Source organism: Amblyomma mixtum, chromosome 3 (assembly GCF_055824585.1).
Source record: "Amblyomma mixtum isolate Tamu chromosome 3, ASM5582458v1, whole genome shotgun sequence".
Lineage (NCBI taxonomy): Eukaryota > Metazoa > Arthropoda > Arachnida > Ixodida > Ixodidae > Amblyomma > Amblyomma mixtum.
Genome location: NC_143014.1, coordinates 32,722,745 through 32,862,685, shown reverse-complemented (window position 1 = coordinate 32,862,685; position 139,941 = coordinate 32,722,745). Strand labels below are relative to the sequence as shown.

Below are 139,941 nucleotides of genomic sequence, written 5' to 3'. Positions count from 1 at the left end.
GTAGCCACTGGGTCGTAGCCACGCGGTGGAACTGGTCCGCACAGAAGGGCCGCCAAAATCTGTAGAGCAAGACAAAAATGGTTGCTGAGCATGTTGCCGATACTGCTGCTGGCCTGCCCACTAAAATGGCCTGCCCAGATAAATGAGTTTACAGTAAAAACTAATTTTAATACGAACTTTTTGGCTATGCCAACATTTCCTGAACAATTAATTCCATAGGCACACCCTCCATAGCCATTATCCAACTCAATTTCGTTTTTTTTTTTTTACTAAGCGTTTAGTTTCGTGGGCTTTTTTTTTTACTTCCTATGCTGCCCAGCCAGCAGAGGAAACTTGTCACCGGTCAACTTCTTTCAGCCGACAGGGAGAGTTACTGATTCACGTTAACCCAAAGAGCTCTAGGACCTTGGATAGAACCGTCTTTGAATGTTATCACAGCATCTACTGTTGGCTTCCTTAGTGCCTCTGCTACTAGAGACCATTTTTTTTATTTTGCTCCCGCATGGTGCTAATGAGGCACTAAAATGCTATCAGGGAGCCTAAGAGCTCCAAGATTTTGCTAATTATCTTTGTACTCTAACTGAACTTAAAAAACACACAGTTCCGGTCATGGAATTCTATTTAAAATGGCTGGCAAGACATTACCTCCACAAGAAAGATGGCCTGGCCGTTTGCTTCCTCCTCTTCAAAGCTATTATGAATGCGAAAGCATTGAACGGCTGTGTACGCGTCACCAAAAAGTGTCACCAAAAAGTGTCCGCAAAACGTGTCCGCAATTTTGTCCGCGCGTAACCTGCGCGGCCATTAACCGGCCGAAACCCCGCTGCATTTACAAACACGCTAACGGGCGCCGGAGGCGACCCGGGGCATCGTCTGCGCCGTCGTCAGTTACGGTTGTGCGGTTTAGCATGCCGTTCGAGCTTGGACCATCCACATAGTCCGCAAGTCAGTGGAGCCCTGGCCCCGACCAACCGGATCCTGCGAATTACTGTATTTTAAATCAAAGTATTCTCTCTCGAGAAAGAGAGAGAGAGAGAAAAATTATTTTCATGTGGAGCTGCCCAGTTTAAACGACTGTATCAGTGAGAAAATGTAGAGCACGCGGCAGCATGCGGGCTTCCACGAGAAGCTGGCCCGACTGCACCTTTAGGGGGTATGTCCGGCTTCACAACACATTTACTGCGGTGCTCCCTCCGAAATGACGTTGCATACTTTGCCAGTCTTCTTCAAAGGTCTCGCCAATTGTTAACGAACGGCTGCCCCCATGAGTAGACTGTGAAATGAAAAACGGAGTTTTGTTTACGTGTTTCTACGGGTCGCGCTCCCACCCGTTACCAGGCCCTAGCCGAGGGTGCCACACGCGCTCTCGTTCTGGGACATCACACTAAAGGACATCATAGGTGCACTTTGAAATCAGACAGACAGTAAACTTCATTAGCTGAGTAGGAAGGGCGGAGCCCCTCTAACGTAGCAGGTCAACCGGGTCGGATGGTCAAAAGCTTATGCACCTCGGCGACCCAATCAGCCCGTTGGACCAGCCGAGCCTGAAGGCCCGGCTCCGAGCTGCGCGGTCTCACACTGCCCCTCGGTAGTGGGATAGGGTAGGCCCACATGATGTGGGACAGGGTAGTGTGCCCCCCCCAGAATCTGCAGTTGGGGGAAAAAAAACTGCTTTGACGCGAAACTGGCCACAGGTGACGTTGAACGCACCGCCGACGTTGGAGGCGCCTGGAGGGCGCAGGGCAACTCGGTGGTACCTTGCTGCACTCCCAAAGTTGCGATAAGTGCAGAGGCGACGTTCTGACGCTGTAGAATCTAGTGCCAGTAAAAATGGGCATGTGGGATAGTGTAGGCTAAAAAAAAAAAGGCGTGCTTCTATTGTACAGACATATGTACCAAAGGCTATTTGAAATTAACCCTTTTCGTACGCTATTTCCCCGAGTTAAAGGGTCCCTGAGAAGGGTGTTCGGGGGTGCCTATAATACGCTTGCATTCTGTAGAGTACAGGCCACCTAGTGTTCATGCCGCGTACTTGACCTCAAAAGCGAACCAATCATTTACAATATAGTTTTAAGAATTCGCGCTACCGCGCATCGCGGCAACCTGCAGTGCCGAGCTTTCGCCCAAAGGGCTGCCATTGGTTCGCCGTGACGCCTCTTACGTCACGGAGCTCCCATGGCTGCGGCCGCAAGCTCCGCCCCCTCCTCCCGCGCGCGTCGGCAGCCGGAGGAGGGACCGAGTGGGTGGGGCCGGCGGAGGCGCCGACATGTCAGCATGCAAAAAGTCGCGAGAGGAGAAAGGCGCGAAGACGCGTGAATTCAAAATTTTACAGGAAATAACTCGGCTTCCACAAAACGCATTAACCCGTCGCAGTGGCTGTGGTTACGGCGCTCGGCTGCTGACCCGAAAGACGCGGGTTCGATCCCGGCTGCGGCGGCCGAATGGCCGGCGTTATTGCGACCGGGTGAGAATAACGGAAATCCAAGCCAAAGCGTTATTGCGACCCGGTGGAAATAACGAAAAGCCGGCCCAAAGCGTTATTTTCACCCATGGATTGCCTTGGCTTCGTTTATTGTTGGCGGACGGGATTTGAGCCGCCGTTTTTGCATCGTTTGCTTGTTTGATCCGCCTCTGTCAACGCGTGGACGTGTGATTTCGGGGTTGCGCTTGGATTTTAGGCGGTGTGGTAAAGTCATGCAGGCGTTTTGCATCATTCTCACCGTGTATATGTGACCTTGGCTTTTGCGTGGCGCGTTCTGATCGCTTGATTCGTTGTGAAAGGGCTCTTGGGTGCTCGCGCTTGTGCACACTGGCCTTGGAAGACGCTCCAGCTTTCTCCGGAAAATCTTGGTATAATTAATCGACATAAATACGCTTTCATTTCGCGTAATTTATGGGTTGTGCGAGTAGGCATATGTGCGCTCATTCGTTTTGAGCATTCAACCTGATTTGCGCAGAATGTATGCAAGTTAATAATGTGAATTCATTACAACGTGGGGCCAGGGTCATAAATACGATCCAGGCACGGTGGTTTTGCAGTCCCCGAGGCATTCGTCAGTTGAAGCGAGCAGTGGTTTCGTATGTACAAGGTCGTCCACCCTTAACACGCGGCAAGTGCGTGGCCTCACTCTGGAGGGCCACTGCGTCCGGCACGGCCGCTCATCGCAGCCAAGTAGCGCAGGAGAAGTTGGACCTGGACGTGGTGCTTCACGTCATCTACCACTTCGCTTCGATGCGCGGCCGTGTCGTGCGCAGTGGCCCACCAGAGTGGGGCCACGCACTCGCGTGTTCGTACAAGTTGACGACCCTGTACATTCCAGACGAAGGGCAGGTGTTAGGCAATAGGTGAATATTGCCCACGTTCTAACTAGTAAATTGCATGGGGATTTTTTGAAATGTTGAAGATGCTCTGCCTCGTTCGAAGTTCCCTGGAATCGTTTACCTTGCGACGATTAATTCGGTCTTCATCGGGGAGACAGCTAGAAACATACCCAGGCATCTGAAAGCGTCGCAGTGATGTCGGCAGGAATCGAACAGTTGCTGTGGCAGAACATGCACAACCAGGGCATGAAATTGCTTGGGAGAATGTGGAAATATTTGCCACTGAAAGAAATTTGTAAGTGTGGCTGCACCTGGAGTCCTTTATAAAAATATGGATGATGCTTAAGACAGTCATCAGAACAAAGGGAAACCTTCACCAGGCATATGCAAAGTCATTGCCCTGATTAGTTAAGGAGCTGCCTTTTCATGACCTGTCCTTCATTTTGAACGAGCAACCTGTTTGGGTTCTGCAATGTCAATCAACATGTTCGACATGGTCAGTGACCAAAGTTTCATTCTACTATTAAGACAAAATGGAAACTTCACGACGTGTGCCCTATGCACCGAAGCTAACAGCAGTTGTGCCCTAAGCCCACAATATATTCCACAATTAACGTCAAAAAGGTGGCCAGCAGGTTCGGAATCCTCAATTGTTTTGTACCACTTCTCTCAAGCTGTCTTGCCTGAATCCACACACATTTTGTGTTAGAAATATATGGGTGGCAGAAAAGACATTGCAAACTATTGGTATTCTGCATTGGTGTTCTGTGGGAATACTTAAATCTGTCAGTAGGTAATGCTAGATGGCGTGGCAATGGAGTATACCCCACCCCCCCCTTTAAGACACATTCATTTACCTATGAGATTGAACGTCTTTTAAGAGATTAGGATACCGGTTATAATAGCATAGACATGATGGCACGTGAACAACTTTCATAACTGGCTTGTCTTTTGAATTTCTTATTTAATTGCAGTATTGCTTGGCATTGAAGCCATACTAATAATGATTCATTCCTTCCTGTGTACAGTGCTTCAGCCAGGAAATAAATTGATTGGTTGCAGCTCATTTCCGATGTTTTCCTTCCTTGTTTGTGTGCTTAAACTACTCAAACTGATATGCTTTCTTCAATTCTAAGTCAACTTTCTCAATAATAACTCACCTTGTAAGCAATGCATATAAGCAGAAGTAATTCACAAGGCACATTTCACTTGGCCGTAAGTGTCACAAGGACTCAAAATAGGCAACTTTGTATTGGTTAGCAGCAAGGAAAACCCTTTTTTCATTGTAATAAATCTTGCTACTGTGTAGATATTTCTGTATGTTAGTTGCTGTTGAAATGAGGTCCTTGACGTGAGCATGGTCGGCCGCAATTTCATGGCACTTTGTGCACTGCTAACTTCGTGCTTCTGCTAACAAAGGTTTGTTGAAGTGCTGTTCAAAGAGCTGGGATCATATATTGTTGGCACCAGCTTAGCGAGAACCACTGGAACCTTGCAGAAGCATGATGAGTCCTTCAACTGGGGTTATTTGATCTTGCAGTTTAATGATCATTTTAATGTTGCATAGTTGTAATTCAGCTCTTGCTGTCTTATTAATATGAGTGGTAGACAACTTTGACCATGCCCCGAAATCTCAACTTTACAATCCAGAGGTATGGACACGTTATACAAAAAGTGTTTCAAATTGTGCTTCTAGGTATTGCATGTTTCGAGAAAAATTTTTACCACTTTTAGCATTGGCAGAGCAGCAAAGGTGGGTATTAAATTTGAATCAAAATAGTTATTTTACCACACATTCTAAAATTGTCTGCAATTCTTGTTAAAATTTGGGAGTGATATTCGGATGGCAAGATGTTTTTAACATTTCAAATGCCCTTTTCTTGGCGCCAAATTTGTCACAACAATATTGATATTTCTCTTGCTTTACTATAATTTTTCCTTCTTTTTACTATTCAGTTGCAACACTACAGACAGTCTTGTTTTCTGTTTTACAACTCCTATTTCTTTCCTCTGGATTTTTAGCTTTTCACGAGCACTACAATGAGCCCTATATTTCATCACATAATGACCACATGTTTAAAGTCTGTGTTCTCGCATGTCATATATTCATTTTTTCCACACACCAGTAACGACTGGAACTACTTTGTTGCCTTTGTCACTGTGATCGTCAATAACATCGCCTTCAAGAAAGCTGCAACTGATTTGTTCTGTTAATAATTTGTTCTGTTCACCCATTTCTCTAAATAATGCCCTTGTGCCTTGAGAGTGGATAAGTAAGGTGATGGAACGAAATATTTTAACGCATAATTTCTTTAATTGAAATTGGATTTTCTTTTCATGCAAAGAGGGAGCAGCCACAAAAAGCTACTGCTGTCAGTGGCTTGACAAGGTGACCCAACAGGTGATGGCAAATGCAGTGTATATACCGAAACACTGAATGAAAAGCATGGGCAAGCCGCCATGGTGGCTTAGGGGTTGTGGTGCTCAGCTGCTGACCTGAAAGATGCGGGCCTGATCCCGGTCTTGTTGGCCTCATTTCAATGAAGGCGCAATGCTAGAGGCCTTTTGTACTGTGCGATGTCGGTGCACGTTAAAGAACCCCAGGTGGTCGAAATTGTTCCGGAGACCTCCACTACGGTGTCCCTCATAGCCTTAGTCGCTCTGGGACGTACGATAAACCGCATAAAGCCAAACCATAGACAAGCATGGGCTCATTCTACTTGGTCATAAACTGCACACACATACTCATTACAGCATATTGAACAGCAGAACAAAAGCAAGCGGTCAACTGTCCTATATACGGTACAAAAAAGAAGTACGTGAATGAGCAGCATTATTTAAAGACGTGGGGTGAAGCAACAAATCATCCATTTAATTTACACAAAGGGAAGAAAGTTGATACATGGCACCCACCAAGCAAAAGAATAGACAGGCACTCCAACATAATCACCAGTAAACAAAATATATTAAGAAGAAAACGAGGTCCCAGGAAAGTTTGTTTGACACTTCAGATGTAACTGCAGCACAAACACCCACATTCAAATTAAGGAACACACGCATGCATGGATGCTGCAGCAGCTGCATGTGAGTCTGAAAGAGAAACAAATTTATTATGATGCAACATGAAGCGCTGTGGATATCTTGTGCCAGTGTCACCAGAGCCATCTGGTCCATATCAGCTTGTCCGATGCTATGGGTAATGCTGTAATTGAAAGGCAATGGGGTTCAGCTTAAGTTAAGGACAGCGCAGCGAGCTATGGGAAGAAAAATGACAGGTGTAACATGAAGGGATCGGAAGAGGGCGGAGTGGGTGAGGTTACAAACGCGGGTTAATGACATCCTAGTCTAAATCAAGAGGAAGAAATGGGCTTGGGCAGGGCATGTAATGTGAAGGCAAGATAACCGCTGCTCTTTAAGGGTAACAGAGTGCATTCCAAGAGAAGGCAAACAGATAGCAGGGGACAGCACAAAGTTAGTTTGGCGGATGAGATTAAGAAGTTTGTGGGGATACGGTAGCTGCAATTGCCAATGGACAGGGATAATTGGAGAGACATGGGAGAGGCATGTGTCCTGCAGTGGGCGAAGTCAGGCTAATGATGATGATGGGGCAGGAAAAGAGGGCACGTTCCAGATCAGCATAGGGATCATAGCAAATGGGGCGTGCAGGGGAAGCTCTGAGGCGGCAGACAAAAAAAATGGCCAGGGGTGAGGTGTGTATCTTAAGAGGATGCACTAAAGAGAATGAAGTTGGGGGTTGGTGAGAGGTTCGTCAGGAACAGGAAGGCTGCAAAAGAGATCCTCTCATGTTGTCACAAGAAGATTATTTTGTGCCCTGATGCGAATGTGAGTGCTTGTGCTGCAGTTTCATCTGAAGTATTTTATAAGCATTTCTTAGACATAGAGTTGTTTTAATGCTTACAAAGCATTATCATCATTGTTACTGTTACTATTAATTAAACAAAAAACCCTGCAAAGGTGTCGCAGATTAACCCCCTTCATGGAAGAAATAAGGTGTCTCAATGCACTGATGGTTTGCTGAATAATCCATCATAAAAAGCTGATAATTTCAATCAATATTTCAGGCTTGCAAAAAGAATGGCAGTAACACAACACAACACCACTTGCGCACTAAAAAAAACTTTCACCTGCTTTAACATACATTGTGAGGCTCTCAAAGGGGGATCTGGCCAGGTTGGTGCACTTTTAGGCGAAATATGCCCACTTCATTGCTACCATGGTATCATCATGCTCTTGCAAACGTTCCGTTCTTTTTGACTGAACAGTCTCAGGAAAATTCTGTCATGATTTGATAAGCTTTGATATAGGCCACTATTAAAGGGAAGGCAAAAAATGCATTGAGAGCTACTGACCAATTTACCTGTTATTGACTCCATCCCAAATACTAGAAAAATTCCTATTTGAATGCATGACAAGATTTTTTAACATTCTCTATTTTTTTTGATCATCAGGAAGGCAATATTACAATAAGGGGCATTGCATTAATTCTTCACAAATTTGCAGCTGAGCTGTATTCGTCATTTGACAAATTGTTTAACTGCGCTTTTTTTCTCAGTGTTCAGAAAATCTTCGATGTGACGAAACATAGGATTTTACCAAGCAAACTGTACCTACTTGGCTTTTGAGCTCCCTTTTTCGCTATCCTTGAGAATTTTTTGTATAGTCGTTCATTATTAAATTAAATAACCAAATTGAACCTGGTGGTAAACTGCCAATATATAGAGGCTGGTAAACTGCTGGATTCTATTTTATCTTCCATACTCTTTAAAAAAATTTAATCACTAATGGCTTCAGCTCGATAACTTCAGGTGCTTGGTCTTCCAGTGCATGGACAGCACAGTTTTGCTCACAGATCAAGTACACTTTGAGTCAGCAATGCACTAGTTGCAGGAAAACAAATTATATGCTTAAATCATTTTCTGACAATGGAATTTAAGTTAACGCACAAAAAAAATTATCTCTTTCGGGAATATTTCAAAGGTCAACAGATAGAGTGGTATTTTACTTAACCGTGGTTCTCTCTCCTGCAGCTGAAATTCAATGGAATATGTGTACTGAATCAAATATTCTAGCATATTCTCTTATACTATAGTGGTAGCTTAGCTTATTATGGTATGTTTGTGTCACATTACGGAAGATTCTGTGGTTGCTCTTTAATGTGAAATCCTTGAATCTAGTATCCATGAGAAAAAAAACGATATTAGAACTCAGATATGATACATGTTTTCCATGTGGGCTATATAGCTTGAAGAATGTTTCAAATGTGTTTTGAATAGCTGTCTTATGTCACCAAGTGTTCGCATATTCCTGTTTCTAGGTCTTTCCAGTCTTTTTTACAAACAGACATTACTCATCACCATTTTTAGATATGAAACTTTTCAACAAAATTCACTTCCCATCGAAAGTTGCGGAACCACAAAATTTAGCTAGGTACAGGAAGGCAGCACACTGGCATATATGTACTTACCTGACAGCTTTGGTGGATCACACAAAGAGCTCTTTACTGTACCATCTGTGCACAACCTAAGGGGCAGCTGAAGCTGCTGTATTATTCTTCAGTGTTTTGCTACATTACCATGCGCAGTTTTCTGGCAGTGAAAAATATGTGTGTGTGTGTGCGTGCAAGTTAAATAAAAGTGCCTTTCCAAGATGGCATCTTGGGAAAGAACATAAATAAGGTGAGGCTGACAATGTATAATCACGGCACAATAGAATCTATGTCATGAAAAGAAATTCTACTTTATAGCACACTTCTTGCAAAATCACACTCATTATTGATACACTAGGATCAGCATGACTAACATTTCAAAAAGAAAAAAATTAATCTGTATTTGTTGTACCTGTAATAATTGTCTCTTGTAGCTTTTGCTTGTTTTGATTCTTTTGCTTCCAGTAGGAGTAATTGCACAGTTTGCCCTTATGTATCTACAATTATCAGGCTGTTTGTAATCTTTAATTTAATATTGTGTGAATGGAAGAAAAACAGCAAAGAGGTCTGTTACACTGTCAGGCATTCATTCATGCCTTTTCAAAAATGTGTGGGCAGAATGAGTGCAGTACATTTTATTTGTTCTGCTCAGTAAATAACCTGATTTGAAACTTTGCAAGGATTGTTCTGAACATATTGATTTATGAATGATTGAGTGATTTATACTGCAATCTGGGCCTTTAAATTCTTTTACAGGGGCTGTTGGCTCTTATTGTACTGTCTGCATTATTTTTTCAATGAGCACAGGTTCATCTGACGGTATGTTCTTCTATGCTTCACCTTTAATGGGGTAAAATGTGTGCTTTGCACAATTTTCTTGCCTCAGCTGCTTTGATAACAACTAAAGTCAAGAGCTTTCAACCTGACATCTTAGCAATAAGCAAATTATTTCTACTGCTATTTAATAAGAAAAGTTCAGCTTTGTGATGACCAAGTAACCATATGACCCATGTCCCACATTGAAGTTCTAATGCCTACTGTATCTCTCTGCTTGATGAAAATGCCATCATACCTTTCAATGAAAATTAAGTGCGTCTTGTACTAATATTGCACTTACTTGAAGGAGCTTTAAACCTTTTTTTCTACAGTCATGAAGGCAGTAGATTAGCTATAGTTCAGGTGAATATAATTTGCTTTCACTGGGCAATTGCCATCTGGATTTACATACGTGCAAGGGAAACATCCTAAACTGAGAATTTGACATAGTTGCAGCTGATATGAACTAATATCACTCAGTCTCAAGCAGAAATCTGTTGGCCAGTTTCAAATTAAGAATCATAGCTGCTTGCTAATGTATGATGCCACACCTTCTCTTGCAAAGCAGCTTCACTGTTCGAGCTGGAACCAAGTGAAACTGTGTAATCAAAACTGAAGTGTGCCTGAAATATCATTGCAAATTGTTCTAGTTAATGACATAATAAAAGCCAAATGTTTGTCCTAGTCAATAGCAGGTCAACTTCACAAGAATGGCAGATTTTGACTGGTCACCAGCTATGGAAACCACAGGGTTGTGTGTGATCTCAGCAGGGGTCAGTTGGGATTTGTGAGACTAAACTGTCTACATTTTCAGTTGATACCAGTCAAAAACCTGCAGGTATTGCAGCTGTGTTAAGGCTTCTGCTGTAATCTTTCTGTGCAAGGTGTGTCCCAGCTGGGATTAGTTCTTTTATAAGGAATTAACAGCTCTTAAAGGGATCTGCTTTTACACTGGCTGAGCTTGAAAAACAGTTGTAGGGAATGAAGTGTGTATATACTTTAGTGACCGCAGTGGGAACTGCTCGAGGAAAGAGCTGGGTATGCACTCGTAGGCGTGGCTGCGAGTGCTCCTAGCTCGTGCAGTTTCGCCTGTTTGGGCACCCCAAACTCAGTGCGCTGCAGCCGAGAGAATCACAATTTGAGGAATCTAAAAACTGATGCGGATATTATGGTCAGCTATAATAAGAGGCATTACTGTAACTGGTAAAAAGTTAAATATTATATATTAATTTACAAGTCTGCGGGTTAAATAAATATCGTAGCTGTATTTAATCTATTTAAAAAATTGCCACATTCAGTGAAACACTCTGTAGGCCATCACTTTTGGACTAATTATAGCTTGTAGAGTACTTTCTCGAAGATAAATTAGGATTGGCATATATACTTTGCAACTGAAATCTCTCACATTCACCAGCTGAATTAATTTTTTTATTATTTTTTTTGTTTCTGCAATACACACTTTACTTATTTTCTTCTTCAGTGACTACTAAAAATTTCACATTTCAGTAAAAACCAGTTCAGCTGCAAATGTCGGTGCACATACTACGGCGCATTTCGCTAGTGATTATGTTGCAAGCGATCAACCTGTGCCAGCTCGCCCCGCTACCCATGCTTCTGGCCGAAAACCTCAACTGCAGCCATGGAATCAGCATTCTTGAATATGCATGACATCTGTGGTCATGCTGTCCAGGTGGTGATGTATGTGATTTGTATGCATCTGGGAGAGACAATATGAAGTTAAATTTTTTTGGGCTACACACATGTGTGTACGACCTAAAGTGAGAGTTGAGAGTGCTCTCAAGTGTCCACATATAGTTGTTAAATGCACCAGAGCATCAAATGCAACAAAACACATTGCTGCAGAGTTTTTCATAGGACTGCAAAAAAAAAAGTAACAGCCAGGAAACGTAGCAGATGAAAGTTTTGAGTGAAAAAAAATTGTGCACTGTTGCCTGCAGTTTTTTTATTATTATTATGAATTGTGCGCCATATCCTTTTCTGGAATTAGCAAGGCTGTGTGGTTCTCAGGATCGTTCTGCATGAGCAAAGAAGACCAAACAACACAAGTGATGAGTGTGCCATTTTTTCCATGATGCTATGCCAACTATATATATAGCTCAAATTTCGATTCCGCTTCTGAGCAGCTGTCTGTGGAAGGGTTTTAGCAGCTAAGAGGGAGCATGCCTGGAGCGTGCGAAGGTGCGGTACGCGCGCTCCTCTTCGCTGTTATCGCGGTGGCCACATTAATCCCATAGGATCATCGCCTATTGAAATCTCGAAATTGTGTATCTTAAGGTGCAGGTGACAAGAATAAAGCGGATGGTAGAAACAAAACCGTCGGAGCCAACGCGCGCAACTGCATCTTCACATTTTCACGGGGCTTCAGTACCCTTCTAGCAGTAGTCTCAGAGCAGCTTGTCAGTGAAATTTCTTTTCCTCATTAACTTTGTGCAACATTTTCTGCTGCAGGGGCATAAACAGAAAGGCAATATGCGGCTCTGCAGAGGAAACAATGTGGAGGCTGGGTACGGTCTCAACCGACTGTTTTGTAACATGATTTTTCTATAGGGCTAACCAAGTTGTTAGTAATCTATTCATATGCTTCATTAATCACCGACAAGGCACGTTGGTAGGAATACTTTATTTGGCACAGCAGTTCTGGCAGCAATGGGTATATTGTCATTCTGCTTGTAGGCCAAGGTGCAGACTTGTGAGCATGTTCTTGAGCCAGTAGCCTGGAACGATGAATAGGTGCCTTGGACCAGAGAATGCTGCGTCATGCAAGGTCGGTTGCTGCAGTCCCTCCCCTAGTGTCAGCCATATGCAGGGTTGGATGCCATGAAAAGAGAAAACAAAAGTGGGCAAGCTCAGAAAAGTAAAATGCAACTAATAAACCACCAGGAGAAACCCACAAACAAATGCACACACAAGAAAATGGAATGCATGCAAGAGAGAAAAAGATAAGAACATCTCCCAATTGTGTTCAGGAAAGTAAAAACAGTGCTAAATTCTACACAAACCACACAGAGAGACTGACAAGACGGGCGCTGCAGTCTGTGTGGTTTGTGTAGAATTTAGCGCTGTTTTTACTTTCGTGAACACAATGTCACACCAACTAGCCCAGGAAAAGGTACTGTTAAACATCGCCCAACAGACTATCGCAGCAGCCTACGCACTCCTGTAGTGGCCTTGTGCATGGACATTTGAAAGACCTAAAAAAAAAAAAAAGGATAAAAGCAACATTGTTGAATATGTGCTGGAAGAACCACACTCAAAAAGAAGTGTGCACAGAGCTCAAGAGAGAATGAAAATAGTCAAGACAAACAACCGAAGGTTTTCACTGGGTCAGACCAGTACTAATTAAGAGAATGAAATTATCAGGTTTCAAGTCTTGGCAGTTAAGCTTGGCCAACCCACAACACGCCGCATTTCCTTTTGCAGCTTCCGACACTGGCACACAGGAGGTCAAAAGCTCCATATACTAAACCCAAAATCTTAAAATGGGGGACAACAAATTTTTGGTTGGTGTCTGTTTTTTGGTTGGCCCCAGGGCACATATACATGACACATGCTGCACGATTCATATATGCACTATAAATAATTTATTACCGTGCTACTTATACTGAGCGGTTTCGCTTTCTGAGCGCCGGGGTGTGTTATGACGTCACTCCTAAGGAAGAGCATCAACCCTGGTCACGCGGGCTCCAAAAGTAGACAAAGGGACTGCTGCGTCGTCTGCTCTCGTACACATGCTGTGCATAGCAGGGCTTTTCGAATTGCCGGCCGGTCCTATGACATGCTTAGCAAAGCCAAGCGGGTGAGGGGCAATGTCGAGTTCTGAAACCAAGCAGCTCACTTGGGACGATCTCAGTCCGAATACGTGATTTCAGCATTGTATTTAGCTTTGGAACACTCTGGTTTGGTTTGGTTTATGCGGTTTAACGTCCCAAAGCGACTAAGGCTATGAGAGACGCCGTAGTGGAGGGCTCCGGAAATTTCGACCACCTGGGGTTCTTTAACGTGCACTGACATCGCACAGTACACGGGCCTCGAATTTCTCCTCTAAAGAAATTCAGCTGCCGCGGCCGGGATCGAACCCGCGTCTTTTGGGTCAGCAGCCGAGCACCATAGCCACTGAGCCACCGCGGCGGCCGCTTTGGAACACTCTGCCCATTCCAAAAGGATAAAAGGGTGCAACAATTTCTGGGAGTCTTTTTGGTGATCTTGCGAGTATATTGCGCATTCACAAGCAGATAAAATTTGTTTTGTACAATGCATTTCTAAAATAAATATTTGCTTTCCTTGCGCTTTGCTATGTATGAAATTAGACCTAGTTCTCAGCAATGCTCCTGTTCCCGTTGCAGCTTGGATAAGCCCTCGTGATCTAGATGCCCACTGAAAGCAGCATCTGCTTGCATTGGATGAAATGCACCCAAAGCAGTGCATTGCTGCTATCCACATTGCACATAAAATAAGAATCTAATCCCACTCAAACAAATATCTTTCCGCATGGTTTACATAGTCTAGTTTCCTTGCGGTGTGCACAGAATAACAAAAATCTGCGGACAAAAAGACTAAAATGTAGCCGTTAAATGCATTCCTGAGTTAAATATGCTATCTAGGCGAGCTGAAGCATTCAACAAAGAAAATGAAAACTGGGTGTCCAGCAAGCTACTCATTTTGAATTCCCGACGGCCGAAGCGAGAAACATTGTGGCGATAATAATGGACAGTATACATGATCAATTCACAGAAAAAAATTAATGAAGCTGCAAAAGCTGCATTGAAAAGAGATTTGCTTCCCGTGTTTGAGAAAGCTCCTTTTACGAAGTCCATCTCTTTATTATAGGTGGCTACCCTTTTCTTCATTCTTCCCAGCATTTGATGTTCTCTACCAAGTGCGTGACAACATCAATTTTTTCATTTTGAAGCAGATAACAGCAATAAAATTCACAGCAAATGCAACTGAATATTCTAGAGTAGTTCAGATATCAATACAGATAGTTACAATTACAATAAAAACATGTTTCCTCAAAATGCAGCAATGAAACGGAATATTCTACACCAATATTTTACTTCTCATAATTTATCACATCCTAATGCTTACTAAGCATCTCAGTGAATGAGAGGAAAACATGTAGAAGGGTAAAATTTGCCCAAAGCATAACTGTGTGCAGGGAAAAACCTGACAGCTTGAATTTGTAAGGTGGCAAGTGGAGATGCTCTTGTCACAGTTCACACTGAAAAGGCGCATGACGTGATGTGGCACACTGCTGAGAAACAAAAGATTCCACGAAAAATCAATGAACAGCAGCTCAAGCCACAACGCGATTGAGAGCTTTGACAAGACTACGTCTTCCATGCTGCCTCGTGACACCTAGAGACAGATCCAACCGTGAAATGCTGTCCCAGATGCACCATTCTTGACGGGACATGGCCCGCTTAACTTTTGTGTATGGGTTTCACCACACTGGAATCCCTAGCCATAACGGGCCCACAGATGCTGGCACATTTCAATTCGGAATCTCTGCAGCAATTTTGGCAGCTGTTTTCCTTCTCACCAGACGAAAAGTGCCTCAGTGATCTGGGCTCTTAGATTTGGAAATTTCTTAAAATTATGCTCACAAGTTTCTGCTCTCTTTTAATGGTTCATAAGAGTGGTGGCCATATGTGCTTTTACAGAAGAAACAAAGAGCACCACTTTGAGAAAATGCTGGAAAATTATCTAAACGAAACACTCCGCATGCTTTCAGGGGATTCATAAACTTCTCATTGTACTGCCAGAGATTATTTCAGGCTTTCAAAGATTGGTTTTTAAATCAGTGAAAAGTACTGCCGTTTCCTGCCTTTCCAATGAAGGCACCCTGTGCTCACACTGGCATCCCTTTCGACAGCAGCAATGCCATGGGACAAGCACCAAGAGATTTCCATAAAAAATATCAGCTTCCTATGACCTTATCACAGCTCGAACTGCAGAGAAACTAGCCTCTATTTGCTTGTTTCTGCAATGGCCCACAAGATTGATGAGGCCTGAGAGCAAGATTTTCAGATTGATTTTGATGCCACGCTAGGGTGGCGTGGCTCCTTGCATGAGTACACTGAAAGTGCATGAACTCTGCACATTGCTACGACTACGGCTTATTCCACAAAAAATACTTTTGAGTGCAGCTATGTCTATCCATATGCACCAGCCCAAATTAACTGTCGAGTCCGGGAACCTGTACAGAATGAAACAGTATATACAATGCTCACATCATGGATGACAAGAAAAAGGCACCCAAAACAGACAGGCTGCCATGCCTCATACATGTTAGAAGCAAAAATATGCCACGCCAATGTGAACAGACCGTGTGCTGGGCACTCACAGTACCGTTGAAACTTGCGGCAGACCACTGCGTTAATTTCAGTCAGTCCTTTTTTCCAACTTGGCCACTTTCTTGATCGTATTCCTCCCAATTCACTCATTTTTACAGGTAAAGAAAATTCCCCTGATGGTTCAAGGTTGCTACACACCCTGTAAAGCCATCACAGCCCTTCAGAGAAATATAGTAGAACCTTGCTATTCTGTTCTTGGTTCGTGTAATCTGCCGCATAACAAACCCAAAAATTATGCAAGTTACACTATATTTCTTCACAATATAAATCCTGGATAACTTTCTGAAACGATTCCCCGGTGTACATGTCCATAATTTCGTCAAATTCTGACGGCATGGTGCATTCATTGACTAAGAGGAAATACCAGCCAAGCTAGTCATCATTTTTCGATACTTTGCCCAAATGCACCTGAGCACTGCGGAGAAGGCTATGAAAGAAAGCAAGGAGACAAAGCATCCTAAGAGCAGCGGCGGCTCCTCCACACTACACAAATGCAATGGGACAAAGTATCTGAAAATGCAAAGGAATAGTTGATGGACTGGATGTGCCATGAAGCTCCAGCCCCATGAAAAACGAAAATATAGAAAGAACTTGCAAGCGCTAGAAAAAGAGCTTTCCAAAATTTGTGCCAGCACACACACACACACAAAACTTTTAATGAAGTGAAAGTGCCAATAAATGCCAGGGATTAGGAAATGGCGCAAAACCTGGACATGGAGACAATCACGTGCAGACCAGCAATCAAATTTTTTGAAGCTCCTAATTCAAGCTTCTTGCATAAAACAGCACTTGCAACATCCAAGAAAAAAATAATAAAAGGAGACAAAAAAAGGGGGGAGGGGGAGAAGGTGGCAAAAAAATTTGCAGACACCATCACGTCAGGATTTAGCATTAATTGAAAAGCAGAGTGCAATCACCTTGAAATCAGTGGGTGGCCAAGCGGCTGCCTAGGGAATTTCTCAGTGCCCTTAAGTCCTTATGCAAACGATACACACCACCCAGCTTGCCATATGTGACAATGCCCATGGGAAAAATGAATATTACACACCACACAGCATGTGCAGAGGAGGGAATGGCCACGAGCATTTTGGAGCAGTCTTTGTCGCAAGCCAAAATTCCATAGGAGCAGTTTTCCAGTTTTGTAGCCAGTGACCAATACTGAGAGAAGGTAAAGATACGTATATGCCAAAGTTTAAAAAACTACTGGCTGCACAGTTTTTTTAAAATGCATATTATTTAAAAGGAAAGTTCATGAGTGCTTTAATGCATACGCCACACTGACATAATAAGACATGTTGCTGACATGCCTAGCCTACTTGCAGCTGCTTGACGCATCTGGAAAGAGAACTCTTCCCTCCCATTGTAAGGAAAGGGGGGTGCCAGCCTGTCCCCACCACACCCGAGGCTCGTCACTAACCTGTTTGCAGGTGCAGGTGTACGAGCAGCCACGACCCTAGCCATGCAGACGTGCCACTGCTATAGCTACTGCTTATCGCTGTCACATGACTTGGCCTTTCTGCAGCAGATTTCAGTTTTCCTCCATGCGCCGCACCTATCATTGCTGCGTTGCCGGCTGATCTGCGCCACTGTGCAGCTGTGGTCCGGCCCCTTCTCATTGCGTTCTCATATTACCAACGCTGTCATGGATAGCGTGCTTCCCAAATTAAATAAGCTGCAGTGTGTCACATCAGGGCGAAGCTCTCAGTATTGACAGCCACGCTGCCTGTGAAGGGCTCTTTGCAGATGTTCTGCAGCAGGATGGCAGTGTCATCATCATCATCATCAGCCTGACTACGCCCACTGCAGGGCAAAGGCCTCTCCCATGTCTCTCCAATTAACCCTGTCCTTTGCCAGCTGTGGCCGTATCCCGGCAAACTGCTTAATCTTATCCGCCCATGTACCTTTCTGCCGCCCCCTGCTATGCTTGCCTTCTTTAAGGACCCTTAAGGACCAGCGGTTATTTTGCCTTAGGATTACATACCCTGCTCAAGCCACATTCGAGGCTGAACGGTAGCTATGCAGTTAAAAGGTTTCGTGTGCACATTTTAAAAAATTGATCAGGAATCATTTTTTATCAGGTAAGTGGATATATTCAGGCCGCTTTCAGTTTGGGCATATTGCCGCTTTGCACATAGTTTTTCTGCAGTGCTACGAGGTACACCTTAATGAGGTTTCACTGTACTTATGACTAGTAAGGTTGCTGAATTAGATGCGTTTCAATGTGAAATCTGAACTGACTGATACACCTCCTGCAGTGAGGCCCATGACCCAAGTGTAAAAGTGAAGTTCTGATCTACTGCTATGCGATGCATTCAGAACAGGTGCTGCCCTCGATGGCCTCACAGATAACTTTGACAACAATGGCAACACAGAGATCAAAGTTTGCTCTCCACCATTGGTGCCATGTTTGCTGCTGGTCTAATGTCATTTTCCACAGTGGCCCACTCACAACTCACCCCAATCCTGACCGCGGTGCCAAACCAGCAAACAACCTATAAGTGGTACTGTGCGGATGGATCTTATGGCCATGCCACTGCTCTAATTACATCACACCAATTTCTCTCACTCCCATGGCGACATTCAGAGCAAAGGTGGGGGAAGGAGGAAGTTGGAGCACCACAAAAGCCAAACGTACAACAGGGACACAATGCAGTGGCCTCGCTCAAAGCTCTTGCCCAGAGCTCAAACAGCACAGGCATGTCTGGCTGAGCTTACAACTTTTGTCACACCCAAGTTGACAGCTCACCAGCCACATATACCGCAACAATCACACACGCCAACAGTGCAAGATCTGGCGATATGATGTTAAGCCATCTGTGCTTTAACCAACCCGAAATTCTTACCACTCAGTCCAGTAGATGAACTCGGTTCTCTCCGGCGATACACCCAGCCATTACTGTTTACAGCTATGGTAAATTATCATTTCAACCTCTCAGATTCCCTCATCAAGAGGCATGAGGGCAATTGATTACTGTTTGGTTCTTCGGACCAAGAGGCATTAAGGAATAACTACAATTTCTGGGTAAACACTCCCTGAAGGGGCCACAGAAAATCCTCCACCGAAGCTGCGAATTATACTGTCTGAACAGAAACTACTTTTTGTTGTTTATTTATCAGTTTATCTGTACCTCAACGGCCCAAAGGCAGCATTACATAAGGGGTGGGCTGACATGTAATCTTCTGCCACAGAATTTTTCACAAAAAGCAAACTGAAGAGCTAAACTGCCCATCCCCATCCTTGAGGCTTTTTTTCCTCTCATAATTCCTGCTGCACTGGAAGCCCTATGTTGGTGCTTGAACCTGAATGCCACACACCCATAGGTGTGCAGCATAGCACCACGTAAGATCATGACAATGCCGCATTTGAGGTCAAGAGGTGCAAGTACACAAAACAGTAGGAACGAAACGAAAACACTAATGCTGTGTGAGTCATCCCTGTGCTCTATCTTTTGGCTGCCTCAAAAAGTGAAACTACAACAAATATCGACTTTTAACTTGTGGGGGGAAAAAAAGAGACAAACATAGAAGGAACAACACAAACAACGCCTCGTCCTTGTCTTTCCATGTGTTCTTCAAATATGGGAACTACTCCCTCGTTCAGCTACCTGTCCTACCTACATTCGCCTATGGCTTCTCGCCTCTGCTTGTCTCTAGGGGCACAAACGTTCCCGGTTTCACAGCAGGAGGCCCACTTTCAAAATTATAATTTGCTAGATCCGTAACAGCAGAGTTGCTTTGTTCACTATACGGGCAGGCTTTGTTCACCTGGTGTCTGCAGGTGAAAGCCACATTAAGAGTTAATGTTCCCACATTTTCTTCTTGTTTTTTCTTTCTACTTGACAGCCAGGGCGAAAAACTGCCACTCACCCGTGCAAAGCAAATGGCCACATAATCATCATTACCACAATGACCTGTCACACACTGCAACAGTGCCTTGTGAGCTTTATGCAACTCACAAGCTTCCAAAATATCAAAGGACATCAATCACTTTGTCCACAATGTTCCCCTTCTTAAGGACTCTTTGCAGTATCACCTGTAATAAGCTCTTAATAAAAGAAAGCTTGCTTTTCCAGTAGCCTCATGCGCTCCATGCTAGTTAGCTACGTGGGTCCAATCACCTTCCCCGTGTAATACTGAAGCTCAGTGCAGGTGGCACAGCACTAGTTTTAAAATTCACAGGAGGTGGAGAGCTCACCTAGTGGCGCCTTAAAGCCTTTGCTGCTTCCGCATTCTATCGTCCCATTTTGTTCAGCCTCTGCGCCAGCAAGAGAACGCCAGACTCGATGCAGGAATCGGGAAGGTCCGTGCATACAAGTAAACTGCATTTCGGTTTTTGAAGTGCCGTTTTCTGAAATGGAAATAAATTTAAAAGAACATGTTTACGCGCTGCAGACACCAAAGCGTAATCGCCTATCTCGCCGCAATTAGTGCCCCTGTTTCGGAAAGCGGCTCGTATGGATAAACAGCAACACAACTGTAAAATGAACCATTAAATCAGTAATCTATACACTTTTCTATTAGCGGGGGCACAAAAAATCGGACCGCGCACAAAACTCACCGCATAAACGGTTAGTTCAACTGGACTGTTAAAAGTTTCCCGCCTTTTTTTCGGGCGCAGGCTAACCATGCCTGTTTTACATGACCAAAAGTTACGTTTGGCCGGGCTGACAAAAGGTACAACATACTCAGAGCATATTCTCTTCTGTCGAACTGCACTGAGCTTTTGAGCAGAACTCAGGATAAAACAGACGAGTCTCACCTTTAGGGCCTTTGTGTCCACTGCCGGGCAAGCGGGCTCAGTGCTAGTCCTGGGTGATCTGCAAACACAAAATATTCGGGCGCAAGGAAGTTCAAAATGAAATGCCGAATGCCATATAACGGGCAATCACTCAATACATACAGTACATACATACCAAAAGACAGGAAGAACAGAGAAATTGCTCACGGGCAACACGAGCGCGCGTAGGTCCCACCGTCCGTCCATTCTCCTACTGCAAGCAATGCTCGGCTCGGCTGTAGCTCGGCTCAAACATGACAAAAACAACAAAAAAATGGCCGGACGTGGCGTCATTTTTTAAACCGGATGCGACGTCACGGGTGAAAATAACGCTTGCGTTATTGCGACCGGGTCGCAGGAGACACTTCCCGGCCGAATTTCGATGAAGGCGAAATTCTAGAGGCCCGTGTGCTGTGCGATCTCAGTGCACGTTAAAGAACCCCCGGTGGTCGAAATTTCTGGAGCCCTTCACTACGGCGTCCCTCATAGCCTAAGCTGCTTCGGGACGTTAAGCCCCAATAAACCAAACCAAACCAAACAAAACGCGTTAAGAAAATTCTTGCTGGAGGATATTTGTGAAGCGGCGTCCTTTAACATCTTAGGCATACCGCAAATTTATTGGGAGCCCTTTCAGAGCCCCTTTCAGGCCCATTCACACTTGCGAGTCGCAGAGGTTGTGCGACCGTTTTGGCCGAAAAGCGATAGTCGCAGGCCATTTGCTCGCTGCTCGATTTTCCAGCCTTGCGACTACGAGTCGCGAACTGCTGAACCAATTGATCAGCGACTGAGCCGAGCTTTCGGCAACGACGAGCCTCGGGGGCGCGCCGGACGACGAACTGCACTGCGAAACGCAAAAGGCGCCTGTGTGCTGTGCGATCTCAGTGCACACTAAAGATCCCCAGGTGGTCGAAGTTATTCCGGAGCCCTCCACTACGGCACCTCTTTCTTCTTTCACTACATCATCTATCTCTCCTTTTACGGCGCAGTTCGGGTGTCCACCGAGATATGTGATACAGTTACTGCGCCATTTTCGTTCCTCAAAAACCATTTTTTTTACTGCTCCCTGGCTGCCCTAGTCGTCGCCAAGCATAGCCGGCTTCACACCGATGCCGCAGCCCAGGGCGCTACGGGAGTGGCCAGCGCTCTAATAAAGGTGCTGCTCTCATAAAATGAAGATATATACTCGATTTCCGCGAAGCCTTCAGCAGCGGAGCTAGCAGACGCCAGGCGAGCCGCACTGGGCAGCAGCAGCAAAGCGGCTATGGGCAGAAATTTCTTGTATACAAGGGCGTCCGCAGAATTTTTTGCAGGGGGGGGGGGGGCCCATTGGTTCTGGCGCCGGAGGGGGGGGGGGGGGGGTATGTTCGTAGCAAAAAGGCACTATTTGCGGAGAAAATTTATTTATTTATATATAAATAAAATAAATAAGTAAAATACACACATGAAAGAAAAAATACAAACAGCAAATTAAAGCGAGGCTAGGAGAGATACATTGGAGTTTATCAACGAAGAAACAATTAAAATTAATAAAAATGCAAAAATATACTATCACTTCGTGGAGAAGAGTGCTCAGTCTTGCTGCATACGGGTTCTCATCACATCCATAAAGTTCTGTGAGGCCGTCATTGCCTCCTGGTGCCATTGGGATTTTACATGATCCCTGCACGCCTCGTGCATTTTTCTGTAGTTACTGAAAGCGCGCACGATAAAACTACCTTGAGTACCCCGGTGAAAACGCGGAGGAAAAATGACGCAAAAACGACAAAAGGCGCCTTTCGCTGTCGCTGAGTACGCACGCCAGGGGGCGTAATCTCCCAGCCATTGTTGTCGAAAAGGCCTCTTTCCAGGTGTTACATCCGTCTTAAAATCATATGTAACATTTGGCGACCATGGCTTAGTAAGAAGACGTAACTTCAAAAAGTCCGGTATGCCAGTGAGTTTAGCTTTGCCTAGAAACTCTCCTAAGTCATATTCTTGAGGCAAGTTATTTGTTTTCTTGATGTTGTCTCCGGACTTCAATCCCAAGCAAGGAGAAAGGGAATCGTCTCGGCTTACTGCGTGACCGGAGCTTGCTGGTGGAGTTACTTCCATGGAGACGACGACGTCGGCTACTGTCCGGTGATGAAAGGTTGCATCGCTCTGGTCAAATCCGGACTTAAATCCCAAGAAAGGAGAAATGGAATCATCTCGGCCTGCTGCATCACCTGAACTCACTGTTGACAGAGTCCCTTCCATGGAGTCGACGACATCAGCTACTGTCCGGTGATAAAAGCTTGCATCACTCTGTTCAAATGCTACACCGTTGTCACATGTCACACCAGAATCTGGAGGGGCGCATTTGGATAATGCTTCGTCAGACAACCGCTGACGCTTGAAGAAGCGTCGAATGTCCATCATTCGGGACCGCGCGAGACAAAGCTGGCTATGGAGTTCCTCGGGGTTGGTAGTATTAAAAATGTATACACATTGATTGGAAAAACGGTTGAATGCGTACGTTGAAAACAAAAAATGGCTATATATACAACGAAAACTTATTTACAAGATAAAAGCACGCTCGCAGCTTCATACACCTCGCTCCATCTTGCTCGCGCAACCGCACAGTCGAGTATTTGCACACACACTACTCGCCGCTCGTCGTTTTCTCGTCCGCTGTCTTGGTTGTTCTCAGCTTCGTTGACAACCGGCCACTAAAAACACCGAAGCACAAACACAGAGGCGCGCACACGCAAGGGACGCCGCGCGACTTCCGAGGGGAAGGGACACTCGCCACTCCGGTCGGAAAATTTGTTTTGTGTGTTTTTATGGGGTTCAGAGCCCCAAAACGACTCAGGCTATGAGGGACGGATTAGTACAGAGTTCCGGATAATGTCGACCACCTGGGTCTCTTTACCATGCACTGACATCGCACAGTACATGGGCGCTGTTGGGATTTGAGGCCCAGCCAGAGGTGACAGGCGAGCCAGGCAGGCGCCATCGGGCTGCCTTGACCAAAGGCGCTGGTTTCCGGAGAAGACGCAAGGAACGCTGGTGTGGGGGCGCCTCTGGAGACTGCGTCGCCGTGAACAAAAGCAGCTAATCCCCTTTGCCGAAGATTCTGAAAGCGGCGCTTGTACCGAACTGCGCTCTCCCGTGGATCGGAGGAGACAGCGAGCGGCGGCGGCGCCAACTCATCGCCCGCTTGCCCTTGAGCAGCCCGACAAAGCGGGGATGGACACGGCTGATTTGTCCCTCCCTCCTGAAGAATTCATCGGTGGCCGGGGTGTGCACTGTCTGCCTCCGTGTCGCTATCTCTCTAGAGATCAAAGAAACAGGCACACATCTCAAGACAGCTCGAAACACATGCTCGCCGGTGCCGCTGTATGTCTGCAACGACGCGTCCCCGGACGCGGCACTTCGCAGATGTGACCCAAAGCGTGGAAGCGGAGCCGCTTTTACTCTTTTGGCTGAGCGCACCGCCGCCCCTGACGTGCGGCCATCACTCACGGTTCGAGTGAGTGATTTTCCAGGGGGGTGCAGCCGCCCCCCCTTGCCCCCCCCTCCGGACGCCCATGCTTGTATAGCAATTATCACTTCCACCAGCAACTTGGTATTGCCTGACGATCCTCCAAAATAATTCATTTTTGACATTACTCTATCCCAGGGCTTGATATGAACGTGAACAAACAATACTAGCACATTTTTCCGATGCTAGCGGCCGGCCTCGAGAGGCGCGTCCCTGTCACCACGACGCTTGTACGGCTGCGGTGCACATCAAAACTGCCACGATATCCTCCTCTTCGCTAAGGTCGTCGTGGTATGCAAATATCAAGGGACCAGAGCACTTTAGGAATACCGAGCGCGAGCGCAGGAAATGTGGCCAAAGCAGTTCGATCGAAACTCTCGAAACCGCGCGAAGGGCTTCATACGCTAGAGTTCCCATTTCAAACGAGAATCTAACGAGAAGGCGATCCTGATGTCGCCCTTGAACGGTGTTGTCGAGCTGCTGCCTGGTTGCACGCCCTTCGCAACTCGGAGGTGTGGGTGGACCTTTTGAAGTTTCCAAAAAGGTCGCGCCCTTCGAAGCAAGGCGCCTTGCTTCGCTACAGAGCCTCGAAAACCCATCGTTGTCACTGCCGTTTTCAGTACGTTCACTGGTCATAAATGATGACCAGGCTTTCGCATCATCCGTGGTTAATCCGTGGCTTCTGCGATCAAGCACGCCGTTACTTGGTCGCGGAGGCGACGTCTAACCTCGCCTATGAAAAAACTTAACCAGATGGCGCCACTAGGCTGAGCTTATCGACTCTTTCGTTTGCAAATGGGGTAACATCCTGCAAAACGCTTGCTTTTATCGTACGCGAAAATTTCGTTTGTTGGAACCTCTTCGCTCTGGTCGCTCGAGCCGCCGCGGCAGGATTCACTAGCGTTTGCGTTTGGATGTATGGTACATGGACAGCGTTTAGTAGCACTATTTTATAACTATACCTGTGTACGCCGCGAGCAGCCGACGAGGCGCGGAGGAAGTCGTTCAACGCACTCTCCCGATTGGCTGAGGCGGTCTCTACCGACTGTTGCGTCAACCAGCGAAAACCGAAAAAAATATCTCAGCCTAACCACTTGCTTGTTCGGACTCCAATTCCGCACAAAAGTGGCATTTCGCGGTCAGTTTTGTTTTACACTTCGGTTGGGTGGGGTACTTGCCTGATTCGGTCAGAAAAATCTCCATCGTCTGCAGCAGACAGGAACGGCAAGCCTTCGTAGCAGTCGTACCCGTAGCGCCATCTGCCTGCCGGAGGAACGAGCGCACTACCATTGAGGCTGCAGCGAAACGCAAGGGGGGAAGAAAACGGCTGCGCGGTTGGCTTGACAGTGCTTTCTCGACTATAAAATTGGTTTTCGAGGAAAGGAAATGGCGCAGTATCTGTCGCACATCTCGGTGGACACCTGAACCGCGCCCTAGGGGAAGTGAAAGAAGAGGTGCCGTAGTGGAGGGCTCCGGAACAATTTCGACCACCAGGGGATCTTAAACGTGCACTGACATCGCACAGCACAAGGGCGCCTTTTGCACTCTTCTTCGCTTTTTGCGCTTCTCCCAGGAGTTTCTCAGCAACCTCCATGCTCAGTAGAGCGCTCGTTCATCTAAAGAGCACAGGATGGCATAGCCGGCATCATTACTGTAGAGTCATCAGCTGACAGCCGAGCGGTGCGGACGCCATGTTCCAGTGCTCTTCGGATTACACGTGGTGACCGGGACCGGACGGCCTGACGCCTGCGAGAGCGACGTGACTGCGTCAAATAGATGAGTTCTTTCTTTTAATATTTTGAAATTAAGGTGTGTTCAAGATTTAGGCTAGTTTGGTGAAGTTACTGTTGAGTCATTAGCTGACAGCCGAGCGGTGCGGACGCAATGTTTCAGTGCTATTCGGATTACACGTGGTGACCGGGACCGCACGGACCGATTGCGAGAGCGACGTGACCGCGTCAAATAGACGGCGAAAGCCTTTAATGCCTCATACTGTCGTTAGCAGACGTGTCGGCATATTTGTCCGCGTTTCGGCGTCACTAAAAAACAAACTGCGTCGAGGCTGGGAATCGAACGAGGGCCTTTGGCATTTGAAGCGGAGACGCTGCCACACCGCCACGAATGCTCAAGGTTTGAGCATGAATAAAGGCGTATCTAGTGAATGCATGGGTTTCATACATTAAATAAAAGGAATAAAAAATATAAAGGAAAAATAAAATAAAAAAAAAATATGAAAAATAAAAACAAACAATGCGCCAGGAAACGCTTTCGCCTTGCAGCACTTTAGAGAGCCAACAAAGTGCCCCTGAATTTTTTTTTGAAAGTAAGGTGTGTTTAGATTTTGGCTGTAGGCTAAAGAGCAGAATTTTGGTCAGTGAGATAACGGCTGGGTCTATTCTGGTCGGCAGCTATAGATTTTCAGTGCTCATATGAGAGTCAACTATTTTAGAAAGATATTTCTTCCTTTTCTAGCTGATCGGCATTTGTGGTAAGCACTATTTTATTTGAGCACGTGTTTGCGTTTTTTTTTCTTTTCAAGCCTGTAGATATTCTAGCACTTTGTGGTAGGAATATTGAGTGCTGCTACATGGTTAAGCACCTGAAGATTAAATGCAAGTAGTGCGAGGCGGCGAATTTGAAGGAAACGCGGTTCGAATCGGTAGAGGAGGCTGAAGGCGCGGATTTTATGCGCAAATGTAACGTATTAAGTGCACGCCTGGGACCAAGCGAACACCAAACTAGCGTGCGAACACCAAACTAGCGTTACGTATAGATGATGTAGAACAGGTAGAGAGACAGAAGCCAACAGCCACAGAAACCAAGGGGCACAGGGGATTTTTTTAATTTATTTATTTTGTGGTGTTGATCAATTTAGAATATTACTGAATATGTCATCGCTTAAAGGGTCAGTCTACTGAATTTTATCGACCATATTTTCTTTGCGGCAACCGATAGCTCTTTACTCAAATTACCGTTTAGCCAGCTGTGGTGCCAACGAGTGCGGTAGAACATTTTAAAATAGAATTTATTAATGTGGGAACACATCTGTATGAGATGGTAGTCTTGTCTGGCAACCATCTGGATTTCCGCCGCGCGGCGACAAACATGGCGGCGCCCGTCGAAGCCGGACCTCTCGCTTCGGACTGAATTCTCGTTGTTGCTGCCTTTTTCAGTGCGTTCACTGGCCACAAATGGGGCGCCTGTCTTTCGCTTCGTCTCATCTCGCCTATAAGAAAACATATAAGAGGTAAATTTGTTTTATTTTAATAATTAGAGTGACGATCCTGCCGCTCCTAGGCTTAAGTGGAGAGTCGGTTTGTTTACAGCAATGGTTCCCGTCCTGACGACCAGATGGCGCCACTATAGGCTGAGTTTATTTTTGCGTCTCTGCTAGCATACACTGAACTAAAAGTGGGAATGTGCCTGCGTTTTGCGCACGTGTAACTATAAATATTCATGGGATTTACAGAAAAAGCGAGCGGTACGCCTTCTACAGTTTACTAGAACAAAACATGCGTTTCTCTGATATTGGGGCATACAAATGGTACGTAGTATATTCACTTATGCTTCTACAAAAAAAGACTACCACTTTCTTGAACAAAATGAACGTTTGGGGTCGCCACCATGCATTTTTACGCGACTTTTAACGCCGAAATAAAATATAAATTCCAGCCAAAACCGGGCGCAGATCCCTCGTTATTGATGTTATAGGGTGCCAACTACCAGAATATGCCATTATTTATACACTCATCTCGGTGAGTAGACTGGCCCTTTAAAGCTAATTGATTAGAAAAGCAGAAGAAAAAACCACATGCCGCTGGTGGGATCCGAACCCACGACCTCCGAATTACGCGTCCGGTGCTCTACCTCTGAGCTACGGCGACGGCTGTCAAACCTTCTGCTTTCGGGGGTATTTATGTTTACAAGTAACCTAACCTTGAGAGTTCATCAGCGCCACCCACGTTCATAAGCGGCGGACGTAGAACGTCATCGAACGGAGAGGGTGGAAGCTGTGTGAGAACCCTCTTATGCTTCCTATGGCATCAAGGCTGCCAGAATCGAGGCCCTCGCTAAGCAATTAAGCAAACAAGGAAGGGGATTGAGGGGCTCGTTGTAAATATGACAGAAGCCAACAGCCACAGAAACCAAGGGGTACAGGGGATTTTTTTTAATTTATTTATTTTGTGGTGTTCATCAATTTAGAATATTACTGAATATGTCATCGCTTAAAGCTAATTGATTAGAAAAGCAGAAGAAAAAACAACCACATGCCGCCGGTGGGATCCGAACCCACGACCTCCGAATTACGCGTCCGGTGCTCTACCTCTGAGCTACGGCGACGGCTGTCAAACCTTCTGCTTTCGGGGGTATTTATGTTTACAAGTAACCTAACCTTGAGAGTGTTCATCAGCGCCACCCACGTTCATAAGCGGCGGACGTAGAACGTCCCGAGTTACCGCAGGTGTGACGTTGTGACGCAGGTGTGACGTTGGTACAGCATCAGACACAAATCCGGCTTCCTAGTGAAATACGCATTAAGCTTTTTCTTTAAAATGTGCAGATATTTCGCAGAATAGACCATAGCTAAAAATGAAGTTCACAAACCCCATAACTTTTGTTCAGGCAGTATCTTGGCAAGTGTAAGTCCAGTCCAAAATTAGTCTCTTTTCTTCGTGTTTTGGCATGGTAAACAATGACTGTTTGCTGCCTTTTGCTGGTTTGACAGCTGGGACCGAAATGGTGGTGATGTCATTGACAGTTCGGCATTCCAGCTTACTCCTTATGCACGAAATACATGTTGATACGGGCACGAAAGAAACGAAAAAAGTTTTTGCTGAAAGGGAGTGCGCACCGCATAGCGAACGCCATGAACACGCAAGCCAACATATAGATTACATTAGGACTAGAGAGAGAGAGAAAGAAGATTGGTTTGGCTTATTGCGGTTTAACGTCCCAAAGCAACTCAGGCTATGAGAGACGCCGTAGTGAAGGGCTCCGTAAATTTCGACCACCTGGGGTTCTTTAACGTAGAGAAAGAAGAAAAATGTGTGCACAAGCTAACAGCGGTCATCCAGCGGCAACCAACCAATACCCACAGCCCATGCAACTGCAGCGCTGCCAACAACAAACAGTCGGTACTTGCTGCCTCAGCGTAGTGCATGGCATGCGCCGACTCCTGAACACAATATCCCTTTCTCCCAGCGGTAGCGGAACGCAGACCACGCTGTACTTAACTCTTTCCTTACCACGGGGAAATTGGCTGTTTTTTGTATGGTTTAGTTACGAATTTTGTGCAACAGCTACTAAATGTACAGTGCCATGCGGTACATAAAAGTGAAGGTAAATGAACGTGCTTTCAAGCAGTATTTATTTTTAAGAAATACAAAAAAATTGATTTACATAAAAAAATACTCATGAACAAAAAAAAATGCAAAAAGTTTCTGAGTAAGGAGTAATATCTCTGGCACGCCTAGTGCCGTGGTAAGGAAAGAGTTAAACTCTCCAATCTCCAACTATGCTGCCACTTAGAGCAGTTCCCCACGGCTGCATACTGGGAGTTCATTGGAGGCATAAACGCTCATACACCCTCAGTGAACTTCTGATGGGGCTAGTACTTTTAGGTGTAGCATAAAACAGCTAGACTGGGCCCAAACTTGGTGCACCTGGTTGTCAAAGGGCCTCAGAAAGGGGCTCTCAATAAAGTTTCAGTATGTCTGGAATGTTAAAGGACGCCACTCCACAAATATCCTCCAGCAATAATTTTTTTTACTGAGTTTTGTGGAACCCGAGTTATATGCAGTCAAAATTTGAACGTCCGCATCTTCGTGCCTTTCTCTCTCATCAATTTTCGCATGCCAGAACGTCGGCGCTCCTCCACTGGCTGCTCGTGCGCGCAGAGTGGCCGCAGCTTTGGTAGCTGCGCGTCGTCTGAAAGAATTTGGTGCAGTAACTAATGATGCCCCACCGGCTGTTGACATCACACGACATGTTGTCGTATGCCCAGTTTCGTACGAAAGCCCAGCACTGTGCGCCACCACGTGGTGCGAAAGTGGGAAGTTTTTAAAAATGTACCGTAAATTTCCTGCTCACTTTTGAGATCTCTTATACAGGCATACAGAGTACATACATACAGGCTTTTGAGGCCTGTACTCTACATAATGAAAGCATTTAAAGCCAAGTTTGAACACCCTTTTCAGTGGCCCTTTAAGGCGCGAAGGCTGTCAGACTGGCAAAAAACCCTGCACTCGCCAAAACTTGTTCAGTTGTTGGTGGAGCTCTTCACCTCATGAGTGGTTTCAAAAGCTGAAACGTAACGAGTATTACAAAGCAGAAGGCAATTCTTGTGCGTCTGGTATGCACTCAGACTGAATGACTAAATACCCCCGTTAGTGATGGTCTGCCTGAAACTACATGCAACACCACTGCTCCAATCACACAGTAAGACTGTGCGACTTGGTAGACGTTTAATGGAAAACGCCTGCAGGTACATAGAGGGTACAACATGGCACAGAAGCCCATCCAGTAACGAGTGTTGTTCAACACAGCAGTGTATGAAGAATGGTGCCATGAATTGGTTTCTGAACACCTCTAGCTGGAGGCAAAACAACATGCAGAAAAAAAAAAGAAGAGAAAACAGCTCCAGAGGGGGGATTGTACACTGCAGAATAGGACTGTGGGTCCCTCAGTAGGCATCCTCTTTGAGGCGGCCCCCATCACCCTCAGAAACAAACCGTTTGCGTCCCCTGCAAAAGGAAATTTAGAAGGAATGAGATATTGCAACAGATAAATCTGTCCACATTTCCTTTTCTCCAGTTTGCCTGTCACAAAAAATCTTGGTGATTTAATGTTCACCAAGCAAGTATACATGAACGACATGAATGACAACACAAGTAACACTAAACACTATATATGCATAGGCTACCAGCAGAAAAATCCAATCACAGACAATATCTGTCATGCTATTCATTATGTAGGAAAAAGCCCAGCATTTATGCAGTCAGCTCTAAGGAAGCAGCCGAAGGTGCAAGTATAAATAATTTTCAACACAGGCCAAACACAGAATCTTTTCTGCAGCGTGCCAACAACAGGATTTGCAATGCAGGGAACCTACCTGGTAGGCATTGCTTTGGCAATATCCGGGGACAAGAAGCCCACACCTGAGCACTTGCCAATGAACTTCTCTAACACTGTGTAAGCAGGAGGCACATCAATACAAATGTCTGGCATGTCCTGGAAAACCCTGTCAAAGCCCTGAAACAGCAACAGTTCAATACTCATATACACGAATACAAACACATGTGCAAGGGCTCTACAAGGAGCAGAGATACAGTAATCCCTCGTTATAACGAAGTCAGCGGGACGGCGAAAAAATTCGTTATAAGCGATAATTCGATATAAGCGACCGTTGGAAAAAAAGAGGCAAAAACAGTCGAGATTTAATTGCGCCACAACTGCGAGGAAGCTGGCGGATGACGCCACGCAGCGTCCGCCATGCGGCGGTTGCTAGGCAACGGCTCAAGGTCGGTCTCTGTGCCTCCTCGGAGCACTGCCACTGCGCAATCGCAAGTTCGTGGCCAATGTAGCTTTCGCTACAAAATTTGCTCATAGCACATTTGTTACTTCTACCGGCAACTCAGTATTGGTCAGCGATCCTCAAAGATGATAGTTTTCAAATTTCTTATACCAGAGTTTATTACCTATATCAAGAACAAGCTTTAGCTCATTTTTGTGATCCAGACGGGATCCAGGCTGATTGACAGGCCGGCAGGCTCGGCTTACTTCAGGTTCGCACAAGAAAATACAAAGCAGCCATGCTACTATAAAGTCTGCCTCCTAGATTCGAGCAACGACAGCATGCCTGTGCAAGAGTGGAGCTTTCGGCAACGACGCCACCTGCAGGAACGCCGGGTGACAAACTGCGCGCTGCTCCCCGACTGCCCTGGTCGCGCTAAGCCTAGCCGGTTTCGCATCGATGCCGCAGCTGTTAGCGCTTCGGGACTGGACAGCACTGAAAGGCGCTACACTCGGTACCCCTTCACTGTCTAGTCTAATAATAAAAGATACGTTAGATTTCCGCGACGCCTTCAGCAACGGAGCGAGCAGACGGCAGGCGAACCGCACCAGGCAGGAGCAGCACCAAAGCGGCTTGAACAAACAATACTATCGCGTTTTCAGACGCAGGCGGCGTCACGGCCGCGGCTGGCAGGCCACGGCCGGTCTCGACGCACGCGAGCGAGCGCGTCGAGACCGTCCGTGGGCAGGCCGGCCCGGCTCAAAGGAGCGCGCCCTACGTCATCATGACGCTGCCGCTCTCCGCGCTCACATTGGCTCCCGCTTCCCGTCGTTGCGTTTGGCGCGAGCGGCCCGCCGTTGACATCTAGCAGGTTGGACGCAAGCGGCGAGCTGCGATCGGATGCTGCGGCGCCGTTCACAACTTCGCGCCACGGTGAATCGTGCTCGCTTTTCGCACACGTGTCCCTGCTGTAAGAACAAAATTCAGTCACCCTACCACGCATATAGACCGTTTGTCTAGTCGAAGGGCACGAATCGAGCATCACCGGCCACTTTCCGCATCCAAGACACCGCGGTTTTCTGGCATCGCAAAGCGCGAGCAAAACTTTATTTTCGTGTGGATTCTGTCACGGAGAACACCAGGAATGCGCTTCCGACCGAGATTAACGGTTCGGGCACGCTGCACTATGGAATTTGGCCCCACTGAGCAGGGGACACTCGGCACTCTTTTGGTGCCCGTTACTAGGCAGGTCATCGATCGTGGGTTTGGCACTTTTGTGGGCTGTTCTATGCTTGCATGAGTTTAATTCGTCGGCGGTATTAACTGGCGCTGCATGCGCAAAGGGTCGCCGCCACGGCGGCGATGCCTCCGCTCGCCACTTCGCTCTAAGCGGGTCAAGGTCTTCGAGCGCTTTGAGTAATGCGGTTTAAAATGCATGCGTTTGGGTCGGGACCGGAAGAAATTTCGAATAAAGCGATATTTCGAGTAAAGCGATTTCGTTATAACGAGGGATTACTGTATGAGCATTTCAGGCTAAGCTATTATACTGTGGTGCTAAGACACACTTGTATGCACTGACAGGGCAGTCACCTAGCCAAGGCACTAACAGCAGCATCCTTGTACTTCGCACAAAGGAATAACATTTGATTTGATATGCCCTGCACTGACAAGTGGGTGGCATGGAAACTTACTTGAAAGCAATGAACCTCCCTTGCTTGCAGGAGTTCTCATTAAAGAATATTTGCTTGTATTATGCTTCACATTAGCCATACCGTGAGTAAACGATGCAAGAATAAATCATTATCAGTCTGCAGTGCAAGTAACTGCTCATGGCAAGTGATTTCTGAGAAGATACTCACCATGAGCTTAGAAACCACATGCATTACACAATTATCCATTACACCCCAAAATCTGCAGAGACTGCAGTTATTGTGAGGTGAGTGCGAAGCAAACGTTTAACTCCTTCGTTGCCACGGGAAAAATGACTGTTTTTGATAGGCCTCAGACAATTTTTTCCTGCAAAATATGTGGTGATCTAGTCGCACAAAAATAGACCAATTCCACCAGCAATTGTGTTACACCATTGTTGACGTCATACACTCTAGGAGTTGTGGTACTCTGGCCGGCGGCCGCATCAGCGCGGTGCATGGCGTACGTGCGAGAAGCAGTCCTGTTTGAGTTGCCGCACGATGTTTCTCTGCATGAATGCTGGATTTGCGAGAGAAATGGGTTCATCTGAGGGGTGCCATGTGCTCTCCGACAACTGTGAGAAACAGTGGGTGCTGGATTGTTCGTCTTCTCGAAAAGCAAAGGTCTCTAAGATAGAGTGTAGAAGCTGGTCACGAGAGACAGCTGAAGAAGTCCTGTTCAGCACGTTTAGCTGTCTTGTCCCTGTTGATCGCTGCACATTGGCAAAAGGCAAATTTTCAAGGTCTGAAGCTCTGTAATGCCTTTTACGCGCCGATCAGCTTTGAGGCAGTCCCTTAAATTGCCAACATGGAGGCGGTCAGATTCATCTTCATGAATCCGAGAAGTTTTAGGTTGGCTTCTTCGCAAAGCACTGCAGCACGTGACAGTAGCAGGTTAAACACCAGCTAGTGTGGCTTCCTCGCATTACAGCGGTGTTGTGTAAAAAAATTGGATGCCAGGATGGAAGTTGCTCTGCACGGATCGTGTGCACGCACACAGTTATGCAGCAGATCATGGCGATGCCAAGTCATGACGTCACTCAGGCTACTTCAATATGGTTGTCGCTGCCAGGGACAGGGAGAGGCTTCAAGCTGATAACTTCTAATTGCAATTTCTAGCTCAAATGCACACATAGTGCCCTACTTCTTTGTTAAGAACGCATAATAACATCATGGCTAGTAGCTGCGACGTAAAACTAAGATTTGTTGGTAGACCATGTCAAACTTAAGGTATGCCATGTTCTTAAATTCTTTAACAATAGATTATAAAGGGGGACACAGTACTTAAGGGGGGACACTGGTCTTGAAAAGAAAATTTTATTAATTTAGTCATAGTTATGAAATTTTCAGGGCACATGTATTTTGTGGGGTTGAAACTGGGGGGATAAATGCGTATTCCCCGTTTAACCGTGGCTGAGCCAGTTCAAAACCGCGCGGACCCCACCCCGTGGTCGCGTACGCTACTGAGCGCACGCCGACCACGGCGGGCCTTGCTCTGCGGGAACAAAGGAACGACACACTGGCTGACACAAACAAGGCATTTATTGCTATAGCAACAATAACGCCAGCTAGCAACAAAATACACTAAGGAATCTAGGATGTCCGACTCACCAGCACGGCTACGAGCGAACGTTCGCCCACGGTAGGGCAAAGGGAAGATCCGAGGCCCGACGGGACGAGCTGAGGGGAACAAGTTTCCACACGAGGACGCCCGCGGCACAGAGCGGAGCTTTGCGCGTGAACGTCCAACACGCTTCCCGATGCCGAGTAGAAGAGACCTAGCCTTCCCCCGCGCGCGAGCGGCCAAACACGCCATCCGTGGCGCTGCTGTCGCTGCGACGCGAGCGCCCTCCCCTGTTAGCTAGAGTAACCAAACTAAAGGGAGTGCTTTTCGGGGGCAGCTAACAACAGTGGGGTGCAGTGCGGGAAAGTGAACGCAGGGGACGAAGGCGTCCCCACAATTTTTGTGTGCTGATTCTAGATATCTCATTTAATTTCATGTAAAACAATTCCTTGAGCACTTACGCACTTTTTATGCAAGTATTTTGCGGAGAGTTTTGAAGAAAATTTGCTGCAGGAAACTCGCTGAAATGTATGCCATTGGGTTCTCTTGACACCAAGGAATGCAATAAGGGTAAAATTATCATCGTGGCTCTCACAGAACTTGAGTAATAGGGTACTGAAGCTGCCACTTCACTCACAGGAATACACATTTTCTTTCTCATTTCTCAAGTGACAACTTCAAAACTCTATAACCGAAGTTCTTTGATAGGCAGGAAGACAATTTCACCCTTATTGCATTCCTTGGTGTCAAGATAACCCAATGGCATACATGTCAGCGAGTTTCCCGCAGCAAATTTTCTTCAAAACTCTCCACAAAATACTAGCATAAAAAGTGCATAAGTGCTCAAGGAATTGTTTTACATGAAATTAAATGACATATTTAGAATCAGCACACAAAAATACATAAGCCCTGAAGATTTCGTAACAGTGACTTCATTAATAAAAATTTTTTTTTTCAAGACCAGTGTCCCCCCTTAATATGCAGAAATTTACTAAAAATCGAATTTTTTTGTTTATGCATTCACCATTCTCTTAAAAATATAAAATTCCTACTCCATCCATAAATAAAAAAAAATACAAAAAAGTTTTATATGCCCACGTAAAGAACACTTGAGAATGGTGAGACAAGGCCAAAGTATGCGCCGCTCGCTATGCTCCTCCTTGTCCGATCGCAGTCATTTAAGTGTCGTTCAAAAGCTCACATCCTCCGCTACGTTTCCTATTCCAAAAAGACACAAATCGAGCAGTGCACGACCGTCACCGCCACGTGGTTGCTCACATCATTCCGGCACCGACAGCTTCCGCACGTCGGGGACGCAATATGAAAAGTCAGTTTCCTGGGGCAACAGCGGGAACATGCTGGAAGAAGCAGGTGCCTCCACAAGTGGCGTGACCGCACGAGCTCTCCTTAGACTCCCCACTCCACGTGTAGCGGCGTTTTGTGAGGTGGCGGTGGCTGCTGCCACAGTCCCGCTATCAACCAGCGCGATTGCAAAATGTTCTCTGCGTTTATTATTTCAAGTAGTGGGGATTTACTGTAAACATTTCCAAAGTGATTTCACCTAATTTATTTCTTAGTTTGGTCTCTGTTGTACATTGTCTTCTAGAGAACGAAAAATCATGAACTTCTTTCAATAATCTTATACCCAGTGTTACGTCTCGCCTTCGTCGTGGGGAAGACAACGACATGGCAGCAGCGAAACGCCGACAAACCCCGAGACGCGCGTTGGGTGAGCGCCTGGATTGCCACGGAAGCCGCGTCCGTCTGCCCGGTTGAGCGAGCGTTTCCCGTACACCGAGTGTGAACGCGCGTTCGAAATGCGCGCGAACGCCGCTCATAGACATTCCGGCATCTGCGCTACGTGGATGGCATCGTTCCCCTCTCCCAGCGCGTGACGACGGCGTGATCTCTCGGGAGTGAGTGAGTGCGTCTGTGTCTGTGATTGGTGCCAGTGAAACCCGGCCCCCATCTAGGGACCCTAGGGAAGAGAACTCTTAAAAAGCCGGCAGCGGCACGGCCGAAGAGCTTTTTGTCATCATGGTCTCCTGTTGAGCTGTCGTGATGCAGCGTTCCTGCAGCTCACTTCTAAATATTCCTGTATAAAGTCCTCTAATTGTCTTTTCCAGCAGCCTCGTCTCAGACGTCCCTCATTCACTCTCCGGCACATGACCATGCTACCTCGTCCGTAACAAACTGGTGGCAGCGGTGGGATGCGAAACATCGGACGCCAGCGGAGAGTTGCGGACAACGGGACGCTGAGCAGCAGAACGGCGAGTCGGGGGCAGTGCAACGAGCCCTGTGTGTTGACTGGTTGCCTGCAGCGGACCGACTGCGCTGGATTCTTGGCTGCGAGGTTTGGTGAGTGCGGGACTTTCTTCTGCTGAGTTTTGCCAGGCTTTTGTTAGTGTCAGAAACAGAGCTGGTAATTGGGTTGTCGTTGCTGCTGGGTTAGTTGCAGCAAGACAATAGCGGGCAGTAGAGAAGCAGCACTCGGAGCAGCCATGGATTTGAAGACGCTGCGCAAACCAAAGTTACTGGAGCTTGCGAAAGAGTTGGGTCTGGAGGTATCAGACAAACTCAGAAAACCAGAACTGCTGAAGGCTATTCTTGCGTTAGTGGCTGAAGATGACGAGCTTGCGGAATGCCTTGAGACCATTGAGGAGAGGGAATTGACAAAAAGAGAACAAGAGAAAGAGGAACGCGAACGTAAAGAAAAACAAGAGAAAGAGGAACGCGAACGTAAAGAAAAACAAGAGAAAGAGGAACGCGAACGTAAAGAAAAACAAGAGAAAAAGGAACAGGAACGCGAAAAAGAGCAGCGGCGACAGGAACGCGAAAGACAGCTGCGGGAACAGGAACGCGAAAGAGAGCAGCGGCAAGAGGAATACGAAAGAGAGATGCGGGAACTCACGCGTGAACTTAACACGCTCAGAAGTATTAGTGTGCGATCTCGTTTAAGTGTTCTTAGAAAAGGCGAAAATTTCAGAGCTTTTCTGGAAAATTTTGAGAGAATTTGCATGGAGGAGCAGCTAGACGAGGATTATTGGCCAACTGTGTTGATGGGATTTCTCCCATGTGAACCTTGTAATGTCTGGGCGAGGTTGTCTGACGAGGATGCCCACAACTATGCGATAACCAAAAGTGCGCTCCTCCGATACTTTCGTATTCCCGCGGAGGCAGATTTGGAAGGCCAAATTGACGGTGGTAAGCTACACCGCGATAGTGTCAGGGACCGAGTTAGAAGCTCCGCTCAGTCGCCGGATGACACGCGTGCTGTGCAGAAGTGGCAGCATAAGACAGGTTTGGTCGAGGAAAGAAAGGCCACTTCGGCAGCGAAGACCGAGGAGTTCGGTCAAGCAGCTAGCGAAGAGTGCAGATCCGCCAGCCATGAGGGCTCGGGCGATAATGTAGGCACTAAGGCTAGCAACGAGGAAGAGTGCAGATCCGCCAGCCATGAGGGCTCGGGCGATAATGTAGGCACTAAGGTTAGCAAAGAGGAAGAGTGCAGATCCGCCAGCCGTGAGGGCTTGGGCGATAATGTAGGCACTGCTAAAAATAAGGAAAGGGGCAATGCGTTGGTTTTGAGCCCAGAGAAGCATGCACTTTCCAGGAAGGAGGCTGATTGCTGCGATCGGGAAGGTAGTACCCAGGACAATAACGCTACGTTAGCCGAACAGCGTCTCATAGTTCAAGTTCCGGGCAAGAGCGTTAGGGTAGTAGGATCGAACAGCAAGCCTCAGGAGGGCAAGTTGTTGCTCTCAGCAGAGAGTAATGGGAACCAAAAGCAAACTGTGAGTTGCAGGAATCCCATCGAAAACAAAGCCGAGCGACCTGCTTTGTTCGAGAGCACTGTCAGTGCTAATAAAGAAGCGGCCATCTCTAACTCTGAGGCCGAGGCTATTTTGAAAAGTGAGGCTGGCGTTTTCTCTCAGGAAGAGAATAGTGAGCTCACCGGCCGGCGCAATGAGGGAATCAAGGGAGACATTTCTTCGATGCGGCCGGCGAACAATAGCAGCCCAAATTTGGAGACGTCGTTTTGCTTTAAAGAGATTGACCGCGAGTCAACCGAGTACTCTAGACGCGACAGGCGCCGAAAAAGGGCCAGACTGAGTGGGCGCGTTCAGAAAAAACGAAAGCCACCTGACCCATCGCGGCGACCCCGCGGTAGTTCTTGCAGGACGGTGGAACCTCACAGCGGGTCGCAGAGGACGCCCAGCTACCGCATGAAAGAACGCCGCAGAACGCGTTCCAGTCAAAGGACACTGTTGAATCGAGAAAGGAGTTCTCGTAGGCGTTTCTTTCATGCGCGTCCGTCAACCCCTCGCATTCAAATGTTCAGACGCTACTCAGGTGTTGGAGACACGCGGCCGGGGTGCGGAACAAATCAGTGTGGCGTGGCGTCTGAGGCTCGCAGGTGTCGAAGCGCAGTTAAGCCCTTCGAATTTTGTGAATTGTCGGCTGCTAAAGCCACTGTTGGTGTGCGTCCGCGCAGGGCGCGGTTGAAGAATAGGCGACCCCTTTGAGCCGCGGCGCGGCTCGTTAGCAGCGGATTCCGAGGATGTCTCTGCTGTTTGCTTTTTCTTTTTTTAAACCATTCCTGCAGACAAAAAGTTTTGCAGAAAAAAAAAAGTTTGGAGCAGGAATAGGTTTCCGACGCGTTGTTTGTATTGAAAGCGTTTCTTTTGACAAAGATGTTTCGAAAAATGCACTAGTGGTGCCCATGTGTAGCAGCGTCCGTTAAAACGCAAAGTGCTAGCCAGACGGGCCATTTAGGCCACTAGCATAAGCGCCTAGAGTCGCTTGGATTTTTTTTGGAATTTGGGAAATTAAGGTGACTTTGGCTCCGATGTTGAGCGAATCTTTGCGGGGATATGCAAGGTGACGGCAGTATGCTGCTATGCAGAATGAAATAATGTTGTGGTCATTACTAATCGGAATACATCACAAAAAGGGGAGTCTCAAAGGTAATGCCGATAGCTTAAATTGAGGTCCCTAGCGCAAGAGTCAGCATCATAGTTGCGGTTTGCTGGTCTTTTTCTTCCTGATGTAGGATTTTGAACCGATTGGTTTTGTTTGTTTTAAAATTGAGATGCGCTTTGTGGTGTAATGTGCCGATTTGTGGGCATTTTCTCAGTGCTGCGGAACTACTCCCAGGGATTGATTGGGTTTGTAAGAGGGAAAGAGCCTGGCATTGCTAAGTGGGGATTGTGTCGTGCTTGCGGACTGAGCGGTTGGGTTTTCGGCGTGGTTCTAACGCTAGCGGAGCACGAGTCACTTTGCAGTGCCCTTTGGGAACCTGCACATGCGAAGGAAGACTTCGGGGTGCGCTGAGCTCCAGAACCGCCGAGAGACAACTGACTCCGGTTGAGACCAGCCTCAAGCGACATCCCTCCGGACAGCGGATGCTGTCCCCTGTCCATCGGGATCTCCTTCCCCCGGCGGGGCAGTCTGTTACGTCTCGCCTTCGTCGTGGGGAAGACAACGACATGGCAGCAGCGAAACGCCGACAAACCCCGAGACGCGCGTTGGGTGAGCGCCTGGATTGCCACGGAAGCCGCGTCCGTCTGCCCGGTTGAGCGAGCGTTTCCCGTACACCGAGTGTGAACGCGCGTTCGAAATGCGCGCGAACGCCGCTCATAGACATTCCGGCATCTGCGCTACGTGGATGGCATCGTTCCCCTCTCCCAGCGCGTGACGACGGCGTGATCTCTCGGGAGTGAGTGAGTGCGTCTGTGTCTGTGATTGGTGCCAGTGAAACCCGGCCCCCATCTAGGGACCCTAGGGAAGAGAACTCTTAAAAAGCCGGCGGCGGCACGGCCGAAGAGCTTTTTGTCATCATGGTCTCCTGTTGAGCTGTCGTGATGCAGCGTTCCTGCAGCTCACTTCTAAATATTCCTGTATAAAGTCCTCTAATTGTCTTTTCCAGCAGCCTCGTCTCAGACGTCCCTCATTCACTCTCCGGCACATGACCATGCTACCTCGTCCGTAACAAACTGGTGGCAGCGGTGGGATGCGAAACATCGGACGCCAGCGGAGAGTTGCGGACAACGGGACGCTGAGCAGCAGAACGGCGAGTCGGGGGCAGTGCAACGAGCCCTGTGTGTTGACTGGTTGCCTGCAGCGGACCGACTGCGCTGGATTCTTGGCTGCGAGGTTTGGTGAGTGCGGGACTTTCTTCTGCTGAGTTTTGCCAGGCTTTTGTTAGTGTCAGAAACAGAGCTGGTAATTGGGTTGTCGTTGCTGCTGGGTTAGTTGCAGCAAGACAATAGCGGGCAGTAGAGAAGCAGCACTCGGAGCAGCCATGGATTTGAAGACGCTGCGCAAACCAAAGTTACTGGAGCTTGCGAAAGAGTTGGGTCTGGAGGTATCAGACAAACTCAGAAAACCAGAACTGCTGAAGGCTATTCTTGCGTTAGTGGCTGAAGATGACGAGCTTGCGGAATGCCTTGAGACCATTGAGGAGAGGGAATTGACAAAAAGAGAACAAGAGAAAGAGGAACGCGAACGTAAAGAAAAACAAGAGAAAGAGGAACGCGAACGTAAAGAAAAACAAGAGAAAGAGGAACGCGAACGTAAAGAAAAACAAGAGAAAAAGGAACAGGAACGCGAAAAAGAGCAGCGGCGACAGGAACGCGAAAGACAGCTGCGGGAACAGGAACGCGAAAGAGAGCAGCGGCAAGAGGAATACGAAAGAGAGATGCGGGAACTCACGCGTGAACTTAACACGCTCAGAAGTATTAGTGTGCGATCTCGTTTAAGTGTTCTTAGAAAAGGCGAAAATTTCAGAGCTTTTCTGGAAAATTTTGAGAGAATTTGCATGGAGGAGCAGCTAGACGAGGATTATTGGCCAACTGTGTTGATGGGATTTCTCCCATGTGAACCTTGTAATGTCTGGGCGAGGTTGTCTGACGAGGATGCCCACAACTATGCGATAACCAAAAGTGCGCTCCTCCGATACTTTCGTATTCCCGCGGAGGCAGATTTGGAAGGCCAAATTGACGGTGGTAAGCTACACCGCGATAGTGTCAGGGACCGAGTTAGAAGCTCCGCTCAGTCGCCGGATGACACGCGTGCTGTGCAGAAGTGGCAGCATAAGACAGGTTTGGTCGAGGAAAGAAAGGCCACTTCGGCAGCGAAGACCGAGGAGTTCGGTCAAGCAGCTAGCGAAGAGTGCAGATCCGCCAGCCATGAGGGCTCGGGCGATAATGTAGGCACTAAGGCTAGCAACGAGGAAGAGTGCAGATCCGCCAGCCATGAGGGCTCGGGCGATAATGTAGGCACTAAGGTTAGCAAAGAGGAAGAGTGCAGATCCGCCAGCCGTGAGGGCTTGGGCGATAATGTAGGCACTGCTAAAAATAAGGAAAGGGGCAATGCGTTGGTTTTGAGCCCAGAGAAGCATGCACTTTCCAGGAAGGAGGCTGATTGCTGCGATCGGGAAGGTAGTACCCAGGACAATAACGCTACGTTAGCCGAACAGCGTCTCATAGTTCAAGTTCCGGGCAAGAGCGTTAGGGTAGTAGGATCGAACAGCAAGCCTCAGGAGGGCAAGTTGTTGCTCTCAGCAGAGAGTAATGGGAACCAAAAGCAAACTGTGAGTTGCAGGAATCCCATCGAAAACAAAGCCGAGCGACCTGCTTTGTTCGAGAGCACTGTCAGTGCTAATAAAGAAGCGGCCATCTCTAACTCTGAGGCCGAGGCTATTTTGAAAAGTGAGGCTGGCGTTTTCTCTCAGGAAGAGAATAGTGAGCTCACCGGCCGGCGCAATGAGGGAATCAAGGGAGACATTTCTTCGATGCGGCCGGCGAACAATAGCAGCCCAAATTTGGAGACGTCGTTTTGCTTTAAAGAGATTGACCGCGAGTCAACCGAGTACTCTAGACGCGACAGGCGCCGAAAAAGGGCCAGACTGAGTGGGCGCGTTCAGAAAAAACGAAAGCCACCTGACCCATCGCGGCGACCCCGCGGTAGTTCTTGCAGGACGGTGGAACCTCACAGCGGGTCGCAGAGGACGCCCAGCTACCGCATGAAAGAACGCCGCAGAACGCGTTCCAGTCAAAGGACACTGTTGAATCGAGAAAGGAGTTCTCGTAGGCGTTTCTTTCATGCGCGTCCGTCAACCCCTCGCATTCAAATGTTCAGACGCTACTCAGGTGTTGGAGACACGCGGCCGGGGTGCGGAACAAATCAGTGTGGCGTGGCGTCTGAGGCTCGCAGGTGTCGAAGCGCAGTTAAGCCCTTCGAATTTTGTGAATTGTCGGCTGCTAAAGCCACTGTTGGTGTGCGTCCGCGCAGGGCGCGGTTGAAGAATAGGCGACCCCTTTGAGCCGCGGCGCGGCTCGTTAGCAGCGGATTCCGAGGATGTCTCTGCTGTTTGCTTTTTCTTTTTTTAAACCATTCCTGCAGACAAAAAGTTTTGCAGAAAAAAAAAAGTTTGGAGCAGGAATAGGTTTCCGACGCGTTGTTTGTATTGAAAGCGTTTCTTTTGACAAAGATGTTTCGAAAAATGCACTAGTGGTGCCCATGTGTAGCAGCGTCCGTTAAAACGCAAAGTGCTAGCCAGACGGGCCATTTAGGCCACTAGCATAAGCGCCTAGAGTCGCTTGGATTTTTTTTGGAATTTGGGAAATTAAGGTGACTTTGGCTCCGATGTTGAGCGAATCTTTGCGGGGATATGCAAGGTGACGGCAGTATGCTGCTATGCAGAATGAAATAATGTTGTGGTCATTACTAATCGGAATACATCACAAAAAGGGGAGTCTCAAAGGTAATGCCGATAGCTTAAATTGAGGTCCCTAGCGCAAGAGTCAGCATCATAGTTGCGGTTTGCTGGTCTTTTTCTTCCTGATGTAGGATTTTGAACCGATTGGTTTTGTTTGTTTTAAAATTGAGATGCGCTTTGTGGTGTAATGTGCCGATTTGTGGGCATTTTCTCAGTGCTGCGGAACTACTCCCAGGGATTGATTGGGTTTGTAAGAGGGAAAGAGCCTGGCATTGCTAAGTGGGGATTGTGTCGTGCTTGCGGACTGAGCGGTTGGGTTTTCGGCGTGGTTCTAACGCTAGCGGAGCACGAGTCACTTTGCAGTGCCCTTTGGGAACCTGCACATGCGAAGGAAGACTTCGGGGTGCGCTGAGCTCCAGAACCGCCGAGAGACAACTGACTCCGGTTGAGACCAGCCTCAAGCGACATCCCTCCGGACAGCGGATGCTGTCCCCTGTCCATCGGGATCTCCTTCCCCCGGCGGGGCAGTCTGTTACGTCTCGCCTTCGTCGTGGGGAAGACAACGACATGGCAGCAGCGAAACGCCGACAAACCCCGAGACGCGCGTTGGGTGAGCGCCTGGATTGCCACGGAAGCCGCGTCCGTCTGCCCGGTTGAGCGAGCGTTTCCCGTACACCGAGTGTGAACGCGCGTTCGAAATGCGCGCGAACGCCGCTCATAGACATTCCGGCATCTGCGCTACGTGGATGGCATCGTTCCCCTCTCCCAGCGCGTGACGACGGCGTGATCTCTCGGGAGTGAGTGAGTGCGTCTGTGTCTGTGATTGGTGCCAGTGAAACCCGGCCCCCATCTAGGGACCCTAGGGAAGAGAACTCTTAAAAAGCCGGCGGCGGCACGGCCGAAGAGCTTTTTGTCATCATGGTCTCCTGTTGAGCTGTCGTGATGCAGCGTTCCTGCAGCTCACTTCTAAATATTCCTGTATAAAGTCCTCTAATTGTCTTTTCCAGCAGCCTCGTCTCAGACGTCCCTCATTCACTCTCCGGCACATGACCATGCTACCTCGTCCGTAACAAACTGGTGGCAGCGGTGGGATGCTGCTACCTCAGCGCGTGACGACGGCGTGATCTCTCGGGAGTGAGTGAGTGCGTCTGTGTCTGTGATTGGTGCCAGTGAAACCCGGCCCCCATCTAGGGACCCTAGGGAAGAGAACTCTTAAAAAGCCGGCGGCGGCACGGCCGAAGAGCTTTTTGTCATCATGGTCTCCTGTTGAGCTGTCGTGATGCAGCGTTCCTGCAGCTCACTTCTAAATATTCCTGTATAAAGTCCTCTAATTGTCTTTTCCAGCAGCCTCGTCTCAGACGTCCCTCATTCACTCTCCGGCACATGACCATGCTACCTCGTCCGTAACAAATTGGTGGCAGCGGTGGGATGCTGCTACCTCGTCCCTAACACCAGGTGACACTGTACTAATAAAGTGTTGCCATCGACTTGGCTAGATCTGAAGTCCACAAATTTTGCTGAATTGCTAATGACCTGCACTATCTTGGTCTCAGGTAGTTTGTGATATCTTCAATTTTAGTTGACATATATTCAAAATGCAAAGACAGTTTCGAAAATGGGAAGGGCATGTCATCATTACTGGGAAATATCACAATAAAGTTACCGACCGTTCATCTTTAAACATATGTTCAAGCTTCAAATGCAAGTTTCTGAGCTTTTTTTTTTTTCTAAAATTCCTTTGCTTACGGAAGTTTTGATAATGCTTACATGAACGGATTTTAGTGAACTTGGTATCATTATTTCCAGCAAAACCTCAGCTACATCCTAAAGCTTTTCTTTTTTTCATTAAAACTGACAGACTAGGAATTAGGTCAAATGTAGACTAATTATTGCTGCCTTGTTTTTTTTTTTTTCAGCTTTGTTATTCATTCATGATCTACATAATGATTTCCTTAGCTTTAGGGTGTGCAATGGACCTTTGGAAATGACTGCATACTAATTAAATTACCTTTTTTTTAATTAAGAAATCCCCATAATGGCCTGTAAGAAAGGACTTCAGAATTGAAACCAAGCTCAACTGAGATGGTGGTTTCTCAGAGTAAATAGATAATGAAACAGGCAACGAAAAGATCAAGCATGAAATACCACAAATGTATGCACATCCTCTGGCTGTCTAATGAACATTCTGACATAGTCACAGTCTAATTTTCTGGACTTAGAAAGGGGATAAGAAACACATAATTCCAGAAAATCAACCAGCCTTAAAAACAAAAACAAAACCCGCTGTTAACTATAGGTGTTGTGGATGGTTCCATGAAACTGTGTGAACAAGTAAGAGTTCTTAGCACCGGAACAACTGGTCAGCAACTGTGACCCAATCTTTATTATCTCATCATTGTTATGGCTGCATCCAGATTGGGGCCAGGTAGTAGTGTGGTGAGCTATGATTAAGGACAACTCTTACAAAAACATATCAAATTACTAATGAATGCAATGCTCTTGGATGAATGAAAAAAAAAAAAAAAGCCAGCCAGCAAGATGTCTGATTCAGCGACATGAAACTGCAAAGCTGTGCTGTCAAAAAAACAAGCTTGTCTAGAAGCCTTCTTTTATAGCGTGCAAACTGCCATTTCCACTTACCCGCTTCATCTGTTCTGGAGTAACAATCACGCTCTCGTCAAGTGTTCTAAGCAGCTTACACATAAGCTCCATGGCCATATCACCCATGTCTTCTATCACCATGACCACAGCCTGGAAGAACAGGAATGCTCTTAATCCCTTACTACCAAAACCTTACTTTAATAAAGCTACAGACAGCGGAAAGAGAAATTTTTTTCGCTAATAAGTTCTAAAACAAGTTGAAACAATGAGCACAGCAATTTCTAAAGAATAATTTTGAGCAACCTTCAACAGCATTTTGCACTTTCCAGCAAAAAGAAAGTGCATAAACACTAAAAAATACCACAACATGCAGAATGTGAAATCAGACACGCATATTATGAACCTTTCAATTTAGAGTTAGGAAAAAAAAGCTTTAACAATGTCTATTAATTTACAAATTGCGCAAGAAGTTCATCTGATGATGTATAAAATTCATCTTCAGTATTATATCTGCCAAATATCTGTAGCCATTCAGCGAATCATAGAATAACACTATAATTAAGGGGGGACACTGGTCTTGAAAAGAAAATTTTATTAATTTAGTCATAGTTATGAAATTTTCAGGGCACATGTATTTTTGTGCACTGATTCTAGATATGTCATTTAATTTCATGTAAAACAATTCCTTGAGCACTTATGCACTTTTTATGCAAGTATTTTGTGGAGAGTTTAAGAAAATTTGCTGCAGGAAACTCGCTGAAATGTATGCCATTGGGTTCTCTTGACACCAAGGAATACAATAAGGGTAAAATTATCATCCTGGCTCTCATAGAACTTTAGTAATAGGGTACTGAAGTTGCCACTTCAGATGCAGGAATACAGACTTTCCATCTCATTTCTGAAGCGACAACTTCAAAACTCTATAACTTAAGTTCTATGATGGGCAGGATGATAATTTGACCCTTATTGTACTCCTTGGTGTCAAGAGAACCCAATGACATACATTTCAGCGAGTTTCCCAAAGCAAATCTTCTTCAAAACTCTCTGCAAAATACTAGCATAAAAAGTGCATAAGTGCTCAAGGAATTGTTTTACATGAAATTAAATGACATTATTTAGAATCAGCACACAAAAATACATATTCCCTGAAGATTTCGTAACTGTGACTTCATTAATAAAAATTTTTTTTTCAAGACCAGTGTCCCCCCTTAAGCCCACTTATAACCAACACTTGCTTAGTTCAAATGAATGCAAAGCAATCATCACAACGTACGAGGTGTGTTAGAAAAGTAATGAGACTAATTTTTTTGTAACCATGAATTTTATTCTTTTTACACACCAAGGTTATCCCCTTCAAAATAGCACCCTTCTGCATTTACACAGCGACGGAGACATTGTTTAAAATCTTCGTAGCAGTTCTGGAAGGCTTCTGCTGGAATACATTTCAGCTCGTCTGTTACACTCTTCTGGATATTATCCAGCGTACCAAAGTGACCTCCTTTCAAATGGGTTTTGAGCCGTGGAAATAAAAAAAAGTCACAGGGACTGAGATCCGGTGAATAGGTGGGCTGAGGAACCACAGGGATACTGTTTGTTGCCAAAAAATAATGGGCATTGCCGTGTGACAGGGTGCATTGTCGTGGTGAAGCATCCATGTCCGTGCAACGCCTGGTCGCACACGTGCAACCCGTTTCTTGAGTCTTTCAAGCACTTCACGATAAAAAGTTTGATTGAGAGTTTGTCCTGGAGGAACAAATTCCTTGTGGACGATCCCCCGAATGTCATAAAAAAACAAATGAGCATCGATTTAATTTTCGATTTGCTCATTCTCACTTTCCTTTGACCGGGAGAGTCTGTGGTGTGCCACTCCAGACTTTGGCATTTTGTCTCGGGATCATATTAAAAAATCCACTATTCTTCACCTGTTATAACGCGATGAAGAATTCTGGCTCCCTCTCTAGGCACTCCAAAAGATCGAGACGCACATCTTTTCTGTTGTTCTTCTGCTCAGTGGCGAGGTTCTTGGGAACCATCTTCGTGCACACTTTCCGCATACCCAAATCCTGTGTTAAGATTTGATAGACGGTAAAAATGTTCAAATTAAACTCCTGACTCTTCATTCTCACCGTGAGCCGACGATCTGTCTTTACAAGAGACTTCACCTTTTCACATTGTCATCCGTTCCTGAGGTTGATGGTCGTGCCGCACGAGCTTCGTCATCCACTTCTTCTCGGCCCGCTAAATAGCACTTTTGACATCTGAACACTTGTGTCCTGGATAGTGAATGTTCTCCATAAGCCTTTTTAACTTTTCATAGGTCGCAGTAGCGGTTTCGCTAAGTTTCACACAAAATTTAATGGCGCAGCGTTGCTCATACTTTTGCCGGTCCATATTCATAGCGCACATGACAGACGCAACTTCTCTTCAGACGCTCTCAACAATCATGTAGCAACTGCAGCAAGTTGAAAATGGTACTGAGTCAAGGGCATGATTCAGCCTAACTGCCGTATGAAGAGGGCGACAGCAGCGCTGTCGGTTCCCGCACAGTGTTGCCAGTCTCATTACTTTTCTAACACACCTCGTATATATGGGCTATAGCGCCGAATCTCAGTTAGAATGAACATTGGCAGGCGCAAAACTTTGTTACAGCAGACATGTGGGCACCAGGAACTCACATGCCCGGCACACTGCTTTCACTTATAGTGCGAAGACCGTGAAAAGCGCATTTCCAAAAGAAAAGGCGAAGAAAGTCCGACGCTGGTGCACAACATCAATTCGGTTTTCACGCACTTGGAGGTTACTATAAGGCTTTCCCCTTCAAGTGGCGACCCTGTGGTCCAGAAGAGGGGAACACTCATGGGTTCTCAACTGTACCAGTCTTTGTATGGTGGGCTGTAAAAAGAGTTTACTGTGCTGAACAGAACTTTTGGAATCTATGAGACATGATCTCAACCCGAGTTGGAGTGTGCTTGTCAGAGGCACCAGCTATTTTACACACCACAGCCACCAATCACCGATTAGAAGCCAAGTAAAAAGTTACCAGGTGAAAAAACTCAAGCGTCTACTTCATCAAATCTGCACACATATAGAGCTTCCAGCGAAGAGCAGCTAGGCATCCGTGCTTCCCAAAAATGATCACTTCCTTGCACTGCCTCTGTGCACCAGTGCTTTAATTGACCCAAAAATTGACTCTCACTAAGAGCTTGGACGGTGTGGAATGTTTTATTGTGAGTTCGATCCCGCTGCAACCAGGATTGAACCCGCGTCTTTCGGGTCAGCAGCCGAGCACCAAAACCACTGAGCCATCACTGCAGATTTTTTAAAAATTAGGCTCTGAGCAGTGCGTGAAATCCCTCTGCACATAAGTTATGTGGCCTCGGGGACACAAAGTGAGATAGTAATTATTACTGCCAGGCATCTTGTAACTAGCCCAGCTTGCCGCTCACTGTTAGGCACCTAATTAACTAAAACTGATTTATGAACTTTTTGGCGACTCCAATAAGTGGGCATGTTGGTACTGGAAACTAAGAGGCAGTCATATTCCTGCACAATTACATTTTGTAGAATTTTCCTCGCACAAATGTGTTCTGAGGTATTCGCATTCAAGTTTTCAGCTCGATCCGCGTAATTGTGCATGCAAGGTGGTGAGGATCGGCGAAAAATTCTAGTGGCATGATGCGACGTTTTGTCTGCCAACAGCATAGAGCGACCAGTGGAGGTGATAAGTGTTTCACTTTCACTATCAGCTATCGAAAAGGTAGAAAAGCCTGACACATCAGCTGCGTCACACTAGAGTGGAGTTTCGCAGCATGAATTACCACTGCCCTGCATGTGTAATCATGCGAAATCAGTGAGATCTTTGGGGCAAATATCTCAGAACATGCGTGCTCTGGAAGAATTCTGCCAAATGAAGTAGTCAAGAAATTTGACCACCTCTATGTTTCTTATATAAAGACCTATGCTATTCGCACAGGCTAAAAAGTACATTAATATATTCTAGTTAATTAGGTGCCTGACGGTGACAATTATCATCTCGCTGCGTCTCCTCGACCACACAACTTATGTGCAGAGGTGGTATTCATTCACCACTCAGTGACTAATTTTAAAAAATCTGTAAAGCTTAAATCTGTTAAGCTTAATTTTGAACACCCTATAAGCTTGCTACTACAGACTTAAGCCTCAAGCACATAGTTCACACATAACATAAACAGAAACGATGCCTTACCATTAATATAACTAATTTTTTGCTAGAACAATTTCTGCACATCGAAAAATCAAAATGTGCGCATTGCTCTAAACAACCCGCCTGTTGCTGCACATTGCTGCGCATAAGTAAACATTAAAACTGCCACCTGAAATTGGGGGGTCAACCCATACACTTAAGTCTACCCATTTGCAGGGTCTAACGTAGTTTTATCACGGGTAGTACACAACTCGTGTCGGCGCCATTTCCTGGCAGGATGCATTGAGCTCGACGAGTAACAAAAAAAAAATCTTTAATTTGTGTGCAAATCGGTTTTGCTGCCAGAATTCTAACTGTGTGCCATTCGCCAATCCAGCTCGCTTATGCTGCCAGTCACTTTCCATGACGAGCAGTAGACAGTACGCAAGAGCAAGCTTCTGATAACCACCCACCCAAGTGCGCATCACACTACACAACTGTTGGCCACTAGTCAGCCAGCTGCATGCAAGCATGAAATGCAGGCTGATGCATCATTTCATATCCTTTGATTTCCATTTGCCTTCGACTGCAGGCCTTGCAACAGCACCATTATGCAATTTTCTGCTTTGAGCTGTGTGTGCCACAATGCCATCCCGCATGGGTGGTGTATGCATCAACTGGGGCAATGCGCAGTAACTAAGAGCACCCAAGCAAAGTAAACAAACAGGCAGAGATAGAAAGTCAAGCATTGGTGCATAATTTATGTTTACCACATAATGCTCTTACTGCCCAGTGCCCAGCAGCTAGCCTCCAATCCATGCTCAGTAGCAGTTGACGGGGAATTTAACTCACCTCATAGACCAGCTCGTGGTGGAAGTGCGGCACTTCTAAGTCCCGCAAGCAGCGGATGGCCTCATTGACATCCCCAGAGCACAAATACTCCTTGAGCAACATTTGAATCTGAAAAATGGTTGCCAGCCTAATAATGCCAACTGAAGAACATGCAGACAACATGAAAAGGTGCCACACTATACAACGGAATACACACAAGGGGCCCTTCACATCACCAGTGTACTGCAAATAGTGTGGTGAGAGTTGTGCAAAAATTTAAGGAAAAGATTAGGGTCACTAACCACAGACCAATTGCTGCTATGAAAAATCACGCCACTAGCAACAACGAAACTGTTCCTAGGGGTCCAATTTTCACCCTGCAATACGCATTTTCCCGCTGTGATCAGCTATTCATGTTTCCTTTGCCTCACTTTTTTTTTTAAATGTTCGGAACACTAGCATGTCATTAAAATGGGAACTGACCAGAAAGTATCTATGGTTGCCCAGCTTCACAATACGTACGTTTTTTTCTCAATAGGCCACACAAACTGCATGCAGATTCCAAGCCTGCAACACCAACACTAAGAAAAAGACCCTAGCCTACAGAAAATGATGGAGCATTGAGAAGCTGCCACAGTTTCCTAATGTGTGCAGTTACAAAAGTGGCTTCCGACAGGCTGTGAGCACTGATGCCAGAAGAACTTTGCAGAAAAAAAAACGGCAAGTAAACAATGGAAGATCATTCTTCTAAAATATAATTAACCAGCCTGAAATGGTTTAGGCAGAGAAGACATCTCCCAGCAATGGGATTCTATTTGGTAGCAAGCGCTTGCTACTCTCCAACGCAAAGCATCCCATTGTTTTCTTATATGCTGGTCACATGGACAAGGCTAAACTCTTTACAACCAAGGTAGTAGTCTTTACCTCAAGGGAGATGCAGCAGTGTAACATGGTAGTCCTTAGGCGGAGGAAGCTTAAAAAAGTTCCTAGCGAAGAGAGACCGATCATCTCCCTCAAAGGGTGAAGGGAGTACTCTTGTTTCTAATGTGCTTTAGTTCCATGTAAATAATGCTTTTCTTAAAAAATTTTATCTTTACTAGTAATTACGAGCTTTTATCTTATACAATGTAAGTATTCCAGCTCGATTAGTTTAATTTAACTCCACTTACTGCACTACACTCTCAAACTAGGCGCCTGACGGCTTTAATTACACCATCACTGTTTCCTTTGATCTGTCACATGCATACTTGCTCATGTAGCCACGTAGCATTTCTCCATAACAAGTAGTGCAATGATGACTGATGATGACGCCTCCACTAGCGAAGCATCAGAGCGCAGAATTCGCAGAATCACAATCCATTGTACAGGCATTGCACAACATTGCCGGCAGAGAAACAAAAACGCTGTGCTCAGAACATGCTCCTTTTGTAGAATTTCTTTTTTTTTACGAGATAATTGCATTTTGTGAGAAAAAAGAAATATCAAAAACATTTCAGTAGTTTCGAACGTTATTCTTTTATGTGTTTGTACTGAACAAACAGAGCCGAACGGACCCCTGGTGGATCCTCAGAGAAGCTCATTACAGGCAGTGACATGGCGACACCACATTTCAGCATTTCAGGCGATTCTCCTTCCAAGGTTTGGCAGAGTTGGCCATGTAACAGGGGTGTTACACTCGTTACTCCTGCCTTAAGCTTTAGAAAAGTGCTATCAACAGTGCACTTGACAATGTGCAACACAACAAAAGCAAACATGAATTTTGTTGGGGCATGTCATTATAAATACAGCTACCACTGGCCAACAACTTTAGAGCCAGTAATGCATCTGAGCAAAGCTTAAAAATGCAAGAGTACAGTTGAACACCGATTATGAACAGCCCCATTTATGCGAAGACCTCCATTTTACGAGAGATAGGCGTGGGCCTGGTGAATCTGCCACAGGGATAATGCATTAAAAGCCTCGATTATATTATGGAAAAATATGTACGCTGCGCTTTGTACGATGGCCGGCGGAAACCGGCCGGTATGAGAGATGCTGGTGGAGCACGCGACTTCAACCAAGTTGTTCCAGATCGGAATCAAGATGTAGACGTGCATGCAACGATGCAATCAAGCGTATGACAGCCTGCAATGACAGTTCTGCCGACAGCTCAAATTCTGACTACACGCGTGCGACCCGTGGCCATCGGTGCAAGGTGGCTTGCCTGGCCAGTTTTTTCACAAGCTTCGCTGATGAAGGTGTTAGCGAAATCAACTGTATCTCCATGCCAGCTTGAACTTATTGTAGAGACGGTAACAAGATTAGACACTTCTATGATCACCGATGGCTAGTTCGAAAGCGTTTTCTGCTGCGGCTTCAGTGCGGAACACGTTAGGCCTAGCAACAATGAGCGAGCGGTGCGCTGTCGCCCCGCAGGCCGCACATTGCTGCAGAAGGTGTGCCGGCAGAGCATTCGCGCCGCAGGCGAACATCGTGTTTTCCTTTTTCCTTTACCTGCCTACTGCCGCGGAGTGACAGCGGTTCTAGAGAAAGTCTGAACAGAAAGACAAGCTGCCCTTGTCATGCCGCAACGCAAAATGTCTTCGAAGAGTCTCAGCAGACGTATTTCTGGCACGTCGTTTAAATTATCATTTTCCGGGTGCTTGTGACGTCTACTTAAAGGGACCCTGAAAAGCTCTTTGCCAAGGTTAGCAAAAGCCCACGAGAGATCGGTATTCCATCACTTGTCGCCGCACCGCAAAAATTGTTAAGCGAACTCCATCAACACCGAAGATATCGCGGATTAAAAATGGTGTTCCTCCTCTCCCCCACATACCACCCTCAACTCATACACGCGGGGCTCGCTCCGAAAAAAAAAAAGAAAAGACGGGCCGATGCTCCGCCCATGCATACGTCAAGCAAAGGCGCTCTGCTTGTTTACTTCCGGTGGTCGTAGACACATGTGCGAAAGTGAGTGCGATTCACTGCGGTGCGCTGTTGCGAACGGCGTCGCAACGTCCGATCGCAGCTCGTCGCCTGCGTGCAACTTGCTAGATGTCAACGACGAGCCGCGCGCGGCAGACGCAACGACGGGAAGCGGGAGCCAAAGCGAGCACGGAGAGCGGCAGCGTCGTGATGACGTATACAGCGCGCTCCTCAGGGCGCTCGGGGCCGAGCCACGCCGGGCCGGCCAGCCTTGATGCCGGCCGCCGGCGAGTGAAAAACGCGCTAGTATTGTTTGTTCACGTTTATAGCAAGCCCTGGGATAGATGCATGTCAAAAATGCATCACTTCTGACGGTCGTTGGCCAATACCGAGCTGATCGTAAAAGTGATGAATGCGATACTAGCAAATTTCATCCCATAGCCGCTTTGGCGCTGCTGCGGCGCTTCGCCTGCCGCCTGCTAGCTCCGTTGCTGAAGGCGTCGTGGAAATCGAATATATATTCTATTATGGGATGAGTTCGCAGTAAAGCGATGTGAAGAGTAGGCCTTTTGATATAGCGCAAGCGACTTCCGAAGCGCCGTCAGCGATACGAAACCATTAGGCCTAGCGACGACTAGGGCAGCCTGGGACCAGCGCGCAGTTCGTCGCCCGGCGTTGCCGCAGTTGGCGTCGTTGCCGAAAGATCCACTTTTGAACAGACATGTTGTCGTTGCTCGAATCTAGGAAGCATCATCTCTGGTAGAATGGCTGTTTAGTATTTCCTTGTGCGAACGTCAAGTACGCCGAGCATGCCGGCCGGCCGACCGGCCTGGATCAGGTCTGCCGGCGTCATAAAAAATGAGCTAAAGAGTGTTCTTGAGTTAAATAATAAACCCTAGGCCAAGAAATGTGAAAAATGTGTCATTTTTGAGGATCGCTGACCAATACTGAGCTGCTGGTAAAGGTAACAACTGTGATACGAGCAAATTTCTGGCCACAACTGCCTTGCAGCTGCCGCTGGCCTGACGTTGGGGTCCGGCTCGCCTGGCGCCCGCTCGCTTCGCGGCTGAAGGCGTCGCGGAAAGTGACTATACTATTACTTTATTGTGAGATGATGCTGTTGACTGTAAAGCGATGTGTAGAGTAAGCCTTTTATTATAGCTCAGGCGACTTCCGAAGCGCCGGCCGCTGCGGCTTCGACGCGAACCGATCTATAGGCCTAGCGACGACCACGACAGCCAGGCAGCAGCAGAGCTCGTCGCTCGGAGAGCCCGCGAGCGGTGCCGTTGCCGAAAGCTCCCAACATAAGCAGGCATGCTTTGTCGCTGCTCGAGTATAGCTGGCAGTCTTTCTGATGACGATCGGTGCGGCGCGCCGTCCAAGTTTTCGCACATCAGTCTCCTGATTGCTGCTCGAACAGCATGGATCCGGAGCTGGAAGCGCGGCTGCGTGCAGCCACCGCTGAGATGGGCTTCGAGCCTTTCAGTACACGCCATACCGAGACCCACAGGGCGACGACAGCAGCGATATATATAATTCTAGTACACTATAGCAGCGACTCGTCGGCGCAGCTAGGAAACTCGCAAAGGCAGGCGCCAAGATTTGACGAGAACACATGCTTTTGTGAGCAGACGGTTTTCTTCTTTACCGGAAATACCACATTAATTTCAAGAAATGCGCTGGATTCTTACCTCTGTATACGTATGTTTTAAAAAATAATAAGCAATCAATAAAATAGTATTTCAAGGAGCATCAGTGCTCAGTTTCAAATGAAATATTGCAAAAATTGCGCGTGACGTCAAGTGGCAGAGCCAATGAGAAGGGTCGCCCAGTCCATGGCCAAGGCTGCCCAGTTTACGTCAAGTGGTAGGGGCAGGTAAAAACGCGCGGTGAGGTGTCGCCCTAATCGGCTGTGAGCGGCAAGTTTGAAAAATTGTTTGTAAATTATTGGTTCCACGCGCAGCTTTCTGAATCAGACTAGAATACTCGCAGAGACTACCTCTACAGAGTTGCTGCAATAAAATATGATTGAAGAAACCATTTCAGGGTCCCTTTAACGCACAGGGCCAGGAGCACATGCACACGCATGCCTCATCTAAAGGAACCTCTTTGATGCCAAAAAGCCTGGCTGCGTGCGGTCTCGGAACTAATTCTTGCAGAATGAAAGCTGGCGATATTTTAACACACAAGGAAAAGAACTAATTTTTGAAAGCCAGAGCAGCGGACGCCTTTACTGCACAAATGCATCACTTGTAAGAGATTTTCGATAATATGACGGTTTTACACGGTCCCCTGAAAGCCATATTATTGAGCTTCTACTGTAATCACGTGGCAGCACCATGCACTTTTGCACTCTACGCTTCTACTCTCTGATCAGTTATCTTTCAGCCATCAGATGATCACACTACAAATTTGCCGAGACGATAAAAATTTTAAAAAATGTATACAGTCGAACCCGGATATATCGAATTCGAAGGGGATCGGAAAATAGTTCGATATAGCGAAAATTCGATATACAGATATAGGCTAAAACTGCACTCCCGATCATAACAAATTGTGGCTTATCGTTTGGAACAGCCGCGGATAGCATAGTATGGGCGCGCAATGTGAAAGCGCTTTATTTCGCGGGAAAAAAAATCACTAATTTTGGGCTGCTTTTTCCCCTGGGAAACGATCAAAACACTGGCCTCGATCTTCTCGAGACTGTCCAGGTGCGAGAGCACAGTGCCTTCCATTTCGCCGCAACAGCGCCGAATCAGGCTAACGCTGACGCCAGTTCAGTGGCTGCGCACGGACGCGTTTCTTCGACAACACAGTTGCCCTCGTCGTCGCTGGAGTCGGCGTCTTGAACTTCGCTGTCAGCGTTAAAGTCCTCAACAGTCACTTCGGACGGAACGGCGCCCAGAAAATTGGACAAGTCGCGAAACGCGTCGTCCAAGCACTCATCGTCATCTAAATCTTCCGGACATTCATCTCCGGCCACTTCAAGGCCTGCCTTGCCAAAACAGTTGGCTACTGGGGCCTGCTTCACGTCGCGCGTTGAAACACAGGCACACAAAAAAAAAAAAAACACGCGAGGCGCAGATGGAGCGATGAGAGCGAAGCCTATGCGAGCGGCAGTCAACCCGGCTGCGAAGGAACGACAGAGGGAAAAGAAAGAGCAGGGAGAAATCGGCGCTCTGGGCTTCGTGTTTTTTTTTTTTTTTTCTGAGCTCTCTCTTTTCCCCCAGACCGTTTTCTCTCTCTCTCTTTCCCCAAGAAGCGTGGTCGCCGCGCGTCTCCATGCGGCGCTCTCTCTTCGCTGATCTCCAATGACCTTGACGGAGCACACGCCGGCGGTACAGGAGGAGAGGAGGAGCGGGAAAGCTCGCGCCGGTGGGGCGCAAAAACGGGGAACAAAAAAAAAAAAAAACGGCCCTGCGCCTGCTGACTGCGGAAATGTTCTCCGCTGAGGCGGCTGAGGACCGGACAGGAATGTCTTTGGGGAAAGCGCGCCTTCCAGGGGCGCGGCGCGGCGCGGCGTTCGATATATCCAATGTCCGGCGAAAATGGAATTCGATATACAACGCAACTGTCCTATACTTTTACATAGTATTTTCAAGGGGGTAATCTGTGTGTTCGATATAGCCAATAATTCGAAATATGCGGGTTCGATATATCCGGGTTCGACTGTATACAGAAACCTTCCCTTATGCTTTCCTTGGTTTTGGCCACTGCTGGCTTGCTTAAAATAAAATGGCTGGTGGTTTAGCATGGCTAAGCACGAAATACTGTGCGACAGCACAGTTTTTTGCTGTTGGATACCACCACCACACACCTGAAAGTGTGACTGAGGTGTCCAGGGAGCCAGTTAGGTGCGCCTTCAACTTTTTCATCGTCAATGCCAATTGAATGGTGGCCTATGCTCCACTGCCACGTTTCTGCAGCACAGTTGTTAACACCAACGTGCATTGCTCTAGTGCCGTGTTTCTGCCACAATGTTGTCACGCCAACTCATGCAGCGCACACTGCTCTGTCACCACCGCCACATAGCTCAAAGCGTAAACATTAGTTTGATGGTAGTATTAGTAGAAGAAGATATGCAATGCAGAGCGCAAGTGTGTGTTGCAGTTTAACACGAGGCATGTTCAGCTGCGGTGATAACCTAGTGCTCTCGTGCAGTGGCCAGCGAAGCAGATCTGTTCGCGCCACCGTGGGTTCGAATCCCAGTTGCAGATATTTTATTTATTTCACTGGGCACAAACCCATAAACACCATGGGCATACGAACACTGCAAGATCTTGCTCAGGGGTTTACCCATCGAAATAGAGCTTTCACACAAATATCTTTATGCCATAAGTGTAGTTCACTAACATCGCTGTTTGCATAATGACAGCTGGAGAAAAATTGATCAGAAAATAACAAAATCTACAGAGAAACTCATAACGTAGTCTGTTACCCAACCAGACAAGCACTGTGTCACAGAACAGTAACCAAGAACTAGATAAAAAGGCTGAAATGACAGGGCCATCATTATTTCATTGACTAAACTGACAGTTCTTGGTTGCTCAAGGGATATATTTTAAATTATAAAAAATGCAAGCGTGAATATGAACCTTGTTTGGCCGTCTAATGTGCAAAAAGATGCTGACATTATGTCCACTGCTATGTGAGGCAGTAAAGAAGCTCAATGCTAGCAAAGAAAAGCAGCAACTTGGCCATCTTGTTATCTTTGCATTCTTTGACATGTAAACAAGAATATAAAAGGATAATATTTAACAAAAGATACACCGTATATACCAGCGTAATGAACCCATTTTTTTTTTTCCCCAGAAAAATTGACATCCATTTCAGGGAGTGCTCATTACACGGAGAAAAAGTTTTTTTTATAGGAGTCAAAATCTCATATCACCCCTCAGCGCATCCGTCCCCCTGTCATCAACAAAAGCGCATGGTCAACAAGTTATGTCCCCACATCACCTGCATTTGCATCGCAAGTGTTTAGCATCGTTTGCATAAAAAGGTGCTTGCTGTATCACGGCTTAATGAGATCATTTTGTGATAGCCAACAGTGGCTGCCAATTGCGGCGAGATAAAAACAAACATGATGAACACTGGCCTTGCAAGGCAGGCACGTTTTTAGGCAAGGTTAAATAAATTCTAAACGACTAAAGTAGGGGGGGGGGGGGCTCATTACGCAAGTAAATACGGTACCTTTCCCTCCAAAATTTATTTGAAGAAGCTAGCAATGTCTACGCACCTTTTTTACAAGGTATTTGACAGGACGCATGCCTCCTCCCATGCCCCACACATTGTCCAAACGAACCAGTCCATGTTTCATGCTCAACAGAGTGCTGGCATGTTGCAGTGTCTGCCTGTTAAGTTAAAAAAAAAAAAAAGAAGCAGTAGTGCGACAAACGTTTTTTCTTTTTTCTTGAGGTAGCAGCACTTCAGCAAGCTAGTTCACCAAACTGCAGCCCTATAGTTTCATACTTGGACAATGGGCAATCCGTTTCCTCCAGGTTGAGTTGCACATATTTTGGTGGCACACAGTCATCTGCCACAGCCCGTGCCAGGAAGTTTCCAAGAACCTGCGTGACATAAAAGTTCAGGCAGTTTTTACAAAGACAACTTTGCTTATCCATAAGTGAAGAGAAAACACCTCAGCCGCCAGGCAAATACAGTATGCTGCAAGAAAATGCCCATGTCAACACTGAACCAAACCAGAATAAGTGACAACAATGGTGCAGCAGCCAAAGTACAAGCCTGAATAATTTTTGAACACAACCTTAGACCACTGAATTCATGGGCAAAAGTTAAAGGGAGATGCAGGTCTTGAACATTTTTACTATTAAAAATATCGTAATCAAATTAGGTCTGTATATAATAAGGGAGTAATTACTCATTGGCATCCACCCGAGCGCAGCGATACGGCTACAAAGGAAAGCTATACAGCTTTCTCAGAAACTTCGTCTGTATATGCGTTTCTTCCTGTTTTCAAAAATATAATTAGATTCAGTATATCTCAATTACATCACATATTATAGGAAAATAACTGAAGCTTAATTAGTTAAATACTTATGGGTCGTTAAGACACTTTACTTATTTTTGGTTTCGCTGTAGCCAAAGACCTGGCATCAGGAGCTATGCTAATTATATTGTTGTTAAGTACATCATCAATAAAAAAGTTAAATTTTGTCCAAGCACCATAACATAATTATGAAGTATAGTTAGGTGACATTATGGTTCACAGAATATGAAATGTTTGATAACATAATTATGAAGTATAGTTAGGTGACATTATGGTTCACAGAATATGAAATGTTTGACTCGGCAAAACAAAAGCAGCATAGATCCATACTTTAGTTCGTCCTGAATTCAACAGTATACAATCAGTGAAATTGAACCATAAAAGCACAATAAAAACTTCTGTAAGGCTACTCATGTTAGCAACAAACATGAAACTGAGAAAATCACATTTGAAGTGTGCGCGCCAGCCATTCGGAGGTCATTGCAGAGGCCTCAAAAAACACCGGAATGCATATGTTCCAAAAATATTTCACAGTATTGAGTAATACCAGGCAGTGGGGTAGGGGCCCAGCTTTCAAACAAAACCAAGATGGCGGCCATCGGGGACGCAGACGTGGGAAGTGACGGCACGAAGTCCTGCCACATTTCACTCCTATATCGCCATTTCCAGGCTTCACAGGAGCGAAATATATCAATATTTTAGTAGTTGGAGATCGAATTTAGACCTTGAACCTTAAAGGAAGGAACATTGGAGTGTACTGACCCCAAATATGCCATTTTTGGAAAATCGAAATTTCTGGATTTTTTTTTTTATCATTTCGAGACCCGCGTCTCCCCTTAATGTAGTACAAACAGCACAATTGTGCACAAGGCAAATCTTCTCAAGGGATTTCCAAGTGCTACCAATATCACTGCCACACAGCCCAGTACACACCGTCGTGGCATCTGGCGTGTCAAGCACCAGGTCAGGCAAGCTTTTGAGCAGCAGCTGAAAGCCTTTCTCAAAGTCAGGCTCCGAGAGGATGCGACCGTACATGTCCGACAGCAGCACAGATGTCATCTCCCGATGTGAAGGCTTACGCTCCATAGCCAGTGATATGGCCAGGCACACAAGGTTGGGCCGAATCTGACGCAAGTTGTACTCTTCCAAAGACAGCTGCAATGTAATGGAAGCAAGCATTAGACACAGGTGGCCACAAAGGATAACACTGGGGGAAAAAAACACACTACTGCAATCGTGGTGCAGTTGAGCCCACTAGCAACAGGGCCCCAACTTAGTTTTAGTTAAAATGCTAGGAGTGTTCGAATATTCGAATACTAATCACATATGTTGATATTAAAAAATTCCCGAATATCTGGCAGCTGAGACTTTTATAAATCTGACCGTGGCAAAAACAGTATTTATTTATCTAACAAATACTGCAGGCTCTAAGTGCGCCCTAGCAGGAGGTGCGTCCACGAAACCATATTACTCCATCATGTATCATTCGTCCTTCTCGATGCCTCGGTAGAAGCTAAGAGGCGCTCAGTACTTGGACCCTCTGGCTATAATTTTCACTGTGTGAACTACTATTTAGGCGTGGATGACGTAAGGGCGATTCACCCTACCAGCCACCTATCAGACTGCCTAAGTCATTCTTACTTCTTGAAGTCTCGAGGTGGAGGACGAAAATGTAGCAAGAGGTAAACAGAAGTCGAGGAGATTGCCATTCACAACACTTAAGACCTGTTAACATTGGTTGTAAGGCAAGCTACTTTTTTTGGCGCGGACTTAGCCTGCGCGAACAAACACGCTAGCTTTGGCAGTGTTGCCTGCTATGCGTGAAACGGAGTATAGTTAGGCTTGGACTTAGCGCGAAAGTTCCACAAGTGGGCTTTCCTACGTAATGCATGTGTTGAGAACAAGATGTCCAACCACCTGCTTCGAACAATCACAACAAGAAAGTGCAGTTTTTTTTTTATCCGTCCATATTGCGTTGCACACCTAACGCCCACACCCGTAACACCTGTCCTATCGCTTTGACAACTCTTCTATCATGAGCTCCGCTGCCTTGTTCTCGTAAACTATGATATTCAAGAAAGCCCACTCGTGAAATATTGGAGGGGGCTCCATAAGAGGGTGAAGTGTAACTGGCAGGGCAAGCATGTGATCTCATACATGTTTGTGACATAGCCTTAGACTTTGCCACTTTTCTCATAAGTTTGATTTGAATATATAAGCAAGGTCATTAGCTAGTTCCACCTTTTCAGCATGGTGATCTGCTGATGCAGTCAGGTCACTAACAGTTGCTTCGAGGATCTTCGTTTTTTTGTTGAGACTTTCAAGCTGGTCTTTAGCGCAACGCCTTTTTGACTGCTTAACACGTTCTTGTTCCAGCTTCTTCTGTGCTTCCAGGTAAGCACTATAATGGTACCTTGAAGCGAATATGGCCTTCCTCAAGTCTTTAGTGATAACAATGTTAAAAACCGCCTGCTTCTTCCACTGCATCACACACAATTTGTTGCGTGACGTAAGACAGGCCTTTAAAGTTCTCTACATACAGATCTGTCAGTTCACGCTGAAGCCTCTCTCAACAGTTGCCTGACCATGGGTCAACACAGGCAACAATTTTGCAATCTTCCACAGTTCTGCATAAGCACTGAACTGCAAAAGCTGACTAAAAAATGAGTCTAAAGTGGTGGCGTTCTCGAAAAGTCACAGTTGTTGCTCTTGCAACAGCTCGGTGCACTCTGCAAATACTGTGTCTCGCTACTGGTCTGTCGATCTTTCTTGAGGCCTGCAGCAGATCTGCCGCAGGTCAAGCGAAGAAGGACCTCTAACCGCTTGGAACCTCAAGGGGTTCTCCTCATGGACCTTCTTTGTCACTGCGACTAGGAACTGCTTGCATTCCAACCTGGACTGAAATACATCTTTTGCACTCACTTTGCTCTTCTTCACGATCTGTTCGACTGTGTAACCAAGGTCCGCTTTTACGAACGACGCATGATTTTTCGGGTCCTCTATATCAATTTGCAGCAAGCCAGTAATCCCTGTAGCTGAGGAGAACGTTGAGCACTTGATAAACTATCTGAAAGCTTGTCTCTCTGAACTCTTTGTGTCTAGCCAAACGCCCATGCACGTTGAATGCAAAACAAGCCGAACGGTCTGTGATGAACGGGCGATTACGCCACCTAAATGTGGCCAGCCATAACGAGCATCCACCAAACTTGTGAAATTTTCAAGAATTTTTTTTTTTTAAACGTTAAGCAGAAATACACATGCCGAGAAAACAAACTATATATTTTTCTCGAGTTTTGCAAGCTTTTTTTACTGTAAATCGTGATTTCCATGTTGGGAACAAAGAGTTTTCAAGGACTTTCAAGGGTTACAAAAAATCAAGTACTTTCAAGGGCCTTGAAAATCGGGCTTTCAAAGACCTGTGCGCACCTTGCACGCATCATTACAGAGCAAATACACTCTCCAAAAAATTTGGTGTCCCCACTCCTTTCAAGTACCCCCCCCCCTTTTTAAGACATTTGCGAGACCAAAAAATGTCACTTCTTTTCACAAATGTTGAAAGCCTGCAATTATCCAACAACAAGCCAATCTGAGAGAGCTAACACAGTGAACAGATTACTTTTGACCACTATATCCAAGCCAAAGGTCAAACAACAACAAATACACTGAAGAAACATTTGGTTTTGGCTGTAGGGGGCCTTACTTTAAATGTAGGCAAAATGAGAAACATCTGTGTATTAATATTCGAGTGCTCAGTCATACATGCACAATTAGTTGACAACTTGGGGAAGCATCATACAGAACGTAGAGCAACCAAACACAAGACCAAGCCAAGCAAGCGATGGACATAGACCAAGCTCAATACCTATCTCATGTTTGGATTTGCTGCCTTCAGAACAATTGTTAACACCAGGGGGTTAATATTAATTCTGAGCCTCCACCACAGCATGCTTCATGGCCCGAGTGCAGCTTCAGCATAAATCTATCAATAAACAACTACAACTACATTTGCAAATAAGGAAATAAACGCACCACAAAAGCGTACACAAGTCGTCATTATTAGTGACTGTTTATTAATAAAAATAAAAAATTGAAGGAAAAGATGTTGCTAGCCGCGGCATCTGCCATCGAAACCTGAAGCATGTGAGCTGCGACTACCGGGAATAAAAGGACAGGGAGAGAGAAAGAAAGGTGGGAGCGATAGTAAGAAAGGATAAGGGATACACTATGCACAAATGCAGGATGTGGAAATAACACCTGCCTTTTAGCATTTTTGCACCTTTCAAGGAACATGAACAAGATGCAAGTGCAAAATGACACACATCACCAACATGTCATTTTTACACTCACGTCCTGTGCATGTTTCTTGAAAGGTGCAAAAATGCAGAGCCTACAAAAAAAAAATAAAATCTGGCCCAGAATAAACAAATTAATGCACAATTCTACAGATTTCTGCCCCAGACAAAACACTTCATTGGTTGACAAAAACCGCATTTAAAAATACTTACAACAACCTCATTGGTGTCTCCATGTTCAAAGTACTCCAGCAACAAAGGGTAGACAGTTTTTTCAAACTCATCCTCCGTAAGTTCTGGTGTTATGGACTCAAACTCGCAGTTCTCCTGCAAAAGGCAAACTCGCGTTCATTGTGCAGCTCAATCATTATTCAATCGTCATTAAAAACTGGTGCTCTCGCCAGTGGGCAATCTGGTGATTTCGAAGGCACAGGAAAGCACTAATAGGCCAGTAATAGTGAATTTCTGTTCCTTCGAGTGAACGGTAACGCAGCTCAACTCAAAACATGACGCGCACGCCGGACCCCGTCGTGGTGCGAGGCGAGTGACTGAGCCTGCCGCTGTTACCTGGTTATCCGAGTCGTAGTTTGGGTCCCGGACGTCGGCTGCTGAAATGTCATCGTCCTCGAGCGAAATTTCGCTCCCAGGCTTGCCCCAAGTTCCCTTTCCGCCTGCACCACCTGCGAAATCGAAAGCACACAGCGAGCACGAGATGTGCCCACAGTGCCGTTTCATTTTAGCCCCGTGATCACAAAAAACATGTTCGCTATAATGTCCCAGACGCATAGAGAAATTTTTCAGGGTGCTGCGCGATCTCAAATGTAACAAAATTTAACCACCCAGCAACACAGCCTCACAGCAACCTCGGGCACACTGCCCGAGCAACCGCCAAAGAGTTCGCTAGTCGGAACAGGAAACCTTCCGCTTTATTTACGTGCAGTTGTGTCCGCTCCTCACATGTTGCGGATGGCAAAGCTTCGGCAGCCTCACCACTGTACGAACGCAAGAAACAGACCTCGCACGCTTTACAGTAGTAAACAAACAAACAAAAAACTTGCTGGATAGCCGCCATGTTTATATTTACATGCCTTAGAAGCGACGACGCTACCGAAAGGTCGCAGTTTCAACAAGTTTCCACAACACCCTATGCACATACTGGTAATGAGCAATGCGTCAGGCCATGTCCGCAGGGAACCTCACCTTTCTTGGGCTGTCCACGTCCGTGACCATTCCTAGGCCTCCGGCTGTTTTTGCGGTACTGGGGGTGCGTTCTGGTGGCTGCTGGCAGTACTGGACTCACATCCCCGGTGGCAATCAGCTTAGACGGCCTTTTAGCCTTCTTCTTGACCCTTCCATCATCGAAAGGGATTTTGATGTCACTGTCCATCTCGGTTGACGCTACTGACTCCCCATCTTCCACAATCAGCTGCGGAGCCTCATGCTCACGGGGGCCGAGTTCGTTGTTGAAAATTGCGCCTCCGTTCGACATGGCACTCCTTTACCGCAAACTGAAACTAAAGCTGTTGACTAAAGGTCCACTATAGTGCCCTAGTTATCTGCTCAAATGTTCACTAACTGACGCCAACTTAACTTCGAACAAGCGCCCAAAGGTTCTCTCGACGTTCGACCACGAGCAGCAGCCAAACTTACGCCTTGCCAAAACCTGATGCGAAATGGAAAAGCCGAGAGTAACGGGAGAAGAATCGATACAACGGGGGATGACGGAGATTGGAAACTAGTCGAGTTCTGCTGTCGGCATTTCGATCGAGCGCTGCGCACAATTTCTCACAAGCGACGAGCAGCAACAAGACGCCCTCCGCGACGTGAAATTCACGCGCAGGTCATCAGCCATTGCACTGGCTCGCGCGCCACATGCATCACGTTTTCTGCTTCTTCTTCGACCCTCACGTGGCGGCCGGTACTCGCTTGTTTACAAACATATTGTAGTGTTTCACAATATTTTGAAACGTGCAGTATGCCGATTAATGAGTTACTAAGCATGCATTGCGTGTTAATTTTTTCCTGCTGCCTTGAACGAGCGCGTAGCTTTATCCACATGAGTATTTGAGGTGGAAACGAAACCGTGCAGCTGCGTACTCAGCGTGACCTTCCGAGTGCAAACATGCAGGGCGTGTTTCGGTTACTCGAAACCAGAGTTGCACAGGCCATTAGTGGCGCGCGACTCAAGAATAAAAAATGCACGAACGCAGAGAAGGGATTGCACCATTTATTGCGATCGGACCGAAGATGGCAGGTGACGACCAAGAAGTCGATGCTTAGAAACTACCGACAAATGTGCACATATGCAACAACGCTAAAAACATAACTTGACTTTGTGACGATCGTACAGCATCACGGCGCGGCCCTCGAGACCACTGGACGGAACACTGCACTGTGTAACACTGTGCGACGCGGCGGCCGGCAGTCGCGACGCCCAACGCGCGTCACCGCATTAAATAACGAGGGGAATATCACCTGCAATGGGGTGTAGCACAACTGGATCAACCGTACAAACATTGCACAACACAAGGTCACATGCACACAAAACAATTTTGGCACAACAAATGGGTCATAAATAGTAAATAAGTGAACTGGAAATCGGTGATAATACACGCATAATCTCAAAGGGCCCTGAGGGAGAGGCTTGAACAGCAGCCTTCCTACAATAAACGAGACTTCGGGAGATTGTAGATTGACTTTGTATACTCCTGTGCAGAAAGGGGGAAAAAAAAAAGTGTGTGTGTGGGGGGGGGGGGGGGACCTGATGTAGTCTCCACAATGGTGAAAAATGCTGCAGAAAAATGGCATGCTTTGACAGACCCTGCCAGACACAGCTTTCCATGTCGTACCCATTAGGTGTGCAGGTAATGTATGCCCCACAGAACCTGTGCCTGTTCTCAACAATAGAAAAAAAAAGGGAAAAAGGCAATGCTAACTGCACTGCATGTGGAACACACGCTTGAACAAAAGCAGATGTGCAGATGCAAGGTGGCATTATAGATATATATTCACGTGTATATAAATCTGTGTGTGTATGTGTTTGCGTTTTCGTAATTAAAGGTGCACGTCAAGAATTAAAAAGAACAATCTGTCCCACATCAAAACGTGGCACTAAAACCTGCATAAAATGTGTAGCATTACAACCACTTTCAATGCTACGAGGCGAGAGTTACGAATTAGCAGACTGGCACAAGTAAAATCAGATCTGAACTTAAGATGGCTCCAACATAAGGTCATTCCGGCAGCACCTTGCACAGAGTCTTTGCAAACAATTTTGGCATTGCAGCCATTTCACAGATGTGCTAACAAAGGGTGAGGGTGTCATGCTATCGAGTGGCAAATTCACACGGTGGTTTCTCGGAAGATGCGCACAGGTGAGCCTGGAACCTTGACCTGAATGTAGCGGGTGGCTGCTTCCTCCAGGGCAGGCTTCTGGCATGGCTCTGTTACAGAAAAATATGCATAGCGCGTGGTAAACACACAGGCTCCACCAAAGCACTACCAAACATAAGCATCATGGGGCCATGACCTCAATATCCATATATCTACGCTTAAAAATGCACGTGAAAAGATCTGTTCCAAAACTTGCAGACTCCCAGGTCATCTCTTCAGGATAAATGAAAGCAAAAGAGCAAGGAATAGCACCCTCAAGGTATTAAAAAAAAAAAAGAGAGAGAGAGCAAAGAACAGCAAGGTGCCCTCCCAAGAGCTGTGAGACCCTGCAGGCCTCAGATGTGGCACCTATAAATAGCAGAAGTGCTTTGCTTGTGCTACATACCCATGCTCGAATGACCAGAAGGAATTGTTGCAATGCTTATTATTAACTGTTGCACACAGAGGAGGCAACATGCATCACCAAAACGACTACATTCCTCAGCTTTGGGCCACTTTAGTCAAGGGGTGTAATTCAGCTTCTGTACTTTCTGTATCAATGAATACTGATAAATTTCTTTACACAAATTGCACAAGAAATAAAGAGGAAATTATTGCGTTGAGCAGGAATCAGGCAGCCAAAACATCAGGACGCATGTACACTGACACGACAGTGTGCTGAACTGTTCAGTCCAGAACTCCGGAGGACTATTATCCGACTTCATGCATTATCCATGTCCCAGTTACAGTGTGTACCAGCACAATAGCTAATACACCTAACCCGGCCGTTGAGTGGCCAGCCCCTAGATGGGCCTTCTTCACTTCCCTGAAAGAACTTGTGCAGTATTCAAGCACTCTTAAGGTAAGCTTCTATCCAAAGCCTTCTATAGCATCCAGATCTAAATAAAGTCTACTGCATTGCATTAAATCATACTCTTGTTATCAGGGCTCAAGTAATGGCATAAGTGGTATTACAGCAGATTGACTAATTACATGCTAAAAAAAAAGAATAAATTTTCCGCTTTTCATCTTCAGGAGTAGGTACAAAGAACCCAAACTGCTAAGCACCGTAACGAGGTCAATGTTAGAAGTGTGCATGTACAAATCAAAAGGTTCAATCATGTACTGTGTTATATCTTATCTCCCCAGTTTGTGTCTTCATGTGGCTGAATCATGTACACTCCTCCTTAGAACCAAGCAAGTAGGCAGCATAATTAAATAGCATACAACAGCATTCAACCATATCCACCAGCCAGGAAAAGTAGAGAATGCAGGGGCTCTTCCATTCACGTTATGTTCACCCATCCAATGCAAAGGTCAGCTGTTGGAATGTTGTTTGCTCATGCCAGAAATTATCCCTAGACTGCACAGGGTAACACTTCATTATGTGCTCCCATAGTGTAGCTAGCAAACCTGAGCACTGCAAAATGTGGTGCACTGAATAATTAAGAGGGAATCCACACTCTCGACACCCTTCCTAGTTCTCTGAACTCGTTTCTCTGTTGTGAGAAGAGCATAAAGCCAGACCTTTTTCTGAAAAATCTGGATCCTTAGGCTTAATAATTTCAATATGAGGAATGCGCGAAAGCTTTCAATGTTAGTGACATTCCTTTCAGTCTGCCAGCTCAGTGCCACGTAGCCCACAAATGATGCTCAAAAACCAATCACGCCTCCTTGTTTGCCCAGCACATGCTGAGAACCACGGGAGACAGCTAGCACTCACAAGCAAGTGTAAGAGTACAAAGAAATCCACTTGTAACGACAGTGAGAAACGAGAAAATCGGAAAACCCGATCGTTACATATCTGGAGCGGCTAAAAAAAAAAAAAAGGAAAACACTCCCATGTTACCCACTGTACCCCCATGCATGCAACCACCGCAGCTAACGCGTATGTCAAGGGCGCACGGCGTCTTGGCGCTCTGCCAAGATCCTCCCCCATCCGGAGCTCCTGTCAAAAGCACGACCTACTGAGGTCGCGGTCGAAAGATTACCACACATGATGTTATCGGCGCATAGCATCTTGGCGCGCTGCCAATGTCTGCGCTGCGTGCTTGGTCTACGAACGCACAAACGGGCGGAAACGACGTCAACTATGTTGGCTCGAGAGCCAGCTTTGCGCGGCGGCAGCGGCGGCCAAGCAAGCTCTTCCCTCCTCCCTCCAGCGACAGGGAGGTTATATAAATTTTCCGGAGTAAAGGAAACATGCAGGAAGGAAAGAACTGAGAGGTGGTTACGTCACATTTATCCCCCTCCCTACTTAGACGTCGCCTCAGCGCACTTGCGCATGCAGCACACTTTCTGGCGTGCAGCTCGGATAGCGAGGGCCTCTCCCGAGTTTTCCTTCCTCCATGAGGAAGCATCCCAAAAGTGAAGCCAACATAAATATAATTAAGTATATACAACATACGGGCAGCTGCAGTAGTCACGGCAGTAGCGTGGTCGTGCAAGCGTCGTGTTCACCCAATTTTAAGGCAAAAGCCTTTAATGGCTCATGCTCGCGGTGTCCGTCCGTGCGCTGGAATCGTGCCAACTGTGGCCTCTCCTCCGCGCAGTGGCGCAATCTCCTCCCCTCCTTAGCAACCGGCGCGCCGGTGGGGGGTGGGGGCAGCTGTGCATAGCAACCGTGACGTCACACAGTAGCGGTAGAACGAGCGCGCGCGCGTCGGCGGTGGCAGCTGCACCACCGCTCCTTCGCCAGACGTCTCGTTGCAGTCGAGTGCGTGAGACGCATGGCTCCGAAGCGGCCCTGTGATTCTGCGCCAAGCGGTTCGGGGAAGCGGCAGTGGGTTGACCACAAGGATTTCGCCAAGCACACTGTAGAACTTCCAAAGTGTATTCGGTAATTTTTTTTTCTTTACTGCATAATGATGAGGCATGGATTTACGTTTTCTGAGCATATTATACGTGTTCTGACAAACCATGGTCGGTTCATGTGTCGCATTCAGCTGTGCTAACCGTGTGAAGGAGACACTGGGATTATCCGTACTTTTCAGCAACGGTGGCGCCCCCTCGCGTTTTTTTCCCCCGAAGCGGGTGATCAGCGTTCGCTGTGCAAGCAGCTACCCTTCGCGCAATGGATGTGCCAACGCGAAAAGTTGATAACAATCGTTAGCACAGCGTACCCAGTGCACAAATCATGCAGTGTGAAGTGTCCTGAGCCTGCACAGTTCTCCTAAGTAAAAACATTTTAACCACTTTGGAGCTTGGAGCTGTGGATCGGGAATAAAGTGACTGATTTGAATGCAGTGGTCGCATATAGTGACCACGTCTAGAAAGAAGATTTCTTCCGGCGTTGTCACAGTGAGTTAGCCGCCATAGCATGTCTGGTTAAAGTGTTCCTCGGTCTGGAGTTTTATGAGATCAATCAAGGATCTGTACCGTGTGTGACTACGGCTGAAGGTAGGCATCGTGTTATCGCTACAGATTACCATGCACTCTCACAACATGGCGTCAAGAATGAAAAAAAAAAAAGCACAAGCTGGCTAGGGAGGTTGCAGATATGTGCTTTAAAGGTGTGGTTTGAATGTGAAGAGTTGAGATGTTTTGACCGTGGTGCTCATGAAACATTTAAATGTAGCGAACCCCTGTGCAGAGTAATGTTTTACGAAACATTCTGTATTTTATGTTCACTAATGTGTTCACGAAAGCAGTACAATAGAGCAGAACGTGGCTAATTACTGTAATTTACGATATACAGTCTGCACCTGTTAGCAGGACTGAATTTCTTCTGAAAAAAATTTTGTTCACTAGATTGTCCGTGCCCAATAAATACACAGCCAACAGAAGCTACGTGTGAGAGATCGGCGTATAAAAATGTATCTGCATGCAAAGAGGAAGAGTAACCTCATAATAGAATAAGCATAGGGAATTTCATGCCATGTCCGGCGATATTGAAAGATACTGTACTGTCTACAGCTTGCGGAGTGTGTACCTGAAATTACGGTACATGGAAGCCAACTAGTTAGCCATTCATGTTAAAAAGTTGCAGTGCGAAGTAATGCAACAGAGGACCAAGAAGACGCACATGGAAGTGTTTACTTTGTCCCCCGCTTTCCTTGGCATTGTATGGTTTATGGCTGGTTTATGGCTTATGTTTTCTGGGGTTTAACGTCCCAAAGCGACATTTTTTTTAGCGAGCGACTTAATCGCTTCGACAAACACAACAGGGCCAAGGGCTGCATGCTCCTTCATATGGGCGCTTCCGTGGCGCCTCCATTACCTCTCCGTTCTCTATGACGAAGAGTGCAAATTACACTTCACAAGTAAGAGAGTTTATCTTTCTTCGCTTTAGCTGATGCATGTGGGTACTTTAGCGGGTTAGACTTTCTCTAGTATTTGTTGGCGCTCAATTTCGCTAGCTGATGCAAAACAAGCACTTGCAACTTCGCCGGTAATATAATAGTTTTGTTAATGCTGGTCGCGCTTTGCCAGTCCCGCATTCATTTCGTGCTCACTAATCTGTGAATTGTTCGTAGTTTTGTGTCGGTCCTGTTGTATCACCTGTGCTTCTGTGCTAATTGTTTAGCATAAATTGACTATGCGCCCGGCGCTTTGAGCATGCAAAGAGCCTAAAGGCGTTTGGCGATGTAGTTTAGCGGCTGTGCTGCTCAATTCACTCGAGGAAAAATCGAAAACCGTCTGCGGGTCAGATGAACAATAATGCACAAAGCTGTCAACCCCAAATTTATTACTCGTGTATATTGTGTCCCTGAACACATGCGAAACAGCCTGTACAATGTTTTGCTAATTACAGGTTTCCCAGTCAGCTACCTGTGCTTCTTCAAGCAAAAGGGCGTGGTGGACTTGTGGCTCCTGCTAAGGATGTGCTTTTCATTTGTGAGGCTGCTGAGAGGGGCTTCCGTGTATTGGAACCTGAACGTAAACATGCCACGGTGCTGCATGCAAAGCACAAATGGCAACTGTCATGGAGCCCTTGACCACGGTCTTCGAGAGCCCGTTTTTCACAGCTTGACGCTCACCTTTTGGATCAACACAAACTCTCTAAGGCGATTCCAGAGTTCTACCTGAGAATTCGAGTACACCATGACACCAAAAAGAAATAAAACCAGGCAAATTGCAAAGAGAGAGTGTGACCATTGTTGTCTAGACTCATAATATTTAAAAGCTAGTAACTGAAATGAAGCATCACCAATCAACGTCGTCAAAGCCTGCTTGAATTCTCTGGTCTGACGCTGGCATCTTGCAAGGGTATTAAAGGTGTTTTAGTGCGCTAGTACTTATAGTGGCCATTCCCCGCACTTAGGCATTGTGTGTTTGTCTCTCTGTCTGTCTGAAGCCGGTTTTGTTGCAGGCTGCTCACCTGCCCACTGGAAGGCTGCTCACCTGCCCACTGGATGGTGGACAACCTGCCCACCGTGTGAGGCGGCAGCCCGTTTAATTGTGAGAGGCTGCTCAGGAGGAGCAACCTCGGTCGCAACCCAACCCAGGCCCCATCGATGGTAATACCTGCCACAGCACCTGCCTTGTGCCACTGCACCACTGCTCACCAGCCAGCCCACCAGGTGGCTACTGCCAAGGTGTAACCGGGGGGGTGCAGGTTAGCAGTGGCAAAAGGCAGGTGCTATGGTAGGTGCTATGGTAGGTGTTGCAATGTCCTCTTTTCACTTTTGCATGAAAGAACACATATGTGAACAACCACGTTAATCTAGTAGAGCAGTGCAACACTGAAACACGTCAAGCTAGTGCACATATCCACATTTGGCTTAATTGCCCAAATCAACTGACATTTTTTTTTGGCTGGTCCCATTTACTGTGTTGCTTTCTGTGATTATTTGTGAATATTTTGTATTTCATTGATTTGTCTTGCAAGGTTTTATGTTTTATGGCAGTTTAATGTCCCAAAGCGACTCAGGCTATGAGTCACATTTTCAGCTATTCATCGACACAATTGCTGCAGAGCCATGTAAAGAGCGCATGTACAGTGTCAATCACACTTAGCGGGAACACGGCTCCGGGTGGCTGCGCGCATGCGGAGCGCCATTACGGCCAAGCCTGTAGCAAACTTGTGCAAAGGGGCAGATGACACGAAGCACCACGTCAAGGTCCCTCTTCTCGTGTGCCACTCTGCATTGATTCATTACCACATTAGAAGCAGTGGCATTCCGCGCGTGCGTGGCCACGCAGAGCCATGTTCCCGCTAAGTGTGATTGACCCTGTACCTAGATAACAGGAGAGCATAAACGGCTGTTCCTGCATTACTCTTTCTATCTCCTATGGGATAATTGTTGCATAGCACATAGTATGATGCCTAAATAGCATATATGTCTGCGTAAGTCATTAATATACAGATTTCACCACATCGGTCAGTTTGTAGCACTTATGACGAGTTTTCACGTCATTCCCTTCACAATGTTATTTTTTATCAAACTTTCAGGCAAATTTTCGTGGTGAACACCTTCCCTTCCAAGTGACCAGAATTCTATTGTATCTGTTATTTCGCCAATAATTGCACCGGTATATATAGTTTATTTTACAGAGGGGCAATGGGAGAATTGATAAATCTAAAAAATTTGATCGTTATAAGGTTTGGTTTTGGTTTTATAGGGGTTTAACGTCCCAAAGCGACTCAGGCTATGAGGGACACCGTAGTGAAGGGCTCCGGAAATTTCAACTGCCTGGGGTACTTTAACATGCACTGACATTGCACATCGAAATTCGACAGCCGTGGCCGGGATCGAACCCGCATCTTTCGAATCAGAAGCAGAGCACCATAACCACTGGGCCACCGCAGTGGCCTGATTGTTATAAGGCAGGGGTTCTCAAACTGGGTTCCGCGGAACACAGGGGTTCCGCGGGCTGTCTTCTTGTGTTCCGTGAGAACCCTCACCGGCCCTGACCCGGCAGCTGATATGAGACTGGCTCTGAGTGCTACTGAGCCACGCTTTGACTTGCTCTTAAAAGGGAAGCAGTACCACCCATCACATTAGTATTTGTATTAATCTGTGCAATAAACATTTAACCTCTGCAACTTTCCCTTTGCAAAAATGCACTCGACAACATTGCTGGTAAGTGAAAGTGGGGGGGGGGTTCCTTGGAACTTATTGAAGGCTTTTGGGGTTCCTCCAAGCAAAAAAGTTTGAGAACCCCTGTTATAAGGGATATATCGTTATAACTGGTACCATTATAAGTAGATTACACTGTAATGCTCTAGCTGGCAAGTGCCAAAAGATTACAAAAACTGAGCAAGCTACACGAAAATGTGAGCAAGATTTTCGCAATTACACAAGTATTGCAGCACTACTCTCATATGGACCGATGACACCTACAAACAATGGCAAAAAAAAAAAAGAGGCATGGCTGCAGTTTACACTCAAGTTCTTGCCAACAATGTAGGATCACTGCTATAAATAGGCATAGTATCACAAGAACAATTTGAAATAAATCTGTTACCAACTGTTATAATAGAGATTAAAAAGTACAAGTCTACAGATGCAAACATAAGAGCAGAATCTCCAACTTGTACTCCTTTTAAAATTGCGTGGTTACACAACAACAGCAGCAGGCTTACAGAGTCTTCACACAAAACCACATTTTGCTTCTCTGCTTAGTGATGAAGGTCAGGTGTCCCAACTTTTATTTCTTCACTGTAAACCTCACAATTGCAATTCACAAGCGCCCATCTTGTTCTCATAAGAGATTTGTGGCTGTTATCATTCAAACTCAACAGCTGAGCATAGACTGCTATAAAGATTAATTACACGCAGGCAATAAGGCTCCTGACTATAAAGCATAAAGATCATGCATGACGCAACCAAATGGGGCAGCAGTGCTTGTAAAAGGCCTACAGCTTAATATACCATGGCTTTAATAATAAATATAAGCACACAGCACAACTGTTTTAAAATGCAACATAAAAATCCACCTCAACATCCCAAATTTCTTCTGCATAAGTTCGTGTCTGCCAGTACTGCAAATAAGAAAATGAAACTGCAATAAAATGTGCTTGAACCTGGATAGCAGACAAAGGCTAAATGAGCACAGTCCAAACAGAAACTTGACAAGCAACATGGCTGCCTTCACATGATATTAAAAGCACTGTAATATCTGGTACAAGCTCTATGCAACAGTCGCAGCAGGGGCAGCAGCCCTATGGGCTTGGCATTTGCGACCAAATGCACAGCTGCTTAGCCAGACACTGCAGTAAACAGAGGGAGTAGAAATCAGGAACTCACCAACAGAAAAGGGCACGTCAAACCTGTTCTGACTGGGTTGTTGACTAGAGGCCTCATGCACCTAGACACGATGAAAAACTCCGACTACCACGCTTAAAGCAAACATAATGCTGAAAAAGGGAGAGAAACAAAAATGTAGTCAGGCTCTCTGCAGCTATGAGGCTGGCAGTGAACTCAAGACAGGCTCAACGAAACCACCAAACAAAGGTAAATTGGGAAGGTCTCACAGAAAGGAGAGCTCCTCCCTTTCAACATGCAGCAGCTGGCAGCCAGTGAGAGAAAAAAAAAGGGGGCGGGGACATCCACTTACATCATGCACAACAGAACGGGGGAGCCATGCACAAGTGGGAAGCAGTCACAGGAGGCGGCACCCAGCTGGGCAGCCCCTAAGCAACCTTGACGACCGGTGCGGGCTGGCACCCTTGCGCGCCTCGCCTTTAGCAACACAGCCAGGGGGACACGTACCTGCGGCAGGGACCATGCGGAACCACAGCACCACAGGCTGCAACACAAGAGAAGACAATCGCCACTGCAGTCGGCCAAGCTGCTCCTCCAGCGGCAGCCAGCGCTTACCTTGTGGTCACCCATGCATACGTTGGGCCCCATTATGTGGTACACCACCGATGCCTTGCCGCCTTCTTCGGGGCCCTGCGCCACAAGAGCAAGGCAAACACACCTCTTTCCCACAGAAACTGAGAGAGGAATTCGGTAGCTCTTCTAAATTCAGCCACAACATTGACTGCGCAAGACCTTTGCTACTATGCTTCAAAGCAGTGTACATAAGAACAGAGCACCACTTTCCAAAAAATGGGCATTCTTTTAAGGGTGCATTATAAAAAGAATAGTCTTGGACAACTATGACCTCCATAGACATGGTTTTAGCATAAACTAAGGCAATGCAAGCAGATGCAAACAAGAAATGACAGGCATTCGTGAATGGGTACACATTAACATAAGAGAAATGTTACAGCCGCATCATAACTGATTAATGTGCTACATATCTATGGTGCTTTGCAGGGGTGCAGTTTTCACGGCAGACTACAGTGTCGGTTTCATGTAAAATCAGTACACTTCGTATAACTAAAGCAGCAAGGAGTGCAAGCCAATGAAGAAGCAAGGAGTATAGTTGTTCCTTACAGTGTACACTAGAGCCTTGGCCGATTTGCTGAGCAAAATGCGGTCGCACCAGGCAGGGCAACGCGTGCGCATGTAGCTGCGGGGCCCCGAGGACTCCTCTTTGAATGGATAGCTGCACATCACACACAAACAGGTGGTGTGTCCATGATCCAATGCCACATGCATGACTCACCTTGGTGGGAAGGCAATGTCAAATTCAAAAAGGCGATCCTTGAACAGACTCGGTTCCTTGTCATGCTCTTGGAGCTGTGAAAACAAGGCAGAAAAAGAAAAAAGAAACTCTGGGCAGGTGCATGCTACTGCATAGGTTTTTCCATCTAAAAAACATTCAAGAATGAATGCATGCATTTACGAGTAGACTCTTGTTAATTCAAACTTCAAGGGATCAGAGATTTTTCTTTGAATTACCAGAACTACCAGAAGTGCGCCTTAATATGATCTAAGACTGAATACAATTTGTTGTACTGACATCTACATATCTACTACATACAAATAGCATTTTGGATCTATTTCTCTATGCAAATGTAGCTGAATGCTTTAGCATAACATGAAATATGGGTGAAAGGCAGTGATAGGTTGCTTTACTCAAGTGTGGTCTAAAAAGTTATCAATAATGCGATGGTTTCCCAACAGAGTGGGACGAAAAAAAGGTCTGAATCATGCAAAGGTCGAAAAGTCGAATGGCTACAAAATAACTTGCTGAAACTGTTTCGCACAGCAGTAAACAAAGAATGGCTTTATGTCACGTGAGGCATAGAAAAACTGCGATATAATTGCTACTTTCTCGTTTTAATTCACTACAGTGCTGAAGCCAGCCTTCCTCAAGAGCCGGAATGACAACGAATGTCGAAGCCCCGATTACACTGCAGTTTTTCATGCCTCACGTGACCTATAACCTCGTTTGAATGTCACAGTTATCGTTCGACTGCTGAAACAAACCAAAACAGCATGGAAAAGAAATTTAATTATAAATTATTTAGCGGTCATTGGAGAATAACACGTGGTAATCTGTGTATGATAATGCGTTACGCCTCATTACAAAGAAGAAAACACGCACCCAATATAGCCAGCCAAACAAAATTGTTTAATTTGTTTGAATAAACCGAAAGTATGAATTATCCGAGTTTGGACTATTGCGAGTCTACTGCACTGTGGATAAATTTCTAGGTAAGGATTACACTACAATCACACCCCAATATAGCAAACAGGAGTAGTACGAATTATTAGCTACATCGAACTGTCCCTAAATATTGTTAATAAACACATGAAATTTTCACTTTATATATAACACACGATTTGCTCTAGAGTGGATATATCGAACTCTTTGGAGCCAAGCGGTGCCTACTTGGTTAACAGCCAGCAGGCTTCCACACTACACAAGTGACTGGCAGTGGTGCGGTAAGTGTTTGTGCCAAAGCTCACGCTTTATCTCACACTAGTGTTCTTATCTCGCTCTCGCCTACCACAACACGAAAGACAAGAGGGAGGAAGAAGAGGGTTTGAAGCCAGGAGGTCAGCATGCGTTCACGCCTTTTGCACCAGAAAGCAGCCGCGTGGACAGATGCAGTCTTGCAATAACCATCTTGCGCTCATGTTGGCTGTGACAGAGGCAGTGAAAATGGTGACAGCTTTCACTCTGACGTCTCCATGTAGAGCGGCTGTAATGATGGGAAGCCACTCTAGCTAGAACTTTGCTCCCGCCGTAGCGTGCTCGCGGTGCTCTGCGAAGAAGACAACCCACTAACTCGCGCTTGGTTTTTTGCTGCCTCCGACATCGCCGAGAGTGTCTTTGAAATGGAACTGAAACTTCAAAAGAGGTCTCCCTCGTTTCTTTAGTAAGCATCGACCGAGTTGCCGCCCTTTCACTAACTAAACTGTGCTGCTCTTGAGTGCGTTTGACAAAATTTTATATTATGAATTTCTGCTACTATATCAAACTATTTTACAATTTCTTACGTGTCCACTATAATTAGGTTTGACTGCAGCTCTTTTTGCCGTTATCACTTAATATCAGTTATGAAGAATTTCGCTCCTGCTAATAACCAAAACAAGGGCAACTTTAAAGATTGATAACCTGGGGATTTATAAAAATAATGAGACAATTCCAGCACATCATTATGCTCAGCACTACAACAACAGTACATTGCATCGATACGTGTTCATATGAATGCTTAACAGGTTCCACAAAAATATTTTATCTGTCACAAGAGTACTCATATGTTTATTTGTTTGCTTTCCTGGTCCACAAGTGGCTTAGGCTATCATGTGCCAAACACGGGGAGAAATGTCTGTTCTGACAACAGACTGAAAGTGTTACAAATTAAGATTATTTAGAAAATTTCCTTCTCAAAGGAACTTGATGACACATCAAGAAGGGTCTACAAGTGTACTTTCTCCTGAAAGTGAGCTAAGATGAATGGGAATGTGTTGGTTAACAAAAGGTGTGAAATGTTTTTTTTTTTTTCTCAAGTTTTGTGCATGCAAAAGGAATGTGATTTACTGTAAGCTTGTTTCCACACGTTTTGCATAAGGGTTTGTCCAGTTTCAGGGGTATGAAGCTGCGCATAAGGTGTGTGTGTCTCCAATGTGAAGACAGCATAAAATCCCTCCTGCAAAATGTTCTTGTAGTTGGCCTGACTTCCATTCTCCTAAAAAAGGTTTCACAAGGTGAAATTTGTTGTGTACTTCCTTTGATGTCAATGCTAGCATAACAGAGAGCAACAAGTTCATACTGCCACGTGTGTACACCAAGACATTCTCAAGAATTGGTTTCACATTAGAGCCCATATTAGTTCCCAATAGACCTATCTCAAATAGTTCCAAACTACAGAAGTGTCACAACCATAGTAAATAATAACAGGCTAACTGATCTTATCTTCAGCATTAAATGCCACAAGCCTGTTCATATGCATTGTTTCTTTATTCTAGCAACTGAAACAAAGGCAGCTTTGCTGCAACCCAGACCCATTATAATGACCTATGCACTTTATCACCAAAATGTGTAGACACAAGGGCAGAACTACAGCGCAGAAGTAGGCAGAACAAAAGAGGGAAATAAGAGGAAAACAAAAACACAAGAAAGAGGACAACAGCAAAGTGCTTGCTTTTTCTTCCCCTGTGTACTCGTCAGCCATTTTTTCTAGGGGGTGAGGGGGGTAGATTAAGAAGAAACATTGTGCATTTCTGACTGATTGTAGTTTTGTTCTCTAATAAAAAAAAAAGTACTTGCCCATTTGCCATCATTCCAATAGAAAGCCTCTTCATGCTCTTGAAGAGCAAATACTTTCCTTTCAACAGTGAGCACCACCTGGAATAGAGCCATTGCACTTACTGCCAGAATTGTGCACAGCATGTTCTTTTACTCCAACATGCTCTTTTGATGCCCGAAACAAACAGACAAATCCAGAAGCACAAAGCAACCGTGCTTTGGGACAAGCTAGGCTCATATTACCACTTTAACCTTTCAACGATTAAACCGTAGCATCATGCACAAATTGGCTGAAGTGAGGGAAGTTTTTGTGGCAGTCCAGTTGCGACATAATGCACTCATGGACCAGCCTCAAAGGAGCAACACACACGGCCCTGGAGAACCACTTGACCAACAACTCTACCTCTCCAGAAAAGGAGAGCTTTGGACCAATTGGTACATGACTGAAACTTGAACGCCAGCAGGCAAAAATTTGAAAAAAAAAAGAGAGAAAATAAAATAAAAACATGCAGACAACAGACAAAGAAGGTGCACAAGATGACAGGCCTAATTTAATACAAAAAGCACCACCCAGCCAACCATACAGAGCATGTACAAGCAATTTTGTGAACAAGTACAGCATCGAGCATGAGAGTAAAGAAAAAAAAAATTACAAGCAATCCCATCTTAGCTGCACAACCGCCACTCGAAAAAAAACAATCTCCTTTTTAGATAGGCAATGTGATGACACTATAACACACTGCTCACTGCATTGCTGTTTTATGAAGTAGGCTTTCAGTACTTCATGCAGACATCTCTCCTCTATGCACCAGACAACAAACACTATCAAAGAAAAGGAGGCAGTAACACACACTGCAATGGTGAGAATAGTCTACACTCCTAGCTCGTTCCATGGTCTTGGAGACTCTGGCAGAGTGACCAGTTATGTGGAAACAATCACTCGTTCATTGGACATACTGAGACTTTGTAAAATCCCTGTAGTTGCACAAGAACTGCAGCCATATAAACTGGCCGTAATGCTGCCTCTTGTTTCACAAACTGAAATAATTTTCCGAATCTATTTTAACAGATTCCATCATATGGTTTTGCAGTGCATTATGATTACTATAATGAAGTGAACTGGATTTTTGCAGTGGATTTAATTTGGATGAAGATGATTGCTGGAGGGAAAAAAAAGCTTCCAATGCTTGACAGTGTAGCCCAAGCCCACCCCTTTGCTGGCCACCATTCCCACCGCATAGACTGCAGCCCTGGATCGCTGTGGCAATGTCATGAGTTTTTGGTAAGGCAGACGAAACTGAAATGATAATGACAACTACATCATGAACTTCAAAAGGTGATTTATGCAACCACAGCATCCTGCAGCTTTCTACTAAAGCTGGACTACAGTCCAGGCGGATATAACATAGGACGCTTACCTTATTCTCATCCTTAGGATCCCTGAAGAGAACTTTCGTGACATCTCCATTTTTGGCACTTTTCACTTGAACTGGAGGTGCCTTATCTGTAATTTTCTGCAAGGAGAAACAATCATTCTTAAGGGGACATACTCAAGAACAAAAATATTTTGTTAATATTTGTGCCAGGCAACTAAAAAGTTTACAGTCGAGAGATATTTGCCAGTCCTTTTAAATTCTGTTGTCAGTTTTAACCAATCTTGCATGGTTAAACTTATGCAAGCCATGCATTTCAAATACAGGGATGTTTTATTCCACCTATTTGCCACCAGTATATCCATAAGACAGCTCTGAGAAATCTCATTTAGCTCACTATGATTCCTTCTATGCAATGAGAAAAAAAGTTTGCCATGAATAAATTTCAGAATTTTCCAAAAATTATTAACCTTTAGAATATCTCTTGATGATAGGACTACAACGGTTGTAACATATCTGACTCCCCCCCCCCCCCCCCCCCCATAAATTGCAATAAAAATAGTATAGCTGCACTCTGCATATAGTAAAGCATACCCATACCATATCTCATTGTTATGCGATGAGAGTTACCGCAACAGTGTCATGCACAAGCACTCGGGTTGCATGAAAATGATAACGATTTAAAGAGGCAGTGGCAATGCAGCATCTGGGGACACAAAAAAACAAGTTTCAAATTTTTTTTTTTCACGCTATGAAAGTGCCAGAGGATGAGAACAAGACTGCTTTGTTTGCCTGCGTGCACAGCACTGCAATAGTGGGAAACATAGCTATTTGAATTTGTTGCTGTCGTGAAAGTAGCTCACTTGTTTCTTTTTTTCTGGTCACTTGGTGTGTTTACATTGCAGATCTTAGTAATATTGCGTCTATATTCAGCTCTTGTATCGTTGGACATGAAAGAGAAAGGCTTGCACATAATAAAACAAGCAAAAAACCACAAATATGGTTTTTCGACAAAAATGGTCGTTTTTTTTTCATCCCGGTGTCCTTGGGTCATATAGCATGCCTGTTTGCAAAGACATGCTCACTGAAGAAAATAAACATAACATGAATATGACCACCAGTATATTAAGAAACGACAGGTAGCATGGCCAAGCAACACGAGGGAATGGAAGGTGGGAAGTACATCACCTCTATGACGGCTTGCGTGTCAAGTCTAAAATTGAAGTCTCCAAAGATGAAGAATGGAACATTTTCGTACTTGTCATTCTGGATCCTTGAAAGAAAAGATGCTAATCCTTAATCTTAGGATATGAAAGCACTGCCTGAACATATATGAAATCACAGATGACCTACCACACACAAAGTTCTTGAAAAAAAAAAATACTGCGATAACCAGATGACTCAGCAGCCTCGTCAGTTATTTGCTGCTAGCATGAAAGTACAACTGAAGCACATTTTTCACATATCAATAATGTGGAAAGGTGTGAAGGGACTGCAGGAACCTGGCCCTTGGTCCCCATGAATTGCACACAGACTCATGCACGGCTGTCCAGTGACCTATATTCCATTTCACAAGTTATTTGCAGCACTGTGGATGGTACAACGATCTGAGCCTATCACAATGGCGTGCACAGCGTGAATGTGTTCCTCCATACCCAGCCCGTCATACCGCAACTAGTGGCTCCATCACCGGGAAGGAAAGAGCACCAGTGTCTAGCTGCTGCACGTAGGAGACTCAGCCAACTCAGCAAATGACATGATTGCCAATGGCGGCACACCACTTCGTAGCCATGCCTCCACAGTGCTCTGTTTGTGCAAACTTCCTCTGCTAATTTAAGGGGGGATGTGGGGCAAAAATCGTGACAAAAGTCGATTTTTGAAAAATACACTTTTTGGCATCTCCAACACTGTTTCTGTGTTGTACTGAAATACTGCACCCAAAAATTAACTTTAAGCGCTCCAAATAAATATATTTGTCGTGTCTACACATAGACAATGTGTGCTAGCTTAGAACTTTCAGGCTTGTTTTCTTGAAAGTTTTTTTTGAGCTTAATACCTTGCTCGTGGAAAGAGTAGCACAGCAATGGGTGCATGGATTTTTACCCCGTTTGTTTTGTTGTGATCAATGAAATATGGTCTGCATCGAGACAGTCTCAGATTTACCATTTAGGCTTACATGTTTTTACTACATGGTAATTAAAGCATGATACATTCTAAACATAAAGAGAAAGTGCATATTATGTCCTTTAAAAAAAAGAGCAGAGAAATTTAAAAAAAAATTGAGTCTTGATTTACACCACACTTCTTAGTAGATACTAAAAGCATCTACAGACCTGTAGTCTGTTTCTTTTGTCATGCTAGGCTTTCCACGAGCAAGCAACATGGGGACAACATATAAACAATGATACAAGGGAACCTACTCAAGCTGTCACTGTGAAACTTTGTATCTGATTGTTTGATGCTGTTTTAAGCCAGTCTGCCAAATTTCATCGCTCTAAGTCGAAAAATAGAAAAGTCACCTTCGATCCCCTCATCCCCCCTTAACCAGAGAACGAAACGCTCGCTATACTTAAAAAAAAAAAAAACAGAAAAAAGGAGAACTACCTATCCAATTACTGCAATAATTATTCAAAATACAGTTCAACATTTAAAAGATTTGAGGGACAATTGGTTGTGTTTCTGCAACCTTGATTGGACTAGAGAGCTATGGCTTTCAGAATGCTACAGACAATTTGCGAGGTGAAGTATAGAGAGAAATGGTAGTTACTCCCTCAATGTGTAGAATCCTGCACTATACTATGAATGTACAATAGATGCAGGCATTAATGAAGGCACAGTTGATCAGCTAGCACTGCAAGCATTATGCTGTCAAGCAGCCTTTTGGAAGAAACCTTCTTTTTCTTTCCAGTTGTGGTCCTTTCTATATCCATTTATTAGAAAAAACATGCTTCTTAACTAACATTCCATTAAAAAGGCCTTCTTCTAGTCCTAATCTGAGTGAGGAGCACTATTTCTTAGATAACATAACAAGGCTGTTAGGCTGTTTCAACAATAAGTTGTCATGCGCAAACTCAAGTACAGCTGCAAATATCTTGCGATCCTGCTGGATGTCCATTTAGACTGACAAGTGCACTACAAGTTCACTACCACCTACACTGCGAGCATGAGCGAGGCAAGGATTCACACAACCATTTTCAGTTTTACAACGCCTACTGGTTAACACTGTTTTGTAGCAAGCCAAAGGGAGAAACCATTATTTTTATATTTTGCAATAGGATGATGCAACCAAGTATGAATGTCAGATATTTGCTGCATACCTGTTCAGGGTATAGTCAAGAGCCCCTTGTCTGTTTTTTGTGTATGAAGAAGGAAACTGGGGGAAAAAAAAGGCACACTGAATAATACCTGAATACAGACCATGCCAACACAACTATAAAATGGTGCTTCTCAACTCACAGATTCCATTGCTATGAAGTTCGATTCGTCATGAAATAGATGGATATTGATTAGGTCAAATACTGTGCCTTGCAAGCTCCACCTTGTCCGCATAAAGCCTTTTCTTGACCACTTGCACTGCAACAAACAAAAATCCATACGTACTGACTGCTTGCAGTACATAAATTTTGCTGCTTTGCAGTTTACAGTAATATACACAAAGTAGTAATACAATACACACAAAATCTCTTGCAAATTTCTTTAATGACTGATGGTACACAACAGTTCTAACAAATGCCTGGTTCATACAAGAACACGGCAGCTATCATCATTCACACATAGGTAATGATCCTTTGCTTCAGGTAGAATGGATATGTGCAGAATACAGAATACTACTGGTAAAAATGACAAACCTCCTTCCCTTCCCCAGAGTACCACAGCTCTCCTCCAAGCTTCCACTTTCTCTGTCAATTTCTCTTTGACCTAATGGAGCATTTTATGCTGCAGCACATTCTAGTATAAAGTATGTTAAGTCTTCTATTCTGGATAGTACTGTTTTTCGTTGTGAGGTAGAACTGCAGGATGCAGCATTCAAACAAAAATTTCATGGCAGCACATTATTTTGCAGTATACTCTGCACCACTGGCAATGCACTTTTACCACCCGTGCACAAGTTTCTGCATGCCATCACTGAAGAATTAAGGTGGCTCTTGACAAAACCAACAGTGCACTGCCATGGACACTTCATCAGATGTGAAGCACGTACCCCTCACATGTCAGAGAAGAGCCAAAAATCGGATGGCATGAAGTCTGGGTAGCATTGTGAGAGATGCTAAATGGCTGCCCTTATCCCTCTGTAATGGCATGCTGAAATTGGTGTGCCGGGGGCAGAGGTGCATCGTCACAAAGAGAGACTACATTCAGAAATGATGTGCGCCAAGGAGAGAGGACATTCCAAACTTTTATTCAAATGTAATATCTTTACAGGCTAGAAGAAAAAAACTTTACGTGCAGGGCATTACAGCTTTAGAGCCCTTTCTTACTTTCCCTTTGCTGGAATGGCAACCACGTATAGCCGCCATGTGTCAGCAGTTCAAGGCTCTGCCTCATCCCCATCACTTTGAAATGAATTTCGTTTCGCTTGTGTGTCTGCCAAAGCACTCAACTGCCAGCTACCTTCAGTTATGAAGCATGGCGTGTGCAGCATGGCGCTTTGTGCATCATGCGCTTCAGCATCAACTTAAGAAAAGCAGTGGAGCTCTCAACAAAGATGGCTATTGTAAATTATTCCTTTGTTGCCAACTAGGTTGTGGTGTCGTAAAAACCTGCCATTTGTTAAAGAAAGCATAGTTCGTAGATCAAAATCAGCACCATTCTCAACAAAAAGATTCTGAGTTCCAGAACAAATCCTAACCGACAGTCAGTAATGAATCAGCATAACCGGTTGTCAACCAGCCAGATGAGCCAGCTGATGACACATAGTTCAAGAACTGCAACTGAGATGAAAAGAGGACTCAGTTTGTGCCTTCAAGTGCTTCCTAAAAAACTATGAGCAAAAGAGTATTTCAACAGACACATTTCTTAAGAATGATGAACTCCACCGTGCTTCTGCAACACAGCAAAAACAAAGGAAACTACTGTGTTTACACATATATAATGCGACAATGAATACAATATGGGCGGAAAGTCTGAAACCTCAAGAAAATTTTTAAAAACATATAAAGCGATCAGTTCCATTCAACTACCACTGAGGGCATGAGGGCTTGAAAACAAAAATGAAGACGACACGCAAGAATACAGCAGCAAAGAATACACTGATACCATTTTAAAGGCAGCACTTCAGAAATGCCTGCAACATCATCGAGCTCAGCAAAGTCTTGGACATATTAATGCATCCAGCCTCCAAAGCAGCAGCGGCCACCTTTGCCGCAGTCCAGAGCCTATTCACCTTTCTTTCCTTTACCTACTCCACTCAACTCTCGCTCTTTCTCAATGGCCCACACTGCATTCTTTTCACGTCTGTAGCCACACACTCCAAATCCCATGCGCACAGTACGGCCCCAAGGCCACCGAAAAGTTGGCTTCTCCTAGCTACTCATGAGTCAGGTGGTGAAGGTCGCTGTAGCTATCTTGAAGAACAGCGACAAAAAAATCAAACTATATTCGAACCTTGGTTCCAAACATAACATGGGATGCATTCTACAAAACATACATTTATAACAATGCTGAAAAATTTTCACTTTCAGTAGCACAGAAAAGTAAAGGCACTTTTTTTACACATTCTTGAAAAGCTGAACAACATGCAACAAAATGACTTTATGCTCCTCCCCTAGAGCAATGAAGTGACAATGACACCCTACGCTCTGCTTAAATGAATGCACCCACTCAAGAGGCCAGCCTTAACCAGACAGCACATTGTCAACAGCACCTGCAGTCCAACACACGTCCTCCAATGCTTCAGGGCAGCCTGGGCACCATTCTCTTAGGGCTGGAGCTGAATGCAGGACTTTACAGTGGTGACATGCTGCAATGCTGACACTATTCACTTTGGAGAAAGCCTCTCAATACATATACAGCTGCAAATAGCTGATATCAACTGAAGCACGTACCTATGTACTTGTGACCTTCCACGAAACATTCGGCTTACTTATTATAGATGGCCTTCAAGCAAGCCTGCCCTCAGACTCCAAGATGTGTTTGAAAAATGATGTCTCGGATATAGGCCAAGCTAAATGGCCTACTCGCATTGTACAAGCACTAGAATTGGAAAAGAATCAGTACTGAACAGCATCCAGCAGCTGTATCTTCTTTTTTTTATGCAAAGCATTCCCAGAACCAACCTATGCATTTGCATGTGATTTTCAGATGTAGCTCAATAAAGAAAGGAGAAATTAGACTCATCAAAGCCTCTGAGAGCACAATTAAAAAGATAATACAGACGGTGAACATATCAGCAGGCATAAAAAATAAAGCGGAAGTGCAAAAAAGTACATTAAACAAGAAACCGACAAGGAAATAGTAAAAGGCTGGCAGTTCTCCAGTTGCAGCATTGACAATACACTCTCAGATTGCACATAAAGCAGCAAGATCTCACACGATGCGCTCAGCATGTGGGTTATGTACTATTGCCTACCACAACACTACCAAAAAAGACGCCTATTAGAAAAGAAGAGAGGCTGGAACTAAATGTCATGGTGGAGAAACCTATCAGGAGAAGCCCAAGAAAAAAGGTGCCCTGACAGTTGTGCCTAGCAGCAGTAACTGCGCACAAAGGTAAAACAAAGACGACGAGAAAAAGAACTAGGCAAGTGGTCCACGACTGAGATTGGTTGGCAGAAGGATACGAACAAGGAAGGTGCGGCACAAGAGGGCACCTTACAAAAAATTGTTCGTTTACAATGCCTTTGGGCAATGCCAAAGAAATGCAACCTTTTTTTTTTTATGAAGCCTGAAGACAATAAGATGCACTTATTCAACAGCTGGCAGCCACTACCGGAGGTCATGACTTGCAGAATCAGGCATATATTTAGTACAAACCTCTGGATGCTGGAATAACATTAAAAGTTATGTTCCACTGGTTTCCTCTGTTTTTCATCCCAATTTTTTTCTTACTCTTACTGTTTAACCTATATGAACAACGTAGAGTTTTTTTGTTTTTTCTATTCACTATTTCACATCAAAAATTGCCATCCTCTGGTCAATACCCCATGCCCTCGCTTCCATCATTCTGAGGTTTTCCCAAAGCTTTTTCCATAAATAACATCTCGGTGCACTGCAGAACCAAGAGAGAGAGAGATATTGCACTTTTAGGTATAAAATATGCATGACAATTTGAAGGAGGACCATGTAGCTGTTTGGGGTACATGTGACAGGCATTGTTATGCTGCAGTGCTTAAAGGTGCTCCCTGTTCACTACATAACACCCATACAACTGACAGTTTGGTTTTGGTTTTATGGGGTTTAAAGTCCTAAAGCAACTCAGGCTATGAGGAATGCCGTAGTGGAGGGCTCTCAATAATTTTCGACCACCCAGGGTTCTCTTTTAACATGCACTGACACTGCACAGTATACAGGTCTCCAGAATTTCGCTTACATTGAAATGCGACTGCCACGGCCAGGATCGAAACCACGTCTTACAGGCCAGCAGCTGAGCACCATAACCACTGAGCTACCGTGGTGGCTTACACAACTGACAGTGGCAAGACACTAAGTTAAAGGTAGTAACAAGAATGACTTTAAATAAGGCACAAATTCCAAAATCATGACAAAAGATGGCTTTTTAGCAACATTTCCGAGCCATATATAATCATCAAAGAACACAGAAATTACAGAGGTTAAGACAGGCTGCAAAAAAAAAAAAAGTTTGTTTCAGTTATACAGTGTTTAGGAGATATATCTGAAAACCAGCAGTACCATATCAGATGTCTGTCTGTGGAAATTTTCCAACCAGATTCAGTACCTCCACACATGTGGCTTGGTTTGCAGCTCATCAGCTTGTCAGACAGAAGGGACCCTGCCGCACATGCAGGAGTCATCCCTTTCATTTTGTCTGCTTGAGAGGCAGTGAAACAGCACAGAATGAGGTGGCATGCAGTACTGGTATTGCGTTTAGAGCAGCATATGATCAGTGCGTTTGTGTCAAGTTGTGCCTCCAGCTTTGACACCCATTCTGAGCGGCAGTTCAAATGATTTGCTAAATGGTTCTACCACTACCAGATCAGGGACAGCCATAGCAATGCTATTGCAAATGTACACTTCACCAACCTCAATGAACTGCTGGCACTGTACATTGCTTCACTTAATAACGTCTAACTGCTGATCAAGCAGACAAAATGAGAGGGATTTGTCATGCATAAACAAGAATGTCCACTCTAGCAGATAACAAAATGAGGCATACAGTGAGCCAGAGGTTTCAGACATCAAATCTTGTTCACTAGTTTACAAACAGGCATTACACTTAAACAGGAGAAGCGTGTTCTTGCAAGCAGGAAAGAAAATAGAATGCCATGATTTCATGCACCACAAGTCTGCAACCTGACCTAGTATACAACTGGGCCACTAAGAAGGGCAAGCTAACAAGATCTAACAAGATTCTAACAAGATCTAGCTGCTTTAGGTTCCGAACAGAAACCCCAGAGTGTTCTCATGAAGCCATTTATGCCACACAAAGTATGCAATGCAGGGCCATACTCTACGGCTTCCCGTGCGCAGTTTTGTAGCAGTCAGCAGAAAATACTATGGGTATCATTATTGAAAGAGGGCCACTCAAAACCCTGAGCACCATACCGTCCAGTGGAATTAAGGATACAAGTGAGACTACCACACTATCAGCTAGCATTCATTAATTCCACAATGCAGCATTTAGAGCCAATTTTTCCCATAACTTTTCATTAAGCATTTGCAAAATCAATTGAACAGTACAATCGCCTCCACAGTGTTTCTACATGATGAAATCCTCGGGTCACAGAACTCTTCCAGACAAAAAAATTATGTTTCATCTATTCGACTATGCCGCCTGACCGTACCACATCAAGCTTTTTGTTTAGAATGTTGGCAGGAATAGCACTGCAAATTATGCACGCGATAAGACAAATGTTAATAAAGATACTGCTGCATGGAATGATGGCAGAACAGCCAAGAAGACTGACAGACGCTTAAGCAAAAGATCAAAAATATGAAATAAAGGACTTACTTCTGGAAAAAGTTCCTGTGGAAACTTAACCTTTTCTTTGGTGAACACCTTTTCTATGTTTCCAGAATGAGCTTCCTTTCCTGTGACTGGTCGAAAACAGCAGTCTAGAGGTGATGCAGTGTGAGAGGAACAGAAATATGGGTTTAAGTAAGCTTTGTAAAAAATTCTACGAAAGCAGTAAGAGACCTCTCACCTTGAAAGTCCCAGATCTGGGTGTTCTTCAATGACTGGTGGATAAAGTACAAGTTTCCCAGAGCCTGTACCAAAAGAGGGCCAGTAAATCAGGCTGATGATGATGATGATGAAATCAGGGTTATCTAGCATGTCATGCACAAATTAACAAAAGTTATTAACATGGGGCCCTTTCAGACTCCATCATGCAAGACAAGCAACTAACTACTGCCTTAACAAAATATTCCTTTCCTTGATCGCCCGACATACATTATTCTCAATCAGTGTTTAATATTGCACTTTCTCAACCTTGAGCTCTTTTCCACCATGCTTCTTTTCCTTCCGACTCTCAGTTACAATTTCGTGCAATAAAGGCAGAGAGAACTACATTTTTGCTCCTGTCACAACTCCAATAACCATGCCTGCCAATAAGGGTTGCTAAGTTTTAATTGATGATTTCTTTGGGTGCATAAACATATTCTGTAAATGAAAAGGTTGCACTCTACCTCTTCACATGCTCTGTGCATAGTTTTCATGCCATAAGTTCTTTGTAGAGATAGATGTGCAAATAAGTGGTCATAAAGGGCAACTGACAAGCACCTTCAACAATATCTGCAGAACACAAGCCAGTCTAGTGATCTTCAATTATAGTTTAAAACATCATGTATGACAAAAACCACAATGAAATCAACACTGCTCTTTTTCTTCATTTCAACTACTGAGTATACATTAAATATGAGTGCATGTTTGAAAACTGCACATGGGGCACTGCGTTAGATAGCGTCACAGCGAATTGTTTCTTTAAGAAATCAGTACAACCATCATTACCACAACCAGCATTTTGGTGGTACTTTGATGCTATTCCAGCTTTCACCTATGAAAAGACAGCTTAATAGGGTGGTTATATAAGACAGAAAAATGGCCATGTCAAAACTAGCTAAGAGGCAAAAAGAAAGGGAAAAAAGTGGGGAAGCAAAGAAAGCATGAGCCTTGACATTTTTGTCATACACTGCACTGCAAAGTTTAATCATGCTCACCATCTTACAGGTATGCTTTTCCGACTTCCTCTTAGAACAAGGGGTGCATTTCTAAAACACCTTCAAAATACTTTTTAAAACTTCAACGCCTCTCAAAAGACGTATTTCACGTGCAAATTACATGAATACACCATCACTCAATATTAGATTTTAAGAGCTTCAATATGTGTGCAACCATAATAATCATGTCAATGCATTGCGCAATAAGTACATAATGCAAGACAAATCAGGCTTGCTTACACAATTCCGTCCCCATTTCATCTTTGGCCACTCTGAGCATTCACTTAAATATGACACAGCTGGAAAAACCTTCTCACGTCAGGTGATTTTCAAGCAAGAAACTCACCGTAAATTTTTCTACACAAGAGAAGTCTTCGTCCAAGAATACTTGAACTGCTGAATAGCTTGAGAGCTCCTCGCTGCCCATGAGAGTTCTGCACGTAAGAACATGCACATCTCAGGATGCAAAAAGGGGGCTTAGCAGTACTAAAATTTCCCCACTCATGAAACAGCACAAAGTTTTCAGTCTTTGTACACATGTAATGTGAAATAATAAAAGGAAAAGTTCCTCTGTTGAATGTTTACAACAGAGGAACAAATGAAATATGTGATAGACGTTTCATCAAGATAATTCCTTGGGACCCTTAAGCAATGTTTGTTGGGTCCTTGAAGTTATGTCTTTGTATTCTGTACTCTTATGCTAAATAAACACTTTTAAACTTTCAAAAAAAAAAAAAAAGACTAGCAATGCAAGTGATCAGCACACAGGACAGAGATTAATGGCACAGTGGTTAATGAGTAACTCCTCCCTTATTTCAATATCAACATCATCACATTTCTCTGCTTGATGGTCTTTCCGACCCTTCCCTTTCAAAAGTGCAGGGACATATTTCTATTAAAACATGAAAAATTAAGCATGTGTCTATGCCTCTTACCAGTGCACAGAGGGAAAAAAATGTGAAAAAGAATAAAGAAAGCGTTATGCAGCAAAAAAAGTAATTTTAAGTGCTCACAGACACCCGAGAAACAGAACAATTCTGGCATACCAAGTGTACAAAAAAAAGGGGGCACTGTACAATGTGCAGTGCCATGCTCATACTTGGCGATAAACTGCATAAATGAACATGGTAGCCCTACGGCAGCTTTAACAAACCCAGCAACAGGTGAGATGGTTAGCAGACAGATATTTGCATTGTTGTATAAGACTGAATGAGCTACCCCGTGTGGATTTAGCATGCAAGATGTACAACTTAAGAGTACTAAAATCAAAGGAGAATAGCCCACTGTTCTGCCATGGCTGCAATGCACCTCTGCATGAGTCATGCTTCAAGTTCTGAAAACTAGCCAGCTGCTCCTTGTCCTGTGAACACCTTCACTTTTTCAAGGTTTCCAATGCCAGAAACATGAAACAGTGACACCAAGAGCAAAGTGAGTATCGCACCGTGTTTAGAGGAATCCCCCAACGTGGAGTAAATTTCAATCAAGGTTTCAATCACCCATACGCCTTTGTAGATGTATGGTTACAAAGCCAGTCTGCAAACAGCAATGTCTGCACAGGTTTAGCTTGCAAACAAATACCATGACAGAACATGGCTGCCCAACCCTGACAGCAGACAACTGTCATGTGTTTTGAACTCAGCCCTGCTGCAAATATGTCAAATGAAATGATAGGTGGTTAAGGAAACATTATAATGTGCATAATGTTTTAGCCGTGCTTTCACACCTATACTGTAATATTAATGATGGGAAAGAAGTAATCTTGAGAAATAACTGCATAATAAAGTGCGCCAATCTTTTGAGACAGTTCATACATTGCAATTTTTTCACCTAAATACACAAGTTCAAGTGAATCTGGGACCCACTGTGGTACACCTCTCACCTGATAAAGTCGGCAACGTGGGGCATAGTCCTTTCGTAGTTTTTGCCGCCGACCTCTTGACAATGAAGAGCCAGAAAACTGGGCTGATACTGCTTCACCGTCTGCACATTGTGTAGCAAGAACCAGTGTATGTATTTATAACCCAACATCATTCTACCCCAAAATGGCATGAGCAACCTACCCGAAGGAACTCGCCTATCCATCCTGGCAAAAGTGTTCGAGGCTGCAAATAGATGTGGAGCACAATTAGCGCTTGCGTTTCTAGTACCGGAGCATAAGCATGTGTAGGAAAAGTTCAGGTGCCTAGTGTTAAACTCGATCAAGCTGATGCAGAGTTCGAAGTTCTCTCACAGCAATGTTTCAGATCACTGTCCTTCCCGACAATTAAGCGCTCGTAAGCAGCAACACGCACGTTAAAGCCAAGAATGTGACAGCAATCTCAACGTCGATGGTGCAAGATCAGCCCCAAACATAATGTCACAGGTTACACTTCTCCTATCTGATGATTACAACAGTGCGTGCGACCGTCAACAGTGTATTTTTATCTCGCGATCTGGGGCGGGGTGCTACGCTCTCCGACGATGCAAGCATGACTGAGTCGCATATATTTATTTGTGCTGCTCTACAGGGATCAGACGCCCCACCGACAGCCGACATCGGAGAGCGCAAGGACTGACTTAATTGCCCGCATTTTCGACGAGCATGCACCGCGCGCGTTTGCACGCAGGTGGACACCGTCTCCATGTCCACCGCACAGCGGTAATACGTTTGGCGCAGGGACAGTTGCAGCTGCACTAGCGGCGGTTCGATCGGTTGCGTGGATCCGTGCAACTCGTCCGGGAATACATTACGGCAATGCGACACACGCAATTACGTTACGGAAGGAGCGAGCACACGCTATTTTGCACTTTCGCAACATGAAAAAAATGTGCAGCGTGCAACTTTTTTCCCTCTCCTTGCTGCTCAGTAGCAGAGCGCTAGAAGCTGGGAAAATGCACGCAGGCCTTCCTTACCTCTTCAAAGATGGATCCTACGTTGGCCGTGACTAGAAGCACCGGTATGTTCTCGCCCATTACTGTCCTTGTTCGCCTTTCCTGGTATGGCCGTGTCGACAGAGGAAAACGAGGTGCGCTTACGGGAGGCCCCCAGAAGCTCCCATGTTGAGCCTGCCGATCAGCCCAGAGCGAATTCGTCCATGATCACAGTCGGAGTCCTCTTCCTAGCGGAAGCGCACAATCAAGCCCGCCCACCGCTCCTGACGTCAACGACTGTTTGGGCAACTATGCGCCTGCGTGTGCTTTCGCTACGCTATGGTGGCTTGCGCCGAAATCGCACAGTAAACAGAACGCATTTAAACTACGGTTCTACTATTTTTTTTTCATCAGACAACATCTTAGAACGATGAGGAAACAGAGAAAAAAAAAATACCGGGCTTGAACGCACCGCATTAGCAACTGCAATCAAGCTTAGCCGGAATGATGCGTCGCGGCCTCGGAGCGCTCCAGAGCCGCAGCACATGCGCGTGCACATTCCTCGCCGCTCGCTGACACGGCGCAAAATGCGCTCCGCGAGATGCTCACCTGGGGCGCGCACCACTGGCGTCACTCACCGCTGCCAGTGCGCGATAGAACATTAAGGAGGCAGGACTCGGTGTCGAAACAAACGATTTATTGCGCCGTTCAATCGGAGCACACATATTAATTATGTAAAAAGGATAAAAATGCACTTCCATACAAATTACATCGCTACACATCGCGGCGCGAATGCATGCGCAAAATAAAATTCCTGCCCAAAACACTTTTCGCCAGCACTAGAATTAAAACCACGCACACAATCACAAATCTACACCACATCACAAAATTTCGTTTTGCTTATCTATCCGACCTATTAAAGATTGCTGACGAAATACCAACAATCTCATACACATATTCCAACAAAATGTAAAGGCATATATTGATGTACACAGTAATTGCTTGACAGCAGTTATTTTGGGTAGGTCTGGCAGGGTACTTATAATTGTGGGAAACATTCTTGTGATACCTCACTGCATAAAGGCTACATTTGATCAAGTCACGGCACTCAAAAAGTCATGTGGCAGATGAGTCAGGACATAACTGGTCTTTGAAGAGTCCACTGTGACTAGACCAGGGCGGGGAACAGTGTCTGGGACTTGAACAGTGTGGCCAATGGTCCCCCTCTGTCTCCACTAAGTGGTAGATCTTCATCAAGCAGAGCTTAGCAGCAACCTCCACTTTGAGAAGTTGGTTCTTCAAGCCTAAAATTTGCTCCTGCTGAAAAAAAAAAAAAAAAAAAATGGCACCAAAGGGTTCAGCAAACAACATTTCAAGTTTTTCAAAAACTAGCACAAAATTAGGGCAGAAAAAACACAATCACTAATATTATACAAAGCACCAACAGATAACACTCTTCGTTTCATTTCTTGCACTTGTTTTGCTGATCCCACCCAGGAAAATACACAGAGTATACTTAGCTCTACCCACAGGGCATACATAGACAATGCTGTGACGTGTTGAGCTGCACAGATTAAGATTCACTAGTCTAAGAGCATCATGATAATGGATGCAGAACTAAGCCCCAATTTACACCCGCTCCATGTAAAACAACTGTCACCCAGCTGTTTTACATGGAGCGCACTGCTTTATATAGCATCTTTTATTTTCTTTTGTATGTGCAAATAAATATTCTATTATAGTGCCACTCACATGTTGCACTGTACATGTACAGCAAACAGAATGTCCAACTTCTGCCTTTATGACGTTACAAAAGCATAAAAGCCAAACTGCCAAAAAAATTAGTGACCCACTTTCCATAAGAAGGAATACTTAATAATTATCTCTTTATGACGAGTGAATAATTATCACTCCATAATATGAGTTAAATTGCGTGGCCAGACTGTTTCTTAGCTTGTTTCTTCTGTACTTGACATTATTGCTTGAAGAGCATGTTTGATTAAGGTATGAACCTTGATCAAACATGTTTATGCAAGCATCACTATCGTCACAGTCATTACTGGCCTAATCATGTCCACTGCAGGACAAAGGCCTCTCCCTTTCATCTCCAATCAGCCCTGTCTACTCCCACCTGCGGCCACCCTACCCCCCTAAACTTATCTGCCCACCTGATTCTCTGCCGCCTCCTGATATATTTGCCTCCTCGGGGAATCCACTTCACTACCGAAGAGACCATCGGTACCTGTTATTCACATTACATGCCCTGCTCACGTCCATTTCCTATTCTTAATTTCAGCTAAGATACATTAACTCATGTAATTCGTGTTTGTCATTCAGTAACCTACTGTGCTCTCTTCACGTCTATTAACCTTACCCCTATCATTTTATTTATTTATTTATTTACAGAATACTGCAGGCCCTTCTGGGCCCTAGCAGGAGGGGCAATACAGTGCAAAATGAATATACAAAAATAAAACACTGAAAGAAAATTCGAAACACAAAGCAAATAAGTTAGATGGCGTCAATCTTCTATTTCTTCAATGGAGTCAATGTCACATAGTGCTGTTAAAGGTAAAGCATTCCATTCAGTTACGGTGCGGGGGAAGAAGGAGTATTTAAATAGGTTAGTTCTGGCGGTGAATGGAGTTAGTGAATCAGAGTGGCGATGTCTTGTTGGTCGTGGAGCGGAAAATGGCTTGACGTAGGGATCCGGGCACACTGACAACTTGTTATGTTTGAGAAGGAAAAGAAATTTTAATCTGAGAATTTTACGTCTTACCTGCAATGTTTGAATTCGGTTTGCTCGCATTATGGCAGTAGGTGAGTCGGTTGAACGGTATTTTGAAAAGATGAATCGAATGGCCTTGCGCTGGATCATTTCAAGCGCTTGAATGTTAGTTTTAGTAAATGGGTCCCAGACAATGCAAGCGTATTCTAACTTGGGTCTGATTAATGATGAATAGGCTAAAAATTTCAAGTCCGCAGGAGCATTCTTCAGTTTGTGCTTGAGGACACAAAGTTTACGAAACCCTGATGCACATACGTTACTTATGTGTTTGTTCCAGCTTAGATTATTAGTTATCGTCACGCCAAGATATTTATATTCAGTTTCTCTTTGCAAAGCTCGCTGCAGTGCCCTCGATATTATTTAAGCCTTTTCATTAGCCTCCATGTTTCTGCATAATAGGCGAGTACTGGCAAGATACAGCTATTATGTGTAGTCCTCTTGAAGTATACAGGTAAACTGCTATTAATGACCTGACAGTACTTGCCAAATGCACTCCATCCCATTCTTATTCTCCAGCCATTGAAAAAATTTTTTTGTGCAAAGCCAATGGGATGAAGGAAAAAACGCATTTTGCATAAAAATTATTCATGAATGATAGCTGACCAACTGGCTCAATGGTCCCTACTACTGAACTTATTCTCTTAGTTATTAGACTCATTGTCCAGTTTGGTGGTCACTACTTGCCTCAGATTATATGTATCCCTTAACATTTTCATTACCTCACTACCTAACGCAAACTGTTGTTCCTTTCTTAGGGTATTGAACAGTACTTTAGATCTCTTCAAATTTATTTTTAGTTCCACTGCTCTGCCTTTGAGTGCAAGTCCTCAATTATCAGTAATGTGCAAATACTGGGTTTTTAGTAGACGTGTGCACACACAGAAACACACACACAGTCGATGTACCCTGAAATAGTTGCAAGGTCTCCCTGTCCTGTGCTCAATCGATCGTCCTTTAAGTCTTGTATATACATCCTGGTTTTCAGCGACCAATGCTACTAACCTACTGAAATGTGTATTCTGCTAAAGCCAGAATACCAGCAGCACGTGTATACAGACAGACCTTTTAAAGGAAGTGCGCCAAGATGTCAGAAACTATTGGTAGCGAGCTCCAGTGAATTTTACTGGACAGTTACAAGAAAGCTAACCTGTTTCTGAAGGTGGCTTAGAAGCCTTCAAGTCACTGGTGCACTATAGTAGGATACAACTTAAAAAAACAGCAATTGCTAACACTGGGCCGCGCTCCGCAGCGTCTTTTATTACTCCGCTGGCCAATCACAACAGTAAAAAAAATCAGCTTTTTAATGTATGACTATATCAAACATTCCATGTATCAAAATTCTAGCGCTCAGAATTTTTTTCTTGTGATAAGCTTCTTCTTTAGGTAACAAGAAACGTTTAAGCAGCGTACTACTTTTTCGTTGTGGAGGAATTCGGTGAGTGGAGGCTGAATGTGGGCAGAGCTTCACTGCAGACTTAAGTTGTATTCGACTATACACAAGCTTAACAGACCGCACAACTCATAACCTAAAGGCACTAACATGTTCCTATATAGCTTGAAAGGGTGAGAAAAAAAATATGTGCAACTAATTATTCAAAGAAGGTTTTCATGTAATCAATCAACAAAAGCTCATTCTGAAACTACTTGAGCAGCTTATGTGACACCTCAGAACATTAGCCAATGAGCATCTACTATAAGCGATCATCAATAAGTGAAACCCTCATGCCTAACATAGACTAAGCACCGCAGTACTTTTTAACCAACAGTCGTACAGCCAAGCATGTGATCAGCATAGCATTGCTGTGCTTCAGGTCATGATGCAAAAATATCTTACGTTTGCTTCGTGGTGTTGCCATAGATTCTATGTAGTCTTTTGCAATCTGGCAAAAGAGTTCGGCTGCAAAAGAAAAGCGTGGTACTGTTATGCGAAACAGAAGAAGCAAGCAAGCTTAAACATAGTTTAAAAAGCAGACATCAACATCTTGGAAAACATTTTTTTTACATGCACACATTTTTTAGTCAGCAAATAACTGCTTGGATCATATGTAAGCGTAGGTGACTTCTGTGCTATGGTTTGGTTTTATGGTTTTATGGGGTTTAACGTCCCAAAGCAACTCAGAATATGACTATGAGGGATGCTGCAGTGGAGGGCTCCAGATAATTTCGACCACCAAGGGTAATTTAACATGCACTAAAATGTCATTACATAGGACACTATTCATGCCTTCATGTGAGAATAGTCACATGTCCTGCAGCCACAGCTATGAGTAGAACCAAATCCATTCGGAAATAATGTACTGAAGCTATCCAAAAGAATCAGCACCACGAAGTGCAGACTAACCTGCAGTCCATTATTCCTAGGAAAGGCCAGCATTTATAGAAGAAAAACAACAATGTATAACACATTTTAACATGTAAGGACTTTTCCAGAAATGCCAAGGAATGACTGCACCATGGCTACACTCAACTACGGGAGAGACTCCAGGGTGTGACAAGGTATTCACTGGCTTTGGCAATCTCCTAAATAGAACAGTATGGTGAGGTTTACATACCTACCTGAACTTAACACTGAAATTGTAAAGCAAGTAATTTTGGCAGACATGGGAAAAGTAAGATGAAAAAGGAGCATGTTAAACTGGTACAGCACCTGTCCTAGACTCAAGCTGTGCTCCTTGAAGGTGGCCTAGTGGTTCTGACACTTGCATCTGTTGTTCTTGCCACAAATCTAGCAGTGCATGCAGTTGGCCAGTTTATCTGTGTCATAGCTGGTACAGCAGTTATACGTTCAAGCTTAGGCTTTAAATATCGTCTGAAGACAAATTAGTAAACTATCAGTTCAAATCAGCAAACTAATATATGACAGTAAAACAGCAGAATAGTAGTTTCCCACCATTCCACCATTCCCAGCTTTCTCTACATTAAAATCAAGCCTGCTTTCTGCATGCTGGACATGCCTGTGATTGGGACTTCTGCACAGTATTGCTAATGCACTGTGCCTTTGTCTTAATAGCATTATGCAACAAATAAGCACGTGCCTTGTTATACAAATCACACACTTTCTGGAAAATGAAACAGTACACTTGCGGTCAAGCTAACCTAAAATGACGGAGTGACGATCAAAATTTGTTGGTGGCACCGTGGAGCTACAAGAACACAAGATGACAAGATAAATATTGGCACGAGAGTGCACCCGTGTCAGCACAACCAGTGTTACACAAGCCGAGAGGCAAGGCTTTGTTGCACCTTGTATCATTCTAAAATTTGTTCACGAGCACTTTCGACTATTGCAAAAAATATTTAACATGTTTAGCTTCTATCGTCACGGGTTGTTGAGGCAATCCGAGAAGGCAACCAGAGATGGGCCAGGGCATCCTTAACCAGAGGCTTAGCGAGAGCAGGAGCAGGGCGGAAAACAGTTGGGACTCAGTTCACACGCACTCCACACGATCCTCTACTTCTTCGTTGCCGATCTGCCCCGAACAGTCAGCAGCAAGGATAAGTGGTATGCATGACACTATCGCCTAGATTTGCAAATGTGCCTTCACTAGCATTATCACAGCAGGATCACCACACTCAAAAGGAGACGTGGGCAGCACTCTCACACTGGTATTTACCTCATTATTGGTTCACATTCTCACAGCTGCATGACACCAATGGTAGTTTTTGGTTCTCGCTCCGCCATTTAAGGTTAACTTGTCCATGACTGTACATACAGCTTGATGAAAGCACACAAAGCTATGCAGAAGTGAGCTCGCTCTGTATATATAAGGAGCAATTCCAATTCTCTAGAGCCAAGCACCAATGATAACTACAAGTTGTTTCTACGTAGGTGCTACTCCGCAAGTAGCACCACATGTACAAAGACACTACATTCAACTCGATAATTCGAACCTGATGAGGCCCGAAAATCTGTCCAGATAATTTGGAGTTCAAATTAAGGAGAACACCTTTAATACACTTGATGTTGCTAGGATCAAAGCACTATTTCGAATAATGAGAAGTTTGAATTAATGAACGCACACTGTATTTTACTAGCCCTTGACCTGAAGAATACGTGAGAGCTATGCTGTTAACATTGCAATAAGAACTCAGATATAAAAGAGGGCACATGGAAACAGCACTTTGCCACATATTCAGATAGCCTTCGAATCTGTGTGTGTTTTACACTGGGATCTGATGATGCATTAAGTCTAGAGGAAGTGTACAAAACTGTAAATAATGATGACAAGTGTGTAATGCCACAAAAAATCAGGGGGCACTTTGTTGACCTAAAGTGCGGTGAGGCGAAAGCCTTAAGCGTGGTGTTGCTGCTTGTGTCACTGATGTGTGGTTAAGGTGTTAAGCTTCGCCTCTAAGAGCGGAACGCGACAGCGTCTTGCAATGCTGCCAGTCCATTGAACGCCATCGTCCGTTCGGCTCTATGCCTTGCTCGTCGGTAAATTGGTTTTTGAGGAAAGGAAATGTATCTGTCTCTCATATCTCGGTGGACACCTAAACGTCGTCGTAACGGGAAAGGAGGAAGATGGGAATGAACGAAAACACCGTATTCACATGACGCGCCTTTGTTCATTCCAAACCATTGAGCTGGCATGGCGGAGTGGTAGCGTGCTTATCTGGCACTCCGGAGACCGGGGTTCGATTCCCGAGCTCGGCCAATTTCCTACTCGGTTTTATTTATTTATCTGGTCTGACTAGAAAGGTTAATTAGGCTAATTGGTTAAGTAAGCAATCAACTAAACTCAGTCCCACTTACTTGGAGCATCACTATACGATCCCTTTAATTGGTTGCATGGTTACTAGCCAAAGTACAATTGGCCACGTTTGAAATTCGCGCACTGTGGCATCACGACCGTTTCGACCAATTGAAAAGCGTGACATTTCTGTCGACAACTCCTGCTTACAACGATGAGCCATTAAAGGCTTCCGCCTTAAAAGCCTTGTTTGATAGAGAGATTAAGTTTTTTGACAATAGCTGAGTGCAATGCAGTAAATTTTTTCTTCCCATGTATGTTTTGGCGATATTCCTTTTCTGTGTTTTGAGTGAGCTTTGTTCTTTTTTAGCTTTATTATGTACGACTAGCTATGAATAAAAGTTTCAGTTGAGGGTCAGCGCTCGATCAGTCTATTATGTCCAGCTGTCATTTTTTGCACTGTTTTTCCAGTATGAACGATTATCAACTCACCCAGCTTTCAATACTTCTTAAGTAATTTTGCTGCATAAAGTTTCAAGCATCACCTGTGCAAATGCAATATGCTTGCATTACATCAGAAAGGATTGTGCTGTGCTGTAATTAAATCGTGCGCGTGCCTGCATTTGTGTGCACGCATATGTACATGCATGTGTGAACGTAAATAACTGACTACCTTTTGCATCCAACTCGTTACGAGTACCTTAATTACAGAATCAGCCTAACTAAACACACCAATAACCAAAAACATTGGTTTTGGCTTCTCAAGGCAAAGGCTCTGCTTGGAAAGCTAATCTGACCAATGATAATGACTACTTATTTTCAACGGCAATAAGCAGTAAGCTGTAATTCACTATCTGCAAGTTTATTCTAAAAAGACAGGTGTAATGAAATGCTCAGTTTAAAATTAAAGCAATTTTCAGTGCCCTGAATTCACTGGCACAGTCATGAAGATAAGAGCAAACCACTAACGTCTATTTTTTGCATTGCTATAAAACTTCGTAAAACTCAAACAGAATATAAAACTGGGTTCAATACTGATCGCCTGCCTGCGGGTAATGATGAGCAATACTTACCAATACCCTCTCCTGTCTTGCTGGAGGTCTCAAACATTTTTGCTCCAATTTCGTCAGCATACTCAAGCACATCATGATAATTGATAGCTCGATACCTGCCTTCCTCCTTGATTAAATCATTTTTCGTGCCACAAAGGAAAATTTGACACTTCTAAAAGAACAAAAGGAAAAAAGAAAGTGAGTGAATCATTTCAAGACATGAAAGTGAGAAAGAAACTTGCAGAAAAATGTTTATGCAGTAATTACAACTCAAATAATGGATGCAAACAGGTCTCAGCTTAAAGAGAAGTATCCATCGAAAATTTAATAATAAAAAAACAGGTTTGTAAATATGTAAATAATGCTTTGTAAATATGCTTGAGGTCAGGTCAGTAGCACTCAAGTTTGCGGCATACCGGACAGTGGAAGAAACTTTTACAGAACTTCTGGCTGCCTGTAATCTTTACGATGGGAATAAAACTCTCCAGATTGCAATAACTTTGTGATAACATTCAATGTCCTTGGCCCACTGTTCTGTTAGCACTATGAATTTGGAGTCCAGGACGGCACAACCACATTATCCTCCCGGCCTACAAAGGCACCTTGAATGAGGTCATGGACTGCCATGACTACAGAGAAAAAGCACTGGCTCTGCTAAACAACAGGCCATGTGAAAAGTTGAAGAAGGCTCCAACCTTCCAGATGCAAAGCTCAGCAAAGCCCTGGCTGAGACATTCAAGTGGCACCTAGATTTCAGAACACTCTGCCTGCATTTGATCTGCAGAAACGATTTGACTCTGATCTTTTATGGCTTGCCTAAAATTCACAAGTCTGGCATCCTACTACAGACAATTATGAAGTTCATGTCGTCTCTGCTGAGGCCTCTTTTGGGCTACCTTTGCAAGTTATTGGTCCCACTCTCTGGTGGAACACCTACCCATATGTGACACTCCCGACATTACGAAGAACAGAATGAACGGAATGATCGGAGCCCTGAGCACCGACTAAGTGTGCCCTCTTCTTGATTTTCATCTGCGCAGTATGCGTTCCTTGTTTGAAAGTACATTTTTCATGAAAGCAAGTGGGGTACGGGGCCATTATTTCGGTCACAATGACCAATTTGACTATATGAACTGTATCAAGCAAACTGCATTCATCACCTTCAATCCCCATCCAAAGATTTTCCAACACTACATTGATGGTTGCTTCAGCACACTGAAAACATCTCGGACAGAAAACAGACTCAACTGAACCCACCATACAGTAATATGGCTGAGTGCAAACAGCAGGGCTGCGTCCCCTTTCTTTAAGCATTGTGGATTGTGGGGTTTTAACATCCTGAAGCAACTCCGGCTATGAGGGACGCCATAGTGGAGGGCTCCGTCTGCTGTGAGCTGACATCGCACAGCATACGGGCCTCTATCATTCTGCCTCCATCAAGATGTAAATGCCGCAGCCAGGATCGAACCTGCGTCTTTCAGCTGTAGCTTTTGCAAGCTCAAGGTACTACAAGGAGAGCACAACTCAGTTCTCATTCTACTGAGCACCAGCAAGAAGATGCTGAATGGTCCAGCTAATACCCAGAAAGTGTTCCATGCCATTGAAACTAAATGTTAACGGCAACTTCCCATGAACTGACAGCTTGAGAAAACTCACATTTCCAACAAAGACAACAAGAAATATGCTCGCAGGCAAATTAAGTTTTACTTGTGACAGGAAAGCACGTCCTGTCTGCTCTCCTCAGAAAAGATTTAGGGACAACATTCACCTCTTCGTGCTTGCGTAGCTCATTGACCCAAAACTTTGCTTTCTGGTAGCTCTCCCGGTCTGTGAGGTCAAAGCAGACAATAGCAGCACCAGCACCACGGTAGTAGATCCGGCTCATGGCTTCATACCGCTCACTGCCAGCAGTATCCTGGATTATTAGAAGGGCAGCCATGAACATTTTCAAGGGACAGCAAACAAAAGAAATGAAAGGTGTCTATGATTTCAAAAATATGCCACCAACTACAAGTGAAAATCTCATTCCATCAGAAATGTAGGCAAAGACAAGCGGCGTTCAAGTTTTGTCTTCAGGGCTGCAGCTTATTAAGAGATGCTACATTGAGATGAAAGTTTGCAATGTCCCTTTTTCCAGGAGAACATCAGTTTCCAATATAGTCCCCACCGCGGTGATGCACTTCTACCACAGGTGCACAAGTCTTAGCATGACACTATAGAAGAATGAGGGCGACTGTTCTGCTTCAACCACGGTACAACTCTTACATTACATTGCCAGACAGGATGTGCATTTCACATTTGATGAAGAGGTCAACAATGATGTGAACCACTGATGTCATCAACAGCAGCCCTCATTCTTCTAAGACGGCATGCAGTGATTGGTGCACTGCAGGCGGAAGTGCATAGCCAGTGGTGCGCACTTTATTGAAGAGCCATGTGCTTCTGGGAAAGAAGACATTGCAAACTTTCACTTGAATGTGACATATCTCTGTTGCAACACCTAACACAAGACTACAGCCAAAGAGGAAAAGCTTGCTGAACATTGCTCATCAATAATCAAAAGCTTCCACTTCATATGTTTGTTTGTCTGTTTGTTTGTTTGCGAGGTTTAATGTCCCAAAGCAACCCAGGCTATGAGGGATGCCGTAGTGGAGGGCTCCAGATAATTTCAACCACCTGGGGTTCTTCAACATGCACTGACATCACATAGTACACAGGCCTCCAGCATTTTGCCTCCATCAAAACGCGATCGCTGCAGCCAGAATTGAACCCGCGTCTTTTGAGTTAGCAGCCGAGCACCATAACCACTGAGCCACCGCGGCGGCTCCCACTTCACACATGTCCACAGGAGTGGTCCTCCTGTGGGCTTTGGAGGCACTCAGCAGTTAGGAGAAAAGTCCGCTTCAATGTGAAGAGCAACCCAGCAGCAGTAGCCACTAGCATCATTAGCCATCAGCATCATGCTAGAAACTTTGACAAAGATTGTGTATTATTCAGCTAATAATACACAATCTTTGTCAAAGTTTCCAGCATGATGCTCTCTGGACCAAAGGCGATGACGGGTCATGTTATTTATTTTTATTTATTTAATAAATAAATAAAAATAAATAACACGACCCGTCATCGCCTTTGGTCCAGAGAGCATCATGCTAGAAACTTTGACAAAGAAATAAAAATAAATAACATGACCCGTCATCGCCTTTGGTCCAGAGAGCATCATGCTAGAAACTTTGACAAAGATTGTGTATTATTAGCTGAAAGTTAATTATGCGTCCTCCAATCATCTACAGATTCGTATGTGCATTCTGAAAATGTGCAAATTGTAACAGGTGAAAAGCAAAAGGTCTGGATTATAACTGAATTCTCACATCTCATGAAACAGTGTTCAGACAACTGATTCCTTTCCTATAAACAGAACAAGAGAAGAATCACTCAATGCTAAGTGCTTCATAGGCGCTTCCTGGTTAAGCCCAACTTCACAGTGGTTTTCCACCCTAACAACTCCACTTAACATATGAACATCACATGATCTGATAAGTGACCTGTGCGCACCCTAAATGCAGCATCATTAGTTGCTGCTGCCAATCCCAGCATTTAAGATGCTGAGAGGCAGCACCAGTGGTATATGAGGCTTATGAATAAAATGGGGCAGGCTTTATCTTTTCATGCCAAAGTACTAATTTGCACTGCAGTGGTAATCAAATATCACTGACTGGACGAAGCAATAAAAAATAGACACCATGGTTACAGCAATGTAATGCAAAAATTCAGCTACAGCTGGAGGCGTCATAGGCATCATGCTTGTGCAGTATTGGCTTTCCCATTGCATCTGAGAGAAAACGCTACAAAATCAGTCTATTGTGGAGCACTGACGTCACCTCCTTCACATCATACAACGTGGGTAGTGAGTAATCTCCACTTGCCAACACCAACCACTCTCTTCTAGCCTTCATGCCTTGCTATCATGAAGGCTTAGATATTTGCCTAGTATGCTAGACTTCTGACTCAAGGGAAGTTGGCATGAATGAAGGTGTGCTCTTTAGTAATGAACTGCAAAACAAATGCTGTTCTCGTAATCTTGTAATTTCCATCTTGTTACAAAAAAAGCTAACAGTGATGACAGATGATTCAGTCAAGCCTAATTTATTAAAAGCTGAAGTTATATTCATGGTCTCATCCAATTTGCCTCAATGGAGATTCACTACACAACACCAAGTTCATTGTGAACTAAAAACATACGTTGAACAGCTTTTCAAAAAATGATAATACCAAAAATTCTGCAGTTAATGACAACTATATAGTACTAACTGACACTATATGCAATTATTTGGGTGTTGGTAATAGTGCACAGACAGAAAAATAAAAAAAAGACTTGGGAAAGACAAAAGCAAAGTACTGAATATATTGTTGTGCACCAACGCTGATGGTTTAACACCACTCTTAAGGCAAAAATGGTCTTGCTGTTTATTTCACATCCTTTATATACGAGGTCTGTTAGAAAAGTATCCGACTTTATTTTTTTTTGCGAACACCTGATGGATATGAAACAAGCGCGCTTGCACCAGCCGTCCTTGAACCTTCGTGCGCATGTACGAATATTTTCCGGCCTGCCGATAGTGTCATTCGCTGGGACGCAGCGTTTGAGTGAGGCAGTGCGCAGTGCTCTCGTCGGTTTTTTATTACAAGGAAAATGGCAGAGCGACAGGAGCAGCGCTACTGCATCAAATTTTGCCAGAAACGGGATGACAACCAAGTGGAAACTGTTCGGAATATTCAATGCGGCTTTCGGTGAAGATGCTATGAGCAGCACACAAATTAAACAGCGGTACAATTGGTTTAAAGATGGCCGCACATCGGCGGAGAGCGAGCCACGCTCCGGTCGGCCATCAACATGCCGAAATGACTAGATCATTGCCGAAGTGAACGCTGTGGTGATGCGGGACCGTCGTATGACTATCCGAGAAATTGTGGAAGAGGTGGACATCAGCAATTTTTCTGCACATTCCATTATCCCCGAAGATTTGGCCATGAATAGAGTTGCGGTGAAATTCGTGCCGAAACTGCTCACGGCGGAGCAAAAGCAGCTTCGTATTGAAGTCTCGCAGGACATGCTAGATTCCACAAACAATGACCCCGACTTCATCAACACCATAATCACTGGTGACGAGTCTTGGGTGTACGTGTAAGACCCGGAAACCAAATCCCAGTCGTCACAGTGGAAGCATTTCATGTCACCGAGACCAAAGAAGGCCCGCCAAGTGCGTAGCAATGTCAAAGTGATGCTGGCAGCTTTCATTGACTCCCTCTTTGTGGCACACCACGAGTACGCACCCTACAGGGTCAAACAATGACCAAAGAGTACTATAGGGACGTCCTCTGTCCCCTACATAGTGCTGTGCGGCGCAAGCGACCGGAGTTGCGGTCAACAGGAAATTGGCGCATCCATCACGACAATGCTCCTGCACATTCCTCGCACTTGATTGAGACTTTTTTGGCGAAAAACCAGACTCCTGTAGTTCAACAGACTCCTTACTCTCCTGATATGGCCCCCTGCGACTTCTGGCTGTTTCCCAAAGTCAAGAGGACATTGAAAGGAGCGCGATTTCAGACAAGAGAGGACATTATGGCTGCAACGACAACTGAGCTAAACTCCATTCCGAAAGAGGCCTTTTCAGAATACTTCCAACAATGGCAGCACCGCTGGGAGAAGTGTGTGGAGTCCCAAGGAGACTACTCTGAAGGTGATTAGGTTTCCAACGCTCCAGTTATGCCAGTTTTTTTTCTTTGGCCAAAGGTCGGATACTTTTCTAACAGACCTCGTACCTTTTACACAGTCTCTGAGTACACTACAATTATATTACTTTACCTTTAACTGAGAAATTGTGTTGTGTCAGGTATTTTGTACCTGTGTTTGTTTACAACTGTAGCCTTTCATTTGCAGATAATATACACTCTTTTAAAAAATAAAGAGGTAGTATAAATCAAGTGCAACAATTCAAGCAAGTATTCAGGAAAAACTTCATTTTTTGAGAATAAATCATCTGAGTCAAATTTTGGTCAAATTTTGTAAATTGGGTCAAATTTTTTGTAGATAAAATCACATATGTAATCAATCAGCTTTAGAAGTTTAAATTCAACAATACAAAAGATATTTAAATAATGACACACTATACAACAACATTTTCAAACTCCTCTAACATATTTCAATTGCTGCATTTTTTTTTTTTTGTGCGTACAGAACAGCTCTGCATTTATTTTAAAACACTCTGGAATTTGGATGCATATTGAGAAATGAAATCTGAACATTGCAGCTTCCATTTACAATGTGCAATGAGTTGCTTTGGGACGTTAAACCCCATAAACCAACATCAACCAGCACATTTTAGGTAAGTGCTACCAGGTGGTATGAAACAAAGATTCATTATTTGTGTACCAAGGTCTCATCTAATGCTGAGAGTGCTGTTACTTATTTTTGTGACGTTTTGCATTGGTGCTTGCAATCACAAGAACACTATACATCTAAGAAATGAATGACTATGAAAAAGAAGCCAGTCATTGGTCAGCTCATTTTTGTCTTCACCATGCGCACTACATTACAGAGCACTGTTCCATTTTCAAGAAATTCTCAAACATTCTTCAAAGCCGCCTTTCGCCATGTGAAAGAGCCCAGCTGCTTCATTAACCTCATCATAGGACCCCAGTCTTTCTAATGAGCAGATTGCAGGAGAGGGATTTGGTTGTACCTAAAAGAGAATAAGAGGGGGTGAAGCTAGTTTTTCATGATGAAAAGAAGTGCATTGGGAGGGTGCTAACTCATAAACAAAGTATTTAAGTATGTTTACTGCAATAAACTTCACTCGCGAGTTAGCACCTGTCTTCACATTTCTGTCCATCAATCCTGCTCCCAATGAGCTATTTTTGATCACAAATGTTTACCAACTTGACCAACTTTCTGTACTCAACTATTATTTACATGAAACCTGATGTGCTTTGCTCAAAGTTGGTGAGGAAGTTTGATGATGTGAATTCGCTGTATTTCATTTCCTTTAGCTCCATCTTGAACTTCCTGCCTCTTGAGAATATAATACTAATCTCTGATGACAAGTTCCCAAGGGCTGCCTCAAAAAAGCTCATTAAAATTTTCCTTTCCAAGCCACCTGTCAATAAAGCTTTTTTCAGCATAGCGAGCGACTGAGCACCTATTTTCAGCTACACATTGTTCTCTCACACTATTGTGCAGAAATTTACACCCGTTTATATTAATGCTTTTTCTCAAGGGGCAACAGTCACTTCACATGTCCTGACAGAGCCTCCTTTAGCACAGTGCCTGCAGCGTCGCTCCCGTTCCCAGAGTATTGCGATTATCCATCTGTCTGCTTCACAGAGAGGAGACTGCGCAGTGGGACGAGCCTATTGCCCCACCCAATAAGCTTTACTTTCTTAGCATTATTATTTATACACACCATTAACGCGGATAGCATTTCATGATACCTGAAAGTACTTTGGCTGCCAGAAAATGCACAGGAGATCTCTGAAACGCTGTAGAGGTGTCTGTTCAAGGGTAGTTTGGAGTTGTGGATGTGAGGCAGTGCTACGCTATTGCCCCATTTGAAAAAGGGAACAGGAAAGGGTCAGGCGGCCAGACAGACTGCCAGTGCTGAAGCACTGTGCTCAAGGAATTTCGTCCTTTTTTATGCCATTCTATGTTGGCATGTTTGTATGCGGGGTTTAATGTCCCAAAGATGCACATGGACTATGACAGACACTGTAGTGGAGGGTGCCCGAATAATTTCAACCACCTGGAGCTCCTTAAAGTGCACTGGCACTACACAGAACATTGGTGCTTTTGCATTTCGCCTCCATCAAAATGTGGCCATTCCTACTTTCCTGCCACTTAGAACATTGTTTTTTAATGGATATTTCATCCGAAGCTACCAATGCACAGATAGACTCACATCGTCACCATCATCAGCCTGACTACGCCCACTGCAGGGCAAAGGGCTCTCCTACATCTCTCCAATTAACCCTGTCCTGTGCTAGCTGTTGCCACCTTATCCTCGCAAACTTCTTAATCTCAGCAGCCCACCTATTTTTCTGCCGCCCCCTGCTACACTTGCCTTCTTTGGAACCCGGTCCGTTACTCTTAAAGGTGCACTAAAGAGGAATCTGAACTCGTCTTTTTACTGCGGGAACTCGCACATTCCGAGCATTCTTAGAAACTTCGAATTATTGCCCTGTGTGCAGATTTCCCTAATTTAAATCAGATTAAGCGTCCCGGCTCACACCTTTTTCTGAACTCACCGCTGACGGTAGGAGGACTAATCCAACCTTTCAGCCAGACCTGTGGTGGCTTGCCACTCTGCATTGGCAGAGTGATACGTAGCAATCAGCAAAAGCAAAGGATCCATGTGTATTTTTATTTCCGTGGAGCTAATTTGCAGCTATGTTGTCTCTGACTGGATCTATTTATTCATGCCGCCGCGGTGGCTCAGTGGTTATGGTGCTCGGCTGCTGTCCCGAAAGACGCGGGTTCGATCCCGGCCGCGGCGGCTAAAATTTCTTTGGGGGAGAAATTCTAGAGGCCCGTGTACTGTGCGATGTCAGTGCACGTAAAAGAACCCCAGGTGGTCAAAATTTCCGGAGCCCTCCACTACGGCGTCTCTCATAGCCTTAGTCGCTTTGGGACGTTAAACCCCATGAACCATGAACCAACTATTTATTCATGGAGACCTAGAAAACAAAGTAAAAGCAAAAGCGAAGCCGCCACGCGACTGCCTGAAAGGCACTCCACGCGTTGACTCCTCCTACCTTCAGCGGTGAGTTCAAAAAAAGGCGGGAGCCGGGACGTTTAATCCGATTTAAATCAGGAAAATCGGCCACAGAGGACAATAACTCCAAGTTTTAAGAATGCTTGGAACGTGTAGATCGAGTTCCCGCAGTAAAACGACAAGTTCAGATTCCTCTTTAGCTCACCTTTAAGGACCATCGGTTACCTTGCCTTCGCATTACATGCCTTGCCCAGGACCGTTTCTTAATCTTGACTTAGACTATGATGTCATTAACCCGCGTTTGCTCCCTGACCTACTCTGCCCTCTTACCATCTCTTGTTACACCTATCATTTTCCTTTCTACAGCTCACAGCATTGGCCTTAATTTACGCTGAACACTTTGTTAGCCTCCACATTCTCGGGTCATAGATGAGTACAGATAAGATAAAGTTGTTATATACTTTTCTCTTCAGGGATAATGGTAAACTGCCATTCATCATCTGCGAGAACTTGCCAAATGTGCTCCATGCCATTTTTGTTCTTGTAGTTATTTCACTCTCGCAATCTGGATCTGCTGTCATTACCTGCCCTAAGTACACATACTCCCTTACCACTTCCAGTACCTCGCTACCAATTGTAAATGGCCACTTCCTTCTGAGACTACTGAACATAGCTTTGATCTTCTGCATATTAATTTTTTGACCCATTGTTCTGCTTTGCCTGTCCAAGTCGCTGATCATGCTTTGCAGTTCATTTCATGAGTGACTTAGCAAGGCAATGTCACCAGTGAATAGCAGATCACTAAGGCATTCTCCATTAACTCTTATCCCCAACTATTCCCAATCCAGGCCTTTGAATACCTCCTGTAAACAGGCGGTGAATAGCATTGGCGAGATCGTGTCTCCCTGCCTGACACCCTTCCTTGATGGAATTTTGTTGCTAACTTTGTGGTGGACTATGGTAGCTGTGCAGCCATTACACATATCTGCCTGTATTTTCACATAAGGCTCTTCTACACCCTGGCCCTGCCACGATGGCTCAGTGGTTACGGCGCTCGACTGCTGACCCGAAAAATGCGGGTTTGATCCCGGCCCGGCGGACGAATTTCGATGGAGGCGAAATTCTAGAGGCCCGTGTGCTGTGCGATGTCAGTGCACGTTAAAGAACCCCAGGTGGCCAAAATTTCCGGAGCCCTTCACTACGGCATCCCTCATAGCCCGAGTTGCTTTGGGACGTTAAACCCCAATAACGATCTTCTACACCCTAATTCCGCAATGCTTGGATGACTATTGACGCTTTCACTGAGTCAAATGCTTTCACGTAACCTATGAAGGCTATATATAGGGGTTGGTTATATTCTGCACATTTATCTATCACCTGATTGATCGTGTGAATATGGTCTATTGTCCAGTATCCTTTACAAAAGCCTGCCTGATCATTTGGTTGATTAAAGTCTAAGGTTGTCCTGACTCTATTAGTGATTACCTTAGCAAATACCTTGTAGGCACAGACAGTAAAGCTGATTGGTCTAATTTTTCAAGTCCTTGACATTTCCTTTCTTACGAATCGAGATTTGCTGTTACCTGATCCTCACCAGCTGCTTTTCCCCTTTGCATTGCTCCTAAGGGTTTCTTTACTCCTTTTGTTACTGGCGGGATGTCCCATTGCTGTGTGATATTGCCTATCTCATTTACATCCTGATTCCTTTGGCTACTGTATAGATCTGTGCAGAACTCTTCACCTACATTAACTATCTTATCCATATTGCTACTGACATTGCCCTCTTTGTCTCATAACGCATACATGTGATTTTTGCCTAAGCCTAGTTTCCTCTTCACTGCCTATAGGCCACGTCCATTCTTTAGGGCATGCTCGGTTTTATCCATATTAACTTCCTTACGTCAGTTACCTTGCGCTTGTTAATTAACTTTGATAGCTCTGCCAGTTGTATTCTGTCTGTGGGGTTTGATACTTTTGCGCTTTGGCATTTCTTAATCAGTTCTTTTTGTCATCTGCGACAGCTTGCCGGTGTCCTGTCGAACCTTCCTACCGCCTAACTCTGCTGCGCACTTCGTAATGATAGCTGTAAGATTATCGTTCACAGCTTGAACATCAAGGTCACCATTCTCAGTTAAAGCCTAATACCTGCTCTGAAGCAATATCCTGAATTCCTTTACTTTCCCTCTCACCACTAACTCGGTAATGAGCTTCCGCTTTGCTAGTTTCTTCCGTTCCCTCTACAAGCTAATTCCAGACCTTACCATCCTGTGGTGGCTACAACGCACCTTTCCAAGGACCTCCACATCCTGCACGATGCCGTGGTGAGTGCATAGTATGAAGTCTATTTAATTTTCAGCCTCAGCATTGGGGCTCTTCTGCGTCCACTTCCTGTTTTCTCATTTGTGGAACAAGGAATTCATAGTTCGTAAATTATTTTTCTCTGCGAACTATATTAAAAACTACCCACTGCTATTCCTAGAGCCTATGCCATAGTCGCCTACTGCCTGGTCTCCAGCCTGCTCCTTTCCTACCTTGGCATTGAAGTAGCCCATCAGTACAGTGTACTGTGTTTTTACTTTTGCTCATTGCCGAATCCACACCCTGACAGATGCTTTCGACGATTTGGTCATCATAGCTGGATGTAGCCACGTAGGCCTGCACAGTCTTCAGTTTGTACCTCTTATTAAGCCTAATTATGATAACTACCGCCCTCTCGTTAATACTATAGATTTCCTGCATTTTGCCAGCTGTATCCAGATTGATGAGGAATCCCACACCTCTTGTCTGTCCACTAATTCACACAGCATAGTATGTACCCATCCCTTAACACTGTGTATGCCTCACATGTCCTACTAACCTCACAAAGCCCCATGGAATCCCATTTAATACACAGTAGTTCATCCAACAGCACTGCTAGACTAGCCACACTCGATAAGGTTCTGCCGTTAAATGTTGCCAGGTTCAGTTTCCAATGGCAGCCTGTCTGGAGTCATAGATTCTCAGCACACTGCATTGTGTCACAGGTCTGACCGCCACCTTGGTCAGTTGCTCCGCAGCCGCTAGAGACTGATTGGTTTTGGTTTTGGGGGGTTTAACGTCCCAAAGCGACTAAGGCTATGAGAGACGCCGTAGTGGAGGGCTCCGGAAATTTGGACCACCTGGGGTTCTTTAACGTGCACTGACATCGCACAGTACACGGGCCTCTAGAATTTCTCCTCCAAAAAAATTCCAGCCGCCGAGGCCGGGATCGAACCCGCGTCTTTTGGGTCAGCAGCCGAGCACCTTAGCCACTGAGCCACCGCGGCGGCGCTAGAGACTGAGGGCCGAGGCTTAATTGGCTTAGTCATATAGGAGGTTGTGGTCAAGTGTTACACCAGGATGGTCAAATCCTGTTCTGGTGAGGGAGTGTGTTGTTGGTTCTGGTCACCGAGATCAGGCCGCACTCCAGGCCTGGTTATGCAATTCCACCGACACGCAGTTTTTTTTTTTTTAATCCGGTGGAGAATTGTGCGGCACCAGGATTCAAACAGGCCTTCTTGCACACGAGGCGGATGCTCTACTTCTACACCATAGCTGCATACTCAGATAGACTCACCCATCATAATTTTCTTCTTGCTACCGCGCCATCAATATTTAACCACAGACAGCACTAATAAATTGTTTGGCCCAGACTAGGCACAGAATAGTCAAACATCTTTGCTCAATAAAAGTTACAGAATTACAAATATGATTCATTCAAACCATTCCTGCCACAAGAGCATTAAAGGATTAAACAGAAATGTGCCTGAGTAATAACCTAAGCTGACCTGACCGCAGAAATTTCTTAGCAAAGTTACAAATGAAATTGTTACTTGTATATTAAATTGCGTTATATATTCATTAGTGAAATGAAGCCATTCACAGCAACTACACAACAAAGAATGCTGCATTTGAATTATAAGCATATTTTGCATTAATGGGGTCTAAGAAACTTATAGGAGGTATTCACATGCTATCATCACCAAAGGGCGCTATCGGCCGGCATGGCATTTGCCATGTTCACTGTTGCCTGCGCGGCCACTGCAGCCAGCCGCAGCATTTAACTCCTGGTGATCTGTGAAATGTGAGCGTATTTTGCCTCTCATAGAAGATAATTTCTGTTTGACCTCTAAAACAGTGTGACTTAGTGAATATGCCACACGAAACAGTGAAGAGCAGACACACTGAAATGTTTCACTTTGTGAAAACCTCAACCCGTATGAATGCGGAGGTGCTAGCGTGGTGCACAACGTACAGGATTGCTGCCGCGCATTCAGTTCACCGATATCGAGGCCCATCTTGTGCATTGCTAAAGTCTGGCAACAGGCGAAGAAATTAAAGCTACCAAATCTATGAGAGGGAGTAAATGTTTGACAAGTGGGCAAGCCAAAGAGCCGTGCATGAGGGTGCTGACAGCCAGAGAGCCGTTTTTGGAGAGGTGAGTAATACGGCGTGTCTATTTCGCTTAGCTAACTTAATTTGTCATCTCTAACTACTGAAAGCGATGTGTTACTCCTGAATCTAGCAGAATTGCTGCACACCGTGTTGCTGAGAACTAGCCTAGATTCCTGGTCTTGTGCATTCAAAGCAGCGCTACGTTGCTACAATCAAAACGGCAAAACATTATCACTGCATCTGCCATTCTTGCTGCAAGTGTATGGCAGTATTTGCTCGACCGTTCTGTTGCGTAAATAAGGCAGCTATAACACTTTGCCTTTCTGCTGAAGCAGCATCTCTGAAGCTTCAGCAGTTAGAGGACCACAGCTGCTGGAAATGAGCTTCTGCCGTGCCAGTTTTGAAATTGGGTAATTATGCGCTGTTTATCAACGATGCGTCCCGCGTGAGTAGCAGAGAGCTATCAACTAATATGAAGAGCTACAAGTCGGGTACATTCTTGCGTGCAGTGCAGCCGGCCAGTTTTACTGTCGAGTTGGCACAAGCTAGGGTGGCTGCCCAACTGAAACACTAAACAGGCAGCTCAGTTAAATCACAGCACAGAAGAGTTCCATGGCAAAATTCATGCACACGGCACTCCACAAGGAAAAGTGGATGTTGATGCGTTTAACATGCAAAATGCAAAAACATTACAGGTCACTAACGATATAAGCCGGCTACCTCGAGGTGTACTTGACACTGCGCGAGCTGGCGTGAAAAAACCACCAACATGGCGCATTAGCCGTGACGATGCTCGCGCCTGCTACCGCAGCCACAGTGAATACCTCCTATAGCGTCTTCGTTACAATAAAAGGCCTTTTCAGTTTGGCTGCACTTTCTGCACCAGTTCAAGGAGTGCAGCACTTACGCATTCGTTTTGCTAGTGCGATGCGTGCCCGCTGCACTTCCGTCTTCGTTTTGCTAAAGTGCCAGCCTAGTACAACACGAGTTCTAGGCTGGCTTGCACTCTCCGAAGTGGATGTGTAGCTGTAGTGCAGCAATATGGCGGCGCCCAAATGTAGGTCAGAGAAAGGAGAAAATATGACAGTTCTCTTAATGAAATGATGAGTTCTTTTTTGAAAGCTTATGGCTTACGGCTTATGGGGGTTTAATGTCTCAAAGCGACTAAGGCTATGAGGGATGCCATAGTGAAGGGCTCCGGAAATTTTGACCACGTGGGGTTCTTTAACGTGCACCGACATCACATAGTACATGGGCCTCTAGAATTTCGCCTCCATCAATATTCGACCGGCACGGCCAGGACTGATCTTTTTTGAAAGGATGAGGTGAGTAACTGTTTGTAGCGTCATAATTGTAAACCTAAGTGGTCAAGTCAAGCTCTGTGGGCAGCATTTCAGAACATATTCGTAAATTCTCTACATGTATACATGCAATGGCTTTTTTTTTTCCGTGAAATGAAGATTTCTTGGGGCTGGCTCATACCAACACTTCACTGCGATTTGCTACTTGAAAATTCTTCACATGGTTCAGGATTTTGGTGGCTGTTGATGTCGGCGGCACACAGTTGGCTGTAATTTGGCGGTGACAACAAGGCTGGCAGATGAGCACGCCTGCACTCGACCATGCGTCTTGAAAGCAACCAGTGCCAAACTGCTCTAGAACTGCCTGAACTAGCGCTCACGATAGCGGCACCAGCGCAGAACCTCCCGGGACTAGTGCAGCCAATTCGAAGAGACCTAAACTTTACAATCTGTAATTATCGACCCAAGAATTTTTATAATTGAGACAATTAGAAGTGGTTTATTGGACAGGGAGCACTTAAAAGCAGGGCCACTTGCAAGTAGTATCACTTAGGAAGTGGGACCATTTGGAACTTCCCGGTTTAAAAAACCAATGGAAATTAAAACGTTTCAGTTTTAATTTCCATTGGATATTTCAGTTGATTCCAAATGGGTTTTGAATATTGTTCCAATTGTGCCTTTAATCAACGTACATATCATTAAGGTGCGAAAGGAAAACCGATTTGTGAGGACTGCCGGCGATGCTCAGCCTGGTGCCAATATTTTTACAGGAGAACTGAGACTGAGAATTGCACATGCTGTCACAGAAATCATTTAAGACACGCATACAAGCATACATCACACACAATAGACATATGATCAGGCACTAATAACATTAGCTCATTGTATACATCCACAAAACACACTTTTGCTCCCATATATACACCCCACTTATGAGATTCATACTGGGGTCAGTGACGCTTGCCCATTGAGAGCAGTTATTTCATATAATTTTGACCGCCGTGATTGCACAAATGATCAATACAATTTTGTAGGTTAACTGCTGACAGCTATCATTATAGTAATTATATTAGTTCTGCCTGGTGAGTTGAATATGCAAATATTAACACGGATATCCCGGTTCCACTGGATACCCAGCTGTGGCCACTTGCACTCCAGTGGTCCCACTTTGCAGGCCACTTGCTTTGAAATGGTACCACTTGAAAGCAAGCAGGACCATTTGTAAAACCACCTGCTCTGACGTAGCACCACTTTAAAATAAGTGGGATTCCAAATCCCACTTTATATGTTCACCTGCGGAGTGAGCTAGAACTAAGCACTTACCCAGATACCGAGAGTGATCCTCCGATTTCGCACGGCAATTTGCTTTGCACCATAAGCTGCGCCTATTGTCTGAAAAAAGAAAAGAAAGCACTGTTCGATGCAGCTTTCGAATTCCATACCGTACTGCGTGCCTTCCGCACATACTCACGTTTTGATACGGAGTCGACGCGTCGAAACGGTCGTAGAGGTACCGCTCGACTAGACTGGTCTTGCCACCGTACTCTTTGCCTAGAAGAACTACTTTGAGATCCACATGACTCATGGCTATGGTACGTTGATTGATGGACCAGGCGCAAAAAACCGCTCGCTCAACAAAGGCTTGCCTCCATGCAAAAGTAGACGATGTCGCAAGCTGCTGCAGGGCAAACAAAAAGAAAGGAATGGGAGCTGCACAAAGGTGTGGCTAAACATGCCACCAAGGACCTTACAGGGCTGACATCAAAATCTAGTTGAATGACAGACATGTCAGCCGTGCAAGACAGTCAGACGCACTAATTCAGCACCGTTATTCAAACAAAAAGAAAACAAGTGAACTCCAAGAAACTTGTCTCATGAAATAACTAAGAACGGACAGAACACGTCGACATGCGGTAAACAAAATCGCCCCGCTGCCTCCATCAGCCGAAACAATGGTTCACGAACACGAGCGACAACGCATATTTCGTCTCTGTCAAAGATATCAGCTGTCCGTACGCATCTTTCAGTTTACATGCCCTGGAAATCATCCGAGACCAACTTACTTGTGAAACTTTAGGTGGTAACTCCCAGAATGCATCGACTCACGAGAACTGAGGGGAGGTAAAGCATTTTCGTATCTGGACAAGACTCCTTCAATGTTGACGCAACTTTTAACGCTACAACCAAACTTCCCGTCCGTTTCCACAACTCTGCCGTGGTTTTCTCGACTGGACGTGCGTTTACGAACAGCTGCGACTCCAGCGCTCCAGCTGCGGATGGCTCTTTCGCTTTTGCAAACAAAAACAAGTTATCATCATTATTACACCTACTAGCTTTCGGTTCCGCATCCGTAATATTGAACACTTGATAACTTCGCATGACTTCGCTCCGATGCCGTAGAGCAACCTATGACTGTATTTCCCGTGACATATCCACTGCTCAAGTTATGTGTTTTTGACGGGAACGGAAAAGTTTTACGTTTCCTTCTGCGTAAACACGCATAGTGCACGCATGTGTAGGGTGCGGCAGCAGTAGTCATTGCTCTTGGCGCGGTTTGCGAAGTGCGTCGCTCTTCTGTGGCAAGGCTCTCAGAATGTCTGTCTGCTGGTATTATATGGAAGGAAGGTGCCGGTTTGGTGACCGGTGCCGGTTTTTACATCCTCCTTTGGAATACGAGGACGATGAAGAATACGTGGAACCACGTGAGGTTTTCAGTGTTTGTCTGCACGCATTACAGTGCTCCTAACACTTGTGGAAAGCGCTCAAACGGCACGCTCCGGCGGGCGTTTGGGACGTTTGCCGCCGCCCCATGGGCTCGGTAATGCTTTCCGAAACATGAACAGTAAGTCACAATCTGTGCAAAAGCGCACCGCAGTGCTCCGTTTGTGCGCCCTATACGAGTGTGTGTGAAAGACTATACGAATACTTGTCACAGTATCTCACTACTGTTGTTTCTTTCAGGTCGTTCGCGGAGTGGTAAGGCGAGTCACTTTGATTTCAACGCCGCACAACAGTCTTCTCGGCATCACGAGCAGGACGAGCAGTACCGCAAAGAAAGTTATCAAAGGAGATACGGTGATACTTACCACTCGCCACCGCGAAACCGGCACACAAACAGCAGCTATCATGAATATGAACCGCAGCAGCAGAACAGGTTTCAGGCTCTTCGTGACACCTCAAGAAGCGACATTTCAGCGAAGGCAGCAGCTGGAAAATTCGACTTCAACAAGGCATTTCAGCAAGTGACCAAAACGGAGGAGCACAGAAACTCAAGCGAAGTGCAGACCAGGTGAGGAAATGTGGATGCGCAAACTGTAGTCTTCAAACTATCCAGTTCGTTCCGCAGCGCGTTTGAGCCGCCTAGCGCTCTTCGTGCCAGATTCTGCCGGTCTTTTCCTGACATTGATTTTTGAGTACAGCACTCTTTGGCTTTTTTTTTTTCAGTGATGAAAGCACTGTAGTTTCTGACATGAAACAGTGGCAAGCAGGTGGCCAGTGGCTGTTCTCATCCTATGGGCCATTTGGAAATGCAGTGTCGTACCCTGGGTTTTCTGACATTACCATGGAAGAATCACGGTTAGATTACTATAATGCATGTCTAGCAGGAGCGGTTAGTGATTGGGTGAGTAAAAGTTGATATATGTGCAGAGCGACATGTGCTTTTCACTGAGGTAAAGGAGGGCGTACATTCTTAATTTCAGGTCGTCCGTATGAAACAAGCAGCTCTGAATGTGCAGCAAAATATACAATACCTGATGTCAATGCCTTCGGATGTGAAGGATTGCCTTGTAAGTATCCCTGCGTCTGGCAAGGTAATGCTAGAGTGTCAGTATTAATGTTATAACAAAGCCTGGCAGCAAAAGCAAATTGCTGTTTTGCGCACTTAAATGTGGCATTTTTTTTTCTTCTTCAGAAAAGGCTTCGTGATGGTGCAGCTGGTGTAGTTCTTTCAACACCATCCAGTAAACGTAAGCTTTTTCCTGAATGGTTTCAATTAAGTCAACCTGTAATAGTAAGAATACATTCTTGACACGATTTTTGACCTTGTATTGATATGTGGCAAGTTGTGCACCTAGTCATGATTGTTGCAAATTCATGGCACACTGTATGTAACAATTTCTGTCTAATTTTTCAGCACCCACATAAAAGATTTGAGCAGTTCGTGTTAAGGCTGCCTTTCACTATATTGAGACACCTCTGTAAAGCTGGCACCTCATACCATTATAACTGCAGCTTTGCATATTAATATGGGAACATACTATTTTTCTGGGAGTTCCCAGGCCACTGCACACGTCAAGAAATCATTTGCCAAGGGTGGGGTTGTTCTCCAGTTGTGTTGCTTGGGCACTTGAAACCGATGGGCACAGCCCTTTCGACCATCTTGAATAGCAAAGTGCTCAGAGTGCCATAGCAGCATCAGCACATGTCCCAGTGACTGCTCTAATTATGCATGTGCTACCTTGGCATCTTAACAAAGGGGATGCATGGCGTCATTCATTAACTGCTGTGCAAGTAGTTATTCTTTCTCTGAAAAATTTGGGACTGCAATTATATTAGCAGCTCTAACTCTTCAGCAGAAGTGCCCACGAAAAGTTTTGTGACTCTTTATGAGAGCAAGTAAACTAAAGAAGCTGTTTTGTCCACATGAAACTTATTTCATATTACATTGTATTAATTTTGCTAGATTTGCATTAACAGTGCAGGAGCCACATATTGTAGTGCTATTGAAGGCATAAATTTTGTCTGCATTAAATTATGCCTAACAGAGACAGTTTTACAGAATTTTACTATCTGTGTCCATTACTGATTACAATGCATTAAACTTTGTATTTTAAAATGTCGATGTTTTAGCATTAAAGAAAAAATTGATGACAGTTTAAATTAGGATATGCAAACCCATGCAGCTGTTTCCAACCCCATTAGTGCCAGTTTACTTCCTGCAATGAAATTATGAAATTAGCAGAAAGCAATTTCTAGCTGCTAGTGACCGTGATTTCTTGGCTTGTTCAGTTGATCCTGTTTACTGCAGATTTAGTTCTTTAGCTTCTTTTTCTAATTTCGTTTAGGTTGCTTGCAAACGAGTGTGTGATTTATTGCATAACATACATTACGTAGGAAGGGACAGCCTTGACTTATCAGTATCCTGTTCTAACAATACTTGTTAGTGTAATATGTGAAAAATGTCACAAAACTATGAAAATCTCTGAAGAAAGTTGGCCATGCAAATAATGCTAGTCTTTGTGTACACATATACGGACATCCACCTAGTAGCTAACTTCTCTTAGTAACCGTGGACGAATTGTATCGTTAGCGATGCATCTGCATGCGTGGTCACTTGTGCCAAAATATTTCTGTGGTGCTTTCTTTCCTGAACTACTGCTGTATAAAACGCTTGACCATGTAAAGCTTGTATGTGCATGTTACAACTTGGGATTCCGGCTTTCAATCTAGCCGGCAGTACGGAAGTGTATTGCCATTATTTCAGTAAATTATCAGTGGGAGTACCACTGATTCTTCCCCCTCTGAAAACTTCCCACCTCACTAGTCAGTATCACTAAGGTGAATTATTTTGTGATCCATCGTGCAAGTCACCTTGCACTGCGTATTCCACATTGCTGTGCTTGCCACTTCTGCGAATCATTCACCCCCGAAGCTAGTGAGCAGTGGCAGCAGGTAGGTACAATAAATGGTGCAAAGGAATGGTAGGGTCTCAAATTAGCCTATACTTGAAGAAGGAGCAGAAAAAACTCGTAAGGAAGAAGCCTGTCAACGAGTTAGCACTGAGGGGAAAGTAGAGAAATTCTGGATGTTGCTGCAGAACAGGTATTCCGTCTTAACCGAGAAAGATGACCTTAGTGTTCAACCAATGAATGGTAATCTTACATATGTCTTTAAGAAGTGTGCAATAGAAGTAGGAGGTAGGATAGCTATACAGGATACGCCAAACCATGAAAGCCTCCAGCCCCGCAGAATAGAACTGGCAGAGTTCATCAATAGCATAAGATAGCCAACATAAGAAGTATAGTATGCAGAGGGTCGAGCATGCTCTTAAATATGGAGGTGGCGTTAAAAGGCAGTCAAGAGGAAACTAGGCATAGGCAAAATCAGGTGTTTGCGCTAAGATACAAGGAGAGCAGTGTCAAGATAAAGTTGCCAAGGAGTTCTACACAGGTGTATACATTAGTTGAAGTAATTGAGGCGATAATGACAGACACAGCGGTGCAGAGGAATTGGACATCCCACTGATTAGGAAAGAGGAAGTAAAGAAAGCCTTAGAAGCAATGCATAAGGGGAAAGCAGCTGGTGAGGATCAGGTAACAGCAGATCTGTTGTAGGACGGTGGGGAAATTATGATAGAAAAACTAGCCACCCTGCACATGTAATGCCTTATGACCTCGAGCATACTGGAATCTTTGAAGAATGCTAACGTCATCTTAATCAATAAAAAAGAGGACGTCAACGATAAAAACGATAAAGAAACGTAATCCTTGGATAAATTGTGAAATAATCCAGCTAATGCGAAGGATAAAGCGGAGAAAACGCAACAGAGTAAGGAATCAAAATGAAATTTCGCACCTATCTTCGATACTTAAAGAGAAGTTATTGACAGCAAAAGATAGGTATTTTTCAGAAAAGCTCACCCAGTTTATGAAAACTTCCCCACAGCGTTTTTGGCCTCACCTTTCACCCTCGAGGGAAAAAATGGAGTTTCTTACAGTGGATGGTTGTGTTGTTACTGATAAATCAGAAATCACTAACAGATGTAATGCCTATTTTCATTCTGTATTTAGCCCTTCTAACTCTATGCCCCAGAATTCTAGAAGCCGTCTGACACACCCGCTATTACCTTGTCCCATGAAGGAATATTTTCCCTCCTCCTTAATTTAGATACAAAAAAGGCTTCCGTTCCTGATTCTATTCCTAATGAGTTCCTAAGAAGATAAGCAGAATGGATCGCAAAATATTTAATTATCATATTCAATGCATCACTGAAGCAATATTCCTTGCCAAATGACTGGCTGCAGGCTAGGATAGTTCCAGTACACAAATCTGGAAGCAAGCACGTTCCCGACAATTACAGACCTATTTCTATCACCTGCTCCTGTTGCAAGATGCTTGAGCACGTCGTGGCAAACTGCTTATCCAAATATCTTGAGGACACGAAAAAACTAAATCCCAATCAACATGGTTTCAGGCGGAAGCTCTCTACTGTTACCCAACTTGTAGAAACGCTGCATGATTTTTCAAAAGCCTTAAACAACAGGGATCAAGTGGATGCAGTTTGCCTAGACATGTCTAAAGTATTCGACCGTGTACCCCATGATAAACTTCTTAATAGGCTCATTGACTTAGGCATAAACACAGATATTGTATGCTGGATTAAAACTTACCTTACTAATAGAACCCAGTATGTGGAGGTAGACGATGCGAAATCTGACGTCCTGGGTGTACCCTCAGGTGTCCCTCAGGGGTCTGTGCTGGGGCCCATATTATTTTTATGCTATGTTAATAACATCGCAGTCTCACTTCCTCCTCAAATTACAGTCCGGCTATTTGCGGATGATTGTTTAATATACTCAATCATATCAAAGCCAGAAGACCAGCTCACATTAAATTTGGCGTTGAACTCCATTAATCGATGGTGTACAGCTTCCAGAATGAAAATTAATTATACAAAAACATCATATATTACACTGACAAACAAAACCAAAAATATTTTTTCATTTGATTATGAAATAGATGGGCGGGATATAACACGTGTCAACTCCTTTAAGTATTTAGGTGTCACTATATCATCTAATCTAAGTTGGAATTTACATATTGACAACATATGTTCAAAAGCCGAAACTAAATTGTGGTACATTAGAAGAAAACTGAAACTTGCATCCACAAAAGCAAAACTAACTGCCTATCTCGCGCTGGTACGTCCCACACTGGAATATGCGCGTCATATGGGATCCGTATCAGTCAGATCAAACGGATAAGATTGAAAAGTTCAAAGAAGGGCCGCCAGGTTCATTCTGTCAAAATATATATATACTGATTCCGTGACTGACATGCTACATGAATTACAACTTCCTTCACTGTCGAAACGAAGGAAGATCGCCAGGCTAAAATTTCTTTATCTTTTGCGCAATAATCACTTAAACTTAAACACAAGCCTCTATTTGCAACAGCGTTCGTGTTGCCCTGTAAGCAGCTCTCACAGTTACCAGGTTACACCCATGATGGCCCGTATTAACTGTTTTAAATACTCCTTTTTCCCCAGAACAATAACAGAATGGAATTCCCTGCCTCAGGCCTTTCTGCAAATAGACAATCTCCTCAAATTTGAAAATTGCTTGTACCGTCACTTACCTGAATAGACATCCCTGTAATTTTGTTTTTCTTTCATACGTTTTGTTTCACTACTGCTATTTTATGGTTGTAAGCCAAAATATTTACTCACTAGCGTTTGTACTTTAGGCCTGTATCTGCAGTGCAGGACAGCTGTGTTGCGACGATTTTTGTTTTCAATTTGACTGTTTTGAATTGTGTACTGTTCATACTTGTGGCTGTGTGACTTAAGTTACGTATGTATCTGTTTCCACCCTGTAACTGCCTACGGCTGACAGTATCAATAAATAAATAAATAAACAAATAAAATTAAACTAATCAGCTTATTTTCCGTTGCCTACAAAGTATTTACTAAGGTAATCACTAATATAATCGGGGCAACCTTAGGCTTCAACTAACCAAAGGACTGGGCTGGTTTTTGCAAAGGTTGCACGACAATAGACCATATTCACACTATCAGTCAGGTGATAGGGAAAGGTGCAGAACATAACGAACTCCTGTATATAGCTTTCATAGATTACGAGAAAGCATTTGACTTAGAACCTCAGTAGCCCTGAGGGAATTACAAAAGCAGGGTGTCGAAGAAACGTATGTAAAAGTACTGGTAAGTATCTGTAGCTGCTGCACAGCTGCCATAGTCTGCAGAAAACGTAATAAAATCCCAGTAAGGAAGTGTGCCAGGCAGGGAGACGAGCTCCCCAGTGCTGTTCACCGCATGTCTACAGGAGGTATTGAGAGACCTGGTTTGGGAACAGTTGGGGATAAGAGTTAATGCAGAATACTTTAGTAATCTGCGATTCGCTGATGACATTGCCTTGCTAAGTCACTTGGAGGACAAATTGCAAAGCATGATCAGAAGCTTAGACAGGCAGAGCAGAACAGTAGGTCTAAAATTTAATGTGGAGAAAACTGAAGTAATGTCCAACAGCCTTGGAAGGGAACAGCATTTTAGAATATGCAGCCAGGTGCCGGAAGTGGTAGGGGAATACATGTATTAGGGGCAGGTAGTGACTGCTGATCCAGATCATAAGAAGGAAGTAACTAGGAGAATAAAACTGGGGTGTAGTGCACTTGGCAGGTACTCCGAGGTCGTGAATGCAGTTTACGAGTATCGCTCAAAAGTATATCAGCTGTATCTTACTGATGTTCACCTATGGGACAAAAACATGGAGGCTAACGAAAAGGGTTGAGCTTAAATTGAAGACAACACAGCGAGTTATGGAAGGGAAAGTGATAGGTGTGACATTAAGAGACAGGAAGAGAGCATGGGTCAGGGAACAAAAACAAGTTTGTGGCATTCTGGTCAAAATAATGAGAAATGGCCAGGGCATGCAATATGAAGGCAAGATAACTGATGGTGGTTAAGGGTAACAGACTGCATACTAAGAGAAAGCAAGCGCAGCAGAGGGTAGCAGAAAGTCAGCTGAGCAGAAGAGATTGCTGGCGCAGGACAATTACTTGGAGAGATATAGGAGAGGTCGTTCTTACAGTGGGCATAGTTAGGCTGCTGCTGATGATGATGGTGCACAAGAAAGGGCAAAGAAGTGTAAGTATCATACCATTGTACTATACTATGCGTAGCGAGCACAAGGCGTTGATTGCTGCCATGGAATGTGCAATTTGAAATAAATTTGCACAGACGCACATATTGCTATTCCATTGATGGAAATAGGGCAAAATATAAGGATTGAGAAGGTGATGACATTGGCTCTGCCTAGCAAATGAAAATTTGATCATAGTAGTGCAATATACTGGAGAGAGAGACAGAAATGACAAACAGCTACAAAAAGGAAGCCAGAATAAAAATCTGTGGAACAGGAAAAGTTGTCCAGCAATTTATGATAGCACACATGTGGCAAGGACCACATGCACAGACTGACTGTCTACTGAGCATTGTCTCAGTTCAGATTCACTGTGCAGTGTGAGGTAACATTTCTGCCCCTTAACAATACTTGACACTGCCAACTGCATGGTGGTACAACTGTTGCTGTCATGCTTGTTACTGTTTCACAAGTGCCGCACGCACTTTTTTCTCACCAACTTGCTCACAAGCTATTAACATTAGCTTTTTGTGAGATCATATGTGTTGGCGTTAGCATGCTGTGTTTAAGCTGGAATGCATGGGACACCTCGTTATTTGATGAAGCAGCACCAAGTTCAAGGATGGAGATATCTAACTTTACAAAACAAATTAATGTTTGATTGACTGCCTTCCACTTTGTGCTCAGGTACATTCTGTAATATCTGGAACTAAAATTTCTCATTATTCATACCGTTGTAAGAATCATCCCTGCAGCTAATTGCCTACTTGGCCACATAATGCAGCTACAAAGGCAGTTTGTGTAGACTTCATAGTTGTTTCAATTGCCTTCCGCATGCAGTGACCATGAGCCATTGCTGCCTACAATGAATCAGTGTTATTCTTCTGAACTCTCTCTACAGCTATAGCTGCCCTGCTGCCAACTCCTGCAGCATCAATAGCAGCACCTGTTGTCACTACAGTGCAACCTCAATTGCAAGCTACACCAATTGCAAGCCACACCACTAAAGCTACACCACCAGTGCAAAGTAAGCCTTTGACAAGTATGGCAAACACCCAGAAGAAAGCAGAGGCCAAGAATCTTTACACGCCTGAAGAAGACTTGACAGCCGAGGAAAAAGAACAGTTTTTGGCTCAGCATTTCACACCTAGAAAGATCCCTCCACGGCCACCACCAAGGCAGTATTGTGGTCTTGACTAGGTAGAGGAACTGTTAGGACATTCTTTGTGACAGATTGACTGACTATAGCTTGACAAGCTAGAAAGGGTTAATTGCAAGTGAAATAAAGACTTCCGACTGTACTCCTGAAATCATGACTTGACAAAGTTTGACAAGCTGTTGTTTTTGTTGGAGGTGCGTAGTTCTTGTGACTTGCGCCTTAGTGTGGCAAAAAAATAGTGCAGTTGCATACTTTTACCTTGTGAAATTAGCTACATGTGTACCATGTAACAAATGCCATTGACTTTGTTAATTTCAATCAGTTGAAGGATGCAATATAGTATGTTGAAATTAAGTTTCAATAAAATGGTTTAAAGGTAATGCTTAAAACATTCATTTCTAAGGTTGTGTCCACCAGTGCAGGCCTCACAGTGAACAAAATATTCGTTGACGTTTTTTACACATCTGGTTGTCTTAATCTTCCCTTCACCTGTTTAGCCTGATTTGCTGAACATTTGACGACTCTCCACCTCTGCAGTCTTGTGTGATTGCAGCCAAGCTACTATTCATTTTATGGTTTGTGGGGGGTTTAATGTCCCGAAGCGACTCGGGCCATGAGGGACACCGTAGTGATTTCGACCACCTGGGGTTTTTTAACTCTTTCGGGACCGCGCCATAGGCCATCGTGTAAAAATGCACGATCAAATCGCGCGCGCTCTCAAGCTCAAATATCCGCTCATTGGAACACGTGTTGCCATCTAGTGAGTAGTCTAGTATCTAAACTTTCGGTTTTGGCGTAGTTTGCCTTTTTCACGGCAGGCGGCGACACGGGAGAGATTTTAATCTTTGGCGCGGCGGCGGCGCAGATTGAGAACCATGGCGTCAACCTCGCGTCAGGCCGCGCAAAGAAAAAAGCGTCAGTCGCGCGATTCAGCCGCTTCTACTGCGGATTTCTTTGAGGAATCAAGCAGTGAAGAGTCAGAAGACGACTTTTCAAGCTGTGATTTCAGCTCGGAGAGCGACTCTGGACAACCTGGACCGTCAACTAGTAGCCGAAGGTGAGCATAGTTTTGCTTTCCACTTGCTGTTGAGTAGGTATGCGTGATCGCTGCATGTTCTCACTATTTTATCTCTGTTTTGTAGGGTTTCCACAACTTACGGGAATGATCTCCTGCCGCCGGCGCAGAAACGTATAGAGTTTTCGCCCAGGAGAGAACCTGGTGTGTACTTGACTGAAGATGTGGGCGTGGCACTCAGAAGCGCACAAAAGAAATTTCTGACTGCCTTGGACTTTTTTTTTCTTTTTTTCTCGGCCGAGGTCATTCAGACTATTTGTGACAATAGTAATAAATATGCCTGGACAAAGATTTTGGAGAAGCCGACGCATGCCCGTCCCGACGGCTCTTGGGAAGAAGTGGCTCCAAGTGAGATGCTCAAGTTTATTGGCCTCGTTATCTACATGGGGATCGTGAAAGCGCCGCGACTGAAGCTTTACTGGAACGTGGGAAACATGTACAGCGGTCTTCTTCCGCCACGGATTATGCCACGGCGCCGCTTTATCGCACTGCTTGCGATGCTGCATGTCGCAGACTTGGACGACGTCAGTCAGCTCTCAAAAGGAAAGCTTCGGTTCGTCTATTGGCTGATTCAACACGTAAACGAAGTGTCGGCGAAGCTTTTCCAGCCGCATCGAGACCTCTCTGTGGATGAGCGCATGGTAAAATCGAAAGGACGCTCGGGAATACGGCAATATATGAAAGATAAAGTGACCAAGTGGGGCTACAAGCTGTGGGTCCTCGCTGACCCCGACACCGGGTATACTGTGCAGTTTGCAGTTTACACAGGCAAACGTGAGCAGCCAGGGCCCCACGGGTTAGCTTTCGACGTAGTTTGTCAGCTATGTGCCAAATATTTGGATCAGGGCTACAAAATTTTTATGGATAATTTCTATACTTCTACACACCTGTTCGCTCACCTCCTCGACCGACGAACATTGGCTTGTGGGACAACAAGAAAAGATCGCCGAGGATTCCCTGCCGAGCTAAAAGACGCACGATGGGAAAAAAAAGCTCGTCGTGGCGACATTCGATGGATGCGTGACCAAAGCATTTTATACCTTCAGTGGAAAGACCGGCGTGTTGTCAATATGATGAGTACCATTCACACTGCCAACAAAAGCGTCGCCGCAAAAAGGAGGGAGAGAAGCGGAAGTACGTGGACCCAGATATCTGTACCAAAACCAATGCTTATTCATGATTATAATGCCGGAATGCTAGGAGTGGACAAATCGGATCAGATGATTGGATATTGTAATGTTCTGATGCGTAGCGTCCGCTGGTGGAAAACCCTGTTCTTCCACTGCATTGACATCGCATGTGTCAACAGTTTTATTTTGTTCCAAGCATACCGCAAACTTCATCCAGAAATCCCTGAGCTGACAAGAAACGCCTCATTTGACCATTTAGCTTTTAGGGAAGAGCTGGTGCAGCAGCTTCTCCATCTTGAAGGTGCCAAGACAGCTCGCGCTCCTCCACCGCCTTCTGCAGAACACCCGCTCCACGAGCCGCAAAAAGTGGAGAAGAGAAAAAATTGCAAACTATGCTATGAAAAGACCAAAACCGAGGTCAAAACTACTGTTTTCTGCAGTAAATGCAGCGTACATCTGTGCTTCAATGCGGCCCGCAACTGTTTTCTTGAGTAGCACAGGGACCGTGCTCAGAATTGAGCGGTGAGCAGTGGTGCAAGAAAGCACACACAAAAAAAATGTTGTACATAAGCCTCCCACTTTTTTTTGTCTTGAAGTTAGAAAAGAGGCATTGTATCACATTTTGTATATTCTGAAATATTTTTATTGCTCTTTTTTATTTCCGTATTCAAGAATTTTCTTCTTTTTTATGTTTTTTTAAGAAGAAAAGTTATATTTTGAGATTTTTTTGTGATATCATGTATATTTTTAAGGCATCTCAATTTTTTTCTCGTGAAAGTGCGTTCATTTAGCTGCATAACAGTATATGTTACAACAAGCTAGCAGAAAATGTCATTGAATAAAAAAATATTTTCCAAGTTGTATCCCAATTGCCTTCTTTTTGGGCGGTCCCGAAAGAGTTAATGTGGACAAACATCGCACAGATTCATTTTAGCAGATATCCTCACAGCAACTACAGCAGCACACCGCATATAGGTATTCATGCGACAGTCTGCCACGCAACTGCTGAGGGGGCTTCATACCATTTTTTGCACAGATGGTCATCCTACAGCAAAGTCCTCGGTGAATAATGTGAGGCCAAATGAAGATTTGCATAAGCAGTAGGTGCAGGTATGGGTAAAGAACTAAGTCTCTGTAGACATGTTCATATAGAGGTTTAAGCATGCCACCATATTGAACACTGGGCTCTGCTTATAGAACAGGATAAAGTAGGGGATTAATCTTCCCACAGCCTAAAAAACCGGCTGCAGTAAGGGTTGCGAAAATGCTTATATGCAAGAACTCTATTCTTGACTGTTTTCATTAATCGGGACTTCTGTTGAATTTTAATGTCTGTGAGTGTAGTAGGCGAGATTTCCAGATAATTGCAGATTACAACCTGTTGGCATCCTCTTTTGATGTATTCTTTCATTGTAGTCTGTTGCAGTGCTGATGTTTTGTTCATAACATTACTCAGTAATGTATAATACAATTCTTGCTTCCAAATGCATAAAATGATTCTGTACCTCACTTATTAGCATCCTGTCCTGTCTTCATCATCCTTTACTGTTGTCTTTGTGTGCGGTAAAAAGAACTCTCAGTTGGTAGAGCACTGTAGTACGTGAAATGAGGTGTCCACAGGGATGCGAAACAGTTGCTGTTCCTACTCCTTGCCTCAGGAGCTCATTTTTGTATCAAAATTGCAACATTACCTTTCGTCGTACACCATTGCAGATGGTGTCATACAATTTCTTACTGCATATAGCATACATGTCTTAGTCAGGTTGGAGGCTAACTTGCGACAGGTATCAGAACAGAGTGTTTCACTTGAAACTTTATGGATTCATCGTTTGTAGAATCAGCGTTCGGAGGCGCGTCTTCATTTCATTTCTCAGTGCGTAAGCTGCATCGAGGTGAAATCCTCATGATGACACACTAATGCTTTTGCCTTTGCAGCGTGTAAGCAGTCTTAAAGGAGTATAGACACCTAATTTAGGTGGCATGATTCCTTCTCGACAATAATTCGAAAGACACTACTGTGAATAAACTGCCACGTGGCATTTGCCTATGACCGTTAAGTAATTTATAATCGAATTTTTCTGTCATGCTGTTTCGATTTCAATGGCCGAACGATTTCTGTCACGTCAAAGGTGCTTATAGGTCGCGTGAGGCATGGAAAAACTAATATAATCGCAACTTTTACATTTATTGTAATTCCGGCTCTTGAAACAGGCTGGCTTCAGCACTGTAGTGAATTAAAGCAATGAAGCAGCAATTATATTGCAGTTTTTTCATGTCAGGTGACCTGTAACCACACTTTGGAGAAAGCTAGTATCCCGGCAAACCTCCAAATAAGGCAGTTCGGTTTGTAACTGGTAATCATGACAGGTGCTTAAGTATGACCAATACTAAACGATTGCTCGGATGGCCTAACTTAGACGTTCGCCGATTGCATCTTCACCTCAAGTTTTTTCATAGTATTTTCCATTGCCAAACTTTCGTAAATCGACACGAGTACATCGAACCACCCACTTATATATCGCAGAGAAAGGACCCCATCTTCAAGGCCAAGGAGTATACATTTAGGAGTAATGCTTTTAGCCGTTAATTTTTTGTTCAGACAATTCGTCAGTGGACTGCTTTATCACCTTAAATTCTCATTTTCATCAAACGAAGTATTTTACCTAGCATTGAGCACTTAATTTAGCAAAGTCTGTATGCATGTTTTTGTTGGTGTATCATGTTGATTGTACGCTAGTGGTTTAGCATTTGGCCCCCTGCTGTAATGCCATGTAGGCGATGCAGGTACTAAATAGATAAACAGTCATCGTTTGACTCGAAGCCGAAACAGCACGAGAAAGAAATTTGATGATAAATTATTTAGCAGTCGTAAGAGAATACCATATGGTAATCCATGTATAATAGTGCCTTAGGCATCATTACAAAGAAGAAATCACGCACCCAAAAGTTAGGTCTCTATACTCCTTCGAGTTCCCTCTGAATTTTTTTTTTCCTGCCATTGCTGGAATTTTCTGTACCATCTGCGAGTACACACAATAACACATGCCGCCGCCTTTTAGTCGGATACAATTTAAAAAAAAAAATTGGAGGATGCTTAAGCTTCACCTTTAGCAGTGGAACGCGACAGCGAGTTGCAGTGCTGCCAAGGAGTCCACGTAACGCCATCGCCCGTTCGGCGCAACACCTTGCCCCTTGGAAGAAGCTTTGAACGCAATGCATTTTTCAGGAAAGGAAATGGCGCAGTAATTGTCTCACATTTCGGTGGACACCCGAACCGCACCATAAGCGATGGGAGAAAGGCGGGGGTGAAAGAGAGGAAGAGGAGCCGTAATGAAGGAAATGAAAATTCGATTTGAGGAAAGGAAATGACGCAGTAACTGTCTCGCATATATCTAGGTGGACACCTGCAGCCCCCGATTATAGGTCGGCAGTTTGAATTCCTGCCGCAGGCTAGGCTCTAACTTTAGCAAGTTTGTGCTGCACGAAACGCTGAATCGTACGACACCATCCGGAACATTCTGCGGCAAACAGTTGGCATGATACCACTTTTTCCGATGCGCGGTGCCGACTGCAACTACTACTACGACGCCCACGGCTTTTCGACTTGTAGCAACATAGCATAGTGGGCGAGTTGGTATTGCATCTTTAAGGAACGAAACAGCGCAACTAAAACGAAGGGCCAGAAAAAGAGATACACGAACACGCGCTGACGTACAACTGACTGTTTTAATTGGAAAACCACATATAAATAACCTCTAATCACTGCATCACAGCCTCACGTCATCATCACCAACTACTAACCTAAAAAGAAAGGAAAATAACAATTGCTGAATCGTAAGCACCTACAGGTTCCCACGTTGTTCCAACAGACATATCTTGCGCTTAGACAAGGCCATCGAAGTGCTGCTCACACACGAGTCAAGTTCTGTGAAGAGATGATAAGCCTCTACTACTTCCCGTACTAGTTGCTCTTTATGACGATACAGCACTACAGTGTTGTCAAAATACGGAGTGCACAGGCAGGATTTGCAATGTGCAACCAATTTTGACGAACAGGAGCCTCCCAAAGAATTAGCATGTTCCAACAGGCGTTCATTGAGGCACCTGCCTGTTTGGCCCACATAGAAATGGCCGCACGAGAACGAAATCCTGTACACCACTCCATCTCTGCACTGCACTGCACAAATTGAGTGCCGTGACTTCACACCCTTCTGTGGCGTTACCATTTTCTCTCTTGCGTTTCATTGACGCTGGAACCCTGCTCAATTTATTTGGCGCAGAAAACAGGAGCTTGCCACCAAACTTCTCCGCTATCTTTTTCCATCTGTGGGATAGCCGAGCGCAACAGGCTACTCCTGAAAATGAAAACAAAGAAGGAAAAAGTAGCTGAAGATGGCACTGACAGTAAGAAGAACAAAGGGGTGGTGGTCCTATATATGTGCATCGGCTATCCCACAAACTCTTGTAACTTGTCTAAGCGCGGGACATGTCTGTTGGAACAACATGAGAGCTTGTAGATGCTTACGATTCAGCAATTGTTATTTTCCTTTCTTTTTAGGTTAGTAGTTTGTGATGATGACGTGAGGCTGTGACGAAGCGATTAGAGATTATTTATATGTGGTTTTCCGATTAAAACAGTCAGTTGTAAGTCAGTGCGTCTTCGTGTATCTCTTTTTTCTGGTCCTTCGTTTTAGTTGCGCTGTTTCGTTCCTGTATACGCTGTCTCGTAAAACTGCACTTACTAACACTGGGCCACGGTCCGCGACATATTAATTTGCTGGCCAAATATAATATTAGAAGAAATAAACTTAATGTTGATTATATTAAACAAGCCAGGTATGAAAATTCTAGAGCTTATAAATTTTTCTTGTAATCAGCGTCTTGTTTAGGTAACAAGAAAAGTTTTGACAACAAACTACTTTTTTGTCGTGGAGGAATTCAGTGCTGCGGATCTGGGCTTCACAGCTGCAGTGCAGACTTAAAAGGGTCACGACACCATTTTTCAGACTTACGCTGTTTATTGCATTTTGTTCGCTATGCATTTATAGCTCAAATGCGCGCTAGCTAAGAGCCCTACTTCTTTTTAAGTGCGCATAACATCGCAGCTTGCACCTGCAATTTAACACAAAAACCACGATTTGTTGGTAGACCATATGTCATGACCCCTAAGTTGTATCAGTAATGCTTTCATTTTAAATTCACATGGTCAGCCGTGCAGACATGGCACAGACCATGTCACGGAGAGATAAAGCGAACATATGCGGAACATATTGGCCCTGAATGTCAGATGCGCGTTTTTTTACGCGAAGTTGAAAAAACTCGCGAGACAGTTACGAATGTGCATTGCAAATATTTAAGCGTTAGGGTGTTAGCAGTGGTGGAGAGTGGTTAGGCATTTTCACTCCCGATCTCAAGCTCACCAAATCGTTTGGAGGTGTGAAGGCCCTGCTTCCTCCTTAGCTTTTCAGTGCAGTGGATGTCAGGCACATATCCAGCTAGAAGAAATTACCTTGCCCCTCCCGAAAAAAATCCTGGCTACATGCCTGTTGGATTTTTTTATAGCATTCTGGCTTAAGCTGCCACGCTAAGATGCGAGAGCCTTGGCCGACTTTCTAAGCATACACGTGGTGGGGTGGAGCCGGGCGCGCAGCAGAGTGCCGAGTAACCCACCGCGGCGCTGGCGATCCTGTCAAGGGTGCACAGCATCTTGGTGTGCTGCCAAGGTCTGCGCTGTGGACGGTACGCGAAACTACGGAACGCGCCAAGAAAAGCCAACGTTAAAAAAAAAAAGTATACTCAACAACAAAAGTGGGGGATTCATTATGAGAGTGCCCATCACGCGAGTAAACACGGTATGTTGTAACGGGCCCCTCATTTTGCTACTGTTGTTTGCTTAAATGTTTAAAGGGGTATTCAGAATGGCACATCCGTTACCCAACCGTAATTTCCAGAAAATCGCGTGTTCTATTTAGGGGTTGGACTTTCATTTCCTGAAAATTTGACGGATTGTTTCAGTTTAATATCAGAGTGCAGCTTTTTTTTTTTTTGACGAATATTATTTTCAACCAATGAATGACTATTTTTTTTTTCCGGGTTACATGTGGTATTCCTGTGGAGTCAAAAGTGGCAGTATATCTTGGCCATTTTGTGAGCATGAGCAGTCGATTTACTGGTAATTACCGTACAAAAGGAGAGGAAGTTAGATGGCACTGACGGGCTAGATTGTCATGTTCTCATTGGGTTGTGTTGGGTTGATCAAGGGGGCGAGGCATCGTGATCTCGGTGCTGACTGCAGCAATGGAACTATCTCTGAAAAATGCGGCATACAGAACACAACACTTCTTTGTGATGCTTACGCACGATGCTTGTACATGCACAGAGAAACCTGCTTAACCAAGCAATTGTCAAAAATAGGCAGCATTTGGCAGTCTCCAAAGTTGAGCAAGGTATCAAAGCATTGCCTTAAAAGGCACAACTGCTCTGCTTCATCCAACAGTAAGACCATCTCACAACGGCCTTGGCTTCCATACCTTGCCATTTTCTCCGTTGTGTGTAACTTGTACACAATAGCCAGCTAGCTGTGGTGCGCTTGTCCAGGATATTGACCTTTTTTTAGTTAAAAGCAGTCCTTTTTGGTTTAAACTGAAAGTCCAGCCCCTAGCTATATCGAATATTCCTCAGGTTTGGAAGCATGCAGACGTTACCCACATTCCTGTTTTTAAATCTGGCAATAGGCAACCAAGCACTAATTACAGACCTATTTCATTAATGTCTAATTGCTACAAGCTTCCGATGTATATTATTCACAAGCACATCATTCAGTACTTTAATAATCACAATAGGCATGGCTTTCAAGCAGAATATCCCACGGTAGTGCAGCTTTTAGAATTCACACAGCCAAAAAACTAAACTGTGGTTAGACTGATAGCATCATCATAGACTACTCCAAAACAATCAAAACAGTGAGCCACCGAAATCTTAAAAACTTCCCGCAAAATTAATTGATTTTTATTTGCATTTAAAGTCAGTCTGTCATCTTTACACACACAGTTACCTTCATGCAAGGGGTCCCTCAAGGTTCGGTGCTTGAGCCACTTCTATTCACCTTTTAAATTAATGATATTAATATATGCAGTAGCACGCTAGTTAAAGAACACTTATATACCGATGTAATTTTATGTACTCTTCACGTTGCTACTAGTGGTAAGCAGGTGCTGAATGGCACAGTTTTCAGAAAGAGTAACTCATGACAGTGTACTGCATGTTAAAGAACCCCTATGCTTTCCTCAGTTCCAGTGACTGTTAGCTTTCTTCATGTGTGTGTCGTCACGAGCCCCTCAACTCCCTATCCTTGCCTGTAATTAGCTTAATGAGGGCCTTGGTTCTGGAAGTCTCGATGCCATAGGAAGTGTAACAGGGTTCTCGCACAATTGCCTCTCTCACTGTTCGATCACATTTTATGCAACACTTGCACTATAACAGGCGTTCCTACATCTATGGTCGAGGGTAGCCCAGGTGAACACTCTTGGGGTTACCCTCCAAAAGTTGAAGATAGGACAGCTGCCATCATAGCTCAGTTGGTGGGAGATCGTGGGTTCAGATCCCACCAATAGCATGCAGTTATTTTTTCTTTCTTCTAATCATTTATCTTTCAGGTAAAAAACTGTTACACTGCTAATTTCCCATTGATCAGAGTCACAAGTAAAAAAATATATAGATGGAAACATTCCCTTGTGATTTCCTCTGTTTCGGTGACTGATGGCTTTCACACATCACAAGCTCCTCAATTCCCTATCCTTGCCTCCTAATTACCTCATTCTCACAAGAAGCCTACACTGACATAAGCATGATGATGGCAGTGATCAAGCGCAGTTTCTGGACAAGTAAATTCATTGCATGGTAAAAACAGCTGCCAAAAAATGTGGGCAACTATGTTCTCTTGCGACAGAAAGCATTTTGAGCTCATCTACCAAGTTCGATATTTAGTCTTCACATTGACTTAAGCAAGCTATAATTAAAATACTTTAGCTCATATACAACTTTCACATCACAATAGTTTTTGTAGTTTTCCTCGCTTGAAACCAAGGCTGGGCACGATACTTGAAAAAAGTATTTTCGATACTGATGCCTGATACCTGCAAAAAGTGTATTTCCGATACTGATACAAGATACCGAACCAAAATTGATTTCAGATACAGATACTCGATACTGTATCGCCGATACTTCGATTCACCACTGAAGTCGCCAATATTAATAAAGCTGGTAATATGATTTGCCAAGTTAAGAAATTTCATCTTCGTTGCTGGAATTTTTAGCGTATTTGATATAGCTCCTGTATTTGAAACAGTTGAAATGAATCTGGCTGCATGGATTTCTCCAATTTCTTTAAATGACTACAGACACCAAATTTTTGCTTGCATGTTTTCTTCTTTCAAACGATGTGTTAGACATTGGTATACATTGCGCACATCGTGGTAATCGTCTGCGACCGCTAAAAATTTATAATTGAATTTCTTCTTGACACTGACATGAGGAATGAAAAATCTGCAGTATAATTGCCGAAAGGTCGTTTTTTGTCATTCCAGGCCTAGAAAAAGGCTGGCTTAAGTGTTGTAGTGATTTAAAACTACGTATCAGCGATTATATTAGCGTTTTTCTAATGCATCACATGAAATAAGCACGTCACAGCCATCGTTCGG

The 139,941-nt window shown here is 44.7% G+C and overlaps 4 protein-coding genes, 1 long non-coding RNA gene and 1 pseudogene across 17 annotated transcripts; 1 reads left to right on the top strand and 5 right to left on the bottom strand.

The window, feature by feature from the left end:
- The window catches only part of LOC149349602 (uncharacterized), a 6,344-nt pseudogene extending 4,076 nt beyond the window's left edge, over positions 1 to 2,268 (bottom strand).
- A 9,941-nt stretch (positions 2,269 to 12,209) lies between these two features.
- LOC149349601 (uncharacterized) lies at positions 12,210 to 22,075 on the bottom strand. 4 transcript variants are annotated; one of them, XR_016290132.1, is made up of 5 exons: positions 20,871 to 22,075; positions 20,717 to 20,774; positions 20,153 to 20,305; positions 17,006 to 17,115; positions 12,210 to 16,096 (listed from the first exon to the last, which is right to left on the bottom strand). It is a non-coding gene; the product is annotated as an uncharacterized LOC149349601 (long non-coding RNA). The 4 variants fall into 4 exon arrangements; XR_016290134.1 differs by lacking the exon at positions 17,006 to 17,115 and having other exon boundaries at positions 20,871 to 21,645; XR_016290135.1 differs by lacking the exon at positions 17,006 to 17,115 and having other exon boundaries at positions 12,210 to 12,390; positions 20,903 to 21,178.
- Positions 22,076 to 30,685: 8,610 nt separating this feature from the next.
- Pdcd4 (Programmed cell death 4) lies at positions 30,686 to 66,397 on the bottom strand. Of its 4 annotated transcripts, XM_089578614.1 has the most exons (10): positions 65,721 to 66,394; positions 65,088 to 65,200; positions 64,734 to 64,847; positions 61,162 to 61,383; positions 59,691 to 59,788; positions 59,458 to 59,572; positions 51,336 to 51,443; positions 46,361 to 46,471; positions 31,348 to 31,487; positions 30,686 to 30,979 (listed from the first exon to the last, which is right to left on the bottom strand). In XM_089578614.1, exons 1-10 carry the CDS (start codon positions 66,007 to 66,009, stop codon positions 30,919 to 30,921), a joined length of 1,371 nt encoding a protein of 456 aa, XP_089434740.1. In that variant the 5' UTR covers positions 66,010 to 66,394; the 3' UTR covers positions 30,686 to 30,918. The 4 variants fall into 4 exon arrangements, with proteins under 4 accessions (XP_089434740.1, XP_089434743.1, XP_089434742.1 ...); XM_089578617.1 differs by lacking the exon at positions 46,361 to 46,471 and having other exon boundaries at positions 65,721 to 66,397; XM_089578616.1 differs by lacking the exon at positions 51,336 to 51,443 and having other exon boundaries at positions 65,721 to 66,397.
- Positions 66,398 to 66,733: 336 nt separating this feature from the next.
- On the bottom strand, positions 66,734 to 95,550 carry 5PtaseI (inositol polyphosphate-5-phosphatase A). Of its 4 annotated transcripts, none has more exons than XR_016290131.1 (17): positions 95,030 to 95,549; positions 94,198 to 94,239; positions 94,017 to 94,117; positions 92,484 to 92,571; positions 91,123 to 91,186; positions 90,930 to 91,033; positions 85,259 to 85,375; positions 85,120 to 85,175; positions 82,991 to 83,075; positions 81,848 to 81,943; positions 80,451 to 80,528; positions 77,394 to 77,467; positions 77,222 to 77,333; positions 76,658 to 76,732; positions 76,550 to 76,586; positions 76,085 to 76,194; positions 67,825 to 67,963 (listed from the first exon to the last, which is right to left on the bottom strand). XR_016290131.1 is itself a non-coding variant. In XM_089578620.1 (16 exons), the coding sequence occupies exons 1-16, from the start codon at positions 95,087 to 95,089 to the stop codon at positions 67,863 to 67,865; spliced, it is 1,290 nt and encodes a 429-aa protein (XP_089434746.1). In that variant the 5' UTR covers positions 95,090 to 95,550; the 3' UTR covers positions 66,734 to 67,862. The 4 variants fall into 4 exon arrangements, 2 of the variants coding, with proteins under 2 accessions (XP_089434746.1, XP_089434745.1); XR_016290130.1 differs by having other exon boundaries at positions 67,933 to 67,963; positions 76,395 to 76,586; XM_089578620.1 differs by lacking the exon at positions 76,085 to 76,194 and having other exon boundaries at positions 66,734 to 67,963; positions 95,030 to 95,550.
- A 119-nt stretch (positions 95,551 to 95,669) lies between these two features.
- Positions 95,670 to 120,341, bottom strand: LOC149349598 (ras-related protein Rab-24-like). Of its 3 annotated transcripts, none has more exons than XM_089578624.1 (7): positions 120,064 to 120,327; positions 119,472 to 119,678; positions 119,324 to 119,392; positions 105,287 to 105,433; positions 103,540 to 103,690; positions 99,610 to 99,672; positions 95,670 to 96,304 (listed from the first exon to the last, which is right to left on the bottom strand). In XM_089578624.1, exons 2-7 carry the CDS (start codon positions 119,583 to 119,585, stop codon positions 96,252 to 96,254), a joined length of 597 nt encoding a protein of 198 aa, XP_089434750.1. In that variant the 5' UTR covers positions 119,586 to 119,678; positions 120,064 to 120,327; the 3' UTR covers positions 95,670 to 96,251. The 3 variants fall into 3 exon arrangements, with proteins under 3 accessions (XP_089434750.1, XP_089434749.1, XP_089434751.1); XM_089578623.1 differs by having other exon boundaries at positions 95,670 to 96,307; positions 120,064 to 120,325; XM_089578625.1 differs by lacking the exons at positions 95,670 to 96,304; positions 99,610 to 99,672 and adding an exon at positions 99,679 to 100,132 and having other exon boundaries at positions 120,064 to 120,341.
- On the top strand, positions 120,234 to 129,417 carry LOC149349597 (nucleoporin NUP42-like). Of its 2 annotated transcripts, none has more exons than XM_089578621.1 (6): positions 120,234 to 120,702; positions 120,962 to 121,289; positions 121,445 to 121,622; positions 121,702 to 121,788; positions 121,914 to 121,968; positions 128,780 to 129,417. In XM_089578621.1, exons 1-6 carry the CDS (start codon positions 120,594 to 120,596, stop codon positions 129,076 to 129,078), a joined length of 1,056 nt encoding a protein of 351 aa, XP_089434747.1. In that variant the 5' UTR covers positions 120,234 to 120,593; the 3' UTR covers positions 129,079 to 129,417. The 2 variants fall into 2 exon arrangements, with proteins under 2 accessions (XP_089434747.1, XP_089434748.1); XM_089578622.1 differs by lacking the exon at positions 120,234 to 120,702 and adding an exon at positions 120,713 to 120,842.
- Positions 129,418 to 139,941: the final 10,524 nt, after the last annotated feature.

Excerpts from the sequence above, each read along its gene's own strand:
- Pdcd4 (XM_089578614.1), bottom strand. The coding sequence starts at position 66,009 with ATGTCGAACGGAGGCGCAATTTTCAACAACGAACTCGGCCCCCGTGAG. Across the intron at positions 61,384-64,733 it reads GAGACACCAATGAGGTTGTT|CTGTCTTTGGAAGAGTACAA; the intron begins GTAAGTATTTTT and ends ATTACATTGCAG. Across the intron at positions 59,789-61,161 it reads ACACGCCAGATGCCACGACG|GTTCTTGGAAACTTCCTGGC; the intron begins GTGTGTACTGGG and ends TATGTCACGCAG.
- 5PtaseI (XM_089578619.1), bottom strand. The coding sequence starts at position 95,089 with ATGGGCGAGAACATACCGGTGCTTCTAGTCACGGCCAACGTAGGATCC. Across the intron at positions 94,240-95,029 it reads TAGGATCCATCTTTGAAGAG|CCTCGAACACTTTTGCCAGG; the intron begins GTAAGGAAGGCC and ends ATCTATTTGCAG. Across the intron at positions 76,587-76,657 it reads TATGCATGGGTGACCACAAG|CCTGTGGTGCTGTGGTTCCG; the intron begins GTAAGCGCTGGC and ends CTTGTGTTGCAG.
- LOC149349598 (XM_089578623.1), bottom strand. The coding sequence starts at position 119,585 with ATGAGTCATGTGGATCTCAAAGTAGTTCTTCTAGGCAAAGAGTACGGT. Across the intron at positions 119,393-119,471 it reads CGTCGACTCCGTATCAAAAC|ACAATAGGCGCAGCTTATGG; the intron begins GTGAGTATGTGC and ends TTCTTTTTTCAG. Across the intron at positions 105,434-119,323 it reads GGATCACTCTCGGTATCTGG|GATACTGCTGGCAGTGAGCG; the intron begins GTAAGTGCTTAG and ends CTAATAATCCAG.
- LOC149349597 (XM_089578621.1), top strand. The coding sequence starts at position 120,594 with ATGTCTGTCTGCTGGTATTATATGGAAGGAAGGTGCCGGTTTGGTGAC. Across the intron at positions 121,623-121,701 it reads CAGGAGCGGTTAGTGATTGG|GTCGTCCGTATGAAACAAGC; the intron begins GTGAGTAAAAGT and ends TCTTAATTTCAG. Across the intron at positions 121,969-128,779 it reads TTCAACACCATCCAGTAAAC|CTATAGCTGCCCTGCTGCCA; the intron begins GTAAGCTTTTTC and ends CTCTCTCTACAG.